At 41.8% G+C, this 104390-nt stretch overlaps 5 protein-coding genes, 1 long non-coding RNA gene and 1 pseudogene across 8 annotated transcripts; 5 read left to right on the forward strand and 2 right to left on the reverse strand.

The window, feature by feature from the left end:
- The first annotated feature begins 22619 nt into the window (after positions 1 to 22619).
- On the forward strand, positions 22620 to 30696 carry LOC145451055 (vascular endothelial growth factor A-like). Its single transcript, XM_080329537.1, has 5 exons — positions 22620 to 26643; positions 27980 to 28173; positions 28246 to 28331; positions 28684 to 29091; positions 29684 to 30696. Exons 1-5 carry the CDS (start codon positions 26394 to 26396, stop codon positions 29712 to 29714), a joined length of 969 nt encoding a protein of 322 aa, XP_080185663.1. The 5' UTR covers positions 22620 to 26393; the 3' UTR covers positions 29715 to 30696.
- An 18296-nt stretch (positions 30697 to 48992) lies between these two features.
- LOC145450504 (protein CIP2A-like) lies at positions 48993 to 52669 on the reverse strand. The gene has a single exon (XM_080329023.1). The coding sequence runs from the start codon at positions 52370 to 52372 to the stop codon at positions 49517 to 49519; it is 2856 nt and encodes a 951-aa protein (XP_080185149.1). The 5' UTR covers positions 52373 to 52669; the 3' UTR covers positions 48993 to 49516.
- A 7527-nt stretch (positions 52670 to 60196) lies between these two features.
- On the forward strand, positions 60197 to 62871 carry LOC145451032 (uncharacterized). The gene is made up of 2 exons (XR_013918675.1): positions 60197 to 60740; positions 62063 to 62871. It is a non-coding gene; the product is annotated as an uncharacterized LOC145451032 (long non-coding RNA).
- Positions 62872 to 64363: 1492 nt separating this feature from the next.
- On the forward strand, positions 64364 to 65114 carry LOC145450299 (large ribosomal subunit protein uL5-like). The gene has a single exon (XM_080328812.1). It carries the CDS (start codon positions 64457 to 64459, stop codon positions 65000 to 65002), a length of 546 nt encoding a protein of 181 aa, XP_080184938.1. The 5' UTR covers positions 64364 to 64456; the 3' UTR covers positions 65003 to 65114.
- Positions 65115 to 65267: 153 nt separating this feature from the next.
- On the forward strand, positions 65268 to 67908 carry LOC145450297 (uncharacterized; annotated as a pseudogene). Its single transcript, XR_013918473.1, has one exon. The product of XR_013918473.1 is annotated as an uncharacterized LOC145450297 (transcript).
- Positions 67909 to 67919: 11 nt separating this feature from the next.
- Positions 67920 to 69466, forward strand: LOC145450298 (general transcription factor IIH subunit 3-like). The gene is made up of 6 exons (XM_080328811.1): positions 67920 to 68110; positions 68178 to 68220; positions 68531 to 68672; positions 68733 to 68855; positions 68920 to 69053; positions 69112 to 69466. Exons 1-6 carry the CDS (start codon positions 67920 to 67922, stop codon positions 69358 to 69360), a joined length of 882 nt encoding a protein of 293 aa, XP_080184937.1. The 3' UTR covers positions 69361 to 69466.
- A 3293-nt stretch (positions 69467 to 72759) lies between these two features.
- On the reverse strand, positions 72760 to 100006 carry LOC145450928 (protein capicua homolog). 2 transcript variants are annotated; one of them, XM_080329418.1, is made up of 35 exons: positions 98212 to 100006; positions 97977 to 98138; positions 97696 to 97803; positions 97423 to 97631; positions 96649 to 96744; positions 96513 to 96584; positions 95893 to 96008; positions 95524 to 95649; positions 94604 to 94813; positions 94473 to 94545; positions 92970 to 93531; positions 92142 to 92412; positions 91491 to 91639; positions 90405 to 91321; positions 90169 to 90342; positions 89285 to 89493; positions 88791 to 88949; positions 88077 to 88281; positions 87793 to 88014; positions 85961 to 86374; positions 85046 to 85126; positions 84436 to 84984; positions 83231 to 83369; positions 83004 to 83166; positions 82168 to 82679; positions 81965 to 82107; positions 81178 to 81321; positions 80319 to 80446; positions 79918 to 79963; positions 79784 to 79860; positions 79567 to 79718; positions 77065 to 77244; positions 75375 to 75491; positions 74178 to 74257; positions 72760 to 74107 (listed from the first exon to the last, which is right to left on the reverse strand). In XM_080329418.1, exons 1-35 carry the CDS (start codon positions 98435 to 98437, stop codon positions 74009 to 74011), a joined length of 7290 nt encoding a protein of 2429 aa, XP_080185544.1. In that variant the 5' UTR covers positions 98438 to 100006; the 3' UTR covers positions 72760 to 74008. The 2 variants fall into 2 exon arrangements, with proteins under 2 accessions (XP_080185544.1, XP_080185543.1); XM_080329417.1 differs by having other exon boundaries at positions 90405 to 91435; positions 98212 to 100004.
- Between the last annotated feature and the right edge of the window lie 4384 nt (positions 100007 to 104390).

Below are 104390 nucleotides of genomic sequence, written 5' to 3' on the forward strand. Positions count from 1 at the left end.
GTGTAAACACTTTGCGCGACTAGTAAATGTTAATAAAAAATATGAAGAATTGTAAAAATGACATATTGTGTAGCTACTACACTTGCTTTAATACTTCAACATGTATGTTTTCCAGACAAAAGAACTGATACTAATTAGAACTCAAAGTATGATACTGGGAATTGAAAGTGAAATAGAAACAAAAACAAAAATATTAACAGACCCGAAATTCCTCAGGCTATCTTCCTGATTGAAGCAATAAAATACTTCTACTTGACAAACTGAAAATAGCGAAAAGTAAGCAAGTAGATCACAAAATATTTCAAAGTAGAAATAGAAGTAGCGGGAATTTCGATCTACTTGAGTAAGTACCCAAGTAGCGGAAAACTACTTGAGTACTTCAAAAAATTAGAAGTACTTCGTTACTGACCACCTATGTTTGTGATATACTCACTTACTTTTCGTTATTTTCAGCTTGTCTAGGATAAGTAGATTAATTCTCCAATCAGAAGGATAGCTTGAGGAATTTGAGGCTGCTTTCACGGAGTATCAACATTTAATTTTCATAAAAGTTGAATAAAGCCCAGAATTTTCGTCGCGCTTCGCGCACAGTAGACTAATACGATTTCACGAACGTATGGGTGAATATCATTTAGGTAGCTGGTTGCGTGGTTCCGTTCACACCGCATTGTCGCCCATATAAAATATTTCATCACAGTAAATATGGCCCATCATAGCGTTTGAAACTACCATTTCACAATCTGACATTTACCTATCATATCGTAATCTATAGCGGCCCCTGGCGTGTCCTAATCTGGAAAAGTTGACTCTGACTTTTTCTTAGCTTTACACCTGTTTAAGCAGCCCACTGTTGAAACTTTCTGGACAAAAGACATGAAACATATTTTCCGCTTTCTAAAAGTAGTTTATATATTTCTCTTTCAATTCCAGCATCATACTTTGAGTTCTAGTTAGTTTCAGTTCTTTTGTCAGGAGAACACTTTGAAGTATAAAAGCAATTAGTGTAGAGTGTAGTAATTCCTCTATTTTCCGACAATAAAGCTACACAGTATCAGTATCAGTTTAATAATATTTTCATCATTTCAAAACACCACAAAACTGCGATACAATGAACAGATAGAATGCTTTCGAGACGACTTGGAGTAGTCTTTCAGATCAGACACCCTCCCTGGCCTAGGCGAAGTAGAGAAGAGGCATGCACAGTTGCACACTGAATGAAAACTGAAGCAGATGATATAAAAGGCAAGCGACAAAATGATGTGGCATGTGGCGGAAGGCGAGATCGATGTTAGGTCATGGCCCGGTAATCCTGAAGGCTGACTAGTATTCCTATAATATTCTTATAATATGGAGGAGGGCGCCATACTACTATATTTTCTAAATCGGGATGTTCGAGTAAACAGAGGGTTAGTATCGCATGTCCATATCAATGCCATTTTCATCTCTTGGTGCGGACGAATGATTATGCTATCGAAAATTAATCCTCCTGAGATGCATCAATATGAATCAAGCTCTACCAACCTTTCGCTTAGCTCAATTTGCAGCATTTGACAGCCTATACGAACGAATTAAGTTCGTTTTCACAACTACTTACTTATCTAAGTAGGTTTCTACTTCTACTCCAAGTAGTTTCGAGCTGCTTTTAAAAGGACTACTTCTACTCGTACTTCAGTCGATTTTTGCGTCGCTACTTCTACTTCTACTTGAGTAGCTTTCTTGGCTACTTTGACCACCTTTGGAGATCAGACACCAACCTGGGCCGAGGCGATGAAAATAGGAGGCATGCACTTGCACACTGAATGAGAGTAAAAGAAGATAATATAAAATGATAAGCGACAAAATCAGGTGGCATGTGACGGAAGGCCGTGGTCCGGTAAATGTTGAGGGTGCCTAGTATTCATTCAGAATAAATTGCCTGTATTACAACCCTGCCTCATGGGACGACCCAGCAGAATCGTTTCAAAATAGATCGTTTTTCGGTAAATATGCAGACCTGTGTTAGTATATTATTAAATTTCACAATAATTATTATAATAGTAATATTTCTTTTGCATGATGACTGTAAATGTACATTGCACAATGAATAATGCAGTGTTGCGTCTATAGCGGAGGTATATTATTATATTTCATTTAAACAAATGAGAGAAGTTGTTGAAGGTGAAATCCCATCATCCGAATGAAAATTTTGGACGTATGATGCACATTACACAACTGATAGTTTTCCATGGTGATATGTTATAGGCTACATGATAGCATGACACATCAAATACTTGCATCAAGAACCTACAGTGAATGCTTCCTTGTTTTCCAAAATACAATCGGGAGTTGGGTGGTTACTTGCTAAAACACAGTTTTGGTTAGTCAAATCAGGGAGTTTTAGAAATTCCTGAGCCAAATAATCATCCCCGATGTAAAATGAGAACTACGCACATACTGTACAATTTCTTTTCCGCAAGAGCGCGCTATGATATGCTCTAGGCCCGTGTTTCCCGAAATTGTTTTATACAACCCCCCCTTGATGATCGCAAACCAAGCATCAAATGCCCCATAAACCCGCTTCTACTCGCGAATAAAGCTTGTTTGACTCATTGTACACTGGTGTACAGTCACTGCAATGTCGCGTAGACTGGCGATTTACGCTCTGTCAGAGTCATATTTTGTACGAATTCCCAGACAAACACAATCAGTGAAAACAATCGTACAGTTAGCGTCAATGTGGTGTTGTCTATTCTTTGTTTGATTTATAGATAACTAACATACGTAGATTAGTTATCTATAGTTTGATTGCTTGTTTGGTTAGTTAGAAAACTCAATGCTGCATAACAATGAACAATGAACATACATGCGGAATGCGGATACGTTGGTGACGATTTTGATTGAATGCACCTTGTACGAACGCGAACGACGTTATCACATATCCATAAATCGGACATTGGTGCACAGAGAGAGCTATTATATACGTATTTTCACAAATAGTTTCCCATAGTCCATGCCGCCCAAGTTTACTCTCAGCGACCCCCATCGCTCAATTTGTAGCCAACGTCCCCTTCGATGTAGTAAACGCCCCCAGGGGGCGCTGGTGGCTAGTTTGGGATTTGGGAACCACTGCTCTAGGTAGGCCGAGGTGTACGTGACTAGGCCTCGAGGGTTACATGTAGAACAAAATCAATTTAAAACAAACATTTCAAAACATGGCCCTTGTTTAAAACATGTTTTTATTGATTTTTTAGCCATGACGCCAAGAGCATTTAATTGCGACGTCACAATGGATGACATTGCCAATTGAATATATAGGCTCGATATGTCTCCTTTGACGAAAAAGTTGTTGTTTGTGGTATTCATGGTGTTCTTCGACTACAATGGCCATTTATACCAGACCTATATTCTTAATTTTGATTTCGTATCTGCCGACTTCTAGCACGACCCACTTGTACGACACCGCTTACGCGGGTTGGGAGGCGAGGCGGAGCCTATAGATTAGTGGTTCTCAACCTTTTTCTCTTCGCGAACCCCTTTCGGACCGTCGCGGACCCCCACGGATCCCCACGAAATTTTAATTCAAATTTAGCTCAATTATCGCGCAATCATCATCTGTCTTGTGCAAATGATAACTGTAGTCTTAGTGATAAACAGCAACAAAATGACTTTTCTTGAAAATAAGATCATATACTATTCATGTAGAAATTTGGTTGACTATTATTTCAAAGCGAATTCTGCAACTGCATTTCTTGAAATACGTGGTCGTGTCTTGAAAATCCGCCCCCTCGATGTGATATAGACGACTGCCGAAAATCCATTTCCACAAATATAGATGGTGGCGAATGTAATATTAACGCGTAACGGTTCCGACGACACATTTAGGTATGATCGTGACAAATATGGCAACAAAATTGACAAACAAATTTCATTAATGAAAATATAACGTCAAGTCTGGTCATTTATACCTAACAGCTTATCTTGAAGTTAGTATGGAAAAAAGTGGCTGTATATATCACAGGAGCAAATGGATTTTTGTAAACATTTCAAAGTCACCGTGATTGACCTTATTCATCCAACTTTTTTCCCACAATCCCCAACAAAACATCTCTAAACAGCAAAATGTTTGTATCAGTAGGCTATTGGCAATTTAGCAATTAACATGAGTCAGCACTGTGGGATATTTCATCTCAGATGACCATTCTGTTGATGTGAGCTCTGTAGTTTTACTAGTGAAGTAGCGAAACTGCATCGTGAATTTCCGAATTTAAAAAATACAAATTAGATTATGAACTATTTTGAGGCTTCGCGGACCCCCGGTTGAGAACCACTGCTATAGACAGCACCGTAACTGCCGCACCCCAAACCCCCCAATTGGGGGGGGGCCGAGCTCGAAGGGGGCCCCAAATTATTTCGTGAATTAGCATAAATTATAGAGTATTTTTTGAAAATTTATGCAATTTTTTCCAAAATTTTTCGCGCTGCGCGCGATTTAAAGTTGCCAAATATCTTGATTATTTGGTACTCTTCCCCCAAGAAAAAACACGCAAGATTTATAGAAATGGACATATCGGCGTTGGCCATTAATACGCCATTACGCACCAAGATATATAACGATTTAGGACTTATTACATGCGACTCCAAGACGTGTGCCAGAACGATCGGCAGAGCGAAAATCTTGGCCGAAACTGACTGCCCTTACGCAGACCGAAAACTTCGTTATATATACAAAATAATAGGTTTAATTGTCCATAGGCGCCTAAATGACTGGCGCCATATGTTGCTTCCTGTCTTGGCAATCTGAACCTCAGAAGACAAATACCATCCAGCAGGAAAAAATATATGCCTGTGAAGAAATACCAATTTGAAATCGTGTGCGTCTTTTAGTTTAGTACGTTTGAGCGATTCTATATTTTTGATATAGCAGACAGGAGGTCACGAAATAAAATCATGTAACGAAGTCATACCAACGGGTCCGGCCGCCCGAAGATGTTTAATCATTATTTACGGGCCCTACAGTTTCCGGTAAATCTGATAACGTGAGCAGAGAGGACAAGATATTGATAGCAATCAGTGTTGGGATGACTCGAGTCATGACTTGACTCGAGTCACTTTTTCGTATGACTTGACTTGACTCGAGTCACTTTGCTAAAATGACTTGACTTGACTTGACTCGGTGTATCAGAAATGTGGATTGACTCGTGACTCGGAGCAAAATTCACGAGTCAATTTCAAGTCATCAAGTAATCGATGTCGATAGAAATCACTGTATCGTACATATGTTCGGATTGTTTGCGCCACGCTGGTGTAACCCGTGAGAGCGACCAATCATTCAGTGATCGTGCGTTTTAATGAGCCTCCATGGAGCCTCCATGCATTGTTCTCTCACAAATATATTGATCGCAAACGAAGTGATCGAAGCTGACAGCCTCTGTTGTCGTAAACTATAGTATAGTGAAGTAATTTTGCAAAATGTGTATTTCTGTTGTGTCTCCTTGACTTGACCAAACCTTTTGTTTTATGGAAATTGTATTCGAAAATAGTTTATATAGTCCTCAACCATTGACGCGGGCTCGAATTGTATCATATCAATTTGCAAAAGGGTAATGTATTGCATCAATTCGTTTCTCTATTCTCTATTTTGGCTGGAAACTATAAACTGAGGCTGTGCAATTACTTACGTAGTTTATTAGTTCTACTTATATGTGAGTGATACAGCGTCTTACTTGCGTGTATCTTTAACTCTATATTCGTTCATCGGTTCAAAATCAATGACCAGTCAATCTGTATGTCAGACAGCTAGCAAAATGCAATGACGTAATCACGCCTCATACCTCGAAAAGGCAATTTGACTTGAATTGTGACTTGACTCGTGACTTGACTTGACTTGACTCGACTTGACTCGAGTCACCTCCGAAAATCGACTTACTTGACTTGACTCGAGTCACCTTCGAAAATCGATTGACTTGACTTGACTCGAGTCAAAATGTGCAATGACTCGAAATGACTCGTAACTCGAAGGTAGTGACTCGATCCCAACACTGATAGCAATATATTTGCAATTCCCGATCTTATTGACCGATTGTATCATGAATTATCGAAAATTTTCGCGCTTTGAGCTGGCTCACTAAACAGTGCAGCTAAGTTCGTGGCAAAAGCGAACACTGTGATGAGGGTGTCGGTTTATCACTCTATGAGACCCCCAAACCCAAGTTTTTGTGGGGGGGCGAGGCTGACGAAGTGCTGTTTCGTTCCTGCCAACGGGTATACGCCCGAAGATGTCTAATTATTATTGGGCGGTCCAACGTTTTAAAACATACCTCGCTCAGCTCTACCGGTAAATCTGATTACGTGAGCAGGGAGAGGATCAAAATTGATAGCAATATATATGTAATTCCCGATCATATTGCCTGATTCAATCATGATTTTCTGAATTTTTTCGCGCTTTGCGCGTCTAGGCGGGAAAAACTGATTCACTAAACGGACACCCAATGCAGATGTAAAATAGCGTCAAAAAGCGGCCAGCCAAAGGGGGGTCTGGGGGGCGAAGCCCCCCAGAAGTTAGGTTTATCACCCTATGGGGGGCCCACGGCCAACGTTTTGGGGGGGGGCTGACGAAGTGCTGTTACGGCCCTGGCTATAGATAAACCTCCAACACTTGGGAAGGGATTCTGCAGTCGACACCTCTGTCAGACTGGAACCGACATCCTTATTGGTGATACAGCTTTGTATCATACCCAGCGATATCAAGAACTCTAGATATCCCTGATCATGCCACTACGCTATCTCGCCACTTTCCATCCATGTTAGTTATCCATACTTGACGGTCCAAAAATATCTTTGACCAGGACTACATCGTTATGCAGCATTTTTACGGTCGGCGGTCATCATCAGAACAACCATTTCGTGCCAATGATATATAACTGTACTATAACTGTTGTACTGACAACGATCTCGAGGGATCCAACCATTCAATATCGTATACGTCGGCTAAATGAGGTACAAATCGTCCGTAGGCTCATACTACATGTTTAGGCATACACAATTATGACATAATTAATTCAACTTTTGAAAAACTATACCATTTGTTTTAAATCCAACCCTATCAGTGTCTGATTGAAAGACCACTCCAAGTCGTTTCGAAACTTTCCTATCTGTACATGTTATTGGAATCTTGTGGTGATTTGAATTTGATAAAAATATAACTAACCGAATGAAGACTAGGGTAACCATACGTCCTCTTTTAAGAGGATTTGTCCTCTTTTTTGAGAATTTGTCCTCTGTTTTGAAAATTTTGGTTAAATGTATGTGAAAATTGGACTGAGATATAGGAAATCAGCATTCAAGTAACGGTCCGACGGGTCTTTCGGGAGTTGAGTCAGAAAGATGACTTTTGTTTCAGTCAACACCACTAAATTCAATTAAAAAGTTGGTAAATTTGGAGTCGAATGAAAGTGGTGACCTTTTTATTTTAGTCAACCAACTAAAAACTTGGGAGTAAATTTACCAATTTTCCAGATTTTTCTCCCGTATTGTAAGTCTGAAAATTTTGAAAAAATGTCCTCTTTTCAGATTCCCAAAATACGGTAAACCTATAGGTAAGAGGTAATCATGCATCTGTCTGAAATCTATCATGTGTCGGTTCATAAAGATATGCTGTGGTAGTGAATTCCAGATGATAGTTCTGATTAGTCTACCGATCACATAGCTGGGTTACTATTCGGTGGGGTAAAATAGAGAATTTTGGGGATGGTATAGTGAATGGACCGGGGCCCCGAATGGACTTTTTATGCTTACCTTCAATAGGAAGCGAACCGATCGCGACACATGGCATCGGGGATGATGTTGGGGACCACATGAGCCAGTTAGACAGAGGAAATTAAAATAACCTCTCGAGATGTACTGATGTGTACTGCGTGAACTTGGCCTCCATTTTCTTTTGCCTGCATCTCCTGATTAAAGAATATTGGTGCGCAACGGTGCCTATAAAACCAAATACAAAATCATGACGATAATCATGATGCATAAGAGTATAGGTAAGCCAAGTACAATATGATGGGACAAAATCAGAGGTGCTCAGTAAGGACTTACGTATGTAGGTTTTGCCTCTACATGCACATACTTACTTAATCAGTTATCATTTTAGGCTAAGGCCTACTTTTACTTCTATTTCTACTCAACAGTTCCCATTTTTGAGACAAGGGATAGAATAATTACTGTGTGACTTACGTGGAATGAGCTACTTCTATACTTGTACTTGAGTATCAAGATCAACGATGACTACTTTGACCACATCTGGACAAAATCAAGCCGCCGACCAAAACTATGGTTCGGTCTATATTTTCGGGGCCAAAAAAAGGAAAGATCATCTGAAAACATTTTACATACTGCAATATCAGATTTAGTTGATTAGTTGTCACACGAATAAATAACAATTTATTAATACAATAATTCTATGCTTTCATGATTCAGAAATCAGAATATTATTTGAAAGGTACTGAAGATGTTTCTTAATATAGACTATAGTTGTAATCTATGAAGACGACTGTCAGAATTTTCAGCAACCCGTAACAACTTTAAAATTGCGAAATGCGTTTACGTCTTTGTGATTAAAGCAGAGTGATCAATTATTGTCACAAAAAAAGAACTATAATTATAAAAGGAAATTCTGTTGCCGTCAGCGAAATCCAATATTGCACATGGTTGTGAGAATATCATCCATGAACAATACGCAATTCAACACATGTAGACCTGTATTATTATTCAAATTTCTAAGAATATGAAGGCTTTTTCTACAGTTTCTCCGCGCAGTAATTGATATAGGTGAACGAAAACTACTCGAACATGAAATTAAAATAAGGACGATGTAAATAATATACCCAGTCAAAGTAGTAGAAGTACTTAGATACGAGCAGAATATCTCCCAAATCATGAATTTCAATAATCCATCACTGTTGTGATGTAAAATGAATTTACTTATTCTTTCGAAAATAATTGCTTGAATAGCTATTATACAGAATTTATGATATTTTCGACATGATTCATAATCGTATGTTAGCCGAATTAAGCCCTTGCTCCTAGGAGGTCCATACTGAGATGAATAGTATTCGAGGCCGACTGGAGCACGTTTGAATTGGAGATTTTCGTACTGACGGTTTGCGTCAGCAAGGCGGCATTCTGGGTTTGTACCTCAAAGCTGGTCACACATTCATGTAAGACATTTGTATGAGATAGAGCTAATTAGACCATACCATTTTTACGACGTGGTTCAAAACGAACGGTATAAAATATCCTCGCGAATATTTGCCTAACGCTGTCAGAAGATGGGGGATACAACGTGAACTCCTTAACCTTTAGCGATGTAAAACGGTGTTAACTGACTGATCGTAAATATGATTAAAAACTCTCCAAAGCTACAGAGTAAAACAAACAATATATCATAGGGGTCGGGCTAAACCTCTCTTCCAATTTGTCTATATAACATGCAAAATTGCGACGAGTAACGACATGGTTTCCCTTAGCTCAATGTCATGTCATGACAATTAAACCCAAAGTAACCATACCTCATTCATCTAAAACACCATGCAACATGCATGTTGGACCTTCATTCATGATATAGAAATAGATCGCCTACTCCTGGCAGTACTGCTTTCGAAACTGTTCAGTGTTCAATGAACAAAACCATAATAGTCTCTCAACTTTAAAGTGAAACATTTCAACTTTACGTATTAGCTTCGATTGTTGCATTTCATGCCAGAATTGATAGCCTACGGACTACGGTTTGATATGTAGGCCAATACACCCATGGCCTACTAAAAACATGGCCATGATACACCTAAATTTTTCCGTCGGGTCTATCAGGAAGTACTTCACCAATCCATCAGTGACTAAACCAGATATCAATTTCCAGGCAAGATAGTGATTTAATTTTGCACACTTTTCAACAGCGTGTTAAATTTTGGAGAGGGGCCATACACAGTTTTCTCAATAGTCGACATATACGGAGAGAAATCATTAGAAGCACCACTATTCCTCACTTTCGTACCCATGCAAAGCGTCAGAGTGTGAAGGATTAGCACAAACGACATTAGACCGTAAAATATCTGTGGGCTGATATGCGTATAAGATACCGAGTATAAAGAACTTATTCTAGTGCAGACCGACCTTAAAGTGCTTTGAAGCTACGATTGTTTTCAAAATTTATGCTTTGATGAAAGAAAATATGCCAAATGAGCTTGATCCATGATCCCATGAGTAAATTGATAAAAATCTCCATTCTTCAGTTGAAGTACAACTATCCGAAAAGACATAGATATGGTTATGTAAACACTCGTACGGTAGCATGTCAGTGCGCTTGGCTCAAGATAATATTACCCCGACAAAAGCTCCGATAGGCGCCTATCGAAACTTCTTACAGTTGCCAAGTAGTTTCCACTTGTCATAAGAACAACAATCGTCTTATTTTTGGCGATACACACATGGAGCTTCCGATTTTTATCGCCCCGTAAAATCGCAGTGTAAACTCTCGAGACAGACCTAGAAATTTTCAATATCTGTACGGTATGTTACACGAAGTAGTTCCTAGGAAGCCTGCATCTTCTCATTAGAATAGCATTGCTGCACAATTGTATTTTACTAGTGTCGCATTCATTCGTAGCAATGGTTGAAATTGATTTACAATTACATGGACAATTAGAAACGATAAAATCTCTCAGAAACGCTCACGAAAGACCACGGTTGTCTGGTTTGGTTGATGGTGTGATTGAAATCCTGTTATAAAACGGATTTTTGAACAAGGACGATGACAGTACTGAGCAATCGCGTGATGGATTAAATAATGTCATACTCGAAATCCAACGGTCGCTCTGAGATTAAATATCGTGTTGCAACAGTTACGGGCAGATTTTGTGATTTTTCATCGAAGTAACGGCGTAAAACCGATGTGAGAAATCTACATTATCGGTAACCCACGTAAAATGCCACTTTAGTAAACATTGATACTATTCGCAACTGCGTAAGCACAGCGTATGTCATCGCAAAGACGTACCGATGAAGAATTTACTACACAAGCCTAATGCATTGGGGTAATGAGAATCATGCCTTGCGCTGATTTCTTGGCTGAATTAACCTCAACTTCGATCTAATGCTGCATACGATACAACCACATTTCACACCTTTCTGCGACACATATATTTATACCGGTCGAAGCATTTTTTTCAATTGATTATATTATAGAACATCAGTCTATTCGGCTTGAATTTAACATTTCTGAAGGACTGCTAATGACTCGTGGATAATTGTAATGGCGAAGGTAATACGACGGAATGAGCTGATAAAATACTTGTCAAGCGTTCGCGTACTGGTACATCAGAAACGAGATTTTTAACAAATTCCTTTGGCGAGATAAGAAGGTTCCCGCCTCGTGGGTACCTGAACATGAGACAAATTGGATTTATGAATCGAAAGGAGGAATTTTTGACAACGTGACTATATACGTGGCAACCCGCGAAAAAGTTCCGACAGATGTCTATTGCATTTCATCGAATTGGGTTGTTCATACTCAATTAAAGCACTATCAATCCATGATCAGTAATGCTCGTATAGTGTTTGTTTTTACTGAAAAACCAGCTCCAGCCTCAAGAGATATATGTAGCTAAACATGAGACTTTATATACATGAATGACATGCGACCTTGTGTACACCTATATTCAATAAAAGCGTTGATAGAATTCGCATCACAAATATATTTTCGCACCGCTGTTGCATATTTCCGATGTATATCGCTCAGTGTTCAGTGTATAGCTGTTCAAGTGTACATGTAAAAGGCAAACTGTCAAGTTGATTCTCTCAGTTACACACTCGCCTATATGTGAATCCGACGTAAAAAAATTAACGTTGACAGTACAACTTATAGTAACTCTTCCCTTGTTCTAATATGCGAATGGACCTAAGTATAAATATTGACGATGACTTATCGTTGAATGCTAAAAAATACCTTCGCGTTGACATACTGAACATCATAATTTCTCTATTAATACAAGACGAGAGAAGCTACGTGAACAAAAAATGCGCTTTCGTGGCCATTGGGACGCGACGAATATCTTGCTTGAAAGTCACGATCGTCATTCTGTTGTAGAACCTACTAGAGTCACCTTTCATTTCTGTAATTCAAATTTGCGTCCATATTTCGATGCTTCAATGCCTGCATTCACAGATTCAAAACACTCGATTCTCAGGCTATGGTGAACAATAGAACAACGGAATGACGGGAATTCTTAATTGCCGTTTGGGCGCGTGCTTCTTTGTAATTAATGAGAGATTATACGAAGTGCCGTGGAAATTTACAAAGATGCGTAATCGCACGTGGATAGAATAGAAAATGGCGCCTGTTGATTACATTATCAAATTTTGATTATAATTTCCAACGATATGTGTCATAAAAACCATACTCACCGTATTATATCACGTTTTCCTCGGAGCGATTGGACGTGAATGAACATGAAAGAAACACGAAAGCGTTGCGACACTTCTTCGCCATCTGCGTGAAATCTTTATGCATGTGTCATGGCGTTGTCGAAATCGACACGGTGAAAGAGTGTCGATTGCGGGAGAGAAGGCGTAATTTTTAAATGACGTATGAATTTTCACACACGTGAACCTGAGAATTTCTCGGTCGCTGACCTTCGGTGATCCCACCGTAATCCAGTAATGGTCCATTGGTGCTGTCCGACTCGATGACCTGCGATGTTTATCTCTGCGTACAGCGAGCCGAGTTTTGAAATTTCAAAATGAGTTATATCGATACTGTCTACGAATTTCCTAACACGAGACGAATTGAATACGACTGCATATTACGTGTAAGTCGTTTTCGTACTAACATCGCGGTGCTATATTTACTGACAAAACAAGCAGTCGCGTAATACCTGAATAAATCGAAAAATTCTTGGCGTATGATGGAATAGATAAGAAAACAATGGTGCATCCATAATCGTTGAATCTTTAAGTGGGGTGCTTTTTTCTGTCATCCGGGTTCATCTACGTGAACATCTAGGGGTCACGTTGCAAAAGAACCCCAGACGCGTGGCACCCATCACAAGATTTCGTCTTAAATTAAAACAGCGGATATCCGCAATGCGCCCCTCGTAATTTTCTTGCGACATATTCCATGAAAACACTTGTGATTCCCGTCGCATGGTGACGAGGATGACGCGACATTAGCCGTCAGCGTTGCCTGAGAGCGATTACCAGATCATCAATCTTCAAATCACCGAAATTCATTCACTGAAAGGAGTAATCACTCCTGTATATTTGACTGGTGATAGACATAATGAATGCTCCTTTGACAGTAGTGGACTAATCACGAGATGCGTTAATACATTAATGACCGTCTGGCATGAATTAGCACTCCAGAAACATAGAACAAACTCTTTACTCCCACCCATATCGCAAGACAGTGGCGCTTCATCGGTGTTGGTACAATGCCTGCTTTGTCACTGCGAAAAGGCAATGATTGCCCATATAACCGGTACATATGACCAACGTGTGTTAGTTTTACTTTTCCGATCAAATTCATGTGTCTTATTCGGTAGGTATTGATAAATTATTGTTATACTCATTTCACAGCAACGTCCACTTGGATTAAATTGGTATTGATAAACGTTATGGTTATCCGAATAATATATGACCACGTGACCGGGAATATCACGCTTGTGCCACATACTCAGTGAGGAATGGGCGGCTTGGCGCATTCTCATATAGGAATCGAGATATGCCTACGTCGCGTCAGAGACTAGAGACGGGAGAGTCGCAATGGCAGGTTATCGACTGATTAGTTGATTGATTGATGAAATATTTCCGAAAAAATTAGACTGAGATAAGATAACTGAAACAGTTCTTATCTAGGTTATCATGTATTTTATGCAAATTATTTACCGAGAAATTTAGACAGGAGTCCTTGTCAGCGGCACAATCATATACAGTAGCCTATAAGCATTTGGTATGACCAATGGAATGACCAGACGAGGGAGATCACTGCAAGATGCAGCATAATAACAAAGGGACACATAAAGTGATTTCTGAAACTCGAATGTATCTACATCTAAATTATGAATTATTATTGATAACTGCCAATTCAAGTGGAGTGAAACGCGCTTGCGCCACAGGCCAACAAGCGGACTTGTTCTATGCCTAATGTAACAAATGGGATCTCGTTAAAACAGTCAGACATTATCATTCCGTTTGTAGTGGCTTCGACTTTCATCGCAACAGCCTTACTGATTATTGTCTTTATAGTTACGAGCTCCCGCCTTACTGAATCCCCGTTGTGTATCGTGCGTTATCGTCCTCGATTGCGGGATCCGTAATTGATTTGACAAGTGCATTAAAAGTAGACTTGAAAAAACTACAGATTATGGCGCCAAAAGGCCAATACCGAGAATCGCGACTAGCGCACACAAGACAGAATAATAATGATGCCTATATACATTGCCTATATGCGCCCAACTCAAAAATGCATTTTCGCCACATGCAGCGATTGTATAACTGTATACTGTATAAGTGTATAGTGATGAAAGTTGAGGCTGCAAAGATTGAAACCAAAGTACTGATGAAGATGAAGCATATTCAATTCACGTGCAGGCTATATCCAAACAATTCGATTCGTTCTATTCCAAATGTACCAAAATATCATGTTATTGGGAACTGTGCGTACCAGTAGGAAGTAGTAGTAGTAGTAGTATAGTAGTAGTAGTAGTAGTAGTAGTAGTAGTAGTAGTAGTAGTAGTAGTAGTAGTAGTAGTAGTAGTAGTAGTAGTAGTAGTAGTAGTAGTAGTAGTAGTAGTAGTAGTAGTAGTAGTAGTAGTAGTAGTAGTAGTAGTAGTAGTAGTAGTAGTAGTAGTAGTAGTAGTAGTAGTAGTAGTAGTAGTAGTAGTAGTAGTAGTAGTAGTAGTTGGAAGAATTTAAATGTGAGAACGACAAAATTGCAGATGTACTTAAGCGATGAATATTCTATAGAGATGTTCCTATAGGCCTATAATATACTCGAACACAGCACTGGTATTGTGATGCCCCCAACTAGGGGGTGGCAGAGATTATGGCAATTGCATATAGTAGGCCTACTGCACATTAGGCTACATATTAAATTATTGCATGTTCAATTGGCGGAGACTTGGCATACCCGCTGATCAGTGAGGATAATAGTGGAATCTTTTTGACGAATATGATCATTGTCGTTCAAGCACTTTAAAGCGGGAATGTGCAATGTGCATTCATGCAATTCGCGGTTATCGTGTCAAGTGCGGTCCACAAAAGCGGCCTCAGAATTACGTTTCTAATTTATATTAGATTGAGCCGAATTTTAGTGATCTAAGAGAAAGAAAAAATATCTGAAGGAAATATATGTTTGGGAAGCCCTGAACTATACAAGCGTCACGGCTCTTTGAGGTTCTTGGCCGCAAACGATGCACTCACCATCGTAGGAGGGTGAGGTTGTTCCCGAAGAATGGCACAGGCAAGCCATGTTACTTGACAGCGCCCATCAGCTACAAAGCTGGGATGGTGCATGTTGTCCGAGATCTTGACAGACCAGACTCAAAAAGTATGGGTCGCAAAGGGTATAATTTTGGGTCGCCACATGACCAAAGCGGTTTGATAATATGTATGTAAAATTTGTGGCGTTTCGCGCGATTTCATGCGGATAGTTTTTACATATCCAAGGTCACTGTGTATCAGCGTATCATAAGGTATCGAGCTCTAATGTGGTTACTCTCCTTGATATTTTTGGAGTTTGTTTTCCAAGCCATAAGGCAGAAGCATTAAAACAGACATGCGAGTTTTGCACGACTTCGGCGAACTGGATCCTTGGGGACCATTGTGTCATACTCTTAAAAACGATTTCTGCCAGCAAGCATTTTTCATTCGCGGAAAATATACCCTGTATTTTGGATAGGAGTTCTGGGTGGTTCTTATAAAGATCACCCATCCAAGTACTACAAGCTCCTGTACGAAACCCCAACACGTATTTGGCCGAAAAGTGTTTTAATGCGTTATAGTTGAAATCAAAACAAGAGAAAAGAATTGTCTTTTTAATGAGACACTTGGTGGCCTACACCGGTCGCCTACTTGTTGCACATATGAATCGTATAAAAAATTGCGGTTGGTTCGTTCGGATGAATTCTTTTTGCAGAAAAAGTGCAGATGGTGTTCAAAACGGTTGAAAAGCACTGCACTAATAATTGCATTACCTGTTGATTTCCATATCAATATTTTTAAACGTCAGCTTATCTTCAAATAGTATCACAATCTTTCCAGCGCATCATATAGTTAGTCTTTCCATATGATTTTGTAACTCAGACGACTCATTTCGTAACAAAAACGAAAGGGAATATATGGCCTGGTTAAATAGGGCGGTCATGATACATTGCTTAAACGTTTCTAACAATCATTTGATTACAGGTTTGAACGATCTTACTTAACCACAGCGGCCAGCACACTCATATCTAATTATTATTCTCATATTCTAATTGTAGTCTAAACGAGACGCGTTGGCCTTGCCCAAAGATTACATGATGCATAAAGATAACTTTAAAACTTCCTTGCATCGCCTTCCGTGCGGGTTGCGGATGCGCGGATGTCTCATCCTGTTAGCGTTACAATCAGCGATGGGAAATGCTCAGTACTACCGTATCACGTTTTCACATATCGCTCTCGAATGTAAACCTCGGCTCGTTCGTCTGCATATCTGTTTCATATAATCGATTTATATATTTTTTGATTTTGTATAAACCTCATTCAAAAAAATTTCGATCAATACCTTCAAACTGATTCGTACTGAAATGACACTCAACAATCCGTTCATTCCTTCGCCATTTAATGTTGAAAATGTAACTGGTGAACAGTGAACACACAGTGATCCAGCCCCGTGAGCAGGCTAACTCAGCGTCTTTCGGCGCCCATTTGTAATCAACTATATCTTCGTCATCAGTAGGGTTGCATTTAAAACAAAAAACAAGTTAAAACAAACATGTCTAAAACGAGGCCATTCTTTAAAACTTGTCTTTTATTGTTTTTTTTTAGTTTGTAGTCATGACATCACGAATATTTATTTGTGACGTCACAGTGAATTGACATTGACAATTGAAATTTAGGGTAAATATGGCTCCTTCGACGAAAAGGATCAATGTCCGATCACTGTCATAAACAGACCAAAAATATCTTTAACCTTTATGCAGCATTCGTACTGTCGCCGGTCATCATCATCAGAACACCCATTCCGTACCCATGATCAACATCTGCTTGCTATAACTGTTGAACCGACGACGTTTCCGAGGGTTCCAGCCACCCCACATCGTATACGTCAACTATTTTGGGTGCAAACCGTCCGTAGGCTCATTCATGGTTTTTTGGACGTATTTACACAATTATGGCATAATTACACAACGTTAAAAAAACATTTTGTTTTTTCAAAAAGGCATTTGTTTATAAAACACTGTCTAAAACATGTGTTAACACTGTGTGTTTTAAATGCAACCCTAGATCAGTATTGTTCAAAATACTCATGACTTTACCGCCCTTGTTTCTAATAATGGATTAAATAAATTTAGGCCTGTGAAGCAGACTTGGACAACTAGATAATTCTGGTTGTCTAATTTCACTAAATTAGAGCGAAATGTCAGTAATCTAATTCTAATCTAATTTGTGAAATGTTCATATATGCTCTAATTCTATTATTGTAATCTAATTTATTATTTTCCTGAAAATGCCTATTTGTCCGCGGTATTATGCACCGAGTTAACAATAATATCAATCTCGCTCAGAGAAATCAAGTGCTGAGCCGCCGGCTTGTTCACTTTCATGCCCTCAACTACCACTAGAAAAAAGAGGATGATTGCTTCAGATCTAAGCAAGGAAAATATATTAGAGGATGAAGCGGAAGGATATTTCTCAGCAGAGAGTGATAGCATGGACACTTGGACAATGGACAGTGATGTATTGAATTTTGAGTTACTGGAAAAGAGAAAGTCGTTTTCCTCATCTCAAGGCTGCTGCTGCTCGAGAACTCGTAGGCACGACTAGAATTGACTACAATATCAGCTCCGCCGGAAGGAGTTTTCAGTCATTAGTACAGGGGTCGCCAACTCAAAACGGGTCGCGTGTCACTTTTCAACATTCGGAGCCACACAGTTGAGCAACCACGTTTTTAAAATTTTACGCTAATACAACGCCGTGCTCACTAACATGGGCGATGGGCATGATTGCAACAAAAGAAGTAATATTATTAAAGTATTACAAATAAAACAAGAAATTTCATGATCATAAATTTCATTTTATTTTGAACTATGAGCTGCGCATGATTCCTGACAACGCTGTTCAGCGACTACTGAATCTATAACGAGGCTAGCCAGACATGTTACCAGATAAAATACCATCTCATCCTGAAGATTGACCTTGTGGCGACGTGCTGGGCCGATTTCTAGCATATCGGTCTTGGCAGTGTCTGGGCCAGCATTGCACGTCAAGGCAATATGCTTATTCATATCAGATGACTCTCCATAGTCGCCTTCGCTGAAGCCTTTTCGGCTTGTGAGGAGAAGTGTTGTTGGGCACAAGCGAATAGCTTTATATAAAACAACAACAATAATAATAATAATTTGAAACTGAAATCAATTTCAGCATTTCAAAATGCTTTATTTCGCGTTCTTCCAAATTCACAAATCCGCTCGCCGACCGCAAAATATGACCTCGCGGGCTGCGTGTTGATGACTCATGCTGGTATAGTGCAAATCGAGCAAAGCTTGGAATATAGATGTTAACCATTCTCATAGTTACGGGAATGCAATGTGACTTGGTATGAACCGAATATTTTGCGGTATTTATTTCTCATCCACAATTTCATTCAATTTCCAAGTTTTCACGAATTCAGTAATTCTATTTGTAATCTAATTTAGAAAAAACTGTGCAGCTATAATTCTAATTCTATTCTAATTTGGAAAAAACTTCGGCTCTAATCTGATTCGGAAAATCGGAATATTTTCCAGTCGTCCAAGTCTGCTGTGAAGTAATCTTGCAGTGAAACAGCTGCGATCATTCTGTCGATGTCTATCGACCCCTGCCCGCCTCAGAGTTTACAATACCTCGTTGCGGCATTGCTATGGGTCAGAAATACTAGCACGTATTCATTTTAGCCATAAAAGAAATCCAAATAGGCCCCGCTCTAACGTTCAAGGTCCTTGAATGAGCATTTTGAACAAATCACAAGACTTGCAATCCTCAGATACCACCTTTATTAGGGTTACCATACGTACAGGATTCGTCCTCTTTTTTGACTTTTTTGAAAGTGCCCACGGAGGACTCCCGAATGTTATCTTTTTGAAATTTTGTCTTCTTTTTTGAGAATTATGGTTAAATATAGGGAAAATCGGACTGAGATACAGTAAACCAGCCCTGAAGTAACGCTCCGGTGGCTATTTCGCGAGCTGAGCCGAAAAGCTGATCTTTTTTTCGTCAACCAACGAATAATGTGGAAGAAAAACTGTATTTCGGGAGTTGAGCCGGAAAGTGGACTATTTTTTTAGTCAACCAGTGGGAAAAATATACCATTTTTTCACGATTTTCCTCCGGTATTGCAAGTCTGAAAATTTTGAAAAAGTGTCCTCTTTTTAGATTTCCAAAATATGGTAACCCTATCTTTATCGTGGCAACTCTAATAGACGGTACCTAAAATCGTATGCTTCATGTAGTCTTACAGGCCTTCTCTGGTTACATTAGTGGTGACCAATGAAAGGGAAAACAAAATTGCGATAAAAAATGGAATTCGTGATGTATCTTGATATCTGATGAAAGATCACGTGCCAAATGTCACAGCACGTGAGAGAACAGTTCAAGATATATGGACTCAATACAGGAAACCACTTCAAGCGCGAAGATTTTTGCAGCTTATTATATTCCCAAAATGCAGTAGACACAATTCGAAATATCAATGGAAATATCAATGGAAATTACTTCTTTGATTTAAGAATACTACTTTGAAACAAATATTATATGTCGCTACGACCTCGATAAGTCGCAAAGCAAATTTCCCCCAAACAGTACAATGTTTGTGGCGATTGTCTAATTTCTGCATGCCGAACTATCTACCTATGCGTCAATGATCACTATGACGCCCTATCCTAAAATACCTGGAATGCGCCACTCGTAAATGAGTGCGAAAAGAAGATCTTCCATATCCGATGAATGACTCAAATGCGTTTGAAGGTTGCATGATAATTCATATAATTAATTGAAATTCAATGTCAAATTCCAAACCCGGTTTTGTAAAACAGGAAATCTTCGGATCCAATGCCAATAATAATCCAACATGCGTATAGGCTATGCTCATCTCTGACGATTATAAGGGCACATAACAGCATTCAAAATTAATTTTATAGCAAGTTTTGTGTGACCTACATGATTTCATTCAACATCTTGGACAATCTCTACGTGGGCAATAGAGTTTTCGTATAAGTTCAAGATTACAAGTTATTCATTTAACTTGGCCCTATATACGATTGAATATATTTAATAGTCTATTTATATTAAGCAAGAATTGGCGATGGCCGCATATTTTCTCACACACAACCACCTGATCGTTCCTAAGACCCTCATCGCCCAAAATATTTTAATCCCCTCAAAAATGTGTCAAGTGTCACTGAAGGTCAAGCTGTATTTTCATTGCTTCGACGGTGTTGCCAAAGTGTACTTCACATTTGACCCGCGCCAATAGTATAATCAGAATAGCAATGCGGAACGCCGATAAAACTGCTAAATCAAAACACAACTTCAAATACGCAAATCTTATATGAGTATATCTTCAACAAGCGGTTGTCTTGTCATCATTCCGGTGATCGACTGGTAAGGGCTTCTAATTCCGGAAATGATTGACACTCGAACAAGGATTATATGCTTCATAAATGTCGACATTAAGCGATTATTTTACATGTCATCAGGCTTGGCGAGGCATTTGCTGGCACAAGTATTCCGTGAATGAAAACCGGTAAAAGATAATATCAATTGTTGTGGTTATTTGTAAGGTTGTGTAACAGGTATAGGCGCAAGTAGTGGCCAATAGTGTAAGATCAAACAAGAACGCCTCGTTTTCTTTCATAAATTGTTTCAGTGGTATCAGGTGTCTTACCCCAGTCTCAACTATATATGGAACACGTTATACAGTGATAAATACGCAGCCAAAATATAATAGGTGTCAAGGGTCAACACGTGCTCGCTGCTAGTGCAGCCAGGAGGCGTAGACAGAGCGAAAATTTCAACAAATATCAGCAATTAGCGTGGTGTTGGCCTTATGAATGTATTATGACGCCACACGCGCGTCGAGGGGCGGAAACATGCCACGCCCAGAGACGCAATATTTTCTTTGTCCAATCTAGGGACCATGTTTAATGGTCGTATACGATACATTATCATATTATTGTGAAGTAATATAAGTACGAATTCGACAGGAGAAATATATAATAAGAGTTCGAAATGTCGCGGTCTCATGAACATATCGGGAGTTTATAAAGCTTGGTTCGGTGTATTTTTGGTGGAATTTACTTTCAGTCATTCATCAGTTTTCATCGATTATTCAGACTTACAAGGAACTCTATTTCTAACGGTGAATCGCCAGATTTCCAGACACCATGAATGATGTGAAGAATTCCTTGGGATAAAATCCATATCATGTTCCCAAATACTCTGATGACGCAACATACTATCATTTTCGGTTCAATGCGGCCAGCCTTGAAAACACCCACAAAAGCCCACTTCAACACCATAAGCCCAGCATCATAGAGCAGGGCTGGACAATTATTTTTCCCGGTGGGCCAGATAAGATGCAAAAATAGTTTGGCGGACTGAGCCGAAAGTTACTAAGCCATTATTGCGGTGTGTTAGTTTTTTTAATTGGAAGTAGTAAGTAACTTTGTTATCAACTGGATGTGTTAAAGTAAAGGGGAAGTTAGGGTTGATTTAAAAAAACATATTTATACAGTATAATTACAAAATTTACAAAGTGGTCGGTATGAAACATTTTAAACTCTTTGCTAATCAGAAATCACACTCTTTTCTATTAAGACACCGATGTATTTCAAATAGCATGAACAATATATATCAGATTATAATTGTAAAATGAACTCATATGTTGGTATCCCTTAATCTTGTTTAGTGAGAGAAATCTAGCCTCTGCTCGGCTTTAACAAGTGCACCAAAGTTAGGATGAATGTTTGAAGTGGAGATGTGAAGCAGAGCTGACAGATAATTAGCAGTAAGAGTTGATCTGTACGTAGAATTGGTAAACTTCATTAACAAGAATGTATGTTCACAGTTGTGCGACTTTGATTGTTATACGGCGTACTTTGCTTTGTCGGTTTTATTTTGAATGTGCTTCGAATCTGAATTACGTACATGTAAATCACTTACATAGAAACACATTTCCGTTTCAGTTTATACAGCCTATGGTGTTAGTTCACCTTTTAACATTTGAAAGTATCCCTCATGTTCTAAATAGTTCCAGGCAACTTGTGGCGAGCCGCTCAAAATCATGTCGCGGGCCGCAGTTTGCCAAGGTCTGTCCTAGAGTAAACCTTGGTATGAAGGTGAGTGTGTTACCGTCGTTTTTAATACAATACAGCAAGATTCCTGTAGCACGAGCTTTTCAAAAATCCCGAAGAAATACGTTTAATCCGTATTGATATGAAGAACCTTAGTGGACACTCCATGTTCCATCCAGCAGATTATACAGACAAGCAGAGAATATGTCATCGAATCCATCAAGGTACGCGGCAGACGCAATCAAATATCTCTTGCCTGTTCCCAGCGCTGCGTCCCACTTACTGAGTCTTATTTGCGACCATTCCTGTGCTGTCATGAATACGGCCAATAGCAACATCGCTAGCAGTTTCGATAAGTCCATATCTGGCAATTCCATATATGTGCTCATTTTCACAGGCTATTGGCGCACCTTGACTCTGTGCGGCCCGCATAATCTTGATTTATCTAGCTCATATGAATGGCATCGCATGCAGGCAGGGTTAGTAGGTGTCTTACGTAGAACAGCCAATTTCAGCGAAGCGTATACGACCTTCAATATCCCGGATTATATCCTTAACATTTTCGAGCAGCAGTATAAGGGCGCCGCGAATATCCGACACGCTCTCGCCCGGCTCGCGAGACGGCGCGAAAATGACATTGAGTGTACCGGTTAGGAATTTTAGTTGGCGATGGGATTGCTGTACAGTACAGTTCCTGCATTCATTTGTGACATGTAATACTTTGCTGCGGGTTATGGCAACACGGAAGGTGATGGTGGCAGTAAAATGAGTCGTTGCAAACGACCTTCGACCATGTAAAAGTGGAATTCTAGATAAAGACCATAGGGAGTTTTGCGCTCGGCTGCGTGGTCAATGCACGCATCAAGTAAGTGGCAAGATCTTGCGAATGGATATGCATAGACAGTAGTCAGCGTAGTATTCAATAAATATTGCAATGAAACATATTGTACAATGAAAGGTTCACCCTCTACCGTATATTTACCTGATTAACCTCAACTGCAGCTGTCAGTCTGACTGAAGAGGACATCTTTTCCCGAAACGTAATAATACTTGGACACGTGACCAACCTCGTGCACCTACCTAAACGTGAAATTGATCCAATGCAAATGAAATAACCGTGAATTTAACTTCCACGAATCCGGAAGGGTGTGTCATAGGTTGTGGCAAAAACACGAAATACCAAAATAGTCAACCTTCAACAGCGCGACGGTTTAAAATATATATTTACGCGAAAACGTTAGTCGATATCGATTACGATTTAGCACAAATACGTTGGTATCCAGCGTGCAGGCCCATCGATGATTAGCAAAACGTACAACGTTATTGTTTATTGTGCGCTTAAGTAATTATGCTAAAAGAATTAGGCCTTCTGAAAGTGATACTCCTCCAAACGATTAACAATTCTTTATATAGAATTTCACGGATTTGAAAGAAAATTCAAGTAGGCCTACGTCTACAAACTAAGACCTAGATTTAGAATCTGGAATCTAGGTCAGGGATGTCAAACTCAATTTTGGTCGCGAGCCGGATTCAAACCTTTTATTCGCTTGCGGGCCGGGCCAGTCAAGCGATGCTAAACTCCTCCAAAATCATATCTGTGTTTTTAAGTCTGATGCTGCTATATATAACGGATCACAAGGGCATTATTTAAACACATTTGGCAAAAATATAATGATTGGACGATTGAATTCAGTTAAACTACACTAAAACAGTTGCTCTAACCTGCGGGGTACACCGATTGTTGGCACGATGCGGCGTTTGCCCTGCGTGTGCGCTGTGAGTGAGGAATACAAGAGATTTAACTGTAAATGCGGACTCTTTGAATTTGTTTCATTATATATTACATCACTATTTCGGTTTGAAATCTCGGCATAAAAAAGTTATTGCGCCATCCACGGAACCAGTTCAGCAGAGGAAAGAAAGTGAAGGATTAAAGAGATGTTTTCAGCACGTTGTGAGTGCGGGGACCTTTCGAGCATTATGTAACTTGTATATAACGGTTTAGGATTGGCGATTTGACTTCGGTGAATAGCTACCTTTTTGTCCATTTACAGTCCCGAGAACTTCGAGTCTGAACTGAGTGAAAAGTCTGTGTACTTTTTGCGGAATTATATGTGTCGATGGCACTTGTAATTGCGACTAGCGAAAACGCAACATTTCCGTCGAACGGTTATAATATGGCATATAAACAATGAACATGTTCGACATTTGCTGTCGTAACGAAATAATTACGTGGAAATAAACAAATTTTAACTGAAATATGTTGGATAGTACAGGCATTCTATTCATGTACTCAATATTGCTTCGCCATCCGGTGGTTCGACATGTCTGTTCTAGATTGTTAAAATAAGCTGGTTAGCTACATCTTGTTATTCGGTTCTTAGAGACGGGAAACTAGCAACACATATTGTGGGCGGGAAAGAGTGTTCGGAGCACGTTACAATGTGTCAAATCTCATCAATGCGCTATATATGATTGCGCACCATAAATCACCGGGCAAACAGTTGACACGATGAAAAATGATAGATCAAAGTCCATCGAAAAGGATTGTTTCTAAATTGGCGATTTTGCATATATAGACAAAGTTACAATGCCGGACTCATGACGTCCAGACTGCTCGCCCGCCTTTTGTCGTAGATCATGAATGCGACGTAAGTAAGTGCCTATTATGCATTCATTATGAAAAACACTCACGAATTGGAGCATCTATGAGGAGCTCGAGAAATAAATGGGTCGACAGCCGCAAGAACTGAGTGTGCTCGCCGAAGACAATGCTCATTATTTCTTGATGCAGGACCGATTTTGATATGAAAACGCACATGACATAACCTGCAAATTTTATTGATATAGATGAATGCGAGTACCATCCTGAACCCACAAAAACATTTTTAATCGATGAAAATATGATCAAATGATTCTGATCAGTGATAATTTCCTAAGAAAAAACTCAACTGCAAATCACCGAATTTCTCTCATTCACGGATGGTTAATCGCGATCGCCAGTATAAATGCGACTACTTGCTGCGAAATTCCTTAGATTTTCGAGAAATCCGTCTGGGTTCGAACTTTTTTCTAATCTCAAACTTGGCACGAAAGCGGCGGCGAGAGATATCACGTCGTCCAAGTATGGCCAACCGAAAACTGCTGTCGTTGGGGGGCGGGGAGGGCTCGCGGGCGTGAGACAATGAGCATTGTTGTTGCACGCCTCAAGCCTATTGTTTGAGTTGCATTGTTTCAGTGTAGCCTTCTAACGTGAAGGATCAGAAAGCTTGAAACTTCAGAATGAGTTGAGGGCGAATGCAAAAGATAAGTCAGTGAGAATTTGCTGGCATTGCATTCTTTATTTGGACACCTTGCTAGTCGTGACGCGACGAAACTGCCGCGGCCATAGACATTACCTTCGGAATAGCGGTTTCGGCGTCGACAACTTCATGATATAATGTTGGCGACGCAATCTATTTTAAAAACTGGAAGTTATCGAGAATCACCCGAGGCGACCCGCGCAGTGTAATAGGCATCGTTAGGATGAGATTCCTTGAAGAATTTAAGCGCGATGTGTCATAAGGACGTTAAGGGTAACAATTATAAGATTTTACCGGAAGCGACATCCCAGCGTCAAGCGAAAGGACCGCGTCGCATGACAGTTTATCCGAGAATAATTTGTCAACGCTGATCTCTTCATAGGTTCGATTTATAGCCTGTGGGTTAATCCCCGACATTGATATATCAATACCAATTCGTGTAAAGTCATCACTTTGTGCAGTGGAAGACTGGGAAAAAGAATACCGGATTACGGATTACTTCGCCTTCTTCGCCCGGCGAAATATTGAGATCGCCCCGATGCCGACACACGCCGCATGTCCCCATCGATCACCGACTAAAACGCGGATTACTATTCTCGAATGCGGACTTTTGAAAACTTTTCGAAATGTATTTAAAAAAGGCGCATCAAGCTGCATCCATTTCAATCAATGCCGAGGAAAACGTTCACTCGTCGATAGACTGTTTTTTATTTCGCTGTCCTTATGTTTGATTACGCAACATAGACTTTGCACCCACGCCGCTGTCGCAAGAGTGCCTGATTATCTGGGTAAGTGAAACACGTTGCTGAAATTGAACCAATTTTCTTGTTTTCGTCTGGCTGTTGATGTGAGAGGTAAATGATGTCGGCAATCGGATGACGTAGTTATCGAAAAGTACATGCCTTTAACTGAGCTTGGCAATTAATGGTGTACAGTTGTTTACCTATAAACCGAAGTCATGCGGTGAAGTACGAAAGGAATGTTTGTTTTGCTTGGGTAGCATAACGCTTATTCAAGAGGTAAACAAGTAGGCGCTACCGTGATACTGGTGATCTTGTTTTCGCAAAGCCATGATGTATTTCGTGGTTGTACGAATCCAAACTATACTTGCTGTTATGAACGACGTGAAAGTCACCTACCTTCCGGCTAACTATATTTTCAGCTCCGTACATCGAAGTTAAATTGAGAAATTAGCCGTAAATATTATTTCACCGGTCTTCATCATGCCATTCGAAAACTCGCACTATGTCGAGACGAAGGATTGACTAATTAGACTTTACGGATGAGTACTTAGGTAATTAACCGTCAGAAAGATCATTATTGTCTCGAATATTTTCGCATCGACAACTCGCACAGTGAATCGTCTCACGTTTCCTAAACTAAAGATCCGAATTGCGTACTTATATGCGACATAGGAAAATTTCATGCGAAGACAAAGGTACCAGGTCGCTAACCCGTGAATCAGCTGTTCCCACAAGCATGGGAAACCATCTGTGCCTGCCAGGATGCGGCGCCGCGCATACCTTACCTTGACGTTGTCGCAAACATCACATTTGTGAAATCATTTTCTTCCGTTGCGAAAACATGACGTACAAAGGATAGGATGATTGTAGACTGTAGACATTAGCAGTTCGACCGCATCTTGCAAAATAGTCTTGAAATCGTATACTATAAACTTTATAGTATAAAGTTCCGGGTGTGATGAAGAACTACAGGACGTAGACCGGGAATTCCCAGAATCGCTTTACCGAATCCATACTCTTGAGAGTCACATATCTTAATCCCACATCACGCGTGCGGCTTCGATTTGTATTCGTTCGGAGAGAAACAGGATTACGCATATCAATATTTATCCGACACTGACACAAATCCCGCTAATTCGAACCCGCAGAGAAGGAGTGTTGTGACCAGCATCGGAAATATAGTTTGCAACGCAAGTTTTCGACATGTTAGCGATAACGCTATCCTTACAAAAATGCGAATCTGAAATCAGACTCATTTTCAGACTCCGAAATTTGGTGTGCAAATCCCCGAACAGGGGACGATTTTTAGAAATAACCCGACGGAATGGTTTCGCGCCAATTTCGGAGACGGGCAAGTTATCCGCGGTACTCTTGTTGACAGATCTCGATGCTGTAGCCGATAGCAGTAGGTGTGAAGTGAGGGAGGAAATACTGCTCGTGCGGCACGAACACCCGTCACTTCCTTCGCATGCGTTTTATTCCCCTTCGTGCGTCAAGTTGAACAGATGCTCCGGCTGTTGCGACAGCGATACCATGAGATGTGTGGCGACGTCTCAATACACAACGAAAATGCAGGTGAATAATTATTACACATTACTACATTGGCGAAAGGCAAGGCATCCGTCATTGCTGCCTTATTCTCACTAGATTTCAGAACGGACGACGCTACCCACCTTCAGTTATAAGGTAATAACCTTGGAGTTCACGCATCACGGGTCTTGCGAGTGTCGAAGGTGAGATGTGCGCCGGTGCTTATGTTCAAATTTGAGAGCACCGTCGGGGTCATGAGTCGCCATCGAAAACGTAGGTATAATTCAGCAGAGTAATTTTCTCGCGCTAGATATATAAAAGTATTGTCACCATACCATATAGGAGTAGCAGAAAAAAGTTCTTGTCCCCGTTGACTCTTCAGTTCCGATGCCGTGACGCCGAATTGTGTATAGTTCTAGTGGATAGTGTTGATAGGCGTTCATTTACTTGTATTTTTACAACGCTTGGATTGAACTTGCATCCGTCTATAATTCCATCCATAACAATAACTTCATGGCAATTTCTTGTACTACTTCGCAATTTCTTTCGCTTTAGCATCGAAGACACAAGGCCGGTATGCGTTCCGGAAGCATGCGAATCACACGAAACGTGGGACCCTGGAGAGTGCCGATGTATGGCGGTACCTGGCATGAGATGCGTCCAGACTACGTGCAATCAAGGACAGCGATTGAACCACGACACGTGCCAATGCGAGTCGTCTTGCGTGAGACAGTCTTGTCCGCGTGGCGGTGCATTCAACGTCGAAACGTGCAAATGCGAAAGATGTCCCGTGCAAGCCTGTCCTCCGGGAGCTATTTGGAATCGCGCTACTTGTTCGTGTCAATGCAGACCCTGTCACAGCCGCAGGAGGCGAATTGGCGCGAATACGCTGGCTTGTCTATGCTCTTGTAAATTCGATTGGAAATTGAGAGCATTTTGCGAAAGCCGCCGACGACCGTGCCCGTGAGTATTTGTATTATTTCTCTCGCAAAATGATAGATGGATCATCGCAAAGTTTATCGGTAACGACGCCAATAATACTTATCATTTTCGCTGTTACCCGTCTAGCGTAAAGTTTAAGAACATGACATTCTCTGGTGCATACAATAAATCTATATCAGCTATCCATCACAAAATATCCTGTAAATGCAGTCGTGCAAAACGAAAACACCTATGCGAAAGCATGTTTCCAAAAGATTGCGCCAAATAAGGGGTTAGAGTTAGGCCGATCCTTATCAATTAATTAAGTGAAGGAAGTATAGACTGTAGTACGGTTTCGGTGTATGTACAGACACTCATATTTTTGTGGGGACTATATAATATCACCAAGTTTAGGCTCTGTTGGAATATGCAGATAACCATTAGTAAATTACGCTGCTCGTAAGTCCGCATGTTGCGTTTATAAATATCTTCAATTCCTCAGTAAACGACGTGTTACTACGAACTTGGGAGTATTATTGCAGTCACTGGATCTATTCTTTGGATGTTATCAAGGACATTTACTGAAAGCATTCGATTATGCCAATGCAGTAATAAGTTTATCTTCGCTCAACAGGTGCAGGAGTCTAACAGGTCCCCGTGGTTGATAGAGCGGACACCGGCATGCGTATTACGTGATTAAAGTACGGTTCAATCTGTCACCACGAGTTCAAAGCCGGGAGAATCTGGACGCTAGAATCTCGCGAAGCGATGGTTTTAGATCGGCAGGAGGAGTATGGAGACTAGATCGTCTGAAAGGGATATCGTCTAACCGAATGCGCTTGAAAACCACAGTGGACACAACAACTGATTGCACAAAGTCAATAAGATCGTAACGCAGAGGAATGCACTATTGCGGAGGCTCGTTTGCTAATCGATATATACATGAGAATATCGGCATATGAGCAAACAATGAAACCTTACCAAATGGTAACGTGAAGCGGTGAATTACAAAACAGCGAAAGAATATGCGCGTACGTTGTCGACATCGCGGAATCATAAACCAGCAAGATCACTCTCCTTTCCAACGTCAAGGTTGAGGTTGCAGAAATCGATAAAAGCTCCGGGTGTAACTGCATTTCCATGTTGAATTTATCGACGTCAGGCCTGTCATCGAATTACCGGTTTTGCCAACGCGAACTATACGTACCGATCGATGGTTTCGGACACCGCGTCAGGATATATCGATTTTGATTCCATGTGTTTGAGCCCCGTTTCTTCCTTTATTACACTGCAAATATTTTCACCTAGTGATTTATTCTTGCTTTATCATCTGTGCTGCTTTAGATATCTATGACTTACCGATATTTATTGAACCCTTACACTATTTATATTTATATATTGCCTATTTTTAGTAAATAAATTCTACAAATGATTACTCTTCGTCTTGAACCTGAGTGGGAAAAACAGTGCGACAGTGCCTGTTCAGTGTTCAGTGTACATTCTTACTAAATATCGATCTGAAATCGTTAATAACGAACGCACTATTGCCGACATGTACTATTATATGCAATGTGTTTGGCGAAAATATCAGCGTTTTGACCTTTGTCACCTCCCGCATATATGACTTGACTACAAAGCTATTGTAAATGTATTGAGTCCTTCTCTCGTCTGAGAGCTTGCAATTACGAGGGACAAGCACAAACTGTGTACAAAATAAATGTGATTTTTTTTTTGTAGAAAAATCTTAGAATTGTTGTTGGATTTTTTCACAAAAGACGAAGTATAGGCGTACATTGAGTGGTTATCGTATTTGTAATGCTGAGTCACCTAACGTATGGCGATATATGACGTCATAGTCGTTTTTGTATTCCTACCATAATGCATGCCCTCGTCCCACAGAACAAACAGCCTATCCCTATGAATTCAAACATCCACAAACGGCCTAACTGACATAAAATGTATTAATTTCAAGAAGCCAATATATCGTAAAGCAGCTTTATTCACTGTTGGGCATGTCGCTGGTTGGAACGTTGAGTGAACATGTTTTGTAAACATGTCGAGGCGCAGATTTTACGGTTTATTAATTCTCCTCAGTGCAATGGTATCTCGGAAAGAGATTGTTGCATGGTTTGTCAAGCATTTATTGTCTCACAAATCCTACTCATGATCGATTATCATGTTACTGTCGGTTTGCGTGGTCAATCGCGGAATATCCTCAAGCTTAGCGTTAAATCATTCGAAGTGTAAACATGTATCCGTGCTTTTACGAATGCGAGGATATTGAATAGCTTGCATGAGAGGGCGTCGCATGCATTACCTGCCTTAGCCATATACAGTACATGTATTGTAGTCACTCTCAAATTGTGCACTATTTCCACCGGCTGCTCAACTTCAGTCATAAATAGAAGTAGTCTACATCGTCGTCTTAGATATTTATCACACCACGGTATATCTCATCAATATAAAAGATTTTCGACAGAGGTATCAAAATTGGTGAATATATAGCTGTAGTGTAGGCCTATGTATCGTCTATAGAAGATGGAAGCCCACACAGCCAGATCAACATATTATACTAATGCCCAGTCCATTGGTATTAAGGACTCACTTCGAAAAATTGGAAGTAGGCTATACCGCGTGACCCCGTCTGATATTACGTTATTGAGAGTGGCTAAAATTGAGCAAGTACTTTAGCTGTTGGTACTACATGAAAATGTGGCGAAGTACATGTTATGTGTGTATGTATATGACATATCAACGACACGAGGTGGATTTCAGTGTAAACACAAGTACTACCCGATTTAGGTTACGAATGTCGTGGGACGTAGGCCTATGTGTGCAAAAACAAAACTAACAAACATAGATTTGAACTTCAATCCGTCTTGGGAACAGACTTCTTTGGCAATTCCAAAATCAACTACGGCGGTGGGTGGTTATATATACCAATAATGTATTGGCCTAATATACATACATATGTACTACAGGTCGACCAATATTGATTTTTGCAGGCCGCCACCGATTATTATCGACACACTCACAAGACCGATAACCGATATCATAGGCCGATATTAACATGGAAGGAACAGAAAACCATTTCGCCAAAAATATTATATATTAGGCAAGATGGCACTTATAAATGCCACAGAAAGCTGAACAACAAACTAGAAAACTTTCCAATATTTTTGAATTTTTCTATGTATAAAATATCGGCTGCGATATCGGCCTTCATAGGCCGATATCGATAACCGGGAAAGTTCCAAACATCGTCCTCGATTATCGGCCAGGTCGAGAATAATCGGTCGACCTCTAATATGTAATCGAGTCGAAGACACCTATATATGCGTGTCAGTTCAGGGTTTCCTTTCGGTGTGCTGACATACAGGCAGGACTGTGAAATGACGCACTTCTACTTGTTTGAAGTGATCACGTATAGGCTTCACACACTTGTATCATAACTACCCACATCTTAATATCGTGAATTCAGGTGGTAAAATAATCATAGTCGCTGAGATTTTTGGATTCATCTCCAACTGTTTTCACCACCGCTGCGCCGATAAAGCGAATCAATGCTAATACGATTTGGGACATACTGGCGAGGATCAGATGATGGCCTCGCGGGACGACAAATCTAACAACAAATATTGGATGTGGCATTCAAATTCAAATTGCCAATGCACGTTCTGGTATTTAATAACGTTGCATGCTTTGTGCAGGCAGGATCATGCAGACAAAACAGGATTATAGAAATGCTTTGAGCATTGATTTTTAGAAATCCTTGGCTTTGAGCTGCCTTCTCTGTGATCGACACTGTGAACATAGGAAAGTAAAAATTAACACTTAAGCCCCCGATGCACACTGCCCTCATGACACAAAACCTTGTTCGTTACAAAGTGCTCATCACTGTGTATACCGGCTGACCGTTGTATTATATCAAAGTATGATGTAAGAAATTCCAGATTCGTCGCTTTGGTATTCCGCAGTATTTATTATTCATATACATCGAGAGATGGTCAATGTAGTCAGCCTTGGTACTCAAGTAGAATTGAAGCGGTCACACCGAAAATGTAAGTAGTTTCAAAAAGTAGAATTAGTCGAGAAGTCGCAATCTTTGAGCATTTAATCGGATTTGACTACAAATCCGTGCAATTTTCGAAAACATATTCAGTTACCGTGGTTTAGGCGCTATTTATTTCGAGCAATTACGACAATTTTCATCATATAAACATAAAGGATTGTAGACATGAGGTAAACCTACTTTCTACTTTTCATAGTCCAAGGTGTAAAAAGAATTGTTTATTTTTTTCGAAAAAGGTGTTGAATAGAGGTGGGAGTAGTCTGAAAACAGAACCACTCGAGTCTAGTGCAAGTATAGGCAAAACCTATTCGAGTATATACTACGAAAAATTCGACGTAGGCCTATACTTCGTTAGTGGCCACCCCTACCACGCCAATTTCCGTTTCTGCCTAACGCCTTTTCTCCAAATAATGCTGCCGCGACAGATAGTTGACGCATTACATTGCATGATGTCTCACGGATCACAAAATACCAGAAAACGATAGACAGGTTTTGGTAAATTCACCCACGGTAAGCATTGGAATTTCATTGATTAAGGATAATGCGAACTGTGGAGAAACTCCAAGAACATGAAATAACGATAAATTTACCCTTAATAACGCATTTACAGCCGTAGCGAAAAGATGGATTTGAGTGAAATAAGTCATTACACAAAGTTCAATACTCGGTAGGAATTTGGAATGAGTTGTTCTCCGTATTCGCCCACGATAGAGCGAACGAAAATCACACATCGCTAGGTCCGTCTTTGAAATAATTGTATCGCAAAGGCTGCATAACGCATCCGTTTTGAATTAGTCGGGTACATTCGGCATTTCATTAAGGCTGACCAAATTCGAGTATCCGATTCATTCGATTCGAGGATTTGTGTTGAGTCGAATATTCGACAATCATTATGACGTGTTAGAGTATTATGATGAGTATACCTTTTATGAAACCACAAAGAAAATAATGCTACTTCCACACCATACATAAAAATAATTCGGTATATTCCATTTCCTATTTCATTTCACTTTCTGACAATGTTGTGATATGATCGCGACCTCACGGGAATGCCATTTCGGCTGACATGCGCATATAGTTTTGTGTATTCTTTACATATTTTAGACGGTGTAATACGACGAATTGAAGCTTAAAGGCCGCCACGTCGATAAAAAATCATCGAATCTATAATTCTCATTGATATAATATAACTCTTAGCAGAAATGGGCGTATAGTTTCAGTACACGTCAAATCTTCTTCTACTATTTGACTCGAATCATTAGAATTAATGGTCGATTCGGATTCTATTATTCTAGGGTTACCATATTTTGGAATTGGGAAAGTAGGACACTTTTTCAAAATTTTCAAAATCCGGAAAAATGGTAAATTTTACCCGACTTTGTGGTTGGTTGACTAACAAAAAGTTAAGTTTCCGGCTCAACTCCAGAAACACAGTTTTTCTTTCACACCAAAAAAGGTCGTCACTTTCGTTTGAACCACGAGAATTTCCATTTATGCCCATCTTCACTCGAATCTACCCACTATCTTAGCTATCTTAGCTCAAAAAGCTGTAAAAGAGGACGAATTTCCAACAAGAAGGACATTTAGGCGTCCTCGGAGAACATTTTCAAAAACCTGAAAAAGGAGGACAAATCCTCCTAAAGGAGGACGTATGGTTTGGTAACCCTCATTATTCGAATAATTGTACCCAGTCGTATTACGATTCCTGACATCGCATACGCGGATCGGGCAGGAGTAGCAGCCAACCTCCAACACTTGGCTAGGAATTCTGGACTCGTTCCACTGACTACTAAAACAAAGCACAGCTAATAAATAGCATTTGGAGAAGCGTGACACCGCAGTAAAATTCCGTAACTTGGGAGGTATTTCATTCGTTACGTTGGTTAAATGCGTTACTAGTTTTATGTTAATATACATATCAATATCGAAACTGTAAGACCTATCATGGTGGCCCGAAATTTCATGCTTGACCAGATGGCACCCACTACAATAAAACGCCCGACGCCGGAAGGTAGAGACTCGAGTGCATTAAGAAAACCACTAATTGAATCTCAAGACTACGGTTACCGATTACTCGCGTGGTTGATGTCAAAGTATACATTGTTCTCTATTTCGAGTGGCAGAAAATTACCTCGACACACAGCGTCGTGCGAGTTATCGCGAACGGTGTTCAAATTTTCCACCGAAATATCGCTCTGTTCACGCGGGCTCGGTGCAACTATATATGTGTACAACGTATACAGTAGCCTACATTGCAAGTAGAGATGGGGTTAATTAGAATCGAGGCTTTTTCATGGCCTCTAAACTAGGAACAAACTCATCCTGGTTTCTTTCCTAAATAAAAGTTCATCTTTTGGGGTTCAAATTGATCTCTAAGGTCATTTCATATCTTACATGATGTGTAAGACATAACCCACATGCTTCGGTTCGTTCCCAATGCCAATAGATGTGCTCTTATTGAGTCCGTCATCATCAGCCTGTAATGTCGAATGTATGGTACTTTATATTTTTTACCACGATGTCAATTTATACACGACGATAACGGTGGCCTTTACCCTCAGTTGGGGCCTCAAACTCAACGACATTTTACTTACACATTTACGACTTCGTAACTTTGTGAACTCGCTGGTAGCATGACAGGAGGCCCATCAAAGACAGGACAAAAGTAACTGAACCGGACGAATACCATGGGCATGTCCACCATTACAAAAACTTCTACGAAAATGATCTGACGCGATATAATAGGTGACAAATGATATATGGGTGTACTGATTCTTCTTTATATGATTTCTGTCTTGTACCTGGCACTGTCGATCATTATAACAGCAACATTACGATTATTTGACGAAATGTTGAAATAATGGCAAAGCAAAGTCTCGAGGCAAGTCTTTGAATGATTTTGCGCTTTTAATACATATACTCATTTAACAATGAACCATTCCGCAAATTATGAGCGCATGGTGGGAACTTCATAGCAACATTATTCCCAGAATTTGCTGTTAACAACTTCGGATAGGTGGTAAATCCATTTTAAAACAATGAATCAAGCAGAAAAGAACAGGTCATTGGTATACGAAAAGACCCAGTTATTATTGAAACGCTGCCTCCGCAAATAGTAGAAGAGTTTTGAACGTCTGCTTCTAAAACATATTCCATGATCGGTGCAAACGCACTCAAACTTATATTGTCATTTGCATCTTCATGTCTCTTTGAACATGACTTTTCTGTTTTGACCGAAATTAAAAGCTGTATAAACGAGAGAAACCATTGCTTGGAATTGATAAGAAATGCAGATCTGTGTGTCAACAATGCAACCTCGTTTGAGTCGCATATGTTCGCATATAGGCAAGTGCACCACCATTCTCGTGTGCCACAAGCTGAAACAGTTTTTGAACTACTGATAACTGATGTGCAGTCATACAGGCAGGTGGCCCTGGTTCGATTCCAGCCGTCGGAGGTTATTCTGGGCTCGTCTAGCCCCGTGTCGTTGTTCTTACGGCGACAAAAAGGCCCAGAAAAAAGACCCGATGGAGAACAGGAGCAAGAAATAGCTTCTAAACAGGGCCGAAGATGAAAGAATAACATCGAATAAGACTGTCGGGCACTAGGTCGAGGTGGATGCCAGCAGTTCAATAGACCCCAAGTGGTTGGTCCGTTCGGCATCCCCCTATCTGTTCATTGTGTATGTTGTATATCTCATTGTACATTGCGTGTGTCTTGGGCAGATGAAAATATAATCTGCCATTGATTGAATGATCAACCTTCATCGTGAAATACTTCTTTGTTCTTCTTGGCAGACAAGACAGCGTATTGGTGAAGCGTCCGGCTTCTTGGTCGGTAGGTCGTGGGTTCGATTCCGGGCCGAGTCAGACCAAAGACCTGATTGGTAACGCTGGTATCCATAACGTCCCTGCTTGGCGCTCATGCATCACTGGGATAGCATGGAAGGGTGGTGCAAGACTTAGAAAGCCGTAAAAGACTATATCTGCACCTTCCTTGTCCAGCGGCATATGCACATCATGCACTCATGGTATGCATATGTACAGATTGTGTGTATGTGTAATGTGTATCATGAGTCGGTGTATATGCCGCAAAGACATCAAGGACAAAAATACACTATGTCCTTTCCTTCCCTTCTTTTCCTCCATAATTAGTGTGCACGATTGCACGACAATTTCATATGTATTAAATACAGGGCCGTAACAGCACTTCGTCAGGCTCCCCCAAAACGTTGGTCTTGGGCCCCCACAGGGTGGTAAACCCAACCCACCCTCACGATATTCGCTGTTTACCGCTACTTGTCATCTACATTGGTTTCCGTTCTGTGAGTCAGCTTTTGTCGCCGAAACACGCGAAGCGCCAGAAATTTATATAATTCATGGCTGAATCGGTCAATATGGTCGGTTATTGCATATATATAGCTATTAATGTTTACCCTCTCTCTGCTCACGTAATCTGATTTACCGGTAGAGCTGAGTGAGTGTGTTTAAAAAGGTAGGAACCCTCAATAATAATTAAACATCTACGGGTGAATACCCGTTGACAGGAACGAAACAGCACTTCGTCAGGCCCCCCAACAAAACTTGAGTCATGGGCTTCCATAAGGTGATAAACCGTCCCCGATCACGTTGTTCGCTTTTGCCACGAAATTATAGCGATGCCGATTCGTGAGCCAGCGCGATGCGCGAAAATTTTCGATAATTCATGATAAATCGGCCAATAAGATCGGGAATTGCATATATATTGCTATGAATTTCTTGTCCTCTCTGCTCAGATTAACCTGTATAACTGAGTGAGGTGTCTTCGAAACTGTAGAGCCCGTAAATAATAATTAAACATATTCGGGCGGGCGGGCCGTTGGTATGACTTCGTTACATGATATTATTTCGTGACCTCCTGTCTGCTATATCAAAAATATAGAATCGCCCGAACGTATACTAAACTAAAAGTTCACACGATTTCAAATTGGTATTTCTTCACTGCCATATAATTTTTCCCTGCGGGATGGTATTGGTCATGTGAGGTTCAAATTGCCAAGACAGGAACATTCGGCACCAGTCATTTAGGCGCCTATGGACAATTAACTCTATATGTATTTTGTATATATAACGAAGTTTTCGATCAGCATAAGGGCAGTCCCTGTCGGCCAAGGTTTTCTCACTGCCGATCGTTCTGGCACACTTCTTGGAGTGGCATATCACATGGCCTAAAACTTTATTTATCTTGGTGCGTCGTGGCGCGGTAATGGCTAACGCCGATATGCCCATATCTATAAATGTTGCGTATTTTTTCTTGGGGGAAGAGTAGCCAATATTAAAGATATTTGTCAACTTGAAATCACGCGCAGCACGGAAAATTTTTGTAAAAAGTTGCACAAATTTACAAAAAAGACTCTATAATTTATGCTAATTCATGAAATAATTTTGGGCCCCTTTCCAGCTCGTCCCCCCCCCCCCCAATTGGGTGTTTGGGGTGCGGCAGTTACGGCCCTGATTAAATATAGTACGTATATATGTATAAGTCCTCGAATATCTCTGGTATTTTGGTTTCGTACGATGCCATGATGACAGGTACTGTCCATACAAAAGCGTTTCAAGTACCAGTAATAGGCCTACTTACAGAAACTGTTCTTATGCCAGAATTAAACTTTTAACATTTTAAGTCCCATATTAGGTGCACGCAACATCATTTTAAACCTATCGACCTACATAACATTCGTGTCGGACATGTTTCTAATTCGTCGCCCAAATTATATGGTTTTAAAATTTAATGACGAGAGTTTTCCGCAAGATCTCAGCCATGCGTCACAGTTAATCAAGTTACTAAGGTGTTTACGACATTTGTTGTAGCTGGACGAACGTTCGTCCAGTACACAGAGAAGAAATTGAGCCCGAGCGACACTATATAGCTTGTTACATTCAGAGCGTGTGGCGAGATAGCGCAGTGGTATAATCCGCGGCTGCAACACCAATGGGTGCGGGTTCGAGTCCGACCGAGGTCGACTTCCGAATTCCGATACCTAAGTGTTGGAGGTTTACCTAGGCTCCTCCTCGCCACCTCATCCGCGCCAGCGGTGTCTTACAAAAGCCTAGAGGTGGGCCGTGCTATAAGTCGGCAGTTACGGAAAAATAAGAAGAATATCGGCCTGGTGTAAATGACCATAGTAGTCGACAAACACCATGAATACCCCAAAACAAACAAACAAACAAACATTCAGAGCGTGGGCCTGGGCATGGAGGTGAAGGTGAATTAGTGATGCTCAATTTAAGATTGCATGAAGCAATTCACTCATACAAACAACTCGTTTCATCGCAAGAGAAGATTACTCTCAATCCACTGCCCAGTGTCCACGCTTCAATCTTGAATATCCCAGTTTATTTCGCGACAAAGTCCACAAAGTTTATCCATTGGAGTTCTCCATGGGTCTGGCCACATAGTTTCGAATCACCCAGTTCTCGATTTTGCCCAGCCACATAGCCATAGTTTCTAGTCATCAACTGGTGATGATCGTACATATGTTGTTGAGATTGCAGATCGATAGAGTTATTTCTCTTCTCCCTCTCTTTTTCATATATGTTTGCTACGAATGACATCCATCGTCCTGTATTATGTTGCGAAATTGTCGTGTGCTGATCAGCCATGATGTTAACTCTTTGAGGACTGTATTGAGAAATTGATAACATACATGAATTCACACTTTATTATAGCATCAGCAAGAATGGGGATTTCCACAACAGACTGGAGGTAAACTCAGTATAATGACATCACGGAAAACGGTTTCGTTATGAAGCCACAAAGACGTTTCACTCTCAACGTAGAGAATCCGAAATTCTGTTATTTTATCCTGTTATCTGAAATTATTATGGGCTAACGTGACCATGGGACCGTGGGTATACTTCTCTTTGCTGAATAAAATTACTTCTCTTGGGTGATGTAACATCCAGCCGCTAACATAAAGTCGAGCATCGCACATCATATGACGGTATCGTGAAAGACATTTATTGTCGATTTTCGCTGTGCATGCGATGGCAATGACGAACTTTGGTGTTATGTCCAGTCCATTATATATGGGTTGTTGCGCACTCTTACCGATAAACAATGTATATGTGGGCTGAGCTGAATTTGAATTGCTGCGCAGTGCGCAACTGCCGCATATAGCGTGCCCTCAGTGCAATTAATTTATCGACTGATATCAAGTTTTCCAGTCACGACCATTATACGATACCCATTGATTCAGTAAATGATCTCGTCTCGACGCTCTGATTCGCACTTTGCTTATAGTTGAATTTTTTTGACGCGGTCTCGCGCTATGCTGATTTCATATTTTATGACTATTATTCTTTACAGTTTCTATAGCCTTGACTGATTCAAGGGCACCACAACAGCGGACCTTATATCCGTGACGTTTAACATCAAATAAAATGAACGAAATTTAATTATTGGAAGCGACTTTTAAGCAAACTTTAGCCGGATTCCAACTTGAACATGGTACCAAATTATTGATACAGCTTGGATTTGAATCTAAAATCCAGAGCACTATTTGGATTTTAAAATATAAAATCAATAAATCTTTTGCATTCATTTCAGATTGCACTGTACGTAGGCTACACAGTACAGTGTGCACTTGCACATGTACATCGTCTATTTATTTTCCCGCCGCATTATATATACTAATCTGCAAAGATTAATTCAATAAATAGGAATTTAGTCCATATTTTCGGGAACTTTCACTTCGACTTTACCAAAATTTGTTCGTAAGGGTCACAAATGAATTCAAGCTCGTCTAATAGAACGTAGACTAGGGGTGTTCAAAAATGACTTTTTTCTCCAATCGTACTGGCTACTTTATAAAATTGTTCGTTAAAAACTATATTCTTCAAATCTTAATTCTTCGACGGCAATAACTCCGCTTCCACTGGTTGGAATTGAACGAAATTTGGTGAACATCGTTTCTATAGACAACCTAACACTTTCATGGGGTGAACAGAAAATTTTCATATTTTCAAATTTTTTGTTATTATTTTTATATATTAAATAAAAAAAATTCTTCTCCTGTAGCAATGCGGCTACAGGTTGGAATTGAACCAAATTTGGTGTGTCGGCTTAAATTAGGTAACCTAACAATTTAACATGTAGCCAGTGGTACGATTTGAGAAAAAAAGTCATTTTTGAAGACCCTAACGTAGACTTTTCTCTATCGCCACCCCGCGGGTTATCACGTTGGCGAAACACACATTGATATCTATCCTTCGCAAGCCAACAACTGGATATCTATGTGCTGAATTTGATGCAACTGAACAATACTACCTACTTGACCTGTGGCTTCATCACTCCCAGTTCTTAAGACCGCGCAGAGACTTTGTGCAATACAATATAATCACTTCTTAGCGTACACTGGATGTGAAGACCTTTCAGGGGTTTGCACCATCCCCAGGGCTTTGGAGCAGTCGTAAATTTCAAACAGCTCCAGCTCTGGCTCCGGAGCGCACTTCTATGATGAATTAGCACAGGCTCCAAGCTCCCGAGCTCATTGATACCACTGCTCCGGCTCCATCTCCGGCTCCGGCAACTACGGTTCGGTTGTAGCCGTCGCAAGGAACCATCATTTTGTAGGGGTATGCAAAGTCATGTGACGTAATAACTACATCGTGTCGTCTGTCGATGACGTCATATCCACACGAAAACGCAATTTATATTGTACACATGATACAGCATTAAAACAGTGAGATGATGTTTTAATACTGCTACTCCGCTCGTTAATATCAAGCCAGCATACAGCCCAATTTAATCTTGAAACGGTGCGATTTGTTCAGATGTAACTGCAGAAATGAGCGCATGTCGCGACCGTAACAGCAGAAATTCCCGTTTACCAAATATACCCAATGGCTTCGAATTCGATATTAGTGCGCTTGTTACCAGTCCGTCCATCGTCGATCAAGTTTAGTGGAGTATAGAAAGTTCCCCTTCAAACGAATCGAATAAACTCGAAATTAGTTTCACTCACAAGCTGGTAGTGCATCAATATTTGAGAACTTAATTCAACGTCGTGCACTGTACCAGTTAGTAACCAATTACACTGGCGCAAGCTCGCAAGTGACATTGCACGACAATTCAAGAATGCGAGTGTATCAAGCAGACAAGAATGAATACACAAAATTGATCAGAAATTGGAAAGCGCTCATCCGATCCAATCACTAATTACCCTCTTATATTCGACACCATAGGGCAGTTTTCGGGCACACCGCATTGACTAGCTCGCATCGCGGCAGTTGTAGGCTATATATGCGGACTATAACCGCGATCTGGGCTGATTCGATGTATTTCCCTATTTACGTTCGCAAATCGTTACTAGAGAAATGATCGCGAACTTGAATTCATATATTCGTCTCAATACTAATTAGGTATATTGCTCAGCTCACATAAGCATGAATCCCGTTTCGTGACATGCATGGTTTTTTCATTATTTTGCGAACCATACAATAGGGTCCATCAAACCACTAGGTGTCGCCAGACTTTAGGTGGTAACCGCCGTTGTTACGTACGCGGTTGCCGTTATCAGAAACCTGTAGGTTACTTTCTCGCAGAGGTGGTCAAAGTAGTCAAGAAAGCTACTCAAGTAGAAGTAGAAGTAGTGACGAAAAAATCTACTCAAGTACGAGTAGAAGTACTTCTTCAATAAGCCACCTAAAACTACTTGAAGTAGAAGTAGGATTGGCTGACTTTAAATCTACTCAAGTAAGTAAGTAGTTTTGAAAACAGTCTTAATTCGTTTGCATGGACTGCCAAAAGCTGCGGATTGAGCTATGCAGAAGGTGCAAAGAGCTTGAATCGTATTGATGCATCCCAGAAGGTATCAATTTTCGACAGGATAGGCATTCTCTCGCATCATGGTATGCAAATTATAATATTGATATGAAAATGTGATACTAACCCTTTGTTTACTAGAAGAGCCCGTTTTAGAGAATATCATGGCATTGTGCCCTGCTCCATATGATAAGGCACCGAGTTTAGGCGAAGAGCAATACGTAGAAGTTGTATCGGATACGATATCATCACTTTGCGCGATTAGTATACGTTAATAACAAATATTGTGGATCGTAAAAGTTATATTTAGTGTACCGGTAGCTTTACTTTCGGAAAATAGAGGCATTACTACACTTTCTTTTATGCTTTTATTCTTTTATGTATGTTCTGCAGACAAAAGGACTGAAATAAATTAGAACTCAAAGTATGGTACTCGCAATTGAAAGTTAAATACAAATACCACTTCTAAAAAGCGGAAAATATACATTTCATGTCTTTTGTCCATAAAGCTTCAAAGGTGATCTACTAAATCAGGTGTAACAATCAAAAAAGCTGGATTTTCCAGATTAGCAGGACACGTCATGGGCTGCTAGATTACGAAATGATAGGTAATTGCTAGATTGCAAAACGGTAGTTTCAAACATTGTGGTGGGCCATTTACTGTGATGAAATATTTGATATGGGCGACAATGCAGTGTGAGCGGAACCACGCAACCCGGTACCTAAATTATATTCACTGATACTTTGTTGAAAACATATTTGTCACTCCATAACTACTGTGCGCGAAGCGCAAAAAACATTCTGGGCTTTACTTGATTTTTATGACTATTAAATGTTGGTAGGGCCTACTCCGTGAAAACAGCACCAAAATTCCTCAGGCTATCTTTCGTATTGGGGGATTAAACTACTTCTACTTGACAAACTGAAAATAGCGAAAAGTAAGTAAGTAGATCACAAAATATTACGAAGTAGAAGTAGAAGTAGAGAAAATCAGATCTACTTGAGTAAGTACCAGAAGTAGAGGAAAACTACTTAAGTACTTCCAAAAAGTAGAAGTACTTCGTTACTGACCACCTCTGCTTTCTCGATTGTGTAAGGGTATTTTATATGGAAATAATGGCTACAACATATTCTACGTGGACCGTGAGCTCGCTATAAAATGAACTAAAACTTCGAAAACTTCTGGTGCTGAGCTGGTAGCCGACATTTAGTTGACAATTTCACATTCTCACCTAGATCAAATCGGCCTTATTTCCTTCCGTAGAAGCTTTCCGAAGTTTTAGTTCATTTTATAGCGAGCTCACGGTCCCCGTAGAATATGTTGTAGCCATTTTTTCCATATAAAATACCCTTACACAATCGAGAAAGTAACCTACAGGTTTCTGACAGAGATGAGCGGATTTGAAATTTCTATGTCCTAATCCAATCCAAATCCGAACCTTCAAATCCAAATCCTAATCCATAACTTTTTCATATTCAAGTCCATGTCCAATCCTAATCCGATTCCAACTGGAAATTCAGAAAAAATACTAATTTATGTAATGGAGGGATTCGAAAATTTTCTTTCACAACCAACGATTCACTTGAATCAAGATAACTTAGTAACCATAATTACATTAATAACTGATCTGAATAAAGTTTGTCGCCATTCGCCACACGACATTTCAATCTTCCAGAAAATAGGTAAATCCAATCCAAATCCTAATCCGTTCTGAAAAAAATGTCTAATCCAAATCCAATCCAAATCCGACAAAATTTCACAAATCCTGTTTTTTCAAAACCTAATCCTAATCCATGCTCATCTCTGGTTTCTGAATACAACCGCATACGTAACAAAGGTGGTTACCACGTAGTCTGGCGACACCTAGTGGTTTGATGGACCCTATTGACCATCGGTGTTGTGCTGATTACGAATTTGAGGGAATACCTAATACCGTAATTAGGTGCCTACGGAGTAAGCGCGGCAAATCCATCCCACCCAGGTTTCGCACATGTGTATAGACATTAGACAATTAAACATGGTTACTGGTTAGTTAGAAAAGGTGGTGCCAACGAGGCAACAATTCTCAATTTTTTTAACGTAATCGTAAAATTATGTGAATTCAGCCATCAGTAAAAGCATAGCATCTTATGAAATACATCGGAGCCGGAGCTACTGTTCATAGAACCGGCTCCAACTCCGGTTCCTCTTGAATTCTATATTGAGTTCCGGCTCCGGGGCTCCGGCTCCTGGCTCCGGCTCCAAAGCCCTGTTCCCTAGTACAGTGGGTCTCACCCTTTCTGCCTTCGCGGACCCCTTTGAACCGTTACGGACCCACGCGGACCCCTAACGGAGCGGAGTTATTGCCGTCGAAAAATTTGGATTTGAATAAAATAGTATTTACGGTGACCGATTCTTTGTTTATTTTTTATAGTTGTGCTCACCGTAAATACTATTTTATTCAAATCCAAATTTTTCGACGGCAATAACTCCGCTTCCACTGGTTGGAATTGAACCAAATTTGGTGAGCATCGTTTCTATAGACAGCCTAACACTTTCATGGGGTGAACAGAAAATTTTCAATTTTTTTATTATTTATTTTTATATAATAAATAGAAACTTTCATCTCCAGTAGCAAAGCGGTTACTGACTGGAATTGAACCAAATTTTGTGTGTAGGCTTAAATTAGGCAACCTAACAATTTTATCAAGTAGCCAGTACGATTCGAGAAAAAAAGTCATTTTTGAAGAGCCCTAATGATCATATGAAGTAGTTCAACTTGAGATTTTAAAAGGGTTAAGAGGCTGGTGTGGAGCGTTTGATCGTAGTGAAACAGCGTTTGATGTTTTACAGTGATTAGCTAATGCAAAGCTACTTGATTCGACACCATATTTATGCTCGTGTCTGAACCTTTATCTGGTCGTTGGTGTTTCAATTGCGAGCTGTGTGAGGAGCTTCTCAAAGCTCAAACTGATTAAGTCATATTTACGTTCTACCATGAATGATGATCGGCTATCAGCTCTATCCATTCTGTCTATAGAAAGAGACTACGTTAAAAAACTTGAATTTAAGGATATTATAGCTGATTTTGCTTTGAGGCTGTTATTGATTTTCTATTTGCACAATATATTCGTTCGGTATTTCTTGTCTTTATGATTTTTGGCCTTATGAGGCTGAGACGCGGCATATTATTTGTAATTATTTTCATTGACAAGATTGCTTGAGCATGAATCTATGTCGAAATTTGCTGCGGTGTACTTGGGGGGAGGGGGCATTTTTAGCGAGAGCCAGGGGCGGCAGCACATGCTGCTACGCCAGTGCATTTGGATCGATGCTTTATTCAAAGATAGTGGTTCCAAACCTGGGGTAGTTTGCCTTTATTCTGGGGTTCACGAAGATGTTGAACGTGATAAGCTTCCAACATAGGCCGTGAGGAAGTCTAAGCAAATGTGCCGACCTTTAATTAGTAATCAGCTTGTCAAATTTCGAGCTGGACCACGGCAAATTGGAAATGGAGTCGCGACCATAAAAGGTTGGAAACCACCGGATGTGCGGTGTTCATATAGCTCATTGGTGCGGTGCGGTGCGCACCGGCATTAAGGTGATAAATAATCTTATCGGCGTGACATGAGCATGACTTTACGATGTACTATTACGCTCCTTGCATTTTCGAAGTCATCATCATCCTCTATACTAGAGTTACCATATTTTTGAAACATAAATTCCGGACGCTCTTTAGCGCCCACTGGCGGATTTCAAAATGAGGTATGAGCACATTGTGGATCAACACGACGTCACACTAGAAAAGCTTTGTCTATCGACTAGAGGTGGTCACGATCCGATCCAGGAGTGTGTGGTTGTGTGTTGTAAGTTGTAACTAGGGCCGAAGTCACATTTTCCAGCCCCCTCGCGCCCAAATAAACACCGATTATGAGCCGATTGTAGGGTAAGCGCAACTTCTGAGGGCTTGCTATATGCATCTGGTCGTTAAATGATTTGAATGAATTATGTCAATAGTATTGGTTCTTCCATAGATTACTATATATGGTCAGAGTTGATGTTTTTGCGACATATACACAGACTCATGATATACATACACACGATCTGAGCACATGATGTGCATATGCCACTGGACAAAAAAGGTGCAGTGTACGGCTTTCTAAGTCTCGCACCGCCTCTCCATGCTATCATAATGCGCCGAGCAGGGAAGTCATGGATACAAGTGTTATTAATCAGGTCTTCGGCCCGACGACCTACCGATCCCACGAACCCATGAACCTACCGATCAAGTAGCCGGACGCGTCACCATTACGCTATCTTGTCTGTTTACGCTATATTGACGCTATATCTTGTACATGGCTAAGTCAGATGTCCAAACAGCCTAAACCGACTCAATGAATATACCGTTATCTTGTAATTGCGATTACAATTAAACTTATTTCTGTAACTTAATGATATTTTCATTAATTTTTGATCGCAGTTTTTGCGAGGGTGGTAGTCCCCATATTAAAATCAATTTACGCGTTACTAAATCGCGCGCAGCGCGAAGAAAAATTTCATGTAGCATAAACTTCCCAAAAATAATATTGTTTATGTTGATTTAGGAAAAAATTATAAGCTTACTTCAAAATTCCGGACATTTAGGCATATTTCAGAAATTCCTCCCGGACGCAGTTTTAACAGTGAAATTCCGGACATGTCCGGGAAATTCCGGACGTATGGCAACCCTACTCTATACCAGCTCTACAGCCAAACTGTTTAGAGTCAAGTGTACCTGTTTGATGCTTGTGTGATCAGACTAGATGACCTTCACGGTCTTATCGATCATTCCTATCTAATACTGAATACTGTGCAAGCATATTTTCTGTACCACTATCACTGCTGTGTGTTATGTATTTTGGTTGGATGAAAATAAAGACTCTCTCTCTCTCTCTCTCTACCGCTAACTCTGATCATATGGGCAGAGAGACGATCAAATTTATATAGTAATATATGGAAGAACCACTATTATTGACATAATTAATTCAAACCATTTAACGACCAGATGCATATAGTAATAAGCATAGTCTTATAGTCTTATAAAGGCTATGGTAATAAGCCCCCAGAAGGTCCATCGATTACCCTACGGTGGGCCCAAAATCAGTGTTTATTTGTGCGGGAGGGGGCTGAAAAAATGTGGCTTCGGCCCTGTTTACAACCTACAACCACTGAGCTATATAAACAACACAACACAACACACAACCACTTACTCCTGAACCGGATCGTGACCACCTCTAGTCGATCGACGGACAAATATTTGCTGTTGTGACGTCATATTGATCGACAAATGTGCTCCGACCGCATATTAAAATCCACTAGTGGACGCTAAAGAGCGTCCGGAATTCGTGTCACAAAAATATGGTAACCCTACTAGCTGCATTTCTTGTAATACGCGATTGTGTCTTGAGAATCTGCGTCGCCCTGGATTTGATGAACGAGTGCCTAAAATCCATTTCCGCCAATATCTGTGATGGTCCATTCCGACGACACATTTGGGTATGATCGCAACATAGAAGGTACTAAAATTGAAAAACATATTTTTAATGAAGATACAGCGTCCAGCCTAGTCATTTCTATCATGCAGCTCATCTTTATAAGTTATTCCGTAATATTGGTTATGTATATCACAGACAGGAGAAAATGGGTTTTGCAAACATTTTGAAGTCACCCTGATTGACCTGCACGACTGCGACTTCTATATCTCACCACAAACCTCAAAAAAACGTCCATTCTGTTAATGTGAGTACTGAAGTTTTAGCAGCGATGAAGTGAAACTGTCTCGTGATTGCCCTAATTGAAAGAAATACAAATTAGGTTAATAACCATTTTGAAAATTTAGAGGCTTCGCAGACCCCCCCCCCCCCTAGGGGTCCGCGGACCCCCGGTTGAGAACCACTGCCCTGGTACCTTCCTCTCATGTCTATGGCATTGCGACGCCACGCTACGACCTCAAGCTAGTAACCTTTGTAAGAGCCACAAGTCACCCAAAACGCCATAACATCCAACCCACGAGACTCATCACAACTCCGAACTAGCACCCACACTACATATGCTAAGCGAAATATATTGAAAATAAAATTGCGTTCTGCCTATTTGACATTCTTGTCACTGGCACAATCTATGTAAATAATTTCAATAGTGGATGGGAGCATACACGTATTGGTGAGGGAAATAACAGGCAAAAAGTCAAGGTATAGCCTAGTAGGGAATTATTACTAGTAACAAACAGCATATATTCACTACAAGCACTAGCACTCGCTAGTATCCACGACACAGTTTGTCATGGTGATCCTACCATCACATACCTAGACCCAAGTTTGAACAAATTATTGGATATTTTCAAAGCGACTCCATCCTGGCCACCAGTGATTATCAACGGAACTGTAATATATGCCATAAAGGGTCGTGGGCAACAAATGCTGGAAGGTTTTAGTACCAAAGGTATAAACAGAGGCGGTCAGTAACAAGTAATTCTACTTTTTCAGAATACTACATAATCAAGTGTTGAACTGTTGATGCTTCCAACTTTAAAGAAGAATTGCTCAGGGAGGAGACAAATTTTGGGCCCGCCATTATCCTTGGCTATTTGGCAACTCGGCCGACAGCTGCGTGATCATCGACAAAGTCTGCTTCAGCTTCTCCGACTTCAGCGTTAACTGCTCCACCTTCTCTCTTTCGGACGCCACCTCGTCGACCAGGTCACGTTTCTCCGATATCACGCCGGCCAGCTGTTCCTCCAGCGCGGCGTTGCCTTGATGCAGCTTTTTGATCTCCGCCCCTTTCTCTTTCAATTGATGCTCGGCCTGTTTCACCGATCTCTCCAAAGAGCCGATACGCATTTTCAGATTCTTGGCTTCGTCTTCGAATTTACGCAGTGACGATTCAAGATCCTTATTCAACGCTGCTTGCTCTGCCTTTTCGTTCATGTGTATCCGGATCGCTTTCTCCGTATCTGTCACTAGTCTTTCCAGCTCGTGAATCCTGGCTTGTTTATCGCCAGACTGTTTCAGAAGCTGCAATTTTTCGTCCTCAAGCTGTTCCATCCGGAACACGCCCTCGTTGACTTGGGCCTTCAGCTTCTCGTTATGTTTTTGGAACATGTCGTGCATTTCCCGCAACGTGTCAAACTCTTGCTTTTGCGTCGCTAAGTTTCGTTCTTGGACTTCGATCCGGTGGAGCTTGTCGTTGAAAGCGACTTGCAGGGAGTCGTATTTTTCCGCGATTTTCTGCAGCTCGCGATTCTCCTCCACTGTCGATTCCAACTCCTTCTCGGTTTCTTGCCGGCTTTCGTCGATCGCTTTCATGTCGTGATGCAGATGCTCGCTCTTTGTCTCCGATTCTCGCAGCATTTGCGCCAATTTCTTCGACTCCTCCTCCAGTTGCGATTGTTGACATCTGTGTCGAGCGATCACTCGGTCCGCTTGAGACAACGCAAGCGATTTTGCGTCCAGCAAGTCTTCAAGGTGACTCTGTTTGGTTTGCAATGAAGCTATTTTTTGCTCGTACACGTCCAGTATTTGAGCCGTTTTTCCAAATAGTTTTCTTTCACTGTTCGCGCGATGGTGTATATTTGTAGCGAGCGCGTCCAGATTTTCCTTATCATCGGATGATGAAGAGCTGGGTAAGGACATGACGCTCAAACTTTCTAAAGCATGATTCTCATAAAGATTTGACCACGGAACGTCTTGCTTCGTTTGTTTAGCGGATAATTTTATTCGGTCTGAATGCAATCCAGAACTCATTGCCACTGGAGACCCAACGCACTCCAGCTTCCTTTTCGTTTTATTCACTTCCGCAAGCTTTTCAGCGAGCAGAATAATAGGAAAGTCCGGTAAAGACGAGCCCTCCTGAAACAAACGAAGAACAGATTGGATTTCAATACTTTTGGGGCTCGAGATAGCAGACACAAAAAACGGTATCATTCGGACGTCTTGCAAAGCTTGGAAGAGGTCTTTCGCTATGCTCGGAAGGAGATCCTTGGCCAACATCATGAGTTCCAACGTAGACACAACCACATGAACACCAGTGTTGCTCCACTCGGGTTGAGTCGATACGATTCCTGTTAAGTTGTGCGTCATTTGGTCTTCTAGAATGGAATTTAAGGTGTCCCATTTGAGACTGTCTTTTGCGACACACTGAAACGTATCGTCTTGGGAAAAAACGCATGAGACGAGTTGGATAGTTTTCAATATTTTATGAAGAAGAAAATTGTACTTTGGAACATCACTGTAAGATGAGTTTGAGAGACTTGAATTTACCAACACGAATAAGTCGCTCATCCATTCCTGCGAGGACGGGGTTGTGGATTCCACTATTTCCTCACAAATTTCTCGTACAAGCGTCAATGCCAAAATGGCTGGGTGATGGTCGACGGGTAATCCTAAATCGGAAGTACTGCGCGATGCTACTTTCAGTAATGTTTTCCAGCATTTATCATCATATTCAAAGATTCTTCTACAAAGACTCGACTTCACCAAGTTGAAATCACTAAACTTTAGTAGCACTTCCAATATTTTTGACGCAGCTGGAGTGTCAGTATCAAGTCGGTCGAAGAGCATATTTATACAACCGTGCTCCTCTTCATACATTGAGATTTGCTGCGAAACCTCCTCATAATTAAGAAGCTCAATGCATAGGTCACCCGCTATTATTTGTGCCTCTAAATTATTTTCATCAAACAAGGTGTGAAATATTATTTTCATTGCCTTGAACCAATTTTGTCCACGATAGAGCTTTTTCCCGATGTCATCCTTCCAGAATACCAACGTAAGAATAGAAAGTGCCAGGATACTGCTCTGTGTTGAAACTTGTTTGAGAAGTTGCATCAATCTCCTGATTCTGTTCACAGTCAACAAGGATTTGACTTGAATTTGTATGGAAATATTATTATGCACCAGATGGTTGAGTAACATCATGGATTGGTGTAGCATTTCACCGTCTTCGTCATCAATTTCTTGAAGAAGGAACTCCAGAACTTTATCCATGAACGTGGAGCTGGAATTCACCGGTAATCTGTATGTCAGATTTCCCAATAGGACAAGCACGTGTGGTATGATGTGGGAGTACTTTTCCTCCTTGCCAAACTCTGCGACATGACCATGCAGGGTATTTGATAAGTCAAATGAGTTCTGCAGATGAATGCGTACATCGTGCACCCTAGTAATGGAATTGAAAAACTCGATGACTTTACTGAGCAAGTGAGAGTTGGTGTTCCTGTCTGTTATCAGTTTTTCCATTTCAGTCAAGCACTGGGTTCCAATCACATTCTTAGCGTTGAACAGTCGATCAATTTGAGTCATATCAAGTCCTCCCAACAGCGCATCAATGTGCCTCAATACATGCGAGGCATCGGTTTGGGACAGACTGCTACGGTATTGTACAATTCCCATTGAAAGGGATTTCACGTTAGCAGTCAAATCTTTTTCCATTGTTCTCCGTAAACGCTGAAACGAATAACACAAGAAAACCAGGATTCCGTCAGTTCCATACAAATACACCGCCTTCGGATAAACTGTAAGTCACATCATATCACGACCAACAGTCAACAGACGCCTACTAAACTTCGCGTAAATCGAATGAATGTATTTTCAAATTCGCCGGGTAAAATCGGTACGATAAAGTATACGACGAGAACACAGAATACATGACAACAATGTATCAACGTAAGTAATAAACGCAAAAGGTCCAGCTATGTTACCAGCGTAGTTACATCATTTACGCGCGATGCCAAACTACTATGATATGATGAAGTATCATCTCGGGATGACATATCGAAAAATCGCATGCTTTATATTTAATATGCAATGCGTAACAAAATGACAAAATGAAGACACCATTCATACATAATCCGACACTCGACAGTTTCGAACGCGACTTTCTATTTGGTTAACGATCGATATATTGCTAGAAAATTAACCTCAGCAGGACCTAAACAGCAATTCGTCAGACCCCCCCCTCACACACACACACACACACACACACACACACACCCTAACGTTAGTCTTGGTTCCCCGAAATGCGGTGTTCAATCTAAGGTCAAGAAAAACATACTTCTGAGGGAGGATCCCCCAGCCCGTACCCCCTTTTATGACGAGCCTTTCATTAATATTCGAAAGAGCGAGTTTTAAAGTTATGAGAAATCAGTGCATAATTTTGTCATGGCCTATTAATAATATCGAATGTGCCGTGGTGGTCAAAGTAGTCAAGCAAGAACGCTACTCAAGTAGTAGAAGTAGCGACGCAAAACTCTACTCAAGTATTAGTAGAAGTGGTCTATTTTAAAGCAATCTTAAACTACTGGGAGTAGAACTTCCTGACTTGAAATCTACTCAAGTAAAAGTATGTATATAGTTTCGAAAACGGTCATAATTATACGTTCGCATGGACTGTCAAAAGCTGTTAATTGAGCTATACTGAAGGTTTCAAACGTTATGATGGGCCATATTTACTGTGATGAAATATTTCATATGTGCGACAATGCAATGTGAGTAAAGGGAGCAACGCTACCGCTACCTGAATTTTTGCCTATTCACCGATACTTTCGTGAAAACATACTTGTCACCCCGATCTATACTTGCGCGAAGCGCGATGAAAATTCTGTTTTTTACTCAACTTTTATAAAAATTAAATGTTGGTACTCCATGAAAACAGCCCGGAAAATTTCGGGCCGAAATTCCTCAGTCTCTCTTTCGAATTGGAGGATTATACTCCTACTTCTACTTGACAAACCGAAAACAGCGAAAAGTAAGTAAGTAGATCACAAAATATTTCAAAGTAGAAGTAGTAGTAGCGAAAATGAGATTTACTTAAGTAAGTACCACAAGTAGTGAAAAACTACTTGAGTACTTCGAAAATATAGAAGTACTTCGTTACTGTCGTAAAATTATATATTTTATCCTTAGATTAATACACAAACAATCAATTATACACAAGACACAATGTAATGTAATGAACAAATCAGGGTTGTAAGAAGTCACAAGTCAATTTGACTTTTATAGTCTTGTCTTGACTCGAATCATTTTCAATTTACCATCGATTCAAGTCATCGTCTTTACTCTTCAGTATCGAATTCAACCAACTTCTGCAAAATTCTGCGGTGATAGCGAAGGCCTCATATTCAAAATATAACTAATTTTTCACGTTACTCTAAACATGTTTATCCAAACAGATAAAAGAGTTTCTGGACCTATTTTTCCATTATCGGTCCTGATGTACGACACTTTAAGAAGTCATAAAGAATGTTCTTATCAATTCCTATATATAGAATGTGTCGAGTCGTGCGTAATGACTCGCAATCGACTCGAGTCAAGTCGAGTCAACGGATATTTGCGACTGGAGTGGAGTCTAACTTGAGTCGAGTCATGACTCATGCTACTCGCGAGCCTTACAACCCTTGAACGGATAGAAGGATGCCGAAACGACCAGTTTCGGTTTCGCAATCTGGCATCCACCTTGGTCTAATGCCCAGAGGTGGTCAGTAACGAAGTACTTCTACTTTTTGAAGTACTTGAAGTAGATTTTGCCTACTCACACTACTTTTTAAGTAGTTATGATTTTAGACTACTTCTACTTCTACTTGACAGTTTTCAGTTTTGCAGGCAAAAATAGGCGTAGAATACCTACTTACTTACTTACTTGTGAGCCACCACTCCTACTTCTACTTGAGTAGAAATTTCGGCGTCACTTCTACTTCTACTTGAGTAGCGACGATGACTACTTTGACCACCTCTGCTAATGCCTCATATGTCACAGATTTTTCGATGTTAATCTTTACAAATGCAAATATACTCTCTCAGCCCGCGTGAGGTACATTAAAAAGATATGGGAATCGCCCAAACGCACTCCACTAAGCTAAAGGACAAACTTCCTTCATGAGAAGCACACTATTCCAAATCGGGATTTCTTCATAGGGTACATCGCTTCCCCTGCGGGTGGTATTTCTAGTTTGTGTACTGTATGGGGTTCAGATTGCCGGGGCAAGAGTATTCGGCGGCCTCGACGCCTGCAACAGGCGCATATATGGAGAAATCAGCGTATAATATATGTATATCGAAGATTTGAGCCAACATGAAACTTTGTGTTGTTTTTCTTTTCGTTCTTTATTTTTTATTCATTTATTTTGCCGTTCGACATCCTCCTATCTGTTCATGACACCGCATTGTGTCTTATCGCACTGTACATTGTGTGTGACTTGTTCAGATAAAAAATATAACTGATTAGTATTATTTTCACTGTGATACAATTTTGTTGTGTGATGTTGATATGTAATGTGAACGAATAAAGATTCTCTCTCTCTCTCTCTCTCTTAATATGCGGTGGTCATTTTCGGTCAAGGTTTGCTCGCTGCCTTGATGTGTCGTGGCACGGAAATGGCCGGCAACGAAATGCGTAACAGTATTTTTGTCTAACTGAATTTTTTTGATGCCAAGTTATATTTAATGGGGCTCTAATTATTTTTGTCCTATCATCGATGCTTTTGAATTTATCACCGCGTCCTTGTTTTTTTTTATTTAGTAATGAAAAATACCTTGTTTCAAAAGTGTTTGTAGTGAATTTAGTAGAAATCAAACATGAATGACTAGAATATATCAGTTAGGTCATATCATATATTACTTTCCAATGGTCGGGTGGACAGTTTTATTATTGAATGTTTAGATTCGATAATGTTTTGCTAGTTGAAATTGGTGCTACGCATGACTGAATTTGAAAACTATCATTGATTTATTAGCAATTTTATCAGTTAAATACACCACAAAAAATGCGATACAATGAAAAGAAACTACTGGCTGTTAAAGCTCAGTGGGTGCTAAAACTCGTTTTGACTCATGAATACATTTGGTTATTGTGGCAAATATTTTCACGAAGAGCTTCTTCTATTCTATTATATCGATCATTTTACACAATATGATGCCACATCATAGTGTCCTATATGGTGTGGACAACACAAGCAATTATCATGGCTCAGTGATTTGGTCTACGTCACACTTTCCATTTGGTCAAAGGCAATTTGACGGTCATTTTTGACTTGCTTTCCGAGCATTAAAATTTGATAAAATGAGTATCAATCGAAAGCTACTGGGGTACTGATTGCGAAAATATAAATGTTATTCTGCTCGTGGTCCTGGACCCCCTAAAATCAGCCTCGAATGTTGCATCGTAACGGAGTTTGGTATTGTGCACAACCCTATTTGCTGATGATACTCACCTCTTCATAACCTCCAACACTGTCGATGATTTGCATGCATCTGTGAATAGGGAACTCCCAAAAGTGTCGAGATGGCTGCAAGCAAACAAACTCAGTTTGAATGCAGATAAGGCCGAGATGCTCGTTTTAAATAATGCCAGTCATAATTTCACTGTGAACAGTGAACATCGATCATAAACAAATCTCCATATGTGACTCAGCAAAATATCTCGGAGTCACCATTGATTCCAAATTGTCCTGGAAGCAGCATATTGAATGCACAATATCAAAACTAGCTCGGTGTGTGGGAATAATGACCCGTCTCCAATCTTTGGTTTCCAGATCAGTACTACGAACCATCTACTTCTCTCTTTTCCACTCTCATCTGCAATATGGAATCTTAGTATGGAATCTTAGTATGGGGAAATGCATGCACAACATTTTTGTGCAGAATTCGAACCCTGCAAAACCGTGCGATACGGTTGATCTCATCTGTACCTTTACGTACCAATTTATCGCCTTACTACTGTAAGCATCGAATTTTGCGAGTTGATGAACTATATCGCTTCGAAGTATCAAAAGTTGTTCACAAATATTTTTCCAATAGTCTGCCTCCTGTGTTTGATGACTTTTTCATACCTGCTAAACATGTCCATTGTCCATTCCCATTACTCGAGATCCTCGTCTAAAGGAAACATCTGCTTACCCCCACCCAATAGCAACCTAACTAAGAGATCTATCGAGTACTCGGGACCTATCATTTGGAATGCATTACCACCACATATCCGTGAATTGCCTTATGATAGATTCAAAAAAGCCCTACTTGATCACCTCCTGTCGTTACACTAACACTGTTGCCCTACCTCGCCCAGACATTGCTTCATTGATCATTTGCTACCATCGTTTAATTTTTCTTCTATTTTCCTTTCTTAACTAAACACTTTTTACAGCCAGACTTCTCAGAGTCAAGTGTACCTGTTTGATGCTGGTGTGATCAGACTAGATGACCTTCACGGTCTTATCGATCATTCCCATCTAATACCGAATACTGTGCACCCATATTTTCTGTACCGCCATCACTGCCGTTTGTTATGTATTTTGGTTGGATGAAAAATAAAGACTCTCTCTCTCTCTCTCTCTCTTGTGGCACAACCCAGAATTTTCGCCACGCTTTGCGCAAGGTAGATATGAAGTGACAGATTAGTTTTAACGAAAGCATCGATGAATATGATTCAGGTAGCATTTCTAGGACAAATTGTAGAATAAGCAGTTTTCTCGTCCAGTAATCTGATTTTTATGATTTGTAAAATGTGTCTTCCTTTCTGGATTCCAAGGTATGGTAATAACCCTATTAAATGATAGTGGCCAACACTTCCGTGAAAAAATACTTGTCAATCAATATCCATTTCGCGCGAAGTACGACGAAAATTCCGAACTTTCCTTAACTTTTGTAATAGTTGAGATTATTGTTGGCACTCTGCGAAAAAAGTCCCTAAATTTTCTCCGTCTCATTCTCACTCTCTCATTGGAAGAAATATAATACTTCTACTTCACAAACTGAAAATAGCGAAAAGTAGGTGAATAAATAACAAAATATGTTGAAGTAGAAATAGCGAAAAATTAGTTCTGCTTGAGTAAGAACTAGAAGTAGAGTAAAATTACTTGAGTATTTCAAAAAAAAATGTAGAAATACTTCGTTACTGACCACCTCTGGTCAAGTCCGAGTCCATAAGTTAGGGAACGTCGAGTCCGAGTCATGGTGTTGAGATTCGAGTCCGCGAGTCCAAGTCACAGTATTTACTGTTTAGTATTGAGTTGAAGTTCGGTTCAACTCACTTTTGTAAAACTCTTGGGTGATATTGAATGCCTCGGATTCATAATATATAGTAATTTTCCTCACTCTAAACATGTTTATTCAAACAGAAAAAAGACAGCTTCTGGGCCTATTTTGAATTATATCTGTCCTGGCGATATACGAAACTGGAATAAGTCACGGAAGGTGTCGAGTCATATGACTTGGTCACCTCATGCGCAATGACTTGAGAACAAGTCGGGTCGATACCAGAGGTGGTCAAAGTAGTCAATAAAGCTAGTCAAGTCGAAGTAGAAGTAGCGGCGAAAAAATCTACTCAAGTACGAGTAGAAGTACTTCTTCAATTAGCCAACCAAAACTACTTGAAGTATAAGTAGATTTGACTGACTTTAAATCTACTCAAGTAAGTAAGTAGTTTTGAAGACAGTCTTAATTCGTTCGTATGGACTGCCAAAAGCTGCAAATTGAGCAATGCGGAAGGTTCAGAGAGCTTGATCCGTATTAATGCATCCCAGGACATTTCAATTGTCGACAGAATAAGCATTCTTTCGGATCATGGGATGCAAATTATAGTATTGATATGAAAATGAGATACTAACCCTTTGTTTGCTAGAAGACCCCGTTTTAGAGAATATCATGGCATGGCGCCCTACCCCATACTAGAAGGCCCCAAGTTTAGGCGAAGAGCAATACGTAGAAGTTGTATCGGATACGGTTTCATCACTTTGCGAGATTAGTATACGTTAATAACAAATATTGTGGATCGTAAAAGTTATATTTAGTGTACCTTTATTTTCGGAAAAGAGAGAGAGAGAGACAGATGGTCTTTTTTTCGCCTGCACCATCGAGATGCTTTGACGACGGGAGATGCGATACGGCCTTTATAGTAAGGTCATCTAGTCTGCACCCCCGGTTTATTTCTCCTCCGTGCTATCCGTGATTGCTAAGCGCCTAGCAGGATTGCCGCGGATACCAGTTTTTGAGTCTTTGGTCTGACCCGGCCGGGGATCGAACCCACGACCTACCGATCGAGAAGCCGGACGCACAACCATTACACTATCTCGCTCGGAGGCATTACCACACTTGCTTTCATGGTTCGAAATGTATGTTCTGCAGACAAAAGAACTGAAAGTAATTTGTACTCAAAGTATGATCCTCGCAATTGAAAGTGAAATACAGATACCCCTTCTAAAAATCGGAAAATATATTTCATGTCTTTTGTCCATAAAGCTTCGAAGGTGATCTGCTAAAACTAGCGGGACGTTCTAAAAAGCTGGATTTTCCAGATTAGCAAGACACATAATGGGTTGCTATATTACGATATGATAAGTAATTGCTATAGATTGCGAAACGGTAGTTTCAAACGTTATGGTGGGCCATGATGAGATGTTTGATATGAGCGACAATGCGGTGTGAGCAGAACCAAGCAATCCGGTAGCTAAATTATATTCACTGATACTTTCGTGAAAACATATTTGTTACTCCATAACTACGATGCGCGAAGCGAAACAAAATTTCTGGGCTTCACTTGACTTTTCTGAATATTAAATGTTGGTACTCCGTGAAAATAGCCCCGAAATTCCTCAGGCTATCTTTCGTATTGGGGGATTAAACTACTTCTACTTGTCAAGCTGAAAATAGCGAAAAGTAAGTAAGTAGATTATAAAATATTACGAATTAGAAGTAGAAGTAGCCTACTTCGTTACTGACCACCTCTGGTCAATACACCATGCAATACATAAATAGACTCCAGTCGAGTAATTTTCCAATTTTAAGAAAATGACTCGAGTCAAAGTCGAGTCAACAAAAAATCACGTCTCGAGTCCGACTCGATTCATTACAGCCCTGTTTCCAGCAGACAATCGTTGAAGCTTTCTAGTCAAAAGACTTGAAATATTTTTTCTGTTTTTTCAGAAATAGACTTCCAATTATGTTCAGCTCTTTTGTTTGGAGAACATACACTTTGAAGCTTAAAACCAAGTGTAGTATTGCCTCTATTTTCCGGAAGTATATGGCCTCACTTGCCTCTCTGACCCTCACATCACTAGTCACGGGTCCTTTATGGTATATAAGTTTATGAGCAATTGCTGTTAACAGCTGGCATATATTTAATCGTATGTGAAATGTCAAATGCTTTAAATGAGTATTACTGAATATAATCGAAGTTTATTGACTGAAATGCTGTATGAAATCGACCTACCGATCAATAAGCCGGACGCTTAACCATTACGCTATCTTGTTGGTTAGAGGCGCTTACCATTCAAGAGAAAGCGCTATCAATATAAATCAAATCCCAGAAAACTTCGTGTGCGGTTTATATTAAACAAGAAATTTACCTTGAAGAAATTGCGCAATATCACCAGCAAATAAAATGGCCGTGTCAACACTGGGTGCGTAGTGAGCAACGCTTTCACCGGTCTGTTTTCACGTGGCAGCGAAAGATAACGGGCGGCGCATTTGAGAATTCATTGAAATAACCAGGTGACATTTAACATTAATATTCCGCTCTCCGAGATGTTATCGTAGGTATCACGTTTTTTCGACTCAATTTTGTGCACTAGTTGGTACGTAATTGTAAGATGTATATCATATACGTTCTTGACGTTGCCGTCAGCCCGTCACAAATACTTTTGTTTTTATCTATTGTAACGTGTTGCTATTGTAGATTTAGCGTTGATGTGATACCCTACGATGTTTGAGAAAAAGCGGTTTATTGTTGTAACATGACGAAGATGTACTACATTGGTTCTTGAGTATGGTTCCATTATAGCCGTACAGATCTCCATGAGTGGTATACCAGGTATACGGCCAGACTGGAATCGGTGGTTGTTTTCGACAACATGTTGTGTGTGACAGACAGATTTTTCGCGTGATTGTAAAATTTCATCCGCGTGACGGAAATATTTTTCGCATATGATTCATTACTGAATTACCTATTAAACGACACAATGTGCTAAAATAGACCTGGTATATGCCGGACTAGGTGTACACCGTATATTCGCTGTTACGCAAATTCCACGCTTGCTCGAGTTCATTGTAAAGCGCAAGCGCCTTATTCTGGATCTGGACTCTGTTATCGCTTTGTGACGTCATCATAATTCATTAATCAGCGTGATCAGATATAAATGCTCGCGTGACGTTGCCCGTGCCGTTGCCACCGATTCCACTCTGGGTATACGGTACCAGCCAGTGTTCTCATTGGTTGCTTGATGATATTCCAGTTTGTTGTGCTGTGTATAACAGTATCAGTACAGTATAGTCTGCTATGAAGGTCTTGGTAATCCGAGAACATAATTTAATGAAACTCAATTTTAAGTGAAGCTGTTGCACTGATTCCGAAAATCTCAGTTATAGTCTTGTCATAGGGAGACTATATCACTTCGGTTGGAACACGCTTAAAGTCTGAAATTGGCATCGTTGCAAACGGTTGCCAGTAAATTCGGCCATTACCGCGGTAAATTCGGCCCTTCCAGAATGTTGTATCAAAATGTGTTACCAACCGACAACCGTTAACATAATTAAATACATAATTATACTATTATCAAGTGATTTGGAGGACAGGGTATGCATATATAACGTGGATCGGATATTCACAGGGCCGAATTTACTGAGTGCCGAATTCAATCGGTAAATTCGGCCCTTGGAGAATTATGTGTAAAAATGTATTACCAACTATTAATTCGAGCGGTGTCCTGTGCTACACTATATTTCATTTTTTAATTATTTTTTATTAAATTACTTTGACTTGAAAAATCATCGCTGCTCACCTGATATATCAGGCAAAAAGGCCAGCGATTCCAATCAGGATTCGAGACGAAACTACGGGTTAGGGTTACGGTTAGGATTAGGCTTCGGTAATGTTATTGTAACTGTAGGTTGGGAGAGGGGTATTAGGGTTCGGTAGGGGAATATGAGGGTTGAAGGAGGGTGACCGTAACTCTAACCCTAATCTCCCCCCTCCCAACCCTATTACCCGTCTGCCGTCTCCCCATCACTGATCTTGGAATACCTTAACCCTAACCCACCTCCAACCCTAATGTACCCCCTACCCACCCATGGGACGTAGAACTTCCCTATTTGAGAATAATAATTCGTACTAAATGCATTTATAATGCAAAATAGATCAAGGGCCGAATTTACCGGTGACCGAATTCTCTGGCAACCGTTCCAAACAATACGGGCACCGTGATGCAATAACTCAACGGTATATATACTAATTGTGATTGATGCCACTAAGTATGTGTCTTGTCAAAGTTGAGCCATGTTCCCCGCACTTTTGTCATAACAATCGATGTGACTTGGCTTATATCTTATAATGCCCCAATGGGAGTAGTGTTCGTGCTTATAATTTTGGATCGCCATGGTTCTGAAAGAGTCTGCCTACCGTGACATGCCATCCCATTTTTTGTCGCTTTCATCCTCCTGTAATTATTTCCTTAACTCGACAACAGTTGGAGTATTCACTGTCCTGTCTATATGCTATCAGCGTAATGTAATGCATAAAGTCAAAATTCTTTCTGTTGAGTCCACCATCATCACTATGAGTAAACCTAGTTTATGCCAACAGAAAGAATTTGTGTATCATTTGAAAAGCGAGCATTACCTTGTTTTGCTTCGCTATAAAGTCGAAGATTACCAGTGAACTCGGACCTAGGAGAACCCGGTCTTACAAACTCGGCCCTCGGTGAACTCGGACCTCGGTGAACCCGGCCCTCGGTGAATTCCGCCCTCGGGAAATTTTGTATTCACCGGCAACCCTAATATCCCACCTCCACCAACCCTAATATCCCACCTCCGGCAACCCTAATATCCCACCTCCGGCAACCCCAATATCCCACCTCTGGCAACCCTAATATCCCCCCTTCCCCAACCCTAATATCCCACCTCCGGCAACCCTAATATCCCACCTCCGGCAACCCCAATATCCCACCTCTGGCAACCCTAATATCCCCCCTTCCCCAACCCTAATGTCCCACTCCCGGAACCCTAATGTCTCCCTTCCCCCCTACCCTACCCAACCCGAACACCCCACCTCAACCTACAGTTGCAATAATGAGCAGACCACGCGTGGTTGATATGTGAGCAATAACAATCGTTGGGATATATTTTTCATCTGAACAAGTCACACACAATGTACAATGCGATAAGACCCAATGCGATGTCATGAACAGATCTGATCACGCCGTGACTGCGTGATCTACGCATGCCCTGACCTCCTTACAAGATTGACAAATCAGTTGATAATAACATTATTAGTAGGGATGGTGTGAACCCCTGAAAGGTTCAGGTTCGTGTGAACGCGAACCTTTTTGAAAGGTTCTGTGTGAACGCGAGCGTGAACCTTATGACGTCACTGACGTCATACTACTATTTCCAACCCTACATTTCAGTGAAATTATATACTAATGCACACGATACCTAGCGACGACGCAGGCTATATTATGCCACAATGCTGAAGTACATGCTGATTTCGCCCATTGTATAAACTGGAGCAATCAAGTGCTATATTAATTCCATAAATCAACTTCCGTCGCTTTCCAAACAATTTCGACGCGACTTGCAAATAAGGAATAAAAGCTTAGCCCGTAACGGTCTAGGTCAGACCGGACAATGCATTTGCCGTCTGAAATTGCTTCGTAGATATTGAGCTGAGTGTAAAACTGGTTTCTATACTAGCCACCGATAATACCCATAAACAAGTTATACAGTAACAAACACCCCAATCGCATGGACTTGATTTTAATGATACAATAGACATATCAAATCAAGACTTTTTAGTTTATACAACGATGTATTATTTATACCTATTTCATTGATTGGTTGAATAAGCATCATTCGTTGACTCCTACATATCGTGTATTTGGTTCTTGATGTTGTATGATTGCGGGTCAAACTCACAGCAGAGAGTCACGAAATATTCACAAAAGCAAAGCTGAATATTTCGAGTAAACCTTCGTAATAACGCGTGTAAAATCGTTGAGATCGGCAAGGTACATGCTCGTTAAGTGTTGATTTTTTTATGCAGCCAGCGTCATGCATATAGTGGTCTGAAGTTGAAATGCAAAGATTCCAGCTTAAGATGCTATAGTGACGTGAAAATTGTAATATATGAAAAGGTTCACAGTGCAGAACCTACCAAGGTTCGTTTGTGAACTTGAACCTCTGAATTTCAGAGGTTCACACACAGAACGCGAACCTCACGTTCACACCATCCCTAATTATTAGTTTAATACTTCATATTAATATTTGTTAATACACTTAATTACAAAATTTTCCGAGGGCATAATTCACCGAGGGCCGAGTTCATCGAGGGTCGGGTTCACCGAGGGCCGAGTTGGTAAGGCCAGGTTCTCCGAGGTCCGAGTTCACCGGCAACCAAGTCAAAAGTATGATAATATGCAAATACTCAAGTTTCGAGGCTGTCGAAATAATTTTGGCAATGGTTTCGTTCCAGGCAGCTGTCGAGCTAGCTAGCATTCGTAATTATAAAATAGCTCTATCCAAAATACTAACAAAATGGCCGCGGAAAAGAACGACAAGTCGTCAAACGTGATGCGGGATATCCGCATCGAAAAGCTCTGCCTCAACATCTGCGTCGGAGAGTCTGGCGATAGGCTGACGCGTGCCGCCAAAGTATTGGAACAGCTGACCGGTCAGACACCGGTGTTTTCGAAAGCGCGATACACCGTCCGTTCGTTCGGCATCCGAAGAAACGAAAAGATCGCAGTCCACTGCACGGTCCGTGGCGCCAAAGCTGAGGAGATCCTCGAGAGGGGCTTGAAAGTGCGAGAGTACGAACTTCACAAGAAGAACTTTTCGGCTACCGGAAACTTCGGATTTGGTATCCAGGAACACATCGATCTCGGCATCAAGTACGACCCGTCGATCGGTATCTATGGCATGGATTTCTACATGGTGATGTCGAGAGCCGGCTACAACGTCAGGTACCGAAGGAAGAAGAAGAACAGGGTCGGATTCTCTCACAGAATCACAAAAACCGACACAATGAAGTGGTTCCAGCAGAAGTTCGACGGAATCATCCTGCAAGGGGGTGCCAAGTAATTTGGACATTCCGTTGTGCACAGTGTCATCATGCCGCTGCTTTCTGAATCTTGGTGTTGATCTGGTTTTCTGAGTGAGCTTTGAAATTAAAGGAATACTCCACAAAATGTTATACTTGGTTTCTGTCTTCAGTTGTACGTTGAGATCGCTTGTGCAGGCTGATGTCCAACAAAACTACTTTCCTAGTTCAGATGATATGGCTGTGGTGGTGACTGATTTTATTTGAGGCACATATTTCCGACTTGTATTTTGTGTGGTGTTGAATTGCAATTGTGCAAATCGGATATATGCGAGGTTAGGTTTAGTGCAAGCCTTTTGTATTGCATAGCTCAGTTTAAAAAGGTAGCTGATCAAGGTCAACCTGCCGGCTTTGGGTTGCTATTTATTCGGTTGCTTTGTCCACTAACATTTTCCTGCCAGCATGACGCTATTATTTTGGTCAGATTGGATGAAATTTTCGACTGTTTATACATGGATTTACAGATCCTGAATTGTGCGGTGCATGGATCGAGACGGAACAATGACATTTGCTTCTGGCATTGCCGTGAAAATGTTATCATTTGAAAGCATTTTCAACTTAACAATCAAAATTGTTTGCAAATCGAAATGTTTTGAAGCCTTTGCATTCTTTTTGTTTTACACTGCTACTAGATATGAACCTATTGGTGACATTTGCTTTGTGTGCGATTTGAACCTGTTATCGGTAGGCCACAGAAGCTATCCAGTATAATTACCATTTCAGGGGATTTATATGACCTACACTAATTAAACGAATCATTTGTTTTTGTGCATGCTACCCTTCTTGTGATCAAGATGTTGCATTGAAGAATTGCCCTTGTGTGTTTTAGTTGATGACAAACACGGCACATAACTAACGTAGCGTTGACATGGAAAATCATCCCAAGAATTCGTACGATAGCGATAGTTCGTTTGAGGAGGAGGTGGAGGACAACAGCCATCAAGAGGTCGCATGCATGTTTACTGGAGCGTTGTATCAGTCGCCGCTAGAATACTTCATGGAGCTCAAGCATATAAAGGGGTTTGACATTTGGGAAATCGCAAGGTGTGACCTTGGCCTGGACTTTTTCAGTTATGTTAAACTCATCAATTATTTGAGAAAGAATTACAATGGCAAATCCCCACCTACGGCAGTAGAGCTGGAAGATAGCAGAGCTGAGTGGGATACTGAAGACTACTTGAAACCTGTGATTGCTGACGATCCACTCCTGCAATTTATGATTGATGCAGATGACGAGGATGATGATGATATGCCAATGGAAATGAAGGAAGAAAAAGATGGAAACGATGTAAAATCCCTAAAGCTAAAGCTACAAAAGGCGCAAGAAGCAAATGCCAGGTTGTCTGATGAATTACAGAAAGCAGGCAATCAAATAACTCAGATGAAGTCATTCATGCAAGATATCGTTCTAACTGGCGATGTAGGGATATATCGTCCTGTAGCTGCTTGTCGACAAGGCTTGGATTATGAAGAAGAAGAATATGAAGACTCCGGTTACTTTGGAACTTACGCGCATCACGATATTCACGCAGAAATGTTGCAAGACTCGGTACGAACAAATGCTTACAGGGATATCATCCTCAACAACAAGGATGCGTTTCATAATAAAGTGGTACTGGATGTCGGGTGCGGTACAGGAATTTTGTCAATGTTCGCTGCACAGGCCGGTGCAAAACACGTTTATGGCATCGATATGTCGGAAATTGCGTTCCAGGCGATGGATATAATCAAAGAAAATGGATTTGACGATAGAATTACAATTTTAAAAGGTCGGGTTGAGGAGATCGAATTGCCCGTTGCAGAAGTCGATATAATTATTTCAGAATGGATGGGTTATTTTTTGCTCTACGAATCCATGCTGGACTCTGTCCTTTTCGCGAGAGACAAGTGGTTATCGTCTGCGGGTGATATATATCCTAATCATTGCACGATATCGCTGGTGGCTATTCATGATGAACGTTTGTCGTCGGCTAATGTGAAATTCTGGGACAATGTGTACGGGTTCAAGATGTCGTCGCTTAGAAGACAAGTACTTACGGAAGCCACAATACAAGTGGTCAATCCGTCATCGGTTGTATCTGATCCGGTCGCCGTTCATAGCATCGATCTCAAAAAGGTTCAAATAAAAAACCTGAATTACAAGACTGCTTTCGATTTGAAAATTCGGAAAACGGGCCCGGTTTCTGCCATCGTCGGGTATTTCGATATTTTTCAAAATTGCGGCGATTCGAGCACTTTGATGTTTTCAACTTCGCCCGCATGCAAAGCCACTCACTGGAAGCAAGCCGTTTTCTTTCTCGACGGATCGGATGCGACGGATGGTGATGTTTTGAAAGGTGAAATCGACTGTCATAAAAATGTGAAGGACCCGAGATCTTTGGTGATTAACATAAGCGTTGCTGGAAAGATGAATTCTTACAAAATAGAATGATCGAAGTCGGTAACATGTGATTGCGAGTGTTCGCAAGTTGAGAATCGTACCTAAATGTTGTCAACATGCCATTATCGGATATTTGTTTATCTTACGACCAACTGCCATATGTACTATCCTTTGCTAAACTAGTGGGGCTACTGTTCTGTAGCAAGTATTTTGGAAGAGTGGAACTCAGCGAATTTTGAACTTGGATTGCCATATGTGTTTTGCTATAATATGTGTCATTATTTGCAGAACGAGCTGGGCGGTTGTTGACCTTATGATCAAAATGTTATTCAATATTACGAAGTTAGCATGTGTGAACTTCGTACTTAAAATACTGCCCATTTATAAACGTGTCATATTTTCGCATTTGACATACAAACTCTTTTTTATTTGGTTAGTGGTACATTCCAGGATGAAATGAGGATTTGTTAATTTATTTTTAAATTTTTGTCTCCTATCACGACAGAAGGTACACAAAAATGTCAGATAATGACAGCCAGTTATTGGCGATTGTATTCGATGTTAACCCCGTATGGTGGGGTTTGAAAACTGTTCAAGGGCAAGCCATGATCACCAAGTGCCTGGATTGCATTTTAGTATTTGCCAATTCGTATCTTATGATGAACACGGAAAACTCATTGGTCGTTTTGGCAAGTCACAGTTCACAAACGTAAGTGTTGAGGTTTCTCGCCTGTCTTTTCTCCATCAAAATCTTATTACGCAACTTCTTTGTTAAGGAAGTTCTTGTACCCGAAGAAGAGTGGCGCTGCAGATGTGAAGGTAAGCGCACCGCGCGGAACATTTTCAATCAAAAAGACCCTTTTTGCATCCCTCAGGGTTATCTGAGAGTATGTGCGTAATCATTGCTTGGCGAGGCCCATGTGCTTTGGTCGCAAATGCCGAAATGCGTAATGTGTAACAAACTTGGCAGATCCACTTCCAGCCAAGACAATTTTCTCTGTCAATGATGTTTCTGTATTAACAATTTGCTGACGGTGATTAAGTGAGGTAACATTAGACAAATAGGGTGAACACTATCCAATAAGCTTGGTCAGAAGTTCCTGTGTACAATATGCGTTCTTTCTGACAGAATGATGGACGTGTTCAAAAATTCGCCGACCTCAACGACACGGTTTCCGGGGAATTCAAAGAGTTGATGGGCGTGCACCTTGCCGGCAATGACATTCGCAGCGATTCTCTTATAGCGGGATCCATGGCCGTGGCCCTATGTTGTAAGTAGCTTTGTCACAAGCCTGGAGCTGGTCGAGTGAAATTTTCTAGAACGGACCTAGACATTCACAGGATTGAAAGGGAAACGCCGGCAGGAAAAAAGCCGAAGGCCCGAATATTGGTTGTGAACGCAGCAAACGATGCTGCATCTCAGTACATGAGTCTCATGAACGTTGTCTTCGCGGGTACTGAAATCAGAATATGTAGCTCGCTGTTCAGCGGTGTAACGGCGCTATTTCCTCTTCGCAGCACAGAAGCAACATGTAGTGATCGATTCCTGTATTATCGGTCAGGATTCTGGCTTGTTACAACAAGCATGTGATATGACCGGCGGACTCTACATAAAAGTGCCAAACCAACAGTCCATGCTGCAATACCTATTGGTACCTGAGCATCATTCAAAACTGTCGTGATGGCGGTAAAAGTGCAATTATTTTTCAGACCGGCTTCCTGGTACACCCTGACGTGCGACAGCAAAGCTTATCCATTTCTTCGGCAACAGGGAGGAATAACGACGTAGACTACAGGGCCGCGTGTTTCTGTCACAGAAACTTGGTGGATGTTGGATTTGTGTGTTCAGTGTGCCTGTCTATATTTTGTCACTTCAGTCCTATATGCTCAACTTGTGAAACAGTGTTCCGGCCGCCGCAAGTGTTAGCACCCAAGGCCAAGAAGAAGAAAAAGTCTTGATGTCAAATCCCAAGCACCTGCTTTCGATGTTATTTGATTTTTTTTCGCTATGCTGTTGGTATACAACGAAATAACTACTACAATACTCAGATGAGGTCACCAGAAAGGCACATTTCACTCAGCACTAGCTAGTTTAGGTTGGGTTGTCGATGATCGTCAGGTTCTATTTTCATCCGATCAAGACAATACACTACGGTGACATGTCGTAGTCCAAGGATCGGCAACTTGCGGGCCGGATCCGGCCCGCGACGAAATAATTATCACAAGAATACGCCCCCCCCCCGTTTCGTTATGAGTTCCAATCTGCAGTGCAGCACTGCTGGGTAAGACTGCGGCATTGCTACGATGTAAGTATCCTACGTCGTATTGGTCTATTGTTACGCCATAAAACTGATGCGAAGGCTGTTGCTTAGTAGCCTATCTCGAACTAAAAGTAGGAGATCATCATCATTGGTTTATTAGCAATTTTATCAGTTCAATACACCACAAAAAATGCGATACAATGAAAAGACAGGAAGATGTCGAAGCGACAAGGAGCAGTCTATGGAATCTGACACCCACCTTGGCCTAGGCGATCTAAAGAGGAGGCATGCACACTGAATGAAAGTAAAGAAGATAGTATAGAAAAAAGAAAGCGACAATAAATAGGGCGGCATGTCATGGGAAGCGAGATCGATAGGTCAGTCGTGGTCCGGTAATCTTGAGGATGGACTGTATTTATTTAGTAGTAATTGCTTGTATTTCGACTTGAATGTGTACATGCTCGTCGACTGTCGGATGGCCGGCGGGATACTGTTCCACACATCAGGTCCGGCATATTTGATAGAGCGATGATCTTTTCGGTCGATCATATGATATTTGGACGACGTGGACGCGCGTGTGTTGTACTTGTGTGCTTTTGATTCCGAGGTAAAGAAGTCATTGAAATATTCGGGGCAACGACCGCAGTGGAACTGATACATAAACTTGGCGATTTCTAGTTTCCGCATATCTTCTATGTTTAGGACGCCGAATCTCTTCAGCAGCGACTTGTTGGATGGGCAGCCAGGCCCCGTTGGGGCCCTAGCTATGATTCGGAGTACTTTATGTTGTAGTTTTTGCAGTGGCTTGAGTGCAGTTTTTCTGGCAGCCCCCCAACAGAGGATGCCATAGTGTAACTTCGATTGGATTAAGGATTTAAAGAGTATCAGAAGAACCCATGCTGGCATGAAGCGCCTAAGGCTGTAGAACAGGCCGCACTTCGGTGATAATTTAGTTTCTAGGGACTGAATATGACTCTTCCAGGACATGTTCGAGTCCAGTAAAACTCCGAGATATTTGGCATGAGATGGAGAATGTATGTAGAATAGACTAGACCAGTGCTTATAAAGCGTGTGTATCGCGCAGCCATAGGTATACCATACTCTTTAAGGGGTTGCCACTCTGATAGGGTGCGACATTAAAGGCGCGGTTCCTCTGCTTGAAAAACGCTTGGAACATCTCAGGCGCTATGACAAAATCTCAAACTTTCCGTTTCATTTGAGATAACCAGCCTCATCCGTAGGTTAGTCATCTGCAGTTTAATTCACCAGAAGACATTGCACGCCAAGACAACAAACCTGAATAGTGTTTTGGGCACAGTGGGGAAAGCTGATTCTGTCTCGCAAACTTGATCACCGACAGTTAGCCTACCCCATATATTACTAGAAGCAGAGAATCAATATGGCGATGTCGAGCCGCTATCCTTGCACGAGTGTATGGACTGAGAAGCGAAAAAGCAACTTTCCTTCAAAATACAAACATCGCCGACTCATGTGCGTACGCATGTGAAAAATAGTTTAAAACAATTGAATTCACGAAGAGCAAGCTAAGATCACGTATTCTAATGCCCATTTAGAATATGGTTTGATTGTTGCTTCATCTGACTTGTTATTAGAAGTTGAAATTCTTTCACAAAGCATGCTGCGCCAAGTGTCACATTTACGCTGCGTTGTTGAAGTGCAAATACAAGTGTTTTGCCCTTTTTGTGATTTGTATGATTGAGATTACAGCAATGTAGGGTACTAAACCGACGTGAGCGTTAAATATAGTATCAAGAAAAATTCCGGCCCGCCAACTACTTGTGCACTCTGAATTTGGCCCGCGACTAGCAAAAGGTTGCCGACCCCTGTCGTAGGCGGATGCCGAACAATTAGTTGCGGTCCCCTAAACTATATCATCCACCACGATGACAGTTCTTTTTCGATGTTGATTGTTGATCTCTATTCATCGGCTCTTTCTATTCATTGTGAGTGCGGGTCATCGGGCATTTTCGTCGCCGTAAGAACATCGACGCGGGGAGGAGCCCAGATAAACCTCCAACGCAGAACCGCGCTACGCTACCGCCCGGTGTTATCATTTCGACTGTTGCGGTCTAAGACTGGTTCAGCTATATTAGAAGATTCTTGGCGGGGCATGACAGCTTGAAGAATATGACACAGCATCCAAGAGGGAGGAACAGCACTTTTTAGCCCGAAATTGTCGAGGAGTCAGTCCGAGATACGTCACCTCGTATTCACAACGTTAGCGTCAGTTTTCTCGACGGCAAGCCATTTCTGTACGAACACAAGGCGGGTTCTTGGGGCCTCGCTCGCGAATCACGAGTCTTTCGAGCTGCCACAGCGGATCAATGATTTACGCCTTTCCTGTTGCAACTCTGCTTCATGCACCTGGTTTCGCTCGCCAGAGGTCGTGTTAACTGGAGAAAGACAGTGGGGATCGAACCAGATACCCTCGACTTCGAGACATTAGAGATGCACTGCACTAGAGGTCGACCGATTATCGAAATGGCCGATATTCAGAGCTTTCCCGATTATCGATATCGGCCTATGAAGGCCGATATTTTATATTTTGAAAAAATTCAAAAATATTCGAAATTCAATGCTCCTCGTTCTCAATCTCAAGAAATCGACGACGCAAAAGGTGATATATGACAGATTTACCCTTGCAGGACGAGTTTAGCCAGGTGAGCATGCAAAGAAACTATGCTTCCTGCATTACAATCTACCTTTTCTGAACTGATCTGCCATTCTGTATCATGTTTTGCTTTTTGGGTTATCCCAATTTTCAACGAATGTGCACAATTAAGCAATTATTCTTTTCAATTTCATTTTTCTCGTTTGTTGTTCAGCTTTCTGTGGCCTGAACAAGTGCCATCTTGCCTAATATATAATATTTTTGATGAAATGGTTCTCTGGTCCTTCCATATTAATATCGGCCCTGTGAGTGTGCCGATATATCGATATCGGCCTGTAAAAATCAATATCGGTCGAACTCTACACTGCACCTGGTGCAGCCACTGTGCTATGGTGGCACTGGTAAATATGACGATCATAAACTGGTAGCGGCACTGCACACAAATCGATCACAACGACACTCAGATTGAGATGAATATTCATTTATTTGCAGAGCTATGTATACACTACAACAATACAAATCGGATGTAGAATGTTTCCAGAAAACTTCAAAACACGGGTTCACCGCAACATACGAGGGTAAACCATAAAGATGACATCTGGCAGTATTATATACTCCATTCTGTAACCCACATCAATTCTTCAATTTAACCAATCGGAAAGAATAGGATGAATTAATAATATGTACATTGCGTTTTGTGCAAACCGTCGGCCGACACCAGGCACACGCGATCGGCCACGGTGCCAATTAGACGGCTGCCGAAAGAGTCGGTAATTTTATTTTATTATGGACTGATTACCGATATATATAATGCGCTTTGTCAAAAACCTGAAACCCCAAAACGTGTTGAAGAACATTACATTTCATAAATACCGACAAGTTCCACGCACAGACTCGTAATTTCAGCGCGAGCCGCTATGGTGCGCCTAGCAGACAGACATTCGAAGAAGCTTACGCAACACAAAACACAGACATATTTCTCAAGACAGTCACCGCGCAAGTGCTATGCTCGTAACGAGCGTGCAAAATAACATTTCACCGACAGAGTAAGGGAAGCTTTTTTTGTTTTCAAACCCGTAATAAAAGGGGCAGAGAGTTCAAGAGAACGAATGCTATATACAAGAACACACAGTCGTGTTGTACAGAAAGCACAGAAGTTGCCAGCATTAGCGCTGGATCATCACGCGGGAAAGTAAACACCAAAACAGTCAGCATCGTAACGGAGAACATTATCCTAGACGGCCACACTTAATACTGAAGTCCGCAAGGAATCACAGGCAGAGAACGCAATATCGCCAACGAAATAACGACCGACAGAGAAAAATGACCACGGCACGCATGTCAACGCTTGACGCACGATCAAAAACTAGAAAACGAACGTAAAATGAAGAGCTATGGAACTTTTGTAAGTTTGCGAGGAAAGTTAAGCGGGGATCGCGTGACCGATAAAATGCAAAAAGGCATAGGAAAAGAAGGCGCACGTTAACGGAAAATATCTCTTTAAAAAACGCGCTTATGCTAAGCGGACGACATTGTGCGCTCAGGCCTGACCTCGCGACAGCAGGCACTCGTTCGAATAAAGACGCTCCTTCCGCGGGATCGCATTTGGCCATGTACTGGGTCTAGCTAAATATCAATAAAAGCGCCGACGACAGTATTTACAAAATGAAACTTGAACCGCCTCTAATCGACATAACAGAACAGATTCGCTTCCTCAATTGGCGTACGATAAGTTCGCGGACACGGCCGTTCCCGACGAGGTGGTGAGTTTTTTCTTCTCTTCCTCCTGGCACTGCATCATTTTTTGTCGTACCTGCGCGGTATTCGAAATAGATTATTTCGGTTGTATTCCGATTACTTCAGAAAGCGCTTAGAAGTCTAACCTCTCGAATTTTCAGCTGCAGCATGCTTTTCGACGGGAACAATTCGGAATGGAGCGTTTGGAACTCTGCGGTGATTTGATCTGAATATGACCGGGCCGGTTAGCGGAGCTCTATCGGGATACGTTTAAGACGCTTTCAATCCTTGAATGCCGCGATTTGGGGACAAAATTCTGAATCTTAGGCATCTACACAATCCCTACACAGGATTGCTGTCCGTAACACCTAGATGAATATGAGATGTGTGCTACACATAGTCAAAGTGCGGCGTCCTGTAAAAATCGGTGGGACAGCAACGGAATATTTGTACAGCTCTGTTGCTATGACGACATTTACTTGGGACGGGACTACGGTAGAGCTTACCCTACACCCTAGACTAAAAGGCTCTCCCCATTTTCAGATTGCGCGCCAGTCAAATTTCAAAGCAAATTTTGCGGACCGGTGAACTTCAGAAGGCAAAACAACTCCCCACATTTGATTACGACAAAATAGCAACTCAAAAAGATCTGCACATTTCGTTGAAACAGCATTCACATATTTTATTGGCCCTTACCGAGTTGTAGGCTACTTTTTAACGGCTTGGTACAAAACTTGCAGCATCGTGACACGGGAAGAAGCCAGAAGCATTCAAAATTATATTATAAATCAGTTAAAAATTTGGCGTTTCATTTTTTTAATTGGCCTCCAACCTCCCAGCATTTTTCGATTGAGAATACAATTGAATTGAACTGAATTGGGCAGACCAACTGGAAAGTTGACGTGGACCGGCGCTGGTTAACAGACTGGCGGTTGAGAACCACTGCACCAAGTTACTGCACATTTTCATAAATATTGGATATCACAATTGGGATTGCTAACCAGCAAACAGGTTTAGGCAAACCAGATGATAGGCGAATTATGCGTTTACAATTACGCTGGACAGAGCCATCCCACAACAGAAACCAAGAAGTGTCTCGATATTGATCGATATCGCTTTCACGTTTACTGATGTCACATGATTTCTATGCCTTAGGCATGTATTTCACCTCTGGGAAAACGTGTGACATGGTTATTTTAAGAATAACTATTTACTCGATACAGAAATAAACCATCGTTATATATAAACGTACTATCTTTAGGACAGAAAAACAACCGGCGACATCTCAGCCCATAAATTATCGCACGTACGCAGAAATAGCAACTAGATCACGCCCTACTTACTGGATGGAAAAAAGCCGTGTTCCTCAAACAGTTTCAATACGAGCGAACGTCTCTGATCGAGCGTACGACGAAGAGACCCACCGCGGGAATCGGGCGGTTCGGAGGCGTCGGAATCGTCTGCAAGTATAAAGCAATGAACCGTGCTGCCATCAGGTAATAGACGAACGAGAAACCGGGGTTACCTGGGGTTCAAAGACTAGTGTTATGGGGTCCAACAAATGTCAGTGTTGATACAATCACTATAGAACTACATTGACCTTATTCACGAGATGTCTTTATTTTGTCTATTTTCTAGGGATGGTGTGAACCTCTGAAAGGTTCAGGTTCGTGTGAACGTGAACCTTTTTGAAAGGTTCTGTGTGAACACGAACGTGAACCTCATGACGTCACGTGACGTCATATTGCTAATTTAAACCCCATATTTCAATTAGGTGATTGCCTATATTAATCTACTGTACACGATACCGAGCGACGACTCGGGGCCACATAATAGCTCAGTACTTAAGTACATATTGACGTTTGAAAGGTCGCCAAATGTATCAACTGGGGCAATCAAATGATATAATAATCCCATAAAATCAGTATCTTGCGTCGCTTTGCCAACAATTTCGACCTGATCGGACAATGTATTCGGTGTCTGAGTATTGCCACATGGATATTGAGCAGAGTGTAAAATGGGTTTATATACTTGCTACCGATTAACAAGTTATACAGCAGTATAGCCAACACCCCAGTCGCACGGATTTGGTTTTTATGATACCGTATACATATGTAATCAAGATTGACCCCGTACGCCTGCTCTATTTTTACATCAGAAGACGATATCAATCTCATTGATTGGTTGAATAAGGATCATTTGCTGACAAAATACAGTGTATTTCGCTCTTGATGTCATGTGATTGCGGTCAAGCTCACAGCACAGAGACACTAAATATGCACAAAAGGAAGGCTGGATATTTCGAGCAAACTTTTGTAACAATACAAGTAAATTTTTGAGATTGTCAAGGGCATGCTCGTTTAGTGTTGAATGTTTATGCTGCCAGCCCCGTGCATAGAGTGGCCCGCAGTTGAAAGTCAATAGATTTGAACCAAAGATGTTAGAATGAAGTGAAAATTGCAATATATGAAAAAGGTTCACAGTGCAGAACCTACCAAGGTTCTGTTGTGAACGCGAACCTCAAATTTTCCGAGGTTCACACACAGAACACGAACGTGAACCTCACGTTCACACCATCCCTACTATTTTCTGTGCTCACTTAAGGTCACAATACCTGTGCGGACGATACAAACACTAACAATTGCACTGTGACCAGTAATCAGGCCGAGACGAGGGCTAGGCGAAAGTCAGGACTCTTTTTTTTAGTCATCAGCAATGTTCCCTCTAATTTTTGAACAGTCTGCACACACTCACCAACTCACTGCGCAGGCCCTTGGACAACAGTGCGTAACGACTAAAAAAAAGGTCATCACTTCGGATTCTTTGTGCGCAACTTAGATTTTCTCTGTGCAGAGACCGTGTCATCACTGCGCATTTGCGCACGTGCGCAGCTTAAAGGGGACATTGGTCATCAGCTACCTAAATTTTGTCGCATCCACACAACCACACAAAAAACTTTACTGGTCCGCATTAACAAAAAGGTTAAGACCAACCGCTCTATCGCTGCACTGAGAATACGAAAATTCAACTCACCCTTGCGCAACGCGACATCGCCGTGATCGAAAGTGAACACGTCTTCCGATGTCGACGTCGGGGTGTTCGTGGAAGAGCTCGGAAGCGAATTCGCAGAGCACGGGGTCTCGGCACCCATTCCCAGTTGCTTCTTCCTGCTGCGACGCTTGACATGCGGGGACGTGGGCGTCAGCGGCGATTCTATGTAAAGAATCCTCGTTAATCGTAGGCAGGAGTTACTCAAACGCAGAGGAGAAAAGTAGCGATGGGCATAATCAGAGGCGGTTAACCGTTTGGCGCCGGCGTGGGTATTTTTACCCATTGCCGGTACGAGGGAAGCGTACTGTAATAGAACCACTATATATCCCGTTCTAATCGTGGTCGTTGCTGTTCATTTCTGCGGATAGATATTGTTTGTGCAAGTTCATTGATACGATATTATTTGATATATATTACATCTAAGACGTCGTAATCGGATATCAAATACCGTAGATAAATATGTTGCAAAATACACTGTCTCGGCAACGCGCGCTTCATTGACCACTCTCACATAACGTGCTGTATGTTTTGTTCTAGCCGTCCTAGAGCATAGTTGTTTCTTTCTGTGAAAAGCTAGTGTCCATACAAGTCCACACATATCTTCATATCTGATATTAGTTACATATAAGGTGTTCAAAATCGATGTGATAGGCCGCGTGACAAAGATATCCGCCGACCGCATCATTTTGCGAACACGCGCGTTCCCGATACCCGTCATATAACCTGTCGTATATTTGGTTTATTCGTCATAGCCAGTTGTTGTAGTTTGTTACTATGAATAGCGCCTGTCAGCATTTGATTTTCTTGCTAAAACATCTATACTAGTTATGTCTGCACCACTCAAGGTTGCATTTGAAAATCGGGAAGAGAATTCTCGCAGCCTACCGTACCAGCTTCAAGCAGATGGGATGAATACTGGTCACATAACGGGATATGTATAGAGTTCTAATAGTGATATACCTTCATAGATTGTGTCTGTGAATAGTTGATGCCTATACGATTCTAAATAATGGCTAATATAGTCAAGTATAATTCGGAATAAATACAATATTACTTAGCGCATATAGCTACGCAAAAGTGTGCACTTGGATATACAAAAAACTATCGTATAACGATATATATCTTACGTTTTAGTAATGAAAGGCATTTGCGGATTGTCTCTTTCAATAGAACTAGTCAATCTCCACCTTCAAGGCCAAACTAAACAACATTAGTTATGCCTCTGTCACCCCAAGGCCGCTTCTGAAAATCGTGAAGAAAATTCCTGCAGACTACCACACTAGTGTCAAACGCAGGGACGAATATCCATAACATAATGTGATATATCCTGAATTTTATCGGTAGTAGACATTCTTAGATTGTTTCCGTGGAGAGTACATGCCCATAAGATTATATCAACATCGGACTAACAGCTAATAATTATTGAACGCTCTCTCATTCGAAATTTCATGCTGGTGACGTCATATTTTGTGATACGATTGTTGATATACAATGTTCTTTCCAATTCTCTACTAGTTGCTGACGATTACCCCTGACGAGTGTATCATGTTTGTATGAAGTGCTACCAACTAACGTCATAAACCTTGCGTAGCAGTAATGATATGCGTTTGTGGTTTGTCCTTATGGTTAGGTCTCGAAAAACTCCGTTTATCAATACTAAAGTGACCCATTTACGTGCTCTATAAGCTTTGTAAATGCCCTGGAACTAACGCTACCTAATAAATACACGTACACACGCGTCACTCGCCGATGACTCACACTCGGCGGCCTGGTGCGTGTTTATTGTGCGAACCGTCAGTATTGTATCTATTGGATAATGACAATATTAGGGCGTATTAGATCGACTGAGGCATCTCCGTGATCCTAATATCCTCGCCGATTTGGTTCACAAGATGCCTATGTCACCAGATATGCATGTTAAGGTTTATAAAGAGTACAGTAAATGTAATACGTTTCTCATCAACGAATTCTCGGCTTGCTCTTGATATAAGTGGCCAGACACAGAGCTCGAAATGATTTGAGTGGCGCAATCGGATCCGCGTTGAAGTTCTGAATCCAACGCTACCTTGTTTACCGTGCTCGAATCCCATTAAGGTACAGTTGTTCGATTTTGAAAATTGAAGTAAAATTTTTCGAAAATTGCAGCCGGTGCCAATCGGTTAAAGTAGTTATTGCCGGTACTCAAAACAAGTCCTACAAGACAATTTCCCCATATTTCTGGACCAAAACTATTTCGTAGTCCTTTGTGACCATTGAGATGGTCGGAAAACTGATTCTGTGAATATTCGTAGCAATATATCTGTGATACATGTTTTCGATGCTGAACCAAGCCAAGAGAGATGGAAATAGAGTATTGAAACCATATTTTTCATTGATACGTAATTACTCTCGAGAAGAAAGCTTAAATTTTCCGTTGCCCGAAAAAATAGAGTCACACTACTCTTGTCGAATCATTACAAAACCACACTCGGACGCAAAGCTTACCGGCAGACATCTTCCTCCTCTTCCTGTAGCTTTGCAAAACCACGTCGGGCGTGGTCGGCAGTTCTTTCGGCGTTCCAGGAGCCGGCACCAGCTGCGGGTTGAACCGAGGCAGCTGGCTGAATTGCTCTTTGAAATTGACTTGATCCAAGATCCTGTGTAATAACACCGGCGTTTAAGAGCACCGTCCGATTATTATCGAAAAAGGTTCAAGACTCGCCTGTCCCTGTCTTTGTCCAATTCTTTCATCTTGGCTTTCCGGACAGTTTGGGCAGCGCCAGGCGACGGCATCGAAACCTGCAGAAATAATCCGTGAAATTTACGACGCCAGAGCTGTATTCTACGTCATATTACCTGCACGTTGTCGCTGTACTGCGAGACATCTCTTTCGTTTTCAGCCCTGATCAAATATATATCATCCGTTACGACTAAAGTCGGATTTGAAGCCGACAAGACTAGGATCTTCACCGATATCAGAAACTTCGGAACGCTTATTTCAACGGCTTTAAAGCCATTGCTATATTTGGACATGACATTGACTAGAAAGGCTACATCTGAGCCTCTGTAAAATATAAGAAATATCATTATTCTTATTCACATATTCTGGGACTACCTATGACGGCACAAAAATTGCCGATATTTTTTACCTCTAACGGTCGATACCGATTTTTCTCTGAAAGTGTGATCAGCTAGATGTTATCGGTTGGGTTCTACATTCCTAATATAAATACACGTACGAGCACTGTTAGACTCGCCTTTCGGTTTCTTCGGAAAAATCGCCTTCCGACGTGGAATGAAGCAAGCTCTTCTTTCTTCTTGACAGAAACTTGTTAGGAACGGGATCCAGCTTCAGAACGCAGCTTTGCACGGTAGAAGCGCCGTCCTGAAACAAACGCCAAGTTGAAGGTAGCTTGCTCGCAAAAGCAGCGGAAATGCAGAGTCGGTGCTGAGTACATGTAAATAAGGGAATGCTCAAAATCTAGTCTCAGAAAAGCATTCCGGTTCGGTGGTTAGTCGAATGGTCATGTTGTCTAGAATACTTCAATTTCTACTCCAGTTTTTAGGTAACATACTGCTCTATTTTGTAAAGTAGAAAGAAGTTTAGGGATATGTTTGCATCATGTGAGCGAAATTGTCACAAGAACCTGTGAAAATAGCAAGTTTCACAGTAACCGAATTAAGTACACACTATAATATATTCTCCAAAGCTGCACCTGTTCGTGGTGCCATCAGCTATTCTAGTCAGATGCAGCATGCTAAAGTAGCTGCCCACGATCAGCAGCGAAAAGCATCCAAATCGACATCATGAAACTGCTTACTTTAGTATTTTTCGGACATTCATTTTCTACTAAAAAAGTATAAATTCGAGGTGTCAATTCTACTTCTACACGAGTTACGGCACTGAATACTTTGCCCCCCGGCCTTTGTTAGTTGGAAATTCAGCTTTTCCAAATTTGATTGCAGAATTAGAATTATAGCTTCAGTATTTTTACAAATTCGACTAAAATTAAAATTTTAGATACAGTTTTTAACAAATTAGATTTGAACAAGAATTATAGCTGCACAGAAAATTGAATAAAGTTCAGTAGAGCATAGAAACATTTCGCAAGCTACCTTTGCTCCATCTGTACTCTTCAGCGCAAGAATCGGTTCTTTCTCGGTTTCAGGCGAGGAACCGGACATGGTGGTAGGAAGCACTTTGGCAGTCGTCGATAGCGCTTGGATATGCGTCGTGTTGACGGAACATGTCGTTAAAGTCTGAACGAAAGTCGATTGAAGGTTCAAACCGGGAATTATAAGCGCAAGTTTATGCCGGCCTTGGTAAGACATGTTGGGTACACATACTTCGTTGCTCCAGTGGATTTCAACATAAAATATTCGATACTCGTGCATTCAATTATATTTCCGTACAAGAACACCATCCCCGAAGCATGACGGAACAATAGAGCGTACGTTTACAGGGCTGCACATTGCACTGTTATAATCTACAAAACTCCTCCAGCCAGTTCCTGCAGTCTGATTCGGTATGTTGACATTGCCTAGAGCAGGGGTTCTCAACCTGGGGGGCGCGAAACATCCGAAGGAGGGCGTGAAGAAGCGGTCACCTGAAAAAATTGTTCTCGCTCTACGCGATTTACCTCCAATGCAGGCGTGTTTCTCTCTATATAGACCCAATTTTATATTTTTTATTCTCTCATCAGTATTCATAACCGACTATACCACCAAACAATCTGTTGGGGTTGCTAGCATCGTCATATCACAAAATCCAACTGGGATAAGGGGGGCGCGATATTTTTCACTATCAAAAAGGGGGGCGTGTCAAAAAAAGGTTGAGAACCACTGGTCTAGAGTCAATAACAATGATAATGTGAAGATGTGCGTTCAAGAGAACCATACTCACATCCTTAGTAGTAAAATGCCCGGTGCTTTTGGCAAAAGATTCGGACGTCACGATGGGCACGGCAGCGACCGACGCCCTTACTCTAATCGGCACGCCGGGATGCACGCGCTGGACACTACGCGGCTGTGTCACGGACACGTTTGCTAGAACACAAAACTCAATCAACACGTGGCAGGACGACGGCCACGACGAAAAAAACTCACTCGTCACCGTATACGAGTGCGGGTGGACGGGCGTCTGAAACGGTACGCCGTTGACCGCTAAATTCCGGGGCACCGACAAGATAGTGGACACGTTCCCTTCGCGAGTCCGACTTTTGGAATCCGTTTTCTCCCCGGCAGGGGGGTCCATCGGAGGGGAGGGGCCATCTGTCAATCTCGGCGCCAAATGCGAAGGCACGGTCGCGTAATATGCCCCGGCAGGCGTTTTCACGGGTTTGACATTCGCAGGACCGGGCAAGGTCTCGGTAGTTACAATGTAGTGTGGCGTCGATGCACTGCGGTGGTGGTTGACCGGCGCGGGCCGCGAAATTGGGTACGCCTCTGCAAACGTGGTAGACAGAAACGGTGCGGGGGCCGGGTTAGAATGACCGCGTCGGTGTATGGGCCGGTCCGCCATGGCTGGGCTATATCCGTGGTGCGTGCTGCGCGTGGTTGGAGACGAAGTCGTGCCTGGGTATTCGAGGCCCGGGAATCCCAATGTCTTTCTTCTCACCCTTGAAAAAAACGATGCCAAAGGCGTGAAAAAAATAACTTCAAGATATGATCGAGTAATATATTCATATTGAAAAAATCTTGAAAATATTTTCAGCCGACACTCGTCAGGGTTAATCGTCAGCAACTAGTAGAGAATTCAAAAGAGCTTTGTGAATTAACAGACGTCAGCAATTACGACATTTAACAGCATAAAAATTCGAATAATCGAGGCAAACTAAATGTTCAATGTACTGTCGTTTTTAGATTCGTGTATACGAGCTATTTAGTATTCAATCGCATAAATTACATTATCTTCAAAGAGATAAAAACGAATCATCGCTCACATGTTAAAAGACTGGGAACTCGGAATGGTGGTCGACATCGCTGCAGCGTTGCTACCATCCGTCGTATCGGAGGCATTGACCCTGCTCGCAACAGAACCCGACGACATCATCATCGGCAACGACGGGGTGACCGGTATCGGCAGTGGCACGGGCAGTCGCATGTCTGCACAGGAAAAAAACTACTTTGAAAAATACTGCTTGACGTTGACGCAGATCGTAACAACCACCTTCGAGAAGCGACGGACCCACGATGCGCTGGGGCAACCCCGAGACAGCATCAGACGCATAACCGTACAGGGCTGAAGTGGCCGTTGCCACAGACGACATCATGCTAACATAGTTTGCGGATGGCGTCGACACTCGATGCTGTGGGCAAAACAAAAAACAGTTAAACTTTCATGAGCTCAAGCCCCTAAATATGGTGGTTTTGTGGTGGGCACACCCGTATTATGCGACCTAGTACGAAATAAAATTTTTGAGATGCAAAACCAGGGTTGTCATTGATAACCAAAAATTCTTGAGAAGCCTATACGCTATATTTGAGAAGCTGATGACTAAAAATAAACTAAAAATTCACTACTGTAACCCAATCACGAACTCATTGCTATCTGGTATATTCGACTAAAAAAGGTCATCATCAACGGCAGGAGTGCAAATGGGCATGGGTTGAAATACATAGGAAAGATCTTGCAAATACGGTTTCGCAGTTTACGGTCGTAGTTCAAACATTGTCCTTTCATGGACCCCTTGAAGGTGCACTGCGCTCTAACTATGATTTGTTCTCAAATTAATGATAATAATAATAATAGCGTGAAAAATCATTTTCGCCAGAAAGCCACCATGTTCAAACAGTGGGTAAAAGATTTACACGATTGTTGCCTTCCCCTCTAGGTCATCTCTGTAGGATAGGGGTCACGCTTTTTTACCAAGGAAGTGTGTCATACAAACCATAAATAACAGTTACGGTTATTCAGGAGTACGTTAATTAAGCCAGGGTTCGGCAACCTTTTTCGCTTCAAGGGCCGGTTTCAAAATGAAATTACTATTCACTCAATGTTCAATGTTAAAAATTGATTTCACCCCGTACAGTAAAGGGAGCACAGGAAGGAAGGATATTTCAATTAAAGAGACTAAATTAATTCTCTTTCAATTCTTATCAGTGAACTTGAGCTGACCTATGATAAGTGTGCGAGCAGTCCTGCAGTTGCCGACCACTGCGTTAGGCGAAGGGTTAAGAAACGAATACATGTGACCTTGATAAGATGGAGTGGAAAGTCACACTCTTGAAAATCTTTTACCTTCAGTTTGAAAAAGGTGGCTTTCCGAGGAAAATGGTTGCTGCCAAAACTTTTCACGACTTTATCTTTAATTTCATTTCGTCAATATTATTTAGAGCGCAGTGCCGCTGCCATAGAGTCCTACTTTAACGTACCTCCGATACACGCGCAGATACAACAGCCTGTTCGAGGGGTGCCGCTAAATTTTGCGCGCCGCCGTAACGCCGGTTCCTTTCGAGTTGTTGCGTCAACGGTTCAAGCGGCTTCGTCGTCAATATCGGCTGCACATTGCTGGATATCTGCCCGTTGTGCAGAGGCACGATGACGATGTTGCTCGTAGGTATCTGCACTGCGGGTGCGGGCGTCGCTAAAGCGTGATGATGTGCAAGGTAACGCACGCCGTCTTTTTCCAACAGCACTCCGGAATCGAGATTGCCCGGCTTGCTAACGGACTCCTCCGGTGAAAATACAGTATCCGGACCGGTGGTCGACATGGAAAAAACTTGCGGTGGAACATGTGCGTCTTTCGGGGTGGCCCCCGGCACGTTGGCGCTGTTGGGTCTTGGCGACAAGGACTTGAAAACCTTCCCGGTCGGATGAAACGGACTTGGGCTTTTTCCTACTGATACGCTCAAAATTGGACTGGCAGTCCCGGCAACTGGTTTAATAGGCTTCGGTCTTTTGCATTTCGTATCGGTACCGACCTGTTAAGTTGCGCTAATGTTTGACAAAGTATCGACACAAATACAAGGAGTAACGACATACTTGATTTCGTGTGCTTGAATTAACGTGGCGTCGCCGCCTGCCGTCTGGTTCATCGTCAGATATATCGGAATCCGGGATAGCCTGCGGAAAGTGAGAGGTCCAATGCATCACTTTTACGGGTGCAATTACCGTAAGCACAGATAAAATTAGCCTCCGCATCGAAGACTCTGCACTTATTTGTAGTGTCATTTTGCGTTAATCGCCAAAAACACATCTCGCAATTTCAAAAGTAGCCAACTCTAATTAGGCCAACCTGATAAAAGCTTGTGACCCCGCAAGCAAATCTACTTTAATATCTACCAACTGGAGTAGGCCTACTTATCAGACCTTCCACTGAAAGTAGTTTTAACACATCTTGGAAATTGCTACTTCTACTCGAGTAGCAACGCTGACCACTTGACTACTTATGAGAGTAAGTAGTAAACACACACCAGGGTTGTCACCAAGTCATAAGGTTCCGAGCCACAAGTCAATCTCAGTTTTATAGTTTTGACTCGAGTCCGAGTCTAAGTCATTATGCTCACTGCTAAGTTTTCAGTTATATCTGGTCCGAACCACTTTTTTCAACTCTGCTTGACTGATATAGAATGGATCGCATTCATAATTGAACAATTTTCTTCAGTATTATTAACAGTTTCTGGCCCTATTTCACAAGTATCAGGACTGACAGACGAAATACCAATAATGCGTTGACTTCACTGTCTTTGAATTTACAATAAAATGTCTGTCTTGGCCGTCCTAGTCTCGAGTCATATGACTTGGTTTGAGTCGTGCACAATGACTCGAGTACAAGTCGAGTCAAGTCAAGTCACCAAAAAATCGCGACTCGAGTCATTACAATCCTGATATGCAGTCTACTCTCGTGCTCTCGACAAGTAGACTTCGGCGTGCAATGCAACAGGAAAGAAAGCTCACCTTCTCCCTACATTCCAAAGACGGGGTCCTTGATCTCGTCCCCAGCATTTCGGATGGCTTCAGAAACTCGTGCGGCAGGCCCCGTACCACGGTTGTTATCCTATCTCCTGCTCGGATTGCCCCGGTATTCACATCGATTTCAGAACGGCCGCCTTCGAGCCATGGCGGCTGATCTTGCGCAATTGCGGATCGGGGGACGGCTTGTCCAACCGGAGACCCCGGCGAAAGCGGGTGCAAGTCATGCCTGGAACGCGGGCTCGGCATGGATGAGGTGAGACCTGGGTGTCTGGGTGCGGCAGAGTCGACTGAGCTCGCAGACGATTCGGAAGTCTTACGGGACCGACCGGTGGATTTTTTCCGGTCCTTGCTGCACCATTTAAAGTCGGGGTGTGCCTTGAAGTGGGCTTCCTTGACCTGGATTGGACGCACGGTTTCAATATATCGAATGGTTCATCGACCACACAAAGACTTGGATTTGCCAAGCCTGCTATGCATAAAATAGTCCACAATATATACACTAGGGCTCTTCAAAAATGACTTTTTTCTCAAATCGTACTGGCTACTCAATTGTTAGGTTACCTAATTTAAGCCTACATACAAAATTTGGTTCAATTCCAGCAAGTAACCGCTTTGCTACAGAAGAGAGTTTCTATTTATTACATAAAAATAAATGATAAAAAATTTGAAAATGTTCTGTTCACCCAATGAAGAAAGTGTTAGGCTGCCTATAGAAACGATGCTCACCAAATTTGGTTCAATTCCAACCAGTGGAAGCGCAGTTATTGCCGTCGAAAAATTTGGATTTGAATAAAATAGTATTTACGGTGACCGATTCTTTGTTTATTTTTTATAGTTGTGCTCACCGTAAATACTATTTTATTCAAATCCAAATTTTTCGACGGCAATAACTCCGCTTCCACTGGTTGGAATTGAACCAAATTTGGTGAGCATCGTTTCTATAGGCAGCCTAACACTTTCATGGGGTAACAGAAAATTTTCAAATTCTTTATTATTTATTTTTATATAACAAATAGAAACTTTCTTCTCCTGTAGCAAAGCTGGCTGGAATTGAACCAAATTTCGTGTGTAAACTTGAATTAGGTAACCTAACAATTTTATCAAGTAACCAGTACGATTTGAGAAAAAAGGTCATTTTTGAAGAGCCCTAATATACACGCTGGGTGCGATCAAACATTGATACCGTAGATAAAAAGTGACTTGACATATAATGAAGCGAGCGTAGAGTAGAGATTTACAAGATAACTACAAATGTCGACGATATAATCATTTCACTAATACATAACTTCCACTTGCTCAACGTGCATCCAACCGAATAGTTTCAGTAACGAAGGCAAATTACTAAACGGAACAATAACAAAAACGAGAAATTGGCAGATTTAATTGCGAGTAGAGTATTCAAGTACATACTTAAAGCGAATTGCTATGTTCACATAATTACCTTTCATAATATTGTACAGAAAATAATGCCGGTAGCACTTGGGAAAATAAGCATCTGTTGAACATAACAATGACACGCACTATGTCATAATGCAGCGGATTGACCACTACTCAAAAATATCGTTTTGGGGGTTATAGGAGTACAAGCAGAATAAAATTTATATTTTCATAATCAGCACCGCGGTAGCTTTCGATTGATACCAATTCTATCAAATTTCGCGCATTCGGCAAGTCAGTCGAAATAGTGCAATAAACTACCTTTTCACAAATAGAAAAAAACGAAGTAACCCAATCATTCGTTTCCAAGCCAATGTAGGACACTACCATCCGAGACAGCCGAACGGCAATCACACACACAAAAGTTAACCACGCACCTGAAAAGCCAAGTCGTGATATTCCTTTTTTTCGGCGGGCTGCAGCGCGTACCACCACTCGCCCAATATCTTGCTAACGGTCCTGTTGTCCTGGTTGGGGTGGTACTGATGCACCAGCGCTCTGTGACGTTTGCTGAAGATCATAAACGCGTTCATGGGTCTCCGGATGTGATCTTCGTCGGCAATGTGCCCCGGGGTTTTACTGTCGTATGCCCCCTTTGCCTGCACAAACACCTGTGGGTCAGACCGGCGATGTTGGCCGGAACAAAAAAGAGCACACTCACTCTTTTTGTTCCTTTATCGTCCTTGTGACTGACGTCCGTGGAGTGCGAACGCTTTTTGGGTGGCGACGTGTAACTAGCGACAGGGGTGGGCGGCGTTGCTATCGATTCACTTTCGCTCACAGACCTTGACGACAGATCCATCTCTTGGCGAGGCATTGCGGTCACGTTATCAATATTAGCCTGTCGGCTCACAGTGGGTAAAAATCTGAAAGGCGTTGCGATAATTAGAACCTGCCAAAACAAAGCGCGAGGCATACTCATGTCTAGTGTACTGTTTTTTATCTACGACAACACGACCATCGCCAATCACAGTTCCCTTCGAAGACGTCAAAATTTATGGCGTGCCCATAGTTAATACCATAGCGAGGCATCTAGAAAGCATTCACATTTTTAAAGTTAGATTAGAATTAGAATTGCTGAATTCGCAAAAACTTGGAGATTTAATTCAATTCCGAAATTAGATAGAAATGCAACCAAAGTCAAGTTAGGTGCTGTAACATTTTCAAGAAAATCAGAAATTCGATTATATCTACTATGAGAGCATAGAAACATTTCACAATTAGATTACCGAAATTTTGCTCAACTCTCTTTCATGGAGGACACCTTTGATCAACACGTGAAAAATTTGTAAATTTTGAGGTATTCATTTGGTACACCGCTTGGTGATGGTTGTACCGTTGCGAATGAGAAAGCGCACTAGACCCGAAAACTCACACGTCGTCCTCGTCGTGGTTACCGACGGCAACCTCTCTATCGCTGTCCGCGCTGTACCGATGCACGACCTCGACATTATCGCCAGTACCCGATCTAGACAACCCATCGGAAGAGCGATTGCTTTGAGCGTTCGATAATTCACCCGTCCTATTTTCTAGCCTGAAACACATATATTTTAATCGGGGTGCGCTAGAGTCTTGCAATGTTTTCAAGTTACGAAAATATACGCCCTTCACACTCACCTTTATTCTAATACACGCACTTCACACAAACGTTTATTTTATCGAAGAAACATATTGATTACCAAGCGTATTTTGCAAGGTTCGTTGGTTATTCAGGGCTCGAAACAGCAACAATTAAAAATCTGAGGCTTAACACATAGGAAAATGAACAAAGAATCCAAAAATATAGTTGTTTCAAATTCGTGAAAGGTCGAAATGAAGAAAAGCATCTGCATCTATTTCAAACGGTGACTGAAACATGAAGTGACTCACCTCGAAGTGGTATTTGAGGAGCAACTAGTGGAAAGCGTCTCATCAGGCACGTTATTATTTATATCCGGATCGTTGGACGACCGCCTATTCGGGTCCTGCACGGGCACGTTGGTGTCGGCGACCTCCGAACTTTCGGCGTCCGGGAAGTGACCGAGATAAGGAAGAAGTTGATGCCATTGGTAAACGGGAGCGGGTTCATCCGCAGACTCCTACATAAATACGTAAATTTCAGCATTTCCGCATACTGCCCAAAGCCCATGCTTAAACTACTGTAAGAAGTATCGAGAAGTCACCAGAGCCATGAAAAGCTAAGAAAAGTTCCATGTGCTACAGTGTCGACAGAAGTTACGCATCTAAGGAGTTTTGGTGAAATCATCATAGCAAGAAGATATTGAAAGACAAGTGTCTCTTGGAGGTACAGAACTTCAACATACAATCGAATAACATGTTCATATAGAAATAGGCCCAATTATTTTCAATAACCTTAATTTTCATTTTCATATTTGGTGATACGATTGTTGATAAACTATGTTCTTTTCAATTCTCTACTAGATGCTGAAAATTACTCCTGACGAGCGTCAGTCAAGACTAGAGGGAGAGGCAGAGGTGAAGACCACCCACAGCCTCAACCAACCAATACGCATTCAACCGGAATCACAGCAGCATGTCACACACTCGACCTCGCTACGCAGTTGAAAACTGCTTTGGCTTTCTAATCAAGTTAGACAACACTGTGAAAACGAGATTATCTCAATATTCAACGAAGGACCTCCACCGAAGCAGGGCGGTAGGAAATCAATAGGTTATCATTCAACCTGTAACTGGAGATATGCTACTCAACAACTTGATATGCTACTCAACAACTTGATCGCTTCCAATGCTACCTTTGACGCCAATGCTTCCCGGTTCGCTGTTTCGTTTTTCGCAGTCGTTTCTCTTCCTTTTATATCAGATTTCGCTTTTTCCGACGACGTACTCCGTTGCCGCTGACTGCCCCGTTGAACCGATTCCCTGTACGTGACATACTGTCCCGTGGTTTCAGCCTCCGCGTGCGTCACCTGCGCACACAATCAAACGAATAATGTTCCAGGACCGGAGCAAAAAACACCGGGCAGCATACCTGCCGTTCATTTGTATGCACGGTAGCTCCGGCGTTCTGCTGTTGAGTCAAGCTCTCGTACTGGCCCGGATCGACCAATATGATAGACGGCATGTTGGGATAAAAATAAGGCCGGTCTGGGGCAGGTTGAGATAACATCGGGACGGGTGTCGACAAATTGGCGGTATTACTCGAGCCGACAACCGAAGCCAACGTGGTGCCTGTCACTGCACCCGATACAAGGACCGGCCCGGGGTAGGCCCCGGAATATGGATACATTCCCTGAAGCACAGACGCCATCGCGGCCGCATTACCTTGTTGCACTAGAGGCGAGCGGGTCAGAAACGCAGGGTTCGGAAACACCTGCCCCGCCAGATCTGACTGTCCGTAATCCCGAAACGGGTCGGACTGGGTCGCAGTCCGGAGTTGGGGTTTGTCTTCGATCTCATTCGCAGGGGTACTGGTCCTCGAGTTCGACCGTGCCGACACTGTCGTCGACGACGAATTACTCCTGACCCTCGACAGGTCTACGTCTTCCGAACGTGGCTCGCGCCTACTGCGGTCATCGCCACGACGATTCTCCCCGGCCCCCCGAAAAGCCGACACCCGCTCCCTCCCGGTACTGACGGTACTGCCGATCAGCCTGGCGTTCGGCAGGGACAGATGTTGGGACATGTTCACGGCGGACGAAGTGGCCGCGTGGTGCGGGGTCGGTATCACGATTTTAGTAGGCCCCCGCTGGTGTATCACCCTAGGAGCTGCCCCCAGTAACGTCTCAGACACAGCAGCAGGGATTACACCATATCGGGGCGGCTGCGAGACCACGTGCCCCGGGGCAAGTCGCATCGTCCTGTCTGGCAAAAACGCGGTCGGGTTGGAAATGATCGTCGGCGGCGATATGACGTGCGACTGCGTCCGGTCGTTTCGTGCTTGATCTCCTGTGGAATGTACAAGGCTCGAATGTTGAATGCGGCCCGACGACGGACTCACGAACACGCTCGGACTCGGCGGCCTTGAGTTAATCCCGGGCGTGGACGGAGTCGGGGTGTGTCCTACAAAGGACCCTGCGTTACAAACACATTTCATGCATTGTTACAGTTCACCCACCGATGCTTTCGACCCCGGAATCTCCGGCATCGTTTTTCGTGTCCGGTTTCACCGCGCCGTGGTACATCGACGCCAGGTGCCTCGTCGCGCCCGTCAACTGGGACTTGAACAGGCTTTGCCCGAACGTGGGGTTGATCTGATTGCCGGCCCTAAAAAAAATACATCGAGTAGTATCTAAAAATGGCACTGGGAAAGAATCAGGGCTGAAGCCGTGGAATCAATGTTACTCCAAAATCGGACCAAATAATTTCAAATAACCATTGCAGTTGCGGAAGATATCACATTTTTCTCGTAGTTTCTTTCTGCCAGCACAATTTCTTTTGAATTCAAAAAATAGGTATTAAGTAAAAATATAATAACTATATATTTAGTAGATTTACAGGAATGTAGCAGTGGGAGTTCTATGAAGAAAATAATCAGAAAATAGAAGATGCTGTTGCAGTTGCCGAAGTAATAAAGTTTTCTTGCCCCCTTAGTCGATTTACTCAGAGTCAGGAATGTCAGAGTTGGGGTTCTATCAAGAAAATATTACTAGCCGGCACTGGAGTCTGCGTGTTTAAAGATTAAAAGAGTACGGGTAAGCATATGGAAAATGCATCGAGTCGGTAACAAAGTGAACAGACTGCTCAACCCCAACAAGAACAAACGTGCCTCGGATGTTGTGGTGACGGCATTTCCCCCGGCTTCGCCTTTTCCAAGACCCACGCTTTTGTTGGGGTAGCGCCGCTGGTCACGGCGGACGGCCACGCGGCTCCCGGCACTGTAAATCCACCCAGCACGGGCGTGCTCGTCAGGGACTGGATAGGCGTGAACGAGTGGGGACGCCCGGCACTTGCGAGCGGCCGCGGGCTGGGCGTGGTCACGGCGTCGCCACGCACCACCGGACTCGCCCCAGAGTGGGGTTTGTCTATCGGGCTGCAGGCTGCGAAAAATTTGTAGAGTTGAGAAAAACGCAAGATTTCAGATTTAACGGGCACTACGTTCTAAATATGACGCGGTTTCAGAATTAAAGATCAAAGCAACCTTTTTCCCCAGAAAGTCACTGTATTCAATTTGCATGTACAAGATTTTCGCCGAGTGTTACATTCTCTCTACTTCATCTCTTTGGTGTAATAATCAATTGCGAAAGTTCTGGCACGCATCACTTCGGATGAGATTAAGCAAGGAATTTGAGATAGTTGTCAGCCGATACTATTATTGAGCTGTGTCTTACAATACCACTACGGTTTAGTCGCAGTAAGGCGTTGCAGTAAGACAGTTTTCGATCTAAAACTGCACACCAGAATTTTCACAAAGAGCCATGACACCACAGAGATAAGTTAGAGAGGAAAGTAACGCTTATGTAAATCTTTTTACCGGGAGTTTGAGTACATTGGCTTTCTGAGGAAAATAGTTGCTGCCAAACAATATTTCAATCTTATCTTCAATTTAGCACTACATTATAGTTAGTGTGCGGTGCCCCTTTAATTAAAAGCATACCTAATTTCACTAGGCTCTTGGCGGCTTCATGTTCATCCGTCGCAGTGACCGGTCTGTTACGCACCGCAGTTGACGCCAGAGGCGGTGAAAAATGCCTCTGGGTCTTCGCAACCCTTGTTGGCGAATAAAGTCTCTGCAGTGACGAGCTGCAGCCCCTGCTGATTGGACCCAGTCTAATGGGCGAGTCGGTCGCCGACACCGTCCTGGCCGACTCGGGCCTGCCACGGACCGCCTCCTCGACCGAGGTGGACGGCACGGTCCTAGACTGCAATGACTGGTGCCGCGAGCACAGCCCCCGCTTTTGAGACTCCTTCATGCAGTCGCCCCGACAACAGAGTTTCCGCCATTGCTTCCCGTTGTATTTCTTGCGCACCCCGTTCGCCATCGTGACGATCTCGTTTTTCTTGTACTTCTGCTGCCCGGCTGTCACCGGCGTGACAGACCGGGACGAGCACCGGCTCACGCTGCGTTCGCTTAAGGCCGAATTTGGACGCGAGACCGAGGAGGTACGCGGCGAGGACAGCAGCGCCTTTGAAGACGACGGCCGACCGGTCCTGGCGGTCTAAACATTAACCGGAAATTGTGACAGTTGCCACTCAAGTAGAAGTAGAAGTAACATCACAAATTTCTACTAAAGAGCAAGTAAAAGGTAAAAAAGTAAGTATTCTAGCCTTACCTTGCCTAAAAAACTGAAAACTGTTAGGTTTCTGTGGGATGACGGCTAAGTTTCAAGTGTTAGATTGAAATACTCCAGAAGTACTTTCATACACGCACTGGCTTATACCTAGCTACAGCGTTCTGGGAGATATTGGCCAAAATGAAGATTTTTTGGTGTACAAAATTTTCAAAATAACAGTGTTTTCTCTAGGTTCCTGTGGGCTGACAGCTAAGTTTCGAGTGTTTGATTGCAATATTCCAGTAGTACTATTATATAGTAGCCTAGAATCATAACCACTAAGTAGTGCAATCAGGCGAAACCCATAAAGTCTCTAAAGTAGAAGTACTCTGTTACTGAGCGCCTCTGGTTTTAACAAACTATACACGATGATAGTGATCTCGATGCGATCCTGTTATTACTTAAAATGGCCAGAAATCGTCATAAGATTAGGCAGCAACAAACATCGACACTGGAGGTCACTCGGTCAATCACAAAAACCGTTTCGAACATGCCAATAAAGTTATCGTTTACAGAGTACTGTCAGGAAAAATCGAGGGATCAAAAATTGCAATCACCAACCTAAAACCTAGTTTAGAATATTGACAATTCTTCCGACAATCCGCGAGCCTGTCAGGGAACAGTGTAAGCGGAAAATTATGGAGACATATCCTCCAGAGTACAGCAAGTCTATAACTAGTTGTGTATGTAGTAATAGTGTCAAGTTTTGCTAAGCTGGCGGTAGTTTTTGACCAAACCGCTAAGGCAAACATCGATACACTACCAACGGAGATATAGGCCTATCGCTAGAAATATTTCTTCACAGTCCCAATAATCAACGCACTCACCTCCGGGCTGGGTATGCTGATGTCACTTGTGCCGCTCGGATGCCTGGATCGATCATAGTACGACACGTCGTGCCTGAATAACTTAAAATGAAAACCCAACTGGACATGGCACCACCACCTCAACATCCTACCCGTGATCGAAAGAATAGGAACCGCCGTACTGTCTCAGTTCGCCGCTGATATTCCTGCGAGATCGCGGCAACGATCTACTTTGCTCGGTGAAGCCGTCTCTGCTGACGCTTGTGTTATTCTCAGAATCAGATTCCGACGCCGTCTCCGTGGCCTCGTCATCAGAATTGGCAGTGCGGCTGTCGGAGTCCCAGTCCGAATCTCCGTCTTGTCTGTGCCGAAGCGGAAGTAGTAAAATCGAGTCAAAGTCACAAGTCAAAGATATAGCGAGCTGAACATCTGAGGACATGCCAATTCGTAGCCATGGTTTCTATAGGATGACGCACAAGTAAACCTATAGTATTAGTAGTGACTTTTAATAGTATTGGAATGAACATTGCGAGACACGCCAATCCGCAATAACCGCGGATTGACAGTTTCTATAGGAAGCCACGCGATTACAAACTGTCGCCGTAGCAGCTTTCGCATCGTCATAGTACAAATATTCTAGCAAGCTTGCATGTGACTAAGGAAACGAGGTATTGCCAACGGGAAAGTAGTTAACAGCATATATATGCTCTCAGTGGCGTGTTGTCAATTCAGCATGGTCCCGCGTCAATACCAAAGACTAATAGGAAATCAGGACTTGGAACTAGTGTCAACACTATTACCTGCATGATTTTACAGCAGAGGTCACAGCAAAGGTCAAACTGATTAGCATGAACTGTTCTTCATAATCTTTTTGTTTTACGTCAAAATCATGTGTTAACAGTGTTAAAAACAAAGCATTAACACAGTGACACAGTATTCTATAGCACGGTACTGTATTACCTATGTAATGAGGTACATTTTCATTTACGCATCTATGGTAGGTCTCCATATTATCTGGCAACCTGCAACTAATCGCACACAAATACAAATTGCTAACATGTCTAAAACCAACCTGGGAGGGGGCGAGGGTAAGTTTTGCATGTTCCAAGGTGCAATCATTCTGCGGATGCTATCTCTGTGGACGTTTGACTCCTTTTGGTCGTCCTCCATTAGCAGGGAGTAAGACCAAGAATCTTCGCTGAAAGTGAAAACGAAATTGTCCCCCAATGTTCAAACAAAAGATCCTTTTCTATGAATCTGATTAGAATTCACAGATTGACCGACTAGCATACTGTCAAGTTGGCTGTACCGGTATATTCAATTGCACCATTACACACAGATTTTCTGTCTACTGGACAAACTCTTCAAAATGTGTGCGTGCATAAGGAGTGACTTTGATTTCCGGTGAGGTGACTGCAGGAATAATTCTCTGATCGCATACTTGTAATTTTGAACGGATCCAACTTTATATATGGTGGAATCGGGGTGGACTTTGCAAAGGACTTTACTTCCAGGTTGAATGATGACATCTTTCGGAATGGCGAAGTCCGCAATTATCTTAACAATAAGAACACGAAATGATTACGAGACAATGTCACAGGCATAACTAGACTGATAATAACGGGGCTACTCGGAAAATACCATAACGACTTTGTGACAGGAATATAGAAATAGAGGAAATGCCACAGAACGATACCTGAAGAGGACAATTCGAAATAACAACTGAAAGACTATACCGCAAGCTTGTTAAGAATCAGAACACGACACCTATTACCGTCGCCTCAAAGTATTATCTTTGGATCACGCTAAATACATAGAAGAAATCTATGGCCTTTGTTATCAGTCTGAATCAGAAAGCATTATTCCTATTGAGAAAGAATTCATCAAAGGCCACAAGCTACCACATCTCCATAAGTCATTGGATCAATTTAACAGGTAACAATAGCGGATTATTAGGATATATGTATACAACAATGATTTGTGAGGATTAAAAACACAGCAAAGTTATTGGAATACTGATAAGCCCAGAGATATTGGAAACTCAAGTGAGGCGAGCCCTACATGATCAGTTTTTTCCGGTTCCATGAAGAAGTTTACGGCTTTTTCTTTGTCGCCCTCAAACAGCACACCAACCTGAATCATATTACGTGTGCGAGTTGAATCGAAACATAATACCATCGACAAATTGTGATCTTACCTGTCCGTCGATTCTTACTTTGACAAATTTCGCCCTTCGGTATGTGTCGCCTCTTCTGGCCAATACCATGAACCCTTTGCATCTTTCCAGATTGGGCTGAAAAATATTGGAAACCTCTCAATTTCACAAAGGCAAAATATATTTCATACATTTGTGAAAAAACGCAATGCGAAGACTACTGACTAGGCATTGCTGTACGCAGAAGAGCGCTACCCGCCATCATAACAGAAATGCCATTGTGCAGAAAAAAATATTCATTGGCTGCTCGTATGCGCAATTGTGGCCTATGTAAAGCAGTATACTAGCACCGCTATAAATTCTATAGGCTGTTAACCAGGGCCTTTGGGTTTAGGGATAGAGCATCAAGACCAGATCAGTATACTTCACAAAACTCATTACATATTCGTCTATTATGCTCTCCAATGTCGTTGTCAATTATATATGCTATATTCATACGTGCGTGCCATGAGTGAACACTTAACAGTGTGCACCAGTGCATGAGTTGGTCTCAGCAAATTTAAGGGTTCATCAAACTAATAAAGGGTGAAGAGCACTGTGCTAGACAACAAAAAATAACATTATATCGGGTTGACATAAAAACATTGACCTAGATTAATGAGAAACTGCCACTAAGAGGCACTTGTTCTACGGAACCTTTAACAGGGGCTATAAGCAACAAGAATCTGTCTTGGCCGAGAGTAAATCTGAGCCCTTCGGGCAGAGCCGGGCAGAGAAAAGCAATAAATACTTGACATCAAGAAAAGCGTTTCGCACCCATCGCAGTGCAGAAGATGGGAATGCCGCACTCGAAACAGGGTCTGAGGTTCTTTTCTTTTTTCGCTTCTCCGGTAAACCAGACATACTCATGGACGATGACGGCCTGGACCTGGATGTTTGCCGACCTGCCAGCCCAGGGACAGGCGACGTCATTTGTCTCTTCTCCAAAATAGGATGGGATTGATTCCGACGAATTATTGGATGTCCTAAAGTGAAATGTAACGTTAGTGTCATGTGCAAAAGGATAACGGTTTTTCGATGAAAACAAACCTAACTGCTGTGACCTCGATGGACTAACTATGCTTTCTGGGACAGGAAACAGACCATGTGACGGTGGAGCTGGCGGCACGTGTCCTACTGGGACCGACCTCACCGGAACTGAAAAAAGAAGAAGCACATAGATTCAGTCTAACACCCGGCTTAACTTCATAGCATCCAAGTTATCTCAATTTACGTCCAGTTTTTTTAGAAAAAAGGTAATATAGGCTATAATGCAATAAGCTACTTTGCTGCGGTACGTAGATATCAGACAATAAAATCATATATCATACCCGAAGTGTTGGATTTCTGGATATCTGAATACTCTGCGCGGGGCAGCGGTTGTGACAATCTATTCTGTGCGGGCCTGTGGGCAGTTTCCGTAAGGCTAGAAACGGGTATCTGATTGACAAGGTTTTTTGCCTCCTGCACCGGTGGAGCGTATGCAGCTGGTACTAAAAGCAAAAGAAGGTGGATAGGACTGTGTACTAGAACTTGGAAATGATATTTTAGCAATATTCTACTTACATGCACTCCATATAAGCGGTCCTGCAAGACCGGCCAAGTTTTGGCTTGCAGGATGAATTAACACGGGCTCAGTGGCAGCGTTGGGTTGGCCTGTTGCTTCGCGGCAGGTGATAATACGTAGTGGGAATACTGGAACAGAATTGTGGTCCTGCCGAGGCACGCCATCATGTCCTGGTATGTGTGACATCACATGTACTGCAGATTGGCTACGGACAGATGATAGCATTGCCGCCCCCGTCACCGGCTCGAATTAATCCGAGGCAGCCTTCGGGAGGCCGTGTGATGTCGAGAAAGAAAAGATCTCAACAGATATCCTGTAAGAGGGAATTTTCCCTCCTTCCATAACACAGGTATTGAAGTTATTGTTTGAAAAGGTTTAAACCTGAAAAATATGATACGGTAAGTAAGACAAACTTGCTGTGGATTAATTCATAAATCATCACATTCACAGGCCTACATTATTATCAACTACAGCAGTGGGTTTCCAACCTTTTTGTCGTCACGCACCTCTTTATACAAATTATTATTTCTGCGGATCCCTGCCTAAATTTTGGCAGAAACTCAATTAACATACTATTGACTATTGCAATTATGCTACTCGATGTGTCAAATTGTGCTTCGAGCGAACAAAAGTCGTATGCACCATTGGCATAAAATTGAACAAGCAATTGACATAATACTGAAATAAAGAAATACCTTTAAATTAGGGGAAGAGGGCCAGATGTTTTTAGTGCGAGGCAATCATGATTTGACTACAATCGACATGGGTTGTGGCAGAGGTAGTATTGTTGTGTAAGTTCAATGTGCGCACTGTAGGCAGCATCATCAATATATCTTAATACATAGTGGTACTGTTTATACTCGTGTGGTGGAACAGAGAAATGAAAGTAAAAAGATCGCTTTTCGTTTTTCCCCCAACTTCATCAAGGTAATCACGAACCCCCATTTGCCTTCTCACGGAGCCCTTGAATTGGGAACCACTCAACTTGAACTAGAGGTTCTAAGCTATTGAAATCGAAGTTACCATCAGCTAGTTGCAGGCTACAATAGTGACACTTCTGGCGCTTCAATAGCATTAGTTTCCATTTCGGCAGACAAGCACATCATCAACGCCAAACAGTAACTAGTTTATAATTTATTTAGAATCTATTTGGCATGTGAATTTTTACCAAATTGTATTAATGTTATGTGCCCTGACTGTTGAGTACCGTTCAGAACACCAGTCTGAACTGAATTAGCAACCAACCATCTACAGGTCTTGCTTTTTAAGTTAAATTTGCTCGAAGTGATTCCTTCAGTTGCTAGGTATATGATCAATATTGTCTAGCCTACCCATCTTTTGCGATTCTAATGCAGAAGAGAACTGAATACTCCAACTAGCAACTAGGATACTATCTCGCCATTCTCACTGCAAAGATAGTAGAAATAGAGGGAAGGCACTCAGCCTCAAGGCACTCTTCAAGAAACTGCCAATATAGAGCTATGTGGAACAAGAAATCTCTAGAGCAAAATGGAAGTATTCAAACTACCAATACTAGTTTAGGCTTAAGCACACAAGTAAATCAATCCCACACTGATGAACAGGTAAGGTCGCATAATATATGCCCATGAAAAGCAGGCTCGTCTCCAGGAATAACCTCTACTCGTCAATCGGATTCCTCTGTAATGGACAACAGCCATTAGCCCAATACAGCACACAACTACAAGCGGTAGGTGAAATGGCAGTGTTTAGCCGACAAGACTTCAATATGGTGGACTCATATTTGGCATTGCTACTTGAAATACACAGTAATCATGTCAGATTTAGGAAATTCAATCTAGTTTTCAAGTTTAGACATGGTGATAATAGAAAATATCAAAGTAAACACGGTTTGATTTTACATAAGTGTAATTGATTTCCATAACCAGATCATTCTTAGACCACAGACCTATGAACACCGGACTGTAATAATCTACGATTTAATGGAATCGGGTAAGCTATATAAGAACATTTTGTTCGTAGAACAGACCGGAAAGAAAGTTACATCCCGAGTGCATCAACATCATTTTGTAATATGTTCAGTTCATGCAATGCTCAATTATTTATTCAATATGATAGAACCAATTTGTCTCCTTTCTGTTACGATCAGAGTTCCAGTTTGACGGTTACCGGTACCCTACACATGACATGACAATTTGGATTTGAATAAACATCAACAAACGACGGACTGAATCTTGGTGTTCTGTTACCTCTATCTAGGATATTTAGCAACTTGAAGTTGCAGAGCAGCAGCTTAATTGCAATCAAACAACGAATTTGAATACATCATCCCCTACAGAGTTTGACTACCCAAGACTTAATAAGACTTTCAAAACTACTCAAATATACCGTTTCCATGCAATACCAAAGGAATCGACTACATATCTAGTACTGAAGCGACCTCACTGGGGAAAGACGGCATTCATCTGATTGCAAACACTATATTTCTATAACACACTAGATAGGCAAAATAACCACTCAATTAACACATCATAAGTTCCACTCAACAGTGCAATGGTTATTCCCTCATCCATTCATACAAATAACTACCAACATAGCAACAATGGAAAAGTATTTTTCAGGCTAGTAGAAATAACGCCTTGAAAAACCGGAGCATAGCCTATCAGGCAATACCAATTGAAGACCTTGAATGGGAAAGAAGAAAAAGGTTACCACTCTCATCTTCGTGCTACAGAGAAGGGTCTTGTCACACAGTACACTACGACGTTCACACAATAGCGATCGCGCTCCTGCTTTATTTTCCCTGCGACTATGACGAGTTTCCAACACAATGCGTCAATGACAACAGAAATACAAGCCGTCCGCTGGAATGCAGCTATTCGATGTTTTCAAAGTGGTGACACATCTGATATAAACTTTCCCCAGCGGTACGATTGATAACCAAGCATGATATGCTATATGTGTGGAGATGACACCCTTCCTGAAGTCATATTCGAAACGGTACGTTCCTTATATTCTCGCGCACCAGTGCACTTGCCACGAGCCGTTAGAGATCATCTTAAAAGCAAATATAACCGGCACCGCGGCGATATGCAGCAACCTTGTATCGTACCAGGAATGCTACGCGTACGCAGCAAGACAAATGGCGGCCTGTAATCAATATCCGCAATGCGTCGGCGTCGTATCGATTCTGTAATGTCAGTGATAGTAAAATACGTCGGTGTTTTTATTGTCGCGAACGACGAATGCAACAATTCAAACGCCCGATCTTCGGCCAATCGAAGTAGCACGTTCGTGTATCTACCGCGAGGCTACGAAGGACGTACGGTAAACCCTTACACAAATATTCAAGGAGTGGCATGCACTTCAGGGGAAGTATTGAACTCTTCAAGAGAAACCGCGACTGAACAAAATGTCAGTCAGTGCCGCGCGAATGTCCGCCTCGAAATCTAATTGTTCTTTCGCGCAGTGTGATGAATATCTGCCTTTATAAATCGATGCACGTTGAGTGAAAATAGTCAATCGTAACATGATATATTGATAATAATCGGTAATATGAGGCATTATCGAAGTACACGAAGCGTACTATTCACAAGACACAAAACAATCCAAAGCGCAGCGCCCCCTTGATAGCAAATCAGAAAGTCATGGCTCCTCTGTTACCAGTATAACGGCGATATGAGAATGCGCTAAAATATGTGCCGACTACTGATTTTATAAGCAATGATCGTTTCGTGAACGGAGTGCAAATACTACGGTTGCAGTTTGAGATATCGGTGAAGTTTGACGAGGAGAAATGAGGTTTACGTGTTAGGCGAACGTAGGCCCGAAGATGATAAATTCATAGCGACGCCCGAATAGCGCGTTTCGCTCACGGGACGTAATACATCGAGGATCGACGGTGTAATTTCATCATACAGGCCTATTTCAAATTCAGTTTATTACTTTATAGACACTCCAGGGGCGCTCGAATAAGTTTCACAATATTTATTTTACAAAACTAATTCCAGGGTAATTTCGCCGTGCGCGATGGTAGAATCGAGCCAATTCACGTAACGACTGTCGCCGCTATATAGGCAGGCATGTCTGAGCGTGTTAGCTATTCGCCGAGATAGTCTGCAAATACGGAGGGAAATTGATGACGCAATTATGAGGTGTGTAAGTCAAGCGTGCAAGTTATCCGAATCGCTGCGCCATCTTGGATATGAAGGCAATATCGAGTGCTTGTATGATTACGCGGATAATATTGTGAATTGAGTCACAGGACACCAACTCGTTGATTCCTTGCTGCATTCCCAATAATTACGTCATGCTCGATTGACTTAACGGCAAAGTCACCTAAACTGGCTGCAGGGCAACTCTGCAAACAACGGAACTCGTGCGGCTGCATAGCACGATTTCAGTTGGCACTGCGTAGAGCTATGATGAAATTTTTAAGGCAACATCATACCGCGCGACAGTGTACCTGAACTTGACGGATATATTCTGCGCGAATCTAAAGGAGAAAATGCCAAGCAATGCGGATTCGAAAGATCGCTAATACTGACACACATGTCTGTATCGAATCGGTGTCCTGTGCTCACACTATGTTTTATTTTTTAATCATTTTTTATTAAATTACTTTAACTTGGAAATCATCGCTGCTCACCTGATATATCAGGCAAAAAGGCCATCGATTCCAACCAGGCACACGTGGAGAACACGTTATATGTTATGCAGTCAAATGGGCCACAGTGGGGATAATCAGAATAAGACAATGCAAATAAATCTTTAGCACAGTGGTTCTGAAACTGGGGACGCGAAGCTGCGATTAACTGAAAACAATTTTCGCGCATTGCGCAATTTATATCCAATTCATGGTTTTATCACTGTGTATATGATCCGATTTTTCATTTATTTGAGAATTCTCTCATCGACAGTCATAACCGTCCATGCTGTCAAACTATCCGTTGGGATTGCTAGCACTGGCTTGCATTTTGTGATATGGCGATAAGGGGGGCGCGAAATTTTTCACTGTTATAAAGGGGGGGCGTGTCCACAAACGTCTCTAAGAACCACTGCTTTAGCACATCCACAGAATGTAAAATTCATTGATCAATCTGAAAGATCCTCTGAAATGAAGTACGCTCTGCTCTGAATTAACGAATCTGGCGGTTCTACTTTCGGATAACCTCGCTAGGAATACGTTTTGTTTCGAAAGCTTAAAGGGCCTTTCTAGTGCATTGAAACAACTAAAGGGCTACGGCCGCTCAATGCTCATTGACGCGATCCGAGCTCTCTAAACGTGACTCTACAATGCTGGACGGAATATAAATATAGAGGGCAAAAAGAGAGAACGAGTAAATGCTCCTGGATAAATCGAACCACCGCTTACGCGTCGCTTGAAAGACCTCGATATGTTGATGATATAGCGTTACTACGCGAGCGGCCAGTCAAATACTACAGGCCGGCATCAATAGTGAATGGGAGCGATTGAGAGCGGAGGAGCAAATCGACTCATTCATATCCGGAGTGTGAGAAAAACGAGAATAGCGCCGTAGACACTCTTCTGGTAAACTATATAAGAACATAATTTATGTACGGTAGTTGATTGGAATTCGTTGTACATAGCAGCCTTCCGAAGAGAATATGATGTATTCATGATCAATTTATTTCAGTCTTGTATACTCACGTCATCCAATCGTGCAAATCAAAATTCACAACAAAATATCGACGAGAACGCTTAGCGTGGCAACTCATATCCTGCACGAGAAAATGAGCAGCAGCATCTCGGGAACCGTACCCACATACTGAATCAGGTCAATGAATATCAAAGAGTGGTGGAAATACACGAAAACGCGGCAAACTTAGCCGGAGCAACCAATTTTACGACGACCAACAGAGAACAAACGGCATCAATATTGAAGTTTCCCATTCAAGATAATGATTAACGGATTGACGCGCGATCTCTGTACTATATATTCTAGACATCGCTGAGCGACCACCTCGAAACGAATATACAGCACAAACGTTAACCCCACGCCAGGTAAACATGGCAAGCTAATAGTAAGAATGACCGGTGTTGTCAGAGTAATAACCAGTTGCCTCGTGGTAATTCTTAACTACACTATCGATGGCCCCAACGGCCAACATCATGTGACGTTACGACGACCTGGAACAGAATCGAGAACATATATTCGGGAAATTAGGAAACGCCAAT

Source organism: Botryllus schlosseri, chromosome 11 (genome assembly GCF_051294905.1).
Source record: "Botryllus schlosseri isolate E-star chromosome 11, Bs_hap1, whole genome shotgun sequence".
Taxonomy (NCBI): domain Eukaryota; kingdom Metazoa; phylum Chordata; class Ascidiacea; order Stolidobranchia; family Styelidae; genus Botryllus; species Botryllus schlosseri.

Coding starts and splice junctions, on each gene's coding strand:
- LOC145450504 (XM_080329023.1), bottom strand. CDS start 52,372: ATGGAAAAAGATTTGACTGCTAACGTGAAATCCCTTTCAATGGGAATT.
- LOC145450298 (XM_080328811.1), top strand. CDS start 67,920: ATGTCAGATAATGACAGCCAGTTATTGGCGATTGTATTCGATGTTAAC. Junction 68,221..68,530: donor GTGGCGCTGCAGATGTGAAG/GTAAGCGCACCG, acceptor TCTTTCTGACAG/AATGATGGACGTGTTCAAAA. Junction 68,673..68,732: donor CATGGCCGTGGCCCTATGTT/GTAAGTAGCTTT, acceptor GAACGGACCTAG/ACATTCACAGGATTGAAAGG.
- LOC145450928 (XM_080329417.1), bottom strand. CDS start 98,437: ATGCTATCATCTGTCCGTAGCCAATCTGCAGTACATGTGATGTCACAC. Junction 77,245..79,566: donor GAGGAGGAAGATGTCTGCCG/GTAAGCTTTGCG, acceptor TTCTTTACATAG/AATCGCCGCTGACGCCCACG. Junction 74,258..75,374: donor ACACGGCTTTTTTCCATCCA/GTAAGTAGGGCG, acceptor GGTCATATTCAG/ATCAAATCACCGCAGAGTTC.
- LOC145451055 (XM_080329537.1), top strand. CDS start 26,394: ATGCCGACACACGCCGCATGTCCCCATCGATCACCGACTAAAACGCGG. Junction 28,174..28,245: donor AATACACAACGAAAATGCAG/GTGAATAATTAT, acceptor TATTCTCACTAG/ATTTCAGAACGGACGACGCT. Junction 29,092..29,683: donor AGCCGCCGACGACCGTGCCC/GTGAGTATTTGT, acceptor TTCGCTCAACAG/GTGCAGGAGTCTAACAGGTC.
- LOC145450299 (XM_080328812.1), top strand. CDS start 64,457: ATGGCCGCGGAAAAGAACGACAAGTCGTCAAACGTGATGCGGGATATC.